Source organism: Diadema antillarum, unplaced genomic scaffold, assembly GCF_040938485.1.
Source record: "Diadema antillarum isolate AM-2024a unplaced genomic scaffold, OU_Dant_1.0 scf00000128, whole genome shotgun sequence".
In the NCBI taxonomy this organism is placed as follows: Eukaryota; Metazoa; Echinodermata; class Echinoidea; order Diadematoida; family Diadematidae; genus Diadema; species Diadema antillarum.
In genome coordinates this window covers 5,669,610-5,771,940 of record NW_027271017.1, presented here as the reverse complement: position 1 = coordinate 5,771,940, position 102,331 = coordinate 5,669,610, and the positions used below count along the sequence as shown (strand labels likewise).

Sequence of the window (102,331 nt, the reverse complement as noted above, 5' to 3'; positions counted from 1 at the left end):
TCAGTTGGAGCTTTGTAAAATTAAAGATATCTATGGAGTTTTGAAGCCAACATGCCTTATTGAGATATTTGGAACTATAGTATTTAAATTGTTCTGAATTTGATGGGGCAGAAAAAAATAAAGAAATAGATTAATGTGTCTGTTTTTACCATACACCTCTAGAGATGATATGGAGTGAACTAACTCCCAGTGTATGATGTGGATGTGAACAGGTTTACTGTGCATGTACATTTATGAAATCATACAAAACTAGGATTAACCAGGATTTTGTAGGGAATCCATTCTTTTATATTCATAATTTTTCTTATTAGAAGCACTCACAATTGTCATCTTTGAAAAAGCATAACATTCACTTTTTGTGATGCAGTGAACATATGCAAGATCCGTAAGAACCCAAGAGATGTTTTTTGTTTGTTTTTATAATTGCAGTTAGCCTTTTTTAACTTGTATATTTTATTGGATGTAAAGGAGGCAAGGCAGCATTGTTTGTTAGCTAGTGTGACTTGCTCAAGTTTAGTAGTACAGCAGTTATTCCGCTATTATCTTTCAGCTGAGCTTTCACCATCATGCTTGTGCCATGCAGCACTCATAACATTAACAGTGTGAAAAGGACAATCGTGAGGATGATCCATAGAATTACTTGGTGGTGACCTCAATGTTAAGACAGAGTTAGTTTAATCTTTCATCATCTCTTGTCACCTGATCATGGGCCAATGATTTGGAAATGGTGGGAAGAATACACAAAAAAAATGTTGGAATTTTGCATGTGCATTCTCAAAATGTAATATGCTACTCTTAATTGGGTACTGGATGACTCCTTCCAACTTCAATTAACTGTAAAATCAGTCATCTTTAAATGTGATGCTTGAAATGTGAAACTGTAGGATGTATTTTGACCACTGTGCCATTGAAATTAATGGCTGGTAGAGACGGGGCATTTTGGGCTGTACCATGTGGATATGCCACATTCATCAAATGAGCATTTAACATGTAAACATGAATAGTACTACCTTAACAGAGTGTGTATCATACTGGATAGATTCTTGCTATGAAAGTATACTTGGTAATATATACCGGTAAACTGAAGCACACTCTGCATCCATGATTTAACCACGTAAGAAATATTCTGTAATGGAGGTCAGAGAAAGACTCATACTGTAATAATACAATAGATTAAAAGATACATGTAGAATTTAATCCATAGAAAATGGCAGGTAAATTGTGTTTGTGCAGATAGGATTAACCATAGATGTATTTCAGAATACATTCTTTGTTCTTTGATGAATTGATAAACTACATCGATGATTTTTTCACAGGGATTTATAATGACTGTATTTCAAGTACACAACATTAACGTGACGACTCTTTTAGTTTCACTGGATTATACAGTGTCAGGGAAACTTGTCACTTGAGACTTCATGTTTGCTTCAAATATTGATCACTAACATCATTTGAAGATTAATTCTAGTGTTTGGTGTATTTAAAAGGAGCATACTAGTTTAAACAAGGTGTTAATTATGCAAGCAGTGCATTACTTCATAACATGATGATCAAGGCAAAAAAAAAAAATGTGATGTGAATGGTATTTTGGTTATTGACTCTTGCAGAGAAATATTTATTCATAGTATATATCATAGATGATCAAAAAGACTGGATATAAGTTCATGTTGCCCTGTAATTAAACTTGATGGTATAAATTATGTTACGATGTTATGTGTTTTTTTGTATGTATATAACATCAGTAGATAAGGGCAGTAAATTGATTTGATATGTACTAATATTCCTATTAATGATTATATATTTAAGACATGAGCAAGAATAATGAGAACATTATATAGATGATGACTGGCGGGGGAGGGAACATACCAAATGTTCCACCCGAAGGGTTTGAAATGCTATTGAGGGAGGAACTTATAGCCTCCCGAAATAGCATTTCAATTCCTGAGGGTGGAACGTTTGGTACATGTCCTGACAACAAAAGTCATCATTTGTTTTATTATGTGGGTTAGTCAAATACATCAACGTCAGTTGACCAGCGCAACGCACTCCATTGCTTGCTTGCTCGCATGTTGCGGAGCCAAATTCATTGTGCGCGCGGTGTCCTAGGCCTTCTGTTATTTGTTACGTGAAACTGTTTTCCCATGGGAGAACATTACAAAAACTTTCGGCCATGGGCGAACATAACGAATGTGCCTCCATCACGTGACTGTGTTTAGCTAATCACTAACCGGTATTTGACTAACCCATTTAATATTTGTGATTGTACAATCTCCATGTTATTGCTGGAATATTGATGTTTCCTACATTTTTATACTACAATGTACTTAACAAAATGTTATCATTAAGATACAGATGTATCATTTTAATTTTCAATATACAGCACCTTTAACCATTATCAAATAGTAGGCACTTCACACAAATAAAAACAGAAGCATTCCACAACATCACAATATATATGTATCATTTAATTTATCAGCCATGTACAGCCATATCAGTCTTGTTTACACATACACTGGCAGGAGTAGTAGGTGCATTATTATTTACAGATTCTGCAGATAAATACGAGAGAAGATCTCTGAGCCAAATGGTAAATAAACAGACTAGAAATGGGCAAAAAACTGAACGGCATTCTAATTAAGTATAATAAAGTGATAGACTCTTTTCTGATACATTACTTTTTTCACACAGCAACAGCAGAGAAAGACAAATGAACTAAACGGAGAAAAATACGCTCGACGCTTGGTAGGAGAAATGTCCAATAAACCAACATTGCGATATCATAAGTAGTTCTTGGCTAATATAGCCCACATCTATGTATGAAATAGATCACTGTGAGATTTCTAGTGGAAATGACCCATCCTGTCACTTCAGAAAGACATACTTCGTATTCTTGTACATAACAGGTAATTTACATACTCTACTCAAATATTTGAGAAAGAATGTGTTGTTAAAAATATATGGTTGAATTCTCACAATCTACGTACAATTGTATATCTGCTGATGAATGTCCCGAATAAATAATTACAAATGCTTGAAGAAGTTCAGCCACTGTGGATCAGATATACCTCAACTGGGCTCAAAGTACAACTTCCTATCTGCTGAGAAAGACGCTACTAGCACTTATTCATGCATTGCTACAATACACTGTATAAATAATGCTGACTGGAGCACACAGGGTTATGGACACACGGCCAATTTTAGCAGCTGCACAAAGTTTGGTACAATCGATCTCTCGTAACCCTGTCCACTGCACACAGCACATGGCTGGCTCAACTGCACAAAACCTTGTTACATGTAGCAGAATTCTCTTTGGCACAGAAGATTCTTATCATAATGTGCACAAGCTGATAAAACAGTTTAGACAAGTAGACATCATTTAACATTAAAGGGATGGGTCAGTATTGGTTGAGGTGAGGATTCAGCTTTCAACTTTTTGCGAGATACTTAGAAACCATTTCATGAAATGTTAAAGAGCATACAATTCTAGAGGAACTGAAACTTTATTTGATAAGTTTCATTTTGAAATAGTTTACATATATCCAAAAACACAGTAAAACAAAGCAATCTGAATAAAAGGTGGGTCCCACCTCTTATTGCTTTGTATGGGATATCTCGGCCCTTTCAGAATTAATATCTATCAAATGTACTTTGAGTTCCTTTTAGAATTATTTTTTCTTTCATATTTCATAACAGGTTTCTCATTATCTAAAAAAAATAATTGTCAAAAACATTGGAGACCCGAGGCCCCAACTCAACCAAAAATGTACCATCCCTTTAAACCACAGGCCAATAAGGCAAATATTTGTACTTGTTTGTTCAGCAGACATTGTATATAATCCCTCTCTCAAACAGATAGTGGAAATGAATCAATCTACGATAGGATGATGACATAATGTTCTGTTTTTCCTGCAGTGAAGACAGACCAATAGAAGTTCCTGGATAAGAAATTTTCATTGAAATAATTTTCCTTTGTCAGCAAAAGTTGATCATGACAGAAGAAAGCTGGAACCTTATTTTCCTTGTAAATGCGACAGCATGAGGTTTTAACCCTATTCTAACTGGGCTATTTGAGACCACATTTTTACTGAGGGGGGGGGTCAATTTGACCCCCCCTTCAGATCTCGGCCGCCGATCGCGCGATCGCCGCGAAATTTTGCCTGAAGATAGAGCTGGATGTCAACTACAAGATTACATGGTCATACAACAGAAAAATATTGCCTTTTTATTTTTAATAAATTGATTATGCAAATTTGTGCATGAAATCATATTTTCACCTATACCTCCATTAAAAAGACTGGAGGATTGCTAAATTTTTGTGTCAGAATTCCTCAAGACACATCAAACAATTTTCGTGTAAAAAAAAGCACAATCGATATCAATTTCTTTTGTTTTTTATTGTTTTGTTAATTTCTTATCTATTTTATTGTTTTTTCGACCTTTTGTTTTCTATTGTTTTTTTGCCAAAATTTGTTGCAGGCACTTTTTCAGGCTTATCTACATTAGAATTGATTAATTTCAATGGTTAAAAGCTGAAATAATCTAATTTATATCAATTTAACCAAAAAACACAATTTGCATTGGATTTGCACACGATATCATGAATTTGAGCTGTTTTTTGGTTGACATGCATATGCAAAACATTACGTAACTTCAAAACGGTGTACCCGGACGTCGCAAATTTGGTCTCAAAATATGCGGGAGACTTCAATTAAAAAAGTAGTGAAATGACAAGGCAAAATCTTTGCGCGTTGCGAAATCTTGGCACGAAACGTCGATGGAGGGGGTCAATTTGACCCCCCCCCCCCAGTTAGAATAGGGTTAAACCCTTTTTTAATCCCATTTTTACCATTTTTTTCTGAGATGTTACCAGTGAAACTTTCTCACTCACTTCCAACCCTCACCTACTGCTCTTGTCTTTCCCAGCTCGAATGTTCCCCTTCCCTTTTACAGGAGGAACAGCGTAATCCTTACTGAAGCTACACAAAGACACAATTACACAGACACAAATGTGCTGACAGTAACATTTCAGCTTCTTGCAATCTCTCAAAGTCCGTTAAATTCAGTAAAATCCTGTTCAGCCTCAGTCTTCAGCAAAAACAAAACAAAAGAGGATATAAATTTGAAGCAGCCTCTGAGTGCTTTAGAGTGAGCAGGAACTCACGAATACTGTAATTAGCTAAAGTGTATACACTTTGACGTTTGGAATGTGCAGCTGCAGAATTACAGTGCTACAATTCCACTATCTTAAATGGTTGAGGACAAGTCCCAAGTATACTCTGGCTTGTGTCTGTGGGAAATGTGTGTTGTAGCAAAATCAGCCCATCATCAACGGATTCAAATGTTTGTGGAGGGGAGGGAAGGAGAAGTCAATCTCAATGAAGAAAAAAAGGTTATTTCACATCAAACCCAAAAACATAAAATCATTAAAAAGAAGTAGTCTGACCAGCAGAATAACATCATTTGCATAGATACTATAAACACTTCCATCACATACAACAATAATCTAACTACATGTACATGTAGTATGGTCAATTCCTCAAAATCTATGCTTACTGTAGAAAGAGATGTTTTTTAATGTGCGGAAAATTTTGAAGAGTTGTACCGGTACCATGTGCACTATTATGTATCTCTCTTATTTTCGTTTTTATATATCAAAGTAGAGAATTCACAATGTCAGTAAGAGACTATGTGCTCACTTGATTGTCATGATTAAAGGAGAAACAATACCACTATAACTATACCCCTAAAATCTAAGATGGATGACAGTTCATCAATATCTGATACTGGATATTTGAGCCCATGCTTGGAGTACAGACAACCCAAAATGCATGCAATGAAAGAGGACATGCTTTTGCTTCACGATCAAAAATCAAAAAACCACATGAACAAAGCTACAAAAATGGGGGGATTCAGTGTATGTTAAACCCTTACTTGGCATGTAAGCTGGAGTGCTTCCTTCTCCAATTGGCAAAGATGTCGAGAAACTAATTGCCACTGAATAGAGATAATCTGATCCTCTTAATCCCTATCGTGCCACCATGACCTCTTTCTGTTGAGTTGAGGCACATTGCTACACCTGATATGTGGACTTAGCTGACTTTACAACTAGGTCAAGTTTGAAGGGATTACTGAATGCCAATCAAAAAGCTTGACAAGTTACACTATGTATCTGGGGCCTGTTTCACATAGAAGCCAAGTCCATCTTAAATTCTAAGATTTGGATACTAAAAATTATGGTATGCTGTGTGTGTCTTCAGTGTTGCTCAACTTTCTAATGAAAATTAAGATTTTGGAGACTTTTTTCATGCAGCCATTGATAATACAAGATAGAATAGATAACAAAGGAATTATTCTGTGAACATTAATGATATTTTGAAGTTGGTGGTGATTAGGCTAATAAAATTGAACAGGGAAACCGGTGGCATACCATCATTTTTAGTCAATCTTAAATTTTAAGTTCGACTAAGATTCTTTGTGAAACATCCTCCTGAGCACATAAAGGGTTGAGAGTATGTTTGCACTCACTGGTGCTGTGAGGTACAGATGCTTTTCCCTGACTTTTAAAAGGGCGCCATCTATGCCAGCAGACAGTGCAGTGTGTTTAATATCAAGTAGCTAAACATCAAATGGCATATGTTCTAAGAGATGACTGAGGAATCTTTGTTTAACAATGAATTATGATAGACTGTATAGTATAGAAATTCATATGAGCTACAAAAATGCTACAGATGGCACTGTTTATGCTCTTCTTCTGACACAGGTCATTACTTTCACAAGAATATAGAGCACATCCAACAAATGTTATTTTGGAAATGTGAGACCCCAAAAAGATGCTCCTAAAGTTTGTGGAGAAAAGTCATTTGATAAATTCCTTTGTACGATACATCTGGCAGCATTCTTCTCTAGCAATAAATACTTTGATTAAACCTCCTTCTTGCATGATTCACCATATGAAAATGGCTGCCATTATGGGCTCTCCTTAACCTCACTCACTGTTTATACAAATCCGTAGGACAACTGACGCAGTTTGACATTTTCGCATGAAGAATTTGGGAACAATTAAAGTTGCACAGACTGTTCAGAAAGGATATAACCCTTAAAAAAGTGACTGAAACAGATTACAAGACAAGCAATGTTGATATCTTGTAAGATACATGATGCAAGATCTCTCATCATAATCGATGTTGACTTGGAAAAAGCACAGCTCATGAGAAAATGTGGCAAAAATGAAGTACAGCACCTTTATAATGTGCAAACTATACCTTTAACTTTTGTACACAGTCCAAAAATCCCATAGATTTTGCCCCCTGTGCTCTCTCTATAGGAAAACTCTGCACAAGGAAAATATCAAGATTATGATAGCAAGAAAAGTAGAAGGAAAAAAAAACAACCCATATCACACTTGTGTGTCCTGCAACAAGGAAACTGAAATGTCAGAATGAATCAAGAATTTGTATGATGATACTTTCTGCTGGACTAGTGGTACGAACAAAATCTATAACATTACATTTCAGCTTGCTTGCATAGGTAGTGGTACAGATCTGAAGGAGAAAGTCAAACACTGGGTGCGTTCGAGCACTCCAGAGCGAACCAAAGCCAACTGAACCAAAGCGTACCGTACCGAACTGTGCCAGATTCGAAGCGTTCGAGAGCTCTGTTGAGAAAGCGTACCTCATGAGTTATATTTAGAAAAGGTCATGCATTTTATAGCAAAAGGGTCACTCACCTGGCATGCTTGAACTACTTACAGCTGTCCCGAACAAAGAGAGTGATGTCTTTGCATTGTGATGTATTCGCATGATACGCGCATGCTTCACAGCAAACTTTTGGTACGCTTTTAGAGCACATCGGGAAGTGGTCCACTTTTGGCTCGGTACAGTATGGTACACTTTAGGAGCGTTTGAGCGCTCCTCTGGCACGGATACTGTACGGTACGGTTCGCTTTAGGAGAGCGCTCGAACGCACCCATTGATATTCTGTCCCAGCATCTACTCGACAAAAGAATCTTTAAAAGAATATAAAAAAAAAAAGAACTCTTCCCTAATAAAATTTCAACATCCACACTCACATTCACCTACACAGGATACATTCCTACATGGAATGAGCTTTGGCAATAATAACGAAATACAAAAGTAATCTGAGTGAAACTATGCATTCCCCTAAATGAAAAACAAAAAAACTTATGATGCACTGAGTTGTATCTTTTGAGGGGTTCTAAACTCTCATGTTTTGATGAACTGAAATAGAAAAGCTGATAAATAAATACATTCACAGTATGAAGTTTCAGCATCACCACCACAAGCTTAACTGTTCACACAACAAAGCAGAAACAAAAACTAATAGGAACCTGAAATTTGTTAAGATATGCCTTAACTAAAAAAAAAAAATGAACAAGTCAGCTACATGAACAATGTGATTTCCACTACGAATTACAATTCATGTGGAATGATTGTCAATAAATAAGTCAAGGACTACTACTACTTCTGTGAATTGCTGCCGCTCTCCAAACAATGAAGAGTGTTGTCTCATACTGTCCCAGTTGTACCATAGGGTGATCTTCTATTGCAAACTAGAAACTATAGCTCAATTCTGAAACTGAAGCCGGCTGGAGTATAGCTTTGCAGCTCCTTGAATTACTGCGCTGCACAGATATACACACTTGCAAAAACATCTCATAGGGAATGTTATGGCCAGATTAAATCCAGCTCAGCAGAAAGCCTTCACCATGACATACTTGTTAGCAGCTCATTCCAGAAATGTATTCGACGTCATATAACACCTGTCATATTTTCATATCTCTCCAAATATCTCATACTGTAAAAGTGGATATTTTTGCGCAAGTAATTTTTTTGCGCTCTGCTGGGTAAGATGAATTTCGCATGTTTTTCATTCTGCGGACACAGGACATTAGCTACTGGAACATATGGCATGCAAACATATTTGTGCGTTTTATTTTATTTTCACGCTAGCTTCTGGTTGCGCAAAATGTGCGAAAAATTTCCGCACTGGAAAATTTCCACTTTTACAGTATCTTTCCCAACAATACTGCATGCATACTCTGCAGTGACCACACAGTCAGCAAAAAGTGAAAACAAAAAACCCAGATGATGTATAACCAACCACTGTTCATCGCTGTGAACCAACTCAAAGGGGTTGAATAAATATCCATATTTTGATGACGGTGAAGTTTACGGAATTCATGAATTCGAGAAGCTCTGCATTTTGTGGAGTGGTGCCTTGGAGAGGTTGAAGGGGGTGGGGTAGTCCTGCACCCCCGCAGTGGGGGGAGGCCCCATCCGTGTGTTTTTGAGGAAGGTGCAGCACTCACAGCAGACATTCTCCACTGGAGTGGGCTTCCGCCAGACGTGGAGGTCCTGCTGCCGATCTTGCTGGGTGCTGGCCAGGAGGAATGGTGTGGGCGGGTCACTGATGCTGCAGGAGACAAATCAAACAAACAGTGGTATAGTAATCAAATTCATAATTAGCTCATGTACATATTGATACAAATGATTTTTCTTCTTCTTTTTCTTCTTATTTGGTTAGGCATTTCACTAATTTTCAAACCGACTTATAAAGCATAAGCTTGCCCCATGTAACAAGTTATTGAATTCATGGTCAAACAGGGAATGAATTTGCAAAGAGCTGGTGACCACTATGGTATGGGGAAGCATCCATTTTATTGTTTTGCATCGAATACATCAACAAACTTTTGTCTATTGCAACTGCCAAATACAAGGCTTTGAATAACACTAAAGTAGCTGTTGGGTGGATGTTCTAGCAAGCACCATTTTTAAGGATTACATGAATAATTACATCACAGCTGCTTACATGAGTGAGTTCAGGAACCAACATGCCTGTTAGGTATATGTTACCTTTTTCTGCTCACGAGGCAAAGAGACAAATAAGACTAGTCTTACCCATCCACAGGTCTCATTGCGCAATAGTATATATATAGTGTAAGTCATCACTATCAGGCAAAGAGAGATATAGTTTATACTAAAAACTAACTGAAATCTATATACATTTGTATCAACGACAAGTCACAGTACTATATCCTGCGAAGAATATATAGGGAAAATGTGTTGTCATGATGACAATGGAAGACAAGGTCAGTCCTGGTTGTGTCAATCTAGCATGTTTTGTCCATAGGTTCAAAGGTCACAGCAGTACTCTCATAAACAATCTACCTGGTATGTGTATAACTTGCAGCTTGCATACATTCTGTTTAAACCTTCAAGGCACAGCCAAGTTCGGTTTTAGACCATATTTAAAGTTAATAATGGCACCTAATTCTGCCGATTGATCATCATATTCTTGAAAATTTGTGCACAAGAAATGGTAAAATGACAATTATATTGTGCACAAAAAACGGTAAAATGGCGATTATCAATCATGTGTCTGGTGGCATTGAGTTGTGCATCCAATGCAAAACTGTATCGCATGAACTTCACTGATGCACAGCGATGGACAGATTTACTCAGAGAATTTACCAGAAGAATTCAATCACCTCATGGCTTCAATCTCACTGGACACATGATGTGACATGCAATACTGCCGTCCCATGACAAAAAGGAAGCAACTTTAAATTCTATCAAATGGATATTTTTTTGTTTTGATGTGGGGTATTTTTCTGTGCTCTACATGATGGTCTCAAGACCCCTAATTTCTGAAATTGTAGACATATTAAAAGGAAGCGACTCTACAGATTTCCTCATAAAATGATATTTTCTTCATTTACTAGGAAACTCATTCCACAGAGTTGCTTCTTTTCGTTGTGGGACAGAATAATTGGATGAATTTTGAATCTTGTATTTAATAATAATAATGATAATAATAACTACAGCATTTGTAATGCGCCATTGATCTAGTGGCCTATTCTGAGGTGCAGAGGGACATATAAAGAGAATAACATACATAAGTAACATTGTATAGTTGTTGTACATTTATTCATTTATCCCTGAGAATAGGATGGCTTTCAAGACATTTCATTCTCACCTTCTCTGCCTGAGTGGTGAGGAAGGGCTCGTCTTGGGACTACTCGGACTGAGAGACTCGACGGGGATGTGTAAGAACTCCTCCTTTGGAATGTACATCTTGACACAGCAGACTCCACATATCAGCCTACAGGTAATGAAGCCAGGAATGAGAAACATTTTATCTCAACTATATACATCATTATCACACCATATTCATAATAAAGCAAGTGTTCTCAAATAGATGGTTTAATACGCAGTGTCCTCTTCATTTTAGATATCATCAGCATTGTCATCACTATTGCAACTGATTTGTTGATCTGTGCATGTTCGCATGTACGCAGTACACTGGGATGATACAATTGGATTCAGTTTACAGAAAGAGCAAATGCTGATAGAGTACATATTATGCATGGCAAATGCACAATGTCTAACATTAACTTAAAGGGACTGTACAGTTCTGGTTGAGGTGAGGATTTAGCTTTTAATGTTTTGCGAGATATTCAGAAACCACTCTATGAGATGTCAAAGAGAATGCAATTCTACGGGGAATCAAAAGTTTATTTGATGAAGATCGGTTTTGAAATGACTGAGATATCCCAAAACAATGTGAAACAAAGAGATCCTAATAAAAGGCGTGGCCTGTCGCCTTTTATTATTATCCCTTTTTTTTATATCTTGGCCATTTGAAAACCAATTTTCATCAAATAAACGTTGAAACCTTCTTTAAATTACATGCTCTTTCATATTTCATAAGAGGTTTCTCATTATCTCACTTAGGAATGTTATAAACCTGAATACTCCCCTCAACCAGTACTGTACAGTCCCTTTCATAGGACCCATGGAAAAATGTTCTACCACAATTGAAAGCATAATTTGTTCAGAGAAGGTGTACTTGGCTTCATAATGCATCAGCTATTAACCCGTTGAGGACAGACTGATTTTGCTACAATACGCATTTCCCATAGACACCTGCCCGAGTATACTCGGGACTCATCCTCAATGGGTTAATAGGCCTTACCTTTCTATCTTTCCTACCATATCATGAAAGCATAGACCAACGAAACTAAAGGCAGCTAAACAAGCTATTAAAAAGAAAACTGAATTTGCAAAGACAAATGATTCTTGCTTGCTCAGGGTTTTTACTTTTTTCATGAATATCCAAACTGATAAAATTGTAATATTACATGTTGCATCATTTCACTTTATCACGACTGCTTTGTCAAGTAATTTTGACACTCCAGAATTTGCACTTCCAAATTTTAAGTGAAAGTAAAGCTATTATATACTACCCTTCTTTCACGATACTCACTTTTTGCACAGTCTGCATCTGAGTTTCTTCTGGAAGAAAGTGAACTTCTTTTTACACGAAAAACACACCTGAATGCACAGACAGAAGAATAGGTAAAAAATGATTGAGACATCATTCAGTCATGCTGTTAATGCGAGTCAGATGAGCAGTTTCATATCATAACTAACATACAACCATATATAAAAACCCAATTTTGTGACCAAAAAAAAAATCATTATTAATCATGACGGATGTTGTCCCGCATGTCACTTGAAGTATATCATATGAAGCTGGTTTCCTTTAACTGAAGAGTTTATTCTGTATTAAAGTGTATTCTGTATAAAGTCGATTAAAATATTCAGAGACTTTCTATGCCGTAAAAGTGGAATATTTTGCGCGTTTCACAAACCATGATTAGCGTGAGAATAAGAGCCTGTGATTTTTTTTTTGGTTTATTACTAGTATCATATGTAATATAATTCTATATCTTTGAATTCATGGCTGGTATATTGTAGTGGTATAACTGCCATGTATGTAGTTTTCTTCAGGTTTGCTAGCCTGTAGTGTGCATGAATTTGCATTCGTAATGCGGACCAGTTACTTTTTACCATTAGTAGATGCTGCCAAAGCTCTTAGCCTCCATTCCAGCAGCGAGCTGTTTGAAGTGCTGGCTAAATTGTTATGACTGTCCGCAGAATAAACAACACACAAAATTTTTCTTCTACGTTTGAGAGCAAAAAAATTACTCCTGTAAAAACTTCCACATTTACAGTAGCTTGACTGCTTGAAACAGGTACATGTAGGCTACTACATTGTTACCTTGAAGAAATGTTCAGACATGACATCTCCCTCTATACATTGTTTTTTTACAATTCTTATACATTTCCTCAAGAAGAAAAAGAGATAGAATCTCTGCCAAAGCTATGTTTTAACAAAAATGATAGCAGGGCTTGACATTAGTGCTGGCTCGGTGGCCTGGGGCCACTAAAAATTGATTTTGGGCCACCAAATTGGCAAAAAGGCTATCTTTTGATAGTCCTCTCGGGTAGCTACATGTGTATAATTTAAAATGAATTTGTATATTTCCTTTTATTTCTGGCCACTACATTTCTTTTTTGGGCCTCCAAAATTTCAAATTCATAAAAAAGAAAATAAAAAATAGTGGCCCATGAACGGGGTCACAAGAGAAACAAGTAAGTGTTGACGCCCCGGATGGTCCCATAAATTCATTATACCTTGTCCTGCAGCACGGCTCGGTAGAGTTTCTGGTTGACCCTCAGGTTTTCGATCTCGGCCTTGACCAGGACACTCCTGATGTGGATGACCTCCTCCACGGTCAGCGACAGACACTCCATGTCCTTGGGGGATTTCGTTTTCGTCTTGACGTTTGAAAGAGACAGGAAAGTAAGGATGGAAGAATGAGGGAGAATCTGCATACAATGTTTTTCAGGCCACTACATCTGGACCTTAACCCACATAAAAAATTCATTCTTGACACATGACTCAGTGGTAAATAATACTGTCAAACACAATATTTTGGCGGCATGAAATTTTCCCGAATGGGAGCTGACGGCCTTATTCGCAGCAAGAAATTTTCGCGAGTTGTCTCTAACATTCAATGCATACAGTGTAGACAAGATCTTTAGCGTGCATTTTAATTTCGGGAAACTCGGCCCTCGCGAAATTAAAATGCATGCCAACATTCCTCGTTTTGCTGTATGTTCATATTGCATGGAAAGTAAATGAGTAAATGAAATGTTAAACAGTTAAAAATCAGTGGATGAATATGTAGCAAAGTAGTCTCCATGCACAGACCTTTGTTTTCATATGTCCCAATAAAGCAAGTCTGAGCTACATGTAAATAGCCTTGGATACGTCTACTTTGGTAGCTGCAATAGGGACAAAATTAGAGTAGTTGACTCACGGAAATAGATTATGAGGGCCATACTTTCCATATTTGCCACTGACATTTATTTTCTTTCATCTTCAGCTGTATGATTTTAAAAAACCTCTCAACTAAAGATTTACTTATACCGGTAAGAGTGTTTTCAAATTACAGACTTTCTTTCCCGTCTCTCTCAACATAATGAGTCTGTTGGGTCTGTGCAAGGAGCCTAAACCTTTCCATGTCATCCAACACCCAAAGAAAACCAGAGTATGGATTATGAAGAGGCTATCATGAAAACTACTAGCCTGCTAACACATGTAAACAATGTTTGTTCCATTCCTGTCATTTTTTTTTCTTTTTTTATCTGCTGCTACTATATATGCATGCAACTACTATGTATGGAGAGAATACAAAATATGAACGGTAGGCTCATCCTCATCAGACTACTTATATTGGAATATTTAAACAAAAATCATGCTTCACCTTTGCATTGACATTGCAATGAAAAATTGCCATGATCCAGCACTTAAGCAATGTGCAGCAAAACATGACAACTATCACAATTTTTCTGCCCTAAGCATTTTCACTGTAAACTCTCTAAAGAAACATACGTCATGTCACGAAAAATGTGTTTTAAAAATTCATATTCCCATTTGCGATTTCTGTGGTGATATATTTGAGTGGCTTTTGGCACTGTTGTCTACTGAACATTATTCCAACCGAAAATGTCGCAAATTTTCTAATATCGTTCTTTTTCAATGTCATTGTCAAGAGGTCCACGCGAAGATATCCTGCCCTGCTAACAACACATCAAATTAATTCCACTGGATGGACTAAAAGCTGTTTAGTCACTGCAGACTCTGCCGTGATCAAAGCAGATACACATGGTGGCAGGGCATTCTTTGTAATCATATCTATTGCCTGGCCTTGGGTAAGATGAAAATATACACTGCAAATGATATCAGATATTTATTGAGAGTGGTGCAGTATATAAAGGGCTTTATTTCAGAATAATCTGGGTCTTTTCACAGGAAACTTTATGTTGTCAACACTCTGTATGATCCTCACTACTAAACATCCATCATATCCTACTTGACATGCTGTTACTGTTCTATTAAAATTGTTCTTGTTGTCTACAATAATCAACTTAAGACTTAAACTTTGTTAAATTGACTGTTATATCTTACGGTATTAGTAATTGGTCATTGTACATCCACACCGGATATCATGTTTTATTCTATTTTAAATTGTTATATTTGATGTATTTTTTAATGAGAATATAGAATATAAATCAAAATTAGATAAACTGAAATATTTGTTAAATACTACCAGCATCAAGTATCCAAGTCAGTCTCACATGACCAGTGAGGTTTCCTAGGTTTCCTAGTAAATTAATCAACTTATTTCAGCAGGGTTAGTTATATACACAGGGACTGAATATATTCACAAGCACATATTTCATTATGATCTCAATAGATGTGTGTGTATATATTGTGAGAGAAACTTAAGTAAGAGATCTGATGAATGATATATTACATGAGTGGTGAAGGAGTAGGAAGATAACTATACTTAAGTTTTCTCTATTCCTCTGTAGTAAAATCTATGTGCCATGCATTTTTCTAAAGTCTTAAATCTTTAGCAGTGAGACACACTCACAAAGAGCTAAAAATTAGGTATTTCCACAGCAATGAAATGATTGCAAGATGCTGAATAGGAACCATTTTCGGCAACTGTTTTGTTGGTTGAACCATCCTTGTTTTGAAATCATACTATAACTATACTATACTATACTTTACTACTGTAAAGGTTGAAATTTTTGTGCAGTGGAAATTGTTGTGCATTTTGCACAATGAGAAACTAGAGTAGTGAAAAAATAACAGCGCACATTTTTAATTTTTTTAAAATACGTAACACTACTAATAAATATATTTTATATTTTGATTCTATGGAATACAAAACATGCAAAATTTATCTAACCCAACCGAGTGCACAATATTACTCCTTCAAAAATATCCACTTTTACAGTATACTATTATGAGACTACGACATACTTCTTTTCACATTTTGTCCAGTGCATGTTTGGTATAATTCCTTTTTCATTTCTACATACAACTACACTTCGAATGACTTGTCTCAACTTAGCTGAAGATGTCACGCAAGAAACTAAGATCCTACTTTTGAATAAAATAGGGGAGGCTCAGCATGACAAATTCCGGATCAGCATTACATTAAATCTTCCGAAAATGACATTAGATAGAAGAAATCATGAAATCCTATACAAGAGAAGGGTATAAAGCAATCAGTGAGTTAATTCGAGTGATGAAAAATACCACAAAAATGAAATGCACTAGTGAATAATTAGCCCTGCAATGAAATGTATTTAAAGATGTGAAGATGAATAAGCAAGAGCCATGTGTGATATGTACCATCACCAATTTGATAAGTACTTTGTGATGGAAAAATAATAGAAGTCAAAACAAATCTGTTGCAACTTGTGTATGTCCAACAGTGAGGGACCCACAACAGTTACAGTAACTACATGATTGTATTCATACATTGTCAGAGACATGCTACATACCCGTCTAGCCAAAAATGCCAAAATATGAATACCATAAGAGGATAATAGCCATGTTTAATACTTCCATCATTACGTCTACAAACTCCCTAATTTTCCCAAAGTCAATTAGAGATTATCGTACCTCAATGTGTAAGATAATAGCTGAGGTATCATGCTGTATATTGCCAGTAATTAATGAATTATCATGATTACAGAATATGTCTACTACCAATGGTACATTGTGTAGGTACATGTAATTGAACACAGAATTTTTGTACTTACTGTCAATTTTAGACCATTCGCAAAAGGAGAAATGTGAACAAGATTCATTAGATAATTGGTCAACAAGTCATTTTGGGTAAAATGGATGAGCAATGCCTTCACCGCATTTGTTGAGTTCTTGGAAAAAAAGAAATTCAATGCGATGAGCTGCAAGATAGATAGCTAATGCTGATACAAATGACTTCCTGTAACACTTTTTCTCTATTTCTTTTAATTATGGAAAATTACACTCACTTTTTTTTTTCCAAATCAAATCTCTCAAGCAGGCTGTTACTGCATTACTTTGCATTACTAGGGAACATCTTTGCACAACATAATGAGAGCTTTCTAGCAGAAATGGAATCATTGCATCATACTGCGACAACTCATTTCGGAGACAAATCAAAACATACAATTTACTATGCCATTAACATATCTGCTCAGTGCATCTAAAGCACTAAGGACCGTCAGTGTTTTCAACTATAAGAGAAAAATATATGTGCAGGAAATCTGGGGGTGGGGGTGGAAGGGGGTGCATTCTACATCAGCTGTTACAATATTTTGCCGAAATAAAATATCACTAATGCTCAAGTGAATCATATGCTTGTGCACTTGCTAAATTATCATATCAAGTGAAATTTTATAATTTCACTTGGACCTTTGACCCACTGAAAGTAACTGGATCTACACTAACAGTCCGTGGTAAATTTCATTAAAACTGACTGAAACCTTTTAAAAATCAATCCCTCTTTCTCTTCTCGAACTTGCATATTGCCTTAGCACGGCTTGTCCTTGGGTCAGAGTTTGATGTCATGCATCTGGAATTAATGACTGACATATATATAGTTAGGTCACTGACCTTTACCATGTAACTTCCTTCTTCCAACCCACAGGCACACACACAAACACAAACCCATGTATGAACACACACCAAGAATTTCATTGCAGTAATGCTGTACGGAATGGTGTTTTAGAGTCATCATAGTTAGAAAACGCAGATGCAATATAGCTATCATCCCTATTCCAACATCTCATGAAAATATTGTCTCCCATTAACAAATATACATTATTTCATCCAAGATGAAAGATTGCTAAAAATTTTTTTTTTTCAAAAATGGCGCTTCCTTTTCATTCTGTCATCGTACTTTTTTATCGCAAACCGGCGCGTTAGTTCCAATTCATGAATTATCATACTTACAAGATATATGGCCGGAACCATAGTATAACATACATATTATACTTTATACCTTTGAATAAAGGTTGTGCCTGGTAATTGAAAAGTTTGCCCATCATTAACAACTATTTCATACAAACTTGTTATCAAGAATTGAAGTAATTCTAAATGAACCACTAGGCATAGTGAATAACTAATTAATGGGTCTACTAGGACAACAGTTTCCATCTATTCCTATCCATTTCTTAATCAGCCTACAGTTTTAAATGAAATGGATTTAAATGAAAAGATAAATTTAGGTAAATTTCTCTTTTTACTTTAAAAACACTTTAATGTGTAAAACAGCAGAAATCTGACATTCGCATGAAGTGTTTGGAACAGTTTAAACTCTTGATCAAACATTCTAAATTCATGTCAATATGTGATCACCCATTGTATTTACCAGACATACCTACAGACCCATTTCACTAAAACTACAGGATATAGCAGAAAGAAGGAAGAGAACACATAAAACTGACAGGGACAGAAAGAAGCCTTTTGAGAATCACTTAACAGAGAAGAAATCCCCAGTAATTTGGGCACAAAAATGATCAGAAAGAATGTTCAATTTGTTTTTCAAATATTGAGAACATATGGTCAGAAAAGATAATCTGGGAATGAATATGGAAATTAGGCAGCATCCCCATAGACAACATTCCCACAGATACAAGGCACTTTTCACACACACCAGTCATTGAGTTTATAATCACAGCCCTGATATAATAATAACATACCATAAAAAGACGAGATTCATGAAATCCCTATAAAAGTGTACACCATCACAAAATTGTGTAGATTTTTACTAAAATCACACCATCAAAAAGCAAAGTTCTAATAGACATATACCACACATATGGCAAGTTGAAATTCTTTTTTTTTCTCCCAAGAAAGGGACAGAAAAAAAATCACCTAGAACACACATTCAATGTATGATAATGACATGTACCAAAATGCATCATTTGATTACACCCGATGGGATGGGGGAGGGGGGGGGGGGGGGGTAAATGGACCTTGAATGATAGCAATGGATGGACAAGCTACAGATCCCTTGCTCGAGTCGTTTGAAGAGTGCTAGGGAAAAATGCTGAGTAACTATAGCCCCATTATCTAAGAGAAAATGGCTTTCTGGCAGTGCGTGATCATATGGCACAGATATAAAAAGTACGCTACATAACATGCAATATCACTCTTTACAAACCTTGGCCTGATCAGAGTCACTTTGAGCCTCCTGGGTGAATGAGAGACTGAGTTTATACATCAAATTTGTCCACATGCCTGTATCTTCACAAAATGACACAATTTTCTAGATATCAAATGAGCAGATCTCATTACCTATCAGTCAGCCCTTATTGAGAGGTAATAGGGAGAAGGGTGACCCTTTTCACAGGGGTTCACAATCAGGTCGATCCTTGCAATGCAGGGATTAGCACGCTATGAAATTACATCGGCGGCATACTGTTCCCAGGGTGACAAAACCTCTTATTATCTCAACTGAGAAATACTGATTTTGAGTTTTAAAACATTACAAATATCAATGTGATCCAAAGTAACTGTTTCTACATACGGTAATTTGCCATCAACAGAGATATTTTTGCATGTGTGTGTGTGAGTGTGTGTGAAAATGCTGTAAAAATAAAAAAGTTTGTTCACTCTCCAGAAAATTCATGATTTTTTTAGATACGAGGTAGTGTTACTCTGTACGAGACTGATGTGATCTATCTAGTTTGTTCACTCTCACACTCACACAAATCCTAAGCATAGCAGCTGAAAACATAAAACTGCAGTAAAAAAAAAACAAAGTTCTTAACTTTTGACTTGATAGAACATTTCACAACAGAAATAACACTCCTTTAGATTAAGTATGATCGTAAACAAATGAAAATGGCAGCCTCACACACAGGTACATATTATGAATTCACTAAAAGAAACAGAAACAAACAGAAATCCCTAAAAGTAAAGGCTTCAGCGATGAAACTTTACTCTATTCATATGCTTGACACTTCACATGCCTTCAGCAAACATTGTATCACACAACTGATAGCTAGTTTGAATTGAGCAACTCAGAGGACTTTGAAAGTTCTGCCACCAAAAAAGGCAATTACATGAGAAAAATTATGGGCAAAAATGAAAGACGGGTTTTCCTTTTCCTTTACGAAATGCTAACAATGACTAGTATACCAATAATACACATCATTGAGGGCATCAGCAAGAAATACTCACACAAGGTACAGTACCTTTGGAACAGCCTAATATACCCGAGGCAATAATGGAAGGCATTTGGACCGTTTTGAAGGTACCGAGTGTGGGTAATTATAATAATACTCTGAAAAACAAAATGATGTGTATTATTTGGATTGTTTGAAAGTTTGCACAGTGATTTAAATGAGAAAGAGAGACTTGCGGTAGCACCATTATGGTGTTGTGGCAAACCTCTCTTCCTCATGTATTATTTGCTTTATAGCATGATGAAGCAGATCCTTGCTGTTTGATATATCACCCTCATTGCTAGTAAATAAAATGATGAAAGCTTGCCTGGTCACCACTGCGATGTTAAAGTGCTAATGACAAGTCACTATACTTTACTAATGACCAATCATAAGCAAAATTACATATAAGGCAAAATAAATGCCTGGTCACATGTATGCTTCCAACCAATCATATGATTAGAATCTGCTCTGTCATTTTGTGATAAAAGATGCAGCAGCACCAAACCATAAGGGTTAGAAATTTCAGGAGTGAAATCTAATTTTTTTTGCATTGGCCCTCTCAAAGGGCGCGGCTGGGATACTGACCTGGAATGACTGGCAGGGCCCAATACTGTGTCTCCTCACCGACTCCTTGGGAATGTCTTCGGAAGCGATCTCATCGAAGCTGGACAGCGATGACCTGCTGATGGTCAGCGTCTTCTCTGGGGTTGATGGAATGGTGTCTTGAGCTGACCAAAAAAAGGAACACACATGAACATGAAAGGACAAATATGACCACTAGAGAAAGTTTAAGGCACAATCTTCTTGCATTAGAGTTGTTTGGTGTTTGCATGTTGTTGGGTTTTCTTTTTTTTTGGGGGGGGGGGGGGGGCAGGGGGGGGGAGGCAGTCATTTTGTTGTAAAGGTGGTCCTGATTTTCCATAAACTGCATTTGGCTAATTTCTTATTTTGTATGTTTTCAATGAGATACCGTAACTTTATAATGAAATAAAAATAGCATTCCCAGCGACCTTGTCATAACTGATTTCCCCTGTATCTCTGTCAGTGTATTTCTATATTCTGGTATGCCAGGTTCCCGTAGAGTCAACTTGAATACAGAAATTGTTGTCCCCAAATATTCCTTTCCCTACCTTGTGTCCGGCTGATGTCCAGAAACATCGTGGTCTGGTCCATCTTCTGTCCATCGTCGATGATCTTCTGAATGGCTCTCTCGAGGATGTCGGCCCCGTCCTCCTCATCTTCCCCCTCCTCAACCTCCTCCTCCTGGTATGCTGGTCTCGAGTAGAAGTCAGACTCGTGGTTCCTACTGGTCTCACCTTCTGACTCCTAGAGTGGGGAGATTAATTCATACACAATCCAATGAACAATTGCAGACAGGCACTGCACCACAAATTGAAATTTTTTTCATATTTCCAAACTATTTTGAAGCACTGGAGCCGGGTTTTTGCTTCATCTGCAAATGGTCAATAATGCCTTTAAAGATGCAATTCCGGACCTATAAAAGGCAGTCTGAAAAAAAAAAAAGGAACAATTTTATCAGCCCAAAAGAGAAAATTTGATCAAAATCGAATTAAAATGAACAAAGTTATGATAATGAGAAATTTTGATTACTTTTGCCAAACAATTTTTGAACAGTTGATAGGAATACAAAGTCTTAAAAAAACTATAATCAGTAAAATCAATGATCAGTGTCTTCATAAAACTTTCATGACAATGGGTCACAAATGGTACATTGCCTGTTGTACCATTCAGAAAAAAAAAATCCATCTAGTTCAAAAAACATGATATGAAGACAGAGTCTACAGTCATACAACTATATCCTCGCAATCAAAATTTCTACATGTTCTGTTATATTTCTTTTTAATTTGTTGTTTTGTCTTGTTTTGTTTTTTGAGGGGGATACCTGATATTGTGTGTCACAAGACAACACCATTTTGGTTTGGTCTGGCAATAGAACTTATGCAGGGAAATCTGAAAACCTTCCTAATTTCTTTTAAGTGTTTCTGGTATATGTTTATGTTTAACAGGATAAAAGTTATACAATGCAATCAATATGGTTTAATTCTTGCAATGAAATGAATATATTTCATTGCCGCCAAAAATCTATGGTTATTATTTTCATTACAACAAAAATCATGTTAATGTTAGAAGTATATTTCTGTTGATTTCTAAAGCAATATTTACAGGACAACACAAACAAACAGGACAGGCTGCTAAAGATTTCGTAAACAATGCTACAAGTTTTGTGGATTAGACTACGGGCTTCAAAATGAGATAGTTCCAAGAAAGATATGGTCTATGCACAGTTGAAAAAAACAACAACAACAAATAACTACATATAGCCTGTAGAGTATACACTTTTAGTATAAAGGTCCCTTGACTGGCACGGCACTTTCATTAAGTGGGCCTGTTGCTTGGCATCACCATGGCAACACGGAGGCACGATGACCTGACTGAACAGGATGTTATTCATTGGAAGGTGGTCTCTTTATTGTGGAGTTAATTGAATGATTTGGGACACATGACTCAGCCACAAGAATGAAAATAAGGAAAGCAGAACAAATTAATCTTCCAGACGGCAAGCTATGCATATTGACTTTCAAACCTCAAAGGACTATTATTAGGCCAGCCTTGGTTTAAAAGAAAAAGAAGACGAAGAAGAAGAAGAATGAAAAGAAAAATCAATATTTGTACAGCACTTGGAATGTGTCCAATCTGGACAGAAGTGTAATTATAATGAAAATTTTCCTCAAATTATTTTGACTGGCTTTAGATAAAGAAGATATAATTGCAAAAATTGTCCATATTAAGCCAAAATATACATTTTTGGATAATTAGTACAAATGTGAATAATATTGCTAAGTACTGCTACTACGACTACTTTTACTAATTCTTCTCGCTTCTCCTCTCAGAGCTTGCTACAGCAAATTATGTCGTACATATTTCACCATAATTGCAGTTCTTATTTCATGTTGTGATACTTTGCTGAACTACAGCCAATTGTTAGTGAAGAACCACAATATACATTGATTTACATCTAAATTGACTGTAGCAGCCATTTGTCAAAGTTTTTCTATCTTTTTTGAAATCACATCTTACCTGACTATTTGTAGATGTCTCTAAAACAATAACAGAATGTTTGATATTCTGGTTATTTTGCTAGCACACAAAAATATATCTTTGAATCTGTGAGAAACACACCAATAAATCCCATACATTCTTTTTTATACTTTTCTATACTTTTGACTTGCCTCTGCTAGAGTACCCTGGATACAGAAAAATGCTATTTATATAAATAGTATTTCATCGCTAGCTGAACTTAGCTCAATGCAAACAATCATTGTGTACAGAAAACACTCTTATCAAAGCCTGTTTTGGTAAAATCCCTTGAAGAGCAGATTCAGCAAAGTCAATCAGTTTCTTGCTGATAATAGAGTATTTGTATTGTGTGTAATTTGCATACCATTACTTACATATAATTGCAATATATGCTTATATTTGAACAAATTACGACTGCAGGAAACCTTAAAGTTACTTACTTTTCAGAGTTTCATATGTCAAAAAAGCTGAGATTTACAGACTTTTCAAGGACAATAACAGACTTTAAATTTTCACGGTCATAATCATGAAAAACTCTCATATCTATGAAGTTTTGAAGAAGTATAAACTCACTGAATTTGGGGTCCAGAGCAACAACAACAACAACAACAACAAAACCAACAATCCTGTAATGTTATAAAAGTAGACATTTTTGCTGTGTGGAAATTTTCACACATTTCATGGAACCAGAAGCTAGTGCGAAAAAATAAAAACTTACAAATATATTTGCATGCTATATGTTTCAGCAGTAGTTAGTGTCCATTCTGTGGAATTAGAAATACACAAAATTCATCTTTATTAATACCTGACCGAGTGTGAAAAATTACTCGGGCGAAAAATATCCACTTTTACAGTAGTTTCCACCCTCACAGCACTTCATTCAAGTATTAACCAGAAGTTGGCTAGCATGTTCAATATACAACTCACCTCTTCAGACCAATCCAATGTGAATTCTGCTTTAAGAACCTTCCTGGGGAGTTGGGGCGAGTCCAGGTCTATGCTGCCCAGGTCTTCCTCCTCCCCGGACTCGGAGTGTGCTCGGAGAGGTAGCTGCCCAGCCGGCGCTTGCTCTGCTGGACGGGGTCTGGGAAGGAGACGAGGGGGACAGAGGTGTGAGGAGGAAACAGACCGCAGTGGAACTGACCGGAGGGGCCACGGCCAGTGGTGGGGGAGGGACGTGTGTCCAAAGGCTTCCACCAGGCCCAGGGATGACGCGTCAAGGGCCGAAAAAGTAATCTGTGTGGTCGGCGACGTCTTGAGTGTTTGTTGAAAGGAGTGTTGCCCAACAGACATCATAGTGATAGTGTACAGATGATCCAAGCAAGGACCGTGGTCAGTCACAAATTACTTTCTATGCCTTGCCTAACAGTCACAGGCTAGCAGGACTCAAAATATTCCCAGACGTACTCTATCTGCTACAATGGCTAACAACAAGAAAACGGTTGTAGGCTCCCAGGCTCACTGTTATCTGCTACAAAGAGTTGACCAACGACAAGAAATATGGTGAATGTAAGGTATATATCCATTAAACGACTCCTTCGGAACACATAACATATTTTTCTTGCTGCTTATTGCCAGGCAAAAACCACCTCTTCCTGTATCTATAGTCACATCCAAATAAAGTCTGGCACATCTGCTGTTGTACAAAACCTGCAGTATCACTTGCACGCAAGCATCACCAAAGAGCCATCTGCTTGGACAATCAGCTGATATGAATCTCGAGAAGGAAAAATACGGTAACAGCATCCTTCCAATGACAGCTGCATAGGCAGGTTTCCACAGCTGGGACAGTGGACGAAGGAAAAGTCTCCCTCCCACACAGCCTAGCTGCCCCTTGGAGTAGTCTATCTCAAACTCAAGGCTGATTTCCCAGCGGAAAGGACACTGAAGCGACTTCCTTTTGTGGAATGGGAGAAGGATACTGCAAGAAAACAATAAGCTGGAACCCATGTAAAGACTCCTTACTTTATAGACACAGTGTCAAAGATCTTCCCTCGTTCTATCTTCTCCTCAAAGGATGGCTTATTCTCAGGAGTGCCATCATGACATTCGAAGGTGAAGTTTTTGGATACTAGCTATCAAGCAGACCTCTCTCTTTTCCCCTTGAAGCGCTAAAAATGAAATACTGGGTGGGGAGGAGGGGAAGGCAGACCGAAGAGAGAAAGGATACGGCTTAATCACCGCTTTACGGGGACTTGACAGATTTAAACACACACCATGCACAGTCACTATCCCGTAAAAAAGGGTGACGGGCCTACTTAGAGATTAGAATCTCGAGGGAGAAATCTAACCATGGGTGACCAAAATGTAGGGATAATCTGACCAAATTGAAATCCTTCCTCCCTCGAAAAAAGAGAAAAAAAGAAAACTAAAACATCCAGTGGAGAAAGTCACAGATAATCCGTTCTAAAAGCTCCATGATTTGGCAGAAATGCAGAATCTTGGAAGACTTTTACTGCCACACTACCACATCTGTTGCTACCCTTCCAGGCACGCGGATATCATTTGAGGACTCACAGGATACTAGGCACGCATGACTCTTAATGAAAGTATCATTTGGCCCTTAAACTAGCATTGTCATATTTGCATAATTGGCATGCACATGATGTAATAGAAAAATGTGTACAATTGTATCATGGCTTCATGTGGCCACCTCAAAACAGCCAGCTTGCATGCTGTACTCAATGAAAACAAAAAGATGCACAAAATTGATCTTACTGCTATGTCATTGGAATAGTATGAATTGAGAAAAGGTCAGCGTGAAAAACTGGAACTGATACATTTACATTACAAGATGTTGTTTTGATTCAAAAGCTTTCACCCTCACCCCTACGGGATGCATACTTCTCATTCTTTTGTCTTTAATATCTTCTTATAATTACTAAATAATCTCTCTTTTACCCCAAGAAACTTTCAAGGTCAATCCTCTTTCTCAATTTCCTTTTAGGAAGAGTTGCATTGCAGTGTATGTGTGTAACATCCTTGTATGATCCCCCTATTTATCTAGATTACTTTCAAATGATGCATGAGAGATTTCTGGTTCCCGTATTGTGGAAATCTGGCATCTACAGACTATTTCTCACTCCCTCAAACTGACGAAAAATATACTTGCACATTGTTTTCACTCATTTATTCAGGGAGAGAAGAGGTGTATTATTTCTTGGTCCTTGGGGTTCCGGATTTTGATGAGGAAAATATGTAAAGTATTAGCCTTGGTGGCAAGAAAATCAAATAAAACACTTGTTGTATATAGTATGCCATATTGTATATCTGCATCTGGAAAAAAAATTGAACCATTTCTATCGATTTTTTTTTTTTTGGGGGGGGGGGCATTAAATGGAAAAAAGAGGCCCTTCAGTTTTCAGTTTTCACTTAGAATAAGACTTCATCATCATTTTTACAGATTTCACAGTTGCACATGGAATGGGTGAGATTTTGCAACACTGCATACATCAGAGTTTTAATAAATCCTTCATCAAAATCCTACAGAATATGCCAATTCACATGCACATTACGTGTTGGCTTTCATTACTGCAAAGGTGTGATTTTTTTGCGAGTCGCTTCCTGTGTGTGTATTCTATGAAGTGCGAAAACGTTGCCACTTAACTCGTCTTCACCGAAACACTCACTTTTGGAGAAGACTCTCTTTGGTTCCATGATTGTGGATGTCAATTATTTTCTGCATTGACTCATTGCCATTTGCTTGACACAAAAACCACACGGCATAGTGGAACACCAAAACAACATCATAAAGGGGGGGGGGGGGGGGCATTCTATGGGATATGGGAATATACCGTATCCAGCTAGTCAGATGGTTACAATCACTTATTTGTTAGTTGTTTCTCATCAGTCACTTCAGGTCACGAAAATTTCAAATGGAGAATAACTTAACAAATGCCTTCACAATGCAAGCAATCCAACCAAAAAGAAACTTAAAAAAACAACAACAACACTCGGAGAGCACAGATCTCCACCAAGCAGGTCATTTCTACCCATATGGTGAAAATTACCCTATTTCCCAATGATATAGAATCCTTTACAAACAATTAAAGACAAAAAAAATCCTGAATCAAGAAGGAGGTATGGATCACTACCAAAATTTTAAGTGCTCCTTATCAACTTATCATTATCAACTTTTCCTGAAAATTTCATCCAAATCCATTCATAACTTATAAGTTATTTTGCAAACAAACAAACAAACCAATGCCAAAAAAAAAAAAAATAACCTCCTTGGCAGAGGTAATCAATAGAACATTTTCACCTTCTATTACATAATGAGATGTAAGAATACACAGCAAAAGCTACAATCCGACATAGGTCATTCTGCATATTTACATCCTAGCATGAAAATTAGTTTGGAAATCTGGTATTGTACGCCAAGATCAAATCCCATACAAAAACAGCATGATAATATCAGAATATCAAGCGTTACAATGCTGAAGGGTATATCGCATTGTTCCAGTTCACAGTGAATTTCATTTTTAACTTTCACTTCACACATCCAGTTCAATAACATTTTATTTTTTAAACTTCAAGACAATCATGTCCAATTTAGTAACCATCAGTCTAAAGTATGATTATCATAACAATTATCAATGTACAGCATGCTAATACTGTAAAAGTGGTTTCTTTCGCGGTGGTTTTATTTTCGCGCTTCTCGTGCTTTGAGGTTGAACCGCGAATTTAGCATCACGCGAAAATGTTTTGAAAAGTCGCGCGAAATTAACCACGCAAGGAAATGTTTTGAACTCGCCGCTTGCTACAACACTATTGCGCACATGCACACACGAAGATTCCGCGCATTGAGTGTATTGATGGTCAACGCACACACAGCGATACCGCGCAATGTACTACTAGTACTCGAGAGACTGGATTTCAGGTAAGCCTGCATTTAATTTTAATTTCTATTCAATAAATTAAAGAGTAATTGGATTATAGTTTGGGTTTTCATGTGCAAAATAAAACAGTTTTTGCTGACTGTAAATTCACAGATTTTGCCGACCGCAAATTTAAAAACACGCGAAAAAGTCGGCACCGATGGAAATTTGCGAAAGTATCTGCACGCGAAAGAAACCACTTTTACAGTACATGTTCACTTTTAGAGCCACCATGTGAAAACACATACAAAAGTTAATTTCTGTTTGTTGAAGCCCCCCCCCCCCCCCCCCCCTCCCCTCCCCTCCACTTAGCTTGGTGAATGATGGCTACCTACATTGTATATGACAGATCAAGATCCTTAAAATTTTATGATTGTAAAATTGTATAGAACTGGTATGATGGCAACATGTTCCAGAATTTGTACTGACAGTTATACCATATGGAAGAGAGAAGATTGTCTACCATTTTTCAAGTTGCTGCACAAACATTTTGATATCTGATCTGGGTTTCTCAATTGCAACTCATCTTTCTACACTCGATATGTTGAAAGCACCTTTTATGACAATGGCTGCGTCTACTCTTGTTGGGAGGCAATAGGTTTACTATTTTACAGAAGCCTCTGTAAACCTAAAATTGTGTGCATACATACACCTCTCTTAGTAGACTATGATTTGGGTGTGTACACATGTTTTGTTTTGTTTTGTTTTTTCTCTCTCTCTGCTTTTTTGTTTAAATATGAAAATGAGTCAGATATTTGTCCTCAAATATGCTAGGGCAACAGCAGCCTGGATAGACTCAATGCATAATACTGAGATTATGGGCATTTCCTGAGACAAGGCTATTGAATGAATATCAAAATACCACAGAGTGCAATGTACTCTTTCATTCGAATACCCTGCCCCCATGTGTCCTATTCTACTACTAATCAAGCTTCACCCCAAAATTTGTGTTCCTCAGTAAGCTGCATTAGCATGCAAATTGTTTTACAATAGTGTCTGCCAACAATTCATTGGCTACCTATTCACATTCATGACAACACTCAGAAGATGTGAGCAACATTACAAGAGCATTATACAAGTGCTTACCTTGCTTGTGTATGATTGGTGCGGGCTTGAGAGCAGGTTTGGAGCGAATCTCGTCCATGAGTCGTTCATGTATACTTGGTTTTTTGATCGGCGCAGAGCGGGGATTGTCTCTTGGCACCTGTTTTTAGTCAGCAGAGGAAAAAAATATTATGGGAAAAGCACGTCAAATAGGAACTCATCTGTAAAACAAAGCAATTATATGAATGTCCTACTATATACGGTACATGAAGCACTGTAGCAGGACCTACTACTTATCAGGGAAACTGATAAACATCGACTTATTCACGATTGATCCCTAATCTTATTCTTTTTAAAACAATGTTTTAATTGTTTTTCTTTTAAACGTAAATACATACAACCTACATCGGGGCAGCAGATACAGGACCAGTTAATATGCATCTTTATCCAATTCAAGTAATGAATATTTACTTGGCCCTTTACTTATCATCACTATGACAATAATACTATTACTGGTGACTATTATACGCTGTTCTGACCTATATCAATACATGTATATTCAACTGAATTTGGTTATCTACTCTTCAAGACAAAACATGACAAAATCTGGGAAAGTTATTATGACATTGGTATTCCAAACACAGCTGTCAATTTCACTAAAAGATAATAAATGCTGTTTTATATTGATTGATTGATATGATAATATGACATTTCAGCATTGAATCAAGCCAGCAGTTTTTATCAAGGCAAACTATACACTCCTTGTTCTTGAAAAAGACATCCAACATGATTTTTTTTTTAATGGAATCTCACATGCACCTCCAGGTCAACTGAGAGGACAATACTGTAACACCAGAAATATTCATGGCATGAAATTTTTGCCAATTGGAGCCGACAACCTTTTTCGCTGCATGAAATTTTCACAAATTGCTACTAATTTCCACTGGCATTCAATGCATATAGTGTGTAGGCAAGAACTTTTGCATGCATTTTATTTTCGCAAATCTTGGCAGTTACAACATTGGTGAAATTAAAATGCCATTTCTGGTTTTACAGCATTTTTCTTTTGTTAGACGGTTTATATCATGTATCATTTTATTATACGAATGAATCAAATTTACTGAAAATAATCATTAAGTAATCTCCAAAACAGAATGCAAAACAGAAAAGAGATAAAGAACGAAAGAATCCACAGAACAATCAGAGCAAAGGATTGAATTGGGGTTTCCATCATATTTAACTGTGAGTAGCAAAGGAGCTAACATTGTGTGACTGTGAGATTACTCCATGAGTCTTTAAAATGCATGCTAGCAAACTTGTCAGAACAAAGTTTAATATCGAGGGTAACAGAAAATATCTAAACACAAGGACTTTGGTATGCATCTGATTGCCACAAAAACGACAAAACACATTGCAAAATGACGAATTGGAATATCTAGTTAAACACATCTCCTTCTTCGAGAATAGGGTGTCAGGATTCTACGACATATACACTTTTGACATACCAAAGTGTACACATGAACAAGCACATTACTCACATTCATTGCTTTATACAGGAAATATGCACTTTTTTTTTTCTTTCACAAAGAGTACAAATATGACAGATAGTGAAGAATAGGTCCAAGCATCTTGCATCATTGAACAAGGACACTGCTGAGCCCTGTAGATTTTCTTTGCAATTTCCATGACACGAAATATTTAAAAAGAGTTGAGTCAAATTCAGGATGCATGGCAGGATTTTAAACAACTCCCAGAGCTTCACTCCTCCTTCTCAATCCCTTTATTGGGTTTATTTTCTTCAGGAGACTTTTTGTTTACACCTGACATTATCACAGGACACACTTTGCATCCTAATAAGGATTAACATTTGTATTAGTTGAGCTGCTTGGCAAAATGCATAATCATGAAGTTTTATTCAAATAATATTATGTGGAATGTTAACACATACTACAAATCTATCACAAGAATTTCTGGGGTGCATACACTGGCTGTGTTTCAGTTCTGCAAATGTCTGAATTGATGATATATCTTATTCATCCCTTTATGAACACTCCCCCCCCCCCCCTCCCACTCCCACAATCTAATAAACCGGAATTTTACTGTACAAACAAGTGTTGTGTGAACAAAATACAAAACAATTCCCAAACCAAATAAAAACAGGAATGAATACAAAACAGCAATACAAAAAAAAAAATCATCATTCAGCCTTCCCCTTTAATCCTTTTTCTTTTTAGACTTTGCCACAAATACTTAGTATACTCCCCTCATCAGATCTACATTAAATATTGGTGAAGTTAGAGCAATCACACGCCATTACTTACAGGTCTGAGAGGTGGCCTGGAACGGATGAAGTCTAGCACTATATCATGCGCCTCCTTCTTTAGTCTGGGAGGGATCTTACCATCCACCTTTTGGGGCAACAAACAAGGGGAGAGGGGGATAGGAAACAAAAAAGAGAAAAGAGAGACAAAGACACAAGACATGTGATGATGGGGGAAGAGCTATAAAAATATGACGTCATCTAATTTGCATGCATGAGTGAGATCGATCGAGTTCAGCCTCTAGTGGCACACATAATATAATGCAAGCTCTGGCAACCTCTAGTGGCACATATGCAAGCATTGACATCCATATCATGGGAAGCAGGAGTGACCAGTTTTAACCCTTTGCGTGTTTTGAGTGCTGCTTGGCACAGAAAACCCCATAGTGCTGTACACACTGTCCTAAGTCCCTGGCACTGAGAGAGTTAACATGGTATCAGCATCCACCCACCACACTCTGGTACCAGGGAAATTAACAGTTGGAATCGGGGAAAGGCAATTGTGCAATAAGTTAGAAATCGCTAAAGCTAAAGCATCACTTTCTTTGATAGTGAGTGACTAAAGAAATCAATGCCATGTTAAATCTCTGAACTGATTTCCTGTGAATGATATCATTATTGAAACATAAACTCACTTTTAACTGAAACAACACATTCTAAGATGTCAATCTGAACAGTATATAGTGGGAAGCAAAACTAGATTGCAATCTTCTGACCTGAACACAAATAGCCACTTCACTCCTTCAGAATTGCACCCCCAAAAAATGCATCTGACAAAGAAAATCTATATTTGCATGTGAATTCATCAGATATGTTGTCATTAAATGGACACTCATAAGAATGACCAAAAATCTATCTCTCCACATCATATTCAGGACAAGTTCTACATAAATATGTGATGGACCTCTATATTTATCTTTGAAAGAAAAGCAGAAAACAAAATGACCATGGCATGCTATTACAGATTGGGTCTTTCTTTGAATTCTCATACTCTGCTTTAAATTACCAGACATATACAACAATGTGTTTGCCTTATATCTTCATGTACCACTACCAGGTATGTACATGTTTTCTGGTGAAAAAAGGGAGAGATGTTCTTCAGCTTTGTTGAAGCTGACCTTTTTCTCTTTTTTTTATGATAAGAAGGGTTTTTCCACCAAGCAGGCAAATTGTGATTGTATATAAATTGTGTCCTCCATGAGAACCTAGAAGGGGGATTTCTCACACGTTTTCTTTCCCATAACCAAACCAAAATCCCCACCGAGTCACATGACAGCACGGCATTGCTCAAGATCAAGGCCCATCTGTTGTCCATAAATTAACTTTGGAGTTCAACCCCAGGGGGTAACCACATGTTAAATTACCTTTAATACCCCTCATGCTGAAATGCTGCCCTAAATGCCTATGGCATAATGGGCAGTCAGTAAGTCATACTGACAAATCTGCGGTGGGGTTTCATCTTCTTGATAATAACCAAATTGTCATTTTGTAAATCCTCGTATCTTGGCTTGTCACAAAGCTTTTGTTAAAGTGAGCGGGGCAAGATGTGATTGATCCCCAAACAACCAGGATCTGAAAATGTTCTGATATTATATACAATGAGGTTGCCCACGTTAATGACAGAGTTAAAGGGAAATGAAACCAAAGTAGAAGTATGTGAATTGAGTGAATACAGCCATTTCTGCAGAAGATCTATGTCAGTGAATTTTTAGGAAAATTGAAGAATCTGTTCAAAAGTTATGAATCACATAGTTTTGGTGCAACTACTGCTGGATGAGAAGACTATGCCATTTCATGATGTCACATATATGGACAATTTTTTTAGTTGTTTTTATTCAGCTTTGCTTTAGTCCCCCTTTCCACAACTCGATGCTTGAACATGTTATGATTACTTGTAGCTATAAAGTGTAATTTTACAGAATTCCCCCAAATTCTGTGATTCTGATTGCTTGAAGGTAAGTCATATCTTATTCCCTCATTCTCCATCAAACCATCTGCACTCTTTTTTCAGCACCTATGGGAGCTGTCAGGTTTAACCATTATCATCCCAACACTTGCAATTCTGTTCTTGTCAACAAGTCAAATTATCTGTTTGGAAGATTTAATAAATCATGATTTTATAGCACCTAAATCTAAAAATTGGGAGGTGAAAGTACTACTTATACAGTGAATGGCAAACTACATTTCAAACTCTGTTGGGTAAAGTTAGTGCAGTCAAAACCAAAGACTATAGACTGAGTAGATACCCCAGGCATGAATGCATATGTGGCAAATTTATGCAGAAATTAAAAACAAAGGTGACGGCTATGATACTGGAAAACAGATGTTTAAAAAATGAACAGATAAAGATCTACATGTAGATATGCTGCAGCATTCATGCAACAAATCTGTGTGGTGTCAAAGGGTTCTGGATTACGAATAGAAATGTTTCACATTCAGCAGAATCACTGAGATTGACAATGAAATGTGTACATTAAAAGCACATTGATTAAAAAAAAAATTAGACACAAACCTACAAAATATCTTTTCATGACACAATTATATGCATAAGATGGACCATTCAGTGCACTAGTGTAAGACAAACTGTAGGTATTGTGCACTGTGATCAATGTACATGTACATGAAATGGCTGAAAGCAAAATATAAAAGCAGGAAATTAAGAAACAAGCAATGTAAAGTTTCCATTCAAGAACAAAATATCAACAATTTACCAACAAACACACTACGCAAATAATACATTTTACTGGTTATGTGCGAATGGGAGAAAGAGAGAGAGACCAAATATTACAATAACTGAAAAAAAAAAGGTTTCATACATAAAGAAATGAAGAAAAGGGGGGGGGGGAAGAAAGCAGAAACTAAACATCCGTATTAATTCCTACTAGAGTGGATCTTATGAGCTTAGTGGTAGCCACTACCCCTTGAATTCTCAAATGTCATATCTTTTCCCCCTAAATATTGGTATCATTTATCAGGTAGATGTATGTGAATGTTCTAAAGTATTGTGAGTCAATTATGACCGGGGATGATACAATCGCAAGACTAGTAATGGAGTCACTCAGGAGGCGTGTCTTCGTCAGACCGAAATTCAAACTAGCGGGCCATTTTGTGGTTTGGAAAAGTAGCCCGATATTACGGATGTACATCTTCATTGGCTCGGAAACAGCCCGCTTGGGAAATAACTAGCCCACAATTAATGAATGCGTACTGTGCATCATTGCTCGGCTCATCAGCTCAGCGTGCGGTTCAAAAGTGGTTTCCTCAGTATGATGGGATCACGAAAATTTCAGAATCGAGAAGATTTCAGGCTGATGGAGGCACAACTCAAATAGTTTGCTAATTAACAAATAAGCATGCTATTTCATGAACCAGACCTAGTGGGGTTTTTTTCAGAAATTTTCCCAATCAATTGATAGCCTATTAGCATCTTCATTGCACAAATAGCCGGTTAATTCGACATCGGGCTAATTTCCTAACCACATAATAGCGCATTATGTTGAAATTTCTGTCTGATGAAGACAGGCCTAATGATACCAAGGCAGCTACCACCACGCCACATACCGCCGGTAAGTGGAATTTAACTCCATTTGTCATCGATCATTTTGATATATTTCAGTAAAGACTACAAGCTTCTTTTCAGAATATAACGACGATCCCTACATGTAATGCCGCTCAATTTGAGCACAAATGTTTCACATTCATACGAATCCATCTCCTACAAAAATTCGCCCAGATAAACACAGCCAATAGTGTTTCACTGAGTACCACAATAATGACAAAACACAACACAAAAATACAGGCATGGGACATATGCAGGCAGGGTTTCAAAAGATCAGGGAAGCGAGGTAAATATGTTTAGCATGCACGTCTTTCTCTTTTGCCCTTTCTTTTGTTTCTTCCCCTTTGTATAATCATAAAGCAGGATGGTCAGATATAAAACATTCAATGACTGCAAGAACATGGAACAAGTGATATGGCGGCCGATAGTGGTCTAAAAATAAAGGGGACAGCCTGACACTATAGTCCAGGTTTTGATGGACTCCTTTACACCTAATCACAAGCCTCTCCCCGTGGCCAGCCTGAGGCCAGCTTTCCCATATTGGTAACATGGGTCGTCATTTAGAAAGACATGCAAATGGGGGGGGGGGGGGGGGGGGGGGGTGGTGGTACTTTTGTTGTGGATGCCCTTTCAAACCTATACTCTGCATAAAGTATTCATATATTGTTTTGATCTGCAGATTTGATACGCAGGGAAATAAAACCTAAACACGTATGTGGACTAAGTTGAATGCAGAAATTGTAGTAAAACACATTGTTGAAGTTTGAGGGGAATCTGACAATCCATTCAAAAGTTGTGATTTTTTTATAGATTAAAAAATACCTACATAAAGACAAGAGTAGTTTGTGCTGTCACAGTAGGATGATGGTACAAAGAAAATATACAGAGAATTCTAACGTATTTTCATTTTTCTGGCATAATGAAAGAGCACTTGGCTTACCTCTTTCAGAAAGCAGGGGATATGATATCACTCTGAACATATGTCAGTGACAAGAAGAAGGAAGCTGTACTTCTTTGAAAAAGAAAAAGAAATGTTGTGGCATTTACTTATATCCTCCTTAAATGCATCTTGTCCTACTGTGGCATCACAAATTGTTGTAGTTTTATTTTCCAACAATGGCAGTACTAAAACTTTAAAAATTCATTATACTCTTGAGCAGATTATCAGATTTTCCTTAAACTTCACTTGCGTTTTCTAATATTTCTGCATTTACTCAATCCACATACTGGCACATATTTGGGTTCAATTCCCCTTTAAAAACTGAATGATTTTCCATGTGGCTGGATTTTAGCATCATTAGCGAGATATCAATACGGAAAGCATCCTACTGACGAACACCAAAAGGGAAACTGAAGAAAGCACATGCGAGGCTATTGACTACCAAATTGTCGCAATAGATCTTCTACGCCTCCAACGAGTCGTCCGCCACACACGCCCACTCACCATGACCTTGTTTAGGGTGTAGCGGCGGGATCGAATGTCGTCCATCAGCATCTCGTACGGCGTCAGGGCAAACTCGATCGGCGCCCGCTGCTTCTCCCACTCGTCCAGCTTCTTCAGTTTCACGCCGTTGCGGAGGTCTCGCACCACGTTCAGCCATATCTTTGCCTGTCCAAGGTGGTGGACAAAGAAGAAGGGAAACATCGAGTGAGCACAGTTGTTTGAATCTTGCTGTTTATCTAATAGTCACATGGTAATATGATAACCACCTGAATGCTCAATGGTAAGGTTTACACTGAATTGACTCAACTGTTAATTTGATGTTTCTTGGCTAATGCCAGCCATAGTAGGGCCTCAAGGGAAATAAACTTTAAAGGCACATGGTCCCGGTGGTTTAGTCAAATGCGTACGCAGGCGCACGGCGCAAGTTTCCTACAGAGACCTACGCTAACGACTCCTCTTTAGCGCTTACGCTGTGACCCATTTCCCCATGTCTGAAGAAGTCTGATCACAGTTCGGCTCATGATTCGGCTGAGGGGGATGACAGCTTTAGCAAACTTCTTTTGTGATGTCATAATAAGAAGCACATATGCACACACCCTGGCATTACTACAGATTGCGTGATGCGCAGAGAAGACAATACAAGGCAACGTTATTTAGCAACACCTACGCGCTTTACTCTTGATGACAGCTCAACTTCGGTAATCTTTGTATAAATGCTAACGGTGATCGGCAGTATCATCAACAGCGCCCTCTACACTACCGGGACTATGGGCCTTTAACCCGTTGAGGATGGGCTGATTTTGCTACAACACGCATTTTCCATAGACACCTGCCAGAGTACTGTATACGCTATACATTTCGCGGGGGTTTTATTTTCGCGAATTTCGCGAGTCGGGAGCTATTCGCGAAATTAACAACACGCGAAAATATTACCTTCCAACATGAATCCCTTGCCTTGATGATACGAACATTTCAGTACTCGTATACCATGTCACGGCTTACTGAACAGACCATACTGGCTACTGTTTACACACGTCCACGTCTACTTACGACTACTATAGAGAGCCAATCCATTATCGCAAGGGGACCACTCGTCAGAAATCTAGCGCGATGGACTTAACCACTTCAAAATGTTGAATTCTAACTTACTAGTTCGCAGAGTTTGGAAAGTCTTTTTCATGCGGTGTATAACTAGTATCATTCTTATTTGCTAGTAAGTTGAAAATTCACACTTTCTTTGCCACTTCATATTTTCTCTGGTCCCCCAATCGCGAATTTAACCACTCGCGAAAATGTGTGACAGCGGCAATTCGCGAAAATTTATGTACGCGAAAATTATAGCGTATACAGTATACTCGGGACTAGTCTTCAATGGGTTAAGGGCCAGTGTGAATGCTTGTGTACATACCTATGTTGCTGTCTTCAGGGCTGTTTTTTGGTTCATTATTGTTGTTGTTTTTGTGTGGTGTTTTTTTTTTTGTGCTAAACTCCTCACTCTTGACCACAAGATTTCATGTGATTAGTTTTAGATAACTCAGGGATAATTGTATACTCCACAATGTCGCATTGTAGTTTGGCAGTCTATTACCAAGTATTTGAAAGAATGTAGTTACAAAAGTATCATGGCACCTGTGGTCAGGCCTGACCTCTTAGAGCATATTATAACTCCCCGCACATAGACCTTGTTGTTTTGTTACACTAAAAAAACATGTACTTTGCTGAGGCTCTACCCTTGGTTGAGCTCATGGTAGAACAGTAGCTGCACTATTCACTTCAATGATACAAAGAACTTAATTCCCTCAAGTAACCATGAAAGTGGGGTTATCACAAGCCATGTAGGCCCTACTAAGCTTCAGACTTTTATCACAGAGTGGTAATCAAAGATACGGGTAAGAATATGCTTCCTGTCATTAATCGTGAAGTACTTTTATAGTGAACATACATTGTACTTATTGAGACAGCAATATAATAGGCGTAATCATCATTTTCCTTCTCCTTTTTCTTTTTTCAGCCCATATAATATAAAGGGGAAAATGTCATATGCTGGGTATGTGCACACAGTACCTTGCAACACACAGCAGGCCATAACTTCCCGAGTACATTGTCATTCTGCCTCACGCATACTTACAGCACACTTTATGGCTTATGCTCGACTGTGCAAAACCCCTTCCTCACACTTTGCATGACAGTCAACAAAAGAAAGGTAAGAAATGAGATTCAAAATTTAGACTCGAGGAACAACTAGTCACACTTCAGTCCTTCAGCTTGAATACCAGCAGACCCTTCAATATTCTAGGTACCCCCCCCAAAAAAAAACAAAAACAAAAACAAAACAACAACAACAACAACAACAACAACAACAGTGGTGTTTTGATGACATCAAGTCTACCTTAGATGATACCTGTACAAGGAGGAACACAGTTAAATCTTCTTTGTACAAACGAGTACTAGACAAACTTTCAAGAATTCGTGAATGGCGTATACAAGGTTTGAATTGCCCCCATCATGGCAAAAGGATGAGCTGACTAATGGGGGAAGCGAAATTGGACCAAACACAATAATCCTTAAGAATGGAGTGTGATATCTGGCATCAAAGATTCCAAGACCACGGAATTCCACTGCCTTTCGAGGAAACAAAAGGCTGCGGAAAGTGTATGCCATCTAATCACTTGAGTCCACAGATTCACCTCACTTACAGCTTAAGATTGCTTTCTTTCCTTCTGCACGGCTCTCTCATAAATTAAGTGGCACAAATTAGTCTATTCACACCATAGAGTTAAATTCTACTCCTAAGCTTTCATGGAATGTGGCAATTAAATGACAGAAAGCACATAATCTATTGATAAGATAAAGAAACTGGTAATAGCTGACAGTCAGTCAGGCTAATTCACATGCACATTGAAAAAGCGTAAGAGTCAAATCAAGATTCAAATCACATTTACTTGTGCTCTGGTCTTTACACAGGAAAGAAGAAAATTGTGATCTAAATCGCACCAATTTAAGCGAGGCCATCAAAAACAGTATGATTTCGCATAGCATTGGGACACACTTCGCACCGAAAAAAAATTGTGACAGTTCAGAAAAAACAGTGACTACTTCAGAAATGCTGCACTTTTAGTACTAGGTGTGTGAATCATGATTTGAATCTAATTGTCACAATCAGTAGTATGTCCACGTCAGTTATACTAGTAAATCTTTTTTCTTTTCTTTTTTTTTTGCTAATAATGGACAGATAAAACTTGAACTGTAATCAAAGGAACAATTGGTCTCTTCTCCATAATGATGGTTATTTCATATAATTCTATTCCTGGAGGCAACGCTTTTAAATCAGTGAACAGTTACTAATAAAAGTTTCATATCACCACCACATATTATAAACTATCAGATACAGACATTCACATTCATTGTATTCCTCTCAATGAAGATGTGTGTGATTAAAGTTACTAGTGTGAAGAGGGCATCAGATCTGGTGGGAGTAAAGCGCACACAAGGGGAGCTGTTTACAAGTGAGATTACTTGAGCAAAACAGTATCCATCACTGCTGAAATGGATCAACCCAACTGTGAAAAAGGATCTTGCCTGCCTGGGTGAGGGATATTAGAAAGGACAGCATTTTTCTAAAATGAATAGGATCTGTCACCTAAGCCATGCAGTCTGGCTTGAGCAGACGGGTGCAGTCATGCTAAGCAAGCTTTCTTGTAAGAGAGGAAATAACTCCACAGCGATACTATACAGCCTAGAACACAAAATCCAGATATCTCTCCACAAAGAACGCAATAATCTACACTGAGCAGGGAAATAGGAAGTCCCTGCTCTTACAGTAGTAGCATACCATACAAATTGTCCCTAAACCTCCTCCCCATCCCCCTCAAAAAAAAAAAAAAATCCTGCCATAATCAAGGATAAGCTTCATTTCCTTTCAGTTCATTACAGCCGATGTTGTGACACGAATAACAAAAGATGAGTTACCATCTTAAATCACAAAGAGTTACTCTTTTCACTATAACCTAAAACGTGTGGTACGAGTACCAGCTCTAGACGTAAGCAACTATCAAACGCACATGTGCATAGAAAAAGTGACCAACAAAAATAAAATGAGACAATAAAAGCAAGCAGATCGCGGAAGACATGCTGCCCTACCTGTCAAGGATCTGTGCATCAAATGTTTCCTCTTACTCATTACCATATTACTCTCTTTCACTTTTACAGTCAGTAGAATCATTCTAGGCCTACACCTGAAGAAATGAAGGACACCAAAAGATTATCTTTGTACATCACAATCTTGTCATATTAAAGATGCAGCCATACAATTATGATCACATTCCTCAGATCCTCAATGGAATTTCAAGAAGAAAGCTGATGAAAATTACATTTTACCAAAAAACAAGAGACCCGCGGGTCTAGCGCTCACCTGAGTATCGCAAGTTCACCTTTCACGCAGTCACTAATCTAAATTATTCACAGCTCTACCAAAATTTGACCAGGCATTCTCAAGTAGAAGATGAAAATGTACAATAAGGGCCCAATTAAGATTCCTTAATTTGGGGGGATTGGGGCCCCCTGGGGCCCTCTGGGTGGGGCATGGTGCCCATTTTGATAAATTGAGATCCTGACCCCCTAGGGATGCTACCTGCCAAGTTTGACAAAAATCCATCATGAGGTTTTCAGGAAGAAGATGAAAATGTACAATTCAGGCCCCCATTTGGACCCTTCCAACCACCCCCCCCCCCCTACCCAAGAGGGGCACCCCTGGATCTCCTATGAACAAACTTGAAACTACAGTCATTAATGTACTCACTCATAGTATTATCTCAGCTCTATATATAACTTCTGATTCTAGAGAAGATTTATAAAGATTCCTTCATTTGGGGGATTTGGGACCCCTGGGGGCCCCCTGGGTGGGGCATGGTGCCCATTTTAACAAATTGAGATCCTAACCCCCTAGGGATGCTACCTGCCAAGTTTGGTGAAAATAGGTCATGGGGTTCTCAAGAAGAAGATAAAAATGTACAATTTAGGCCCCATTAGGACCCCTCCTCACCCCCTCCCCTGGGTCCCAAGGGGGGCACCCCTGATTCTGCCATGAACAAACTTGAAACTACAGTCATCAATGTACTAACTCATAGTATTAACTTAGCTCTATCACTTCTGGTTCTAGAGAAGAAGATTTTTGCAGATATTCCTTAATTTTGGGGGGTTTGGGCCCCCTGGGGGCCCCCTGGGTGGGGCATGGTGCCCATTTTCACAAATTGATTTCCTAACCCCCTAGGGATGCTACCTACCAAGTTTGGTGAAAATGGGTCATGGGGTTCTCAAGAAGACGATGAAAATGTACAATTTAGGCCCCATTAGAACCCTTCCCCACCCCCCTCCCCTGGGTCCCAAGGGGGGCACCCCTGATTCTGCCATGAACAAACTTGAAACTACAGTCATCAATGTACTAACTCATAGTATTAACTTAGCTCTATCACTTCTGGTTCTAGAGAAGAAGATTTTTACAGATTCCCTAATTTTGGGGGGTTTGGGCCCCCCTGGGGGCCCCCTGGGTGGGGCATGGTGCCCATTTTAACAAATTGAGTTCCTAACCCCCTAGGGATGCTACCTGCCAAGTTTGATGAAAATCGGTCTTGGGGTTTTCAAGAAGAAGATGAAAATGTAAAAAGTTTACGCACGACGCACGACGGACGACGGACGACGGACGACGCACGACGGACGCCGGACGAAGGGCGATCGCAATAGCTCACTTGAGCCTTTGGCTCAGGTGAGCTAAAAAAAAGAACAAGTGAGTGTTACTTCCTTATCTATACCCCGTGTATAGGCCCATTTACACTTGCTTGGAAAAATCGTGATTTTTCTAAAATCGCGACATTTGGGTGTAAGTTGCTAAGCAACTACACCCAAACGCCCTCGAAACATCGCTAGAAAAATCGCCAGCCGGAGTGCGATTTTTTGAAACATCGCGAAGTTTGAGGCGAAGTTAGCGAGTGTAAACCCAAGCTGCAGAAATATCGTGATTTTTCATCACGTGACTTTCGGTCTCGGATTGCGGAGTTTACGCGCGCTCCCGATCCCTCTTTGGAACGTGTAGAGAGTACATCGGTCACTGGCCAGCAGAGCACTAAACGGCCGATCCTCGATCGGCTCGTATAGTCTCTCACCTCCCTCTCCCTGATGAAACAAGTACGTGAAAACTACTACTAGTAGCAAACCTGAAGTTCTCCAACCACGTATCATCACCCCAAGACGACTTAACAAAATAATGTTCTCCCAGAAATGCGTTGATTCAGATTGTGAGAGAGCCCGTACTGCTCTCGATATACGCCGTTTGTGGAATACTAGTACAGGAGTACGTAACAAGACTCTTAGTCTTGCTGTCGCCTGATAAAATACCAGTCCTAACTTCCAAGTCCTACTTCTCACTTTCGTCATATCGGCGAAATTTCATGATCCTCCTGAATGCTGCTGTAGATGAAGTTTTACACACCTACTACGTATGTGATCTATTATATAGCAAGCTATATAGTTTTGCCGTAAATATAACAGTCTCGAGAAGCACAAATTTATGTGTGCATTGGTATTTGTACTGATAAAAAGCCCTGGCTCAACGTTCCAACCAGCTATTGTAATCAAAATCCGATTACTGAGTATACTGCACTGCAGTGAAAACGAACAGAATAACGCGCACTTCCACTCAGCTACCGTGTTGAAAAGAGGTAAATTACGCCTGCGCACTACCGACCAAAAAATCGCGATGTTTCGTGAAGCTCAAACTTCGCATGCTTTTGCGCAAGTGTAAACGGTGGAACCAAAATATCGCGATTTTAAAAATCGCGATGTTAGTAAGTGTAAATGCGGCTATTGTTTAGTTTTGCTCAGCTCAGAGTTGTGATTCAATGGCTGCTCCTATTTCAATAACATCACCCTAAATATCTGATGGCATAAAACCTATTATTCCTAGTGTAGCTGTCCTGAGTGCAAATTATCCTGCTCTACAATAAATCCACTTATGCACTCAAGATGACCACAACAATTCAAAGGTGTGACTGCTGATTTGAATAGTTCAACATTTCCATATCTCAGGGCTGCACACTGGCGCCGGTCCGACGGTCAAAGACCGGTAAAAGTCACTGTCGGACCGGTAACTTTTCAGGAAATCCACAAGTTACCGGTCCGACATGACCAGTAAAAAAAAAAAACATTGGTGGGGTCAGTAGAAAGAAAAAGAGCAGCCCCGATCAGGGAGAAACAGAGTGCAAGATATCGCACTGTTCAACAAGTTTTACGCAAGTTTTCGTTTATGTCTACCGGTGCAATTTGTACAGTAAACGGGATTAGTTTTGAGCACTAGCAGTCGACCAGTTATTCGCGCTAGCTTGCGCATTTGGCGCTGCTCACGCACTGCATGCAATGCAATACATGCAAAGCATGTATCAGTGTAACTGCTTTTCGTTTGCTTGCGATCGGCGGTCATGCCAGACAAGAAGCATTGATAGAAGCGCACGCATTTCTGGGTCATTTTACTCATGATTTTTAACGCAAGATCGATTCGATCCCGGCTTCGCTGCAGCGTGGCAGTTATGTTAGAACTAATTTACTAGTGTCGATTTTTAGAAAAAGTAAAAACATATTCGATATTCAGCGATACAGTAAATGGATCTGATTGCGTTTATTTTCATTTTACACAGTCATTTCACAAATGAATATTTTCATTCGCTCAGAATGGTCTCATAATGAAGATAGGCGCAAAAAAGGATCACGAAATCGGCCCTTCCGTGAACTTTTTAAGAACGCATGCACAAAATGTGAAGAAATATAAAACTAGGGAGAAAAAAAAATCATGAAATCATGGCAGTCCCGCTTACATATTTGAGGTAGAAATCGTCCCAAAAAGGATCATGAATTCGACCGGCCGCGTCGTATCTTTCAAAAGCTTATGATGTACGAAATGCGAAGAGATTATAGAGGAGAAAAAAAAATAAAGGAAACATTTTGGTGAGTGCATCATAAAAGATTACAGCCGAATAACAATTCATGAAATCAACGCAATCCCGTTGAAATTTGAGGAAATGATAGGCGCAAAAAGGATCTTGAATTCAGTCCTGCATGCCGTGTTGTTCATCAAAAACGCATGCACAAATGCGACGAGATTGTCGGGAGAAAAAAAACAAACATTTTTACCCTTCTGGTGCGTGCATTACAAAAGATTACATCCGAAGTAATTCATAAAATCGCCACAATCCCGGTGATATTATTTTGAAGTAGAAATAGGCGCAAAAAGGATCGTGAATTCGGCCGTGTCGTATACCTTTTAAGAACGCATGTACGAAATGGGAAAAGATTAGCGGGAGAAAAATAAAGGACACATTTTCACCCCTTTTGGCGATTGCATCATATAGATTACAGCCGAATAGTAATTCATGAAAATTTCGCAATCCCGTTGGAATTTGAGTAAACAATAAAAGGCGCATAAAGAATATCGAATTCGGCCCTGCATGCAATGTATAATTTTGAAAACGCATGCACAAATGCGAAGAAATTATCGGGAGAAAAATAAAGAACGTATTTTCAACCCTTCTGGTGAATGTATCACAAAAGATAACAGCCGAAATAATTAATGACATATCGCAATCCCGCTGATATTTGATGTAAAAATAGGCGCTAAAAAGATCGTGAATTCGGCCGTGACGTGTAGGCATGTACGCAATGCGAAGTGATTATTGGGTGAAAAATACAGGACACATTTTCAACCCCTTTTGGCCCGTGCATCATAAAGATTACAGCCGAATAATAATTCATAGAATCATCGCGATCCCGTTGAAGTTTGAGGAAACGATAGGCGCAAAAGAATCATGATTTTTGGCCGTGTCGTGTATCTTTTAAGAACGCATTTACGAAATGCGAATTAGAGTTTATCTGGGAAAAATAAAGGACACATTTTCAACCCCTTTTGGCGCGTGTATCATAAAAGATTGCGTCCGATATCATAAAAGATTGCATCCGAAGTTGTATCATCGTAATCCCGCTGATATTTGAGGTAGAAATAGGCGCAAAAAGGATCGTGAATTCGGCCGTGTCGTATACCTTTAGAGAACTGCATGTACGGAATGCGAAGAGATTATGGGGAGAAAAATAAAGAACGCATTTTCAACCATTCTAGTTGGTGCGCGCATCACAAAAGATTACATCTGAAGTAATTCATGAAATTGCCACAATTCGGCTGATATTCAATGTAGAAATAGGCGATAAAAGGATCGTGAATTCGGCTGTGTCGTATACGCAAGTACGAAATGCGAAGAGATTATTGGGAGAAAATAAAGGACACATTTTCAACCCCTTTTGGCCCGTGCATCATAAAGATTACAGCCGAAGTTATTCATAAAATCATCGCAATCCCGCTGATATTTGAGGTAGAAATAGGCGCAAAAAGGATCGTGAATTCGGCCGTGTCCTATACCTTTCAAGAACGCATGTACGGAATGCGAAGAGATTATGGGGAGAAAAATAAAGATCGCATTTTCAACCATTCTAGCCGGTGCGTGCATCACAAAAAGTTACATCCGAAGTATAATTCATGAAATCGCCACAATTCCGCTGATATTTGAGGTAGAAATAGGCGCAAAAAGTCTCATGAATTCGGCTGTGTGGAACATCTTTAAGAACGCACTTACGAAATTCGAAGAGTTTATCGGGAAAAAGTAAAGGACACATTTTCAACCCCTTTTGGCGCGTGCATCAGAAAATATTACAGCCGAAGTAATTTATGAAATCGTCACAATCCCGCTAATATTTGAGGTGGAAATAGGCGCAAAAAGTATCATGAATTCGGCCATGTGGTGCATCTTTTTAAGAACGCACTTACGAAATTCGAAGAGTTTATCGGGAAAACATAAAGTACACATTTTCAACCCATTTTCGCGAGTTATCATAAAAGATTACAGCTGAAGTAAATTTTATGAAATCGTCACAATCCCGCTAATATTTGAGGTGGAAATAGGGCGCAAAAAGGATCGCAAATTCGGCCCGCATGTCGTGTGCCTTTCAAGAACGCATGCACAAATGCGAATAGATTATCGGGAGAAAAATAAAGAACTCCGTGGAGCGCGTGCATCAGAAAATTTCACAGCTAAAATAATTCATTAAATCGTCGCAATCCAACTGACCACCAAGAGCAGGTTACGCAGCAAGTTCGTGCGCCGATGTTTAGAAAAAGTCACAAACGCATTTGATACAATCTAATTTTGTTCATTATCATTTTACACTGTAATTCACAAACAAACATTCTAGTTTTTCCTATCTTTTTTTTTCTTGTGCAATAGATAATGCAAGTTTTTAAAAAATATTAATCTAGCTGTAAAATGTACAAGGGTGGGGGGGGGGGGTACGTCCATAAAAAAACGAGAAAAAAGTTTATTTTTTAGGTTGTCGTTGTCGACCGGTACATTTTCTGTTCAGACCGGTAAAAAATGTTAAAACGGGGCATTTACCGGTCCGACAGAGACAGGTTGGACCGGCAGAAAAAATGGGTTAGTGTGCAGCCCTGCATATCTTTTAGTAACTATCAATCTACAGGATACCATTTACATACAATGTAATAAATGACATCACCTTATACCATCAAGATTGCTTTAAATTACATCTACACCTTTAGTAGGAAATGAAATGACGCATCTAGGTTCTCATCTAATTCTAAAAGAATGTGTGTAATAATGGGTGTATTTGATAACTCTATACTATTATGCTATGATCACCTCCACAAATACTGTTAATCCACGTTCATACTTCCATGATATTTTACTGAAAATGACACCTGTCCATTTATTAGACACATTTAATGTGAGGAGTGTTCTTTTTCAATTTATCCATACTCTTTTTAAGTGTGCTTTGAGTCGTCCAATTGATACAGAAAACCCCATGGCATTGTACACAACGTCCATATAGCCCTTGGCAGAGAAAGGGTTTATCCATTTATAACCTGTTCACTAAGCATCTGAAGTGGATGCCCCTTTCAATTTTGAACTCTGAAAGGTTCACAGAAAGAATCCTTATATCGGTTTTACAATAATTTCTTTCCTCCAGAAAACACTCCACTATAAGATCCTGTGTGATCCCCTTGTCTTCCAGCCCCAATCCAGATACTGTAACTCCCCATAAAATTGATACACGATACTTCAGGTTCCCACAAACATGGGGTTAAGTAAGACTGAAAAAAAAAAAAACAGGCCTCACAACAAGGCACTCATGATAAATAATTCACTATAATATCCATCATCCTCTCCCAGTGACTTCATTGGAGCACTCTGTTGCCAAGGAAAGTTTGCATACCAAATTAAAGTGTAAAAGCCAACTGCTGATAAGTATATAGCCCATCTGATGGGGTTGGTGCTAATACGTACTGTATTATAGGCCTATGCATGTACGTATATACACGCTTGGATATGAATAAAACTCTTATACCAAGTCTAACCCAATCCTGTATACGTCACATATTTCACAAGCTATTTGTGAATGCGAGACACCAGAGACTAATGTGCAATTCCAACAACTTGCCACTCATAGGAAGCATAATCATACACACTCAAGCATATCATCAATGATTACAAGAAGTCTCCACCATAATATACTGCTGTGAAGATATTCATGATGAAAAAAGAAATTAATCAGATATCACTCAAAATCATGAGAGAATAACCCTTATCTATCATGAGATTATGAAGTCATGAAGTCCTACTGTGATTGGGGAATGTAAGCACATAGTGTTTTGACATTAATTTCCCACAATTATTTCAGTCCCTGGTGATATCTGTAACCAACATTCAGTTACGACAACCCTAACATAAAGGTGATAATATCTCTCAAGATATTATCACCTTTAAGTAAGGGTTGTTGCCAGGAAATATGTTCATCTGTTTGGAAATGGAATATGCACATTTCATAATAAAATGCTGTATTTGACATGCAGGAACATTCCTGACAAACAAGGCTGTTAAAGGCAATCTGTTGAGATAAACAAAAAATAAAAGTTGAATAGTCCCCATATGAGACAGGCTTTATAAGAGAGACCACCTGTGGGCGACATAACACAATTCTATGGAGACGTTTCTTTCTGTCATGCACAAATGCACTCCCTCTTGCATTTTTTGCTTTTGTGTGCAAACAATCAACAGTAGTGTTTGTGCTGAATTAAACAAGCAATGTGACGGAAAGCACTGAAAATTGCCCGGCTCTTTTCTGAAGGTGGTGAATACCTTGCTGTTTTGTCAACAATAAAGCTCTTTTTGAATTCAACATTACCACCGAAAGCCATTATGAAAAGGAAACTGCACATTGATTGTGCAGTGCATCGGCCTCATTGGCTAATTTCCATGTAAAAATACCTAGACCTTTTCTATTTTCTGTTATTCAACTGCACTATGATGACGATGCAATGTAAAACTTCTTTGGTTTGCAATACTCTGGTCTGCAAAAATTTCTTTCACTTTACTCTTTCTTTTATTGGTTCCTTGTCTTGCCCTGTAGAACATTTTGCCACACTTCAATATTATGACAATGTCATATCCAGTATAAACATAGGTAGGCATTCTGTACTCACATGTGAGTTACCCTATCAAGAATATTATGTAAACAGCCAATCAGAGTGGAATAAAGCAAGTTTCTCTTCAATGACATAGTTACTGGAAAGCCAGAAATTTTTGCACACATGAAACTTTCATGTATTTATTCACAAGAAGCCAGATTCGCAAGAGTAAAGTGCACGCAAAAGTTGTTGTTCTTGTTTTTTCTACTCAATGCATTTGATGTCTGTGGCAGTTAGTTAAAGCTCCATGCTGCAATAAAGGCCATCGGCTCCAATTCGCGAAGTTTCATGCTGCAATTTTACAGTATACACTGAGATTTTTTTTTTTTTTTTTCAGGTAAAGTCTTTTACATTACATATTGTTGCTTTGGGTAATCATGTATAATATGTTATGATTCTGTAATTGTTTTGTTTGATGTTGCTCAACAAATGAAGATAAAAAATTCTCTTGAAGTAAATAATAAACAAGCTTGCCTGCAATGTGGCTAAAGAAGAAGATGGAGGAAATGTGGAAAAAATTGTCAGCTAGTGGATGCAGAAGACAGCTGGGGAAAACGTAGGCCGAGGAAGTTAAAGTTCCCTTGTGTCATTGGGCGTGCAATGCATTGATAATCGATGGTATAAAATATTCAGCACTTCTATGAATACATTACTGTGGCATGCAACGGCTCTTCGAAGAAAACTGAATTGAGTGGGTATGATCGTAAGAACCATAGGAGCTGCATTGCAATGAATTAATGTCTTTCTGATCATGGACCTACAACATGTTCTGATACACTTGAAATCTATTTTGGGAAGTTCTTCAAGTGTTTTTGACCCACTACTCTGAGGGTTGAACAATATTGCAAAATAAATTTTGGATTCTGGATCAAAAAAACAAAAAAACAAAAAAACACTTTCAACTGAAATTTTCTTGTCGTGCACACGAAGAAAAAAAAAAAAATCATCTGTCACACGATCATGCAGACTGGAAAGAAGAAAAGGAAGTGTGATTGTAATTTCTTCCAAGCTATGATTTAATGAAATAGGCAGAAATCTTCTAGAGTGTTACGATACCATGGTCTGTGATACTGCTTTCCCCTATACACACTATGATGGTATGCAGTGTTTCTTTGAAAGGTAAAGTAAGATATAAATGATTGTGTGTTCGCCATGGTCTACACATTGTAGACTATTTTCTTAGATTCTCGGTATAGATCTATCAATAGCATTTCAGCTCATCTTGTCTACTTGAGGGCAAAACTGCACGAAATCAAATTTCTCATGTCTATTTTGAAAAAAAAAAAATGATGACCCAAGAAAATGCTGATTATAAAAAGTGCATTACATCTCCAGTGTCAACAGTCCAGTAATTTGCCAGTCACAGATGGAAAAAAAAGCAAAAACGAACAAACAAACAAAACAAAGACAAAACAAAGAGGCAAAAAGCTTTACTGCTAATGCATTACTTTCGATTCATTCTAAAATTGTTCCATCTTTGAATGGCTTTACTAATCGGGGAAGGAAACAGGTCAAGTCATGCTGTGGGTATCATCTTTGGATGCATTACTTTTAAAAAAAAGAAAAAAAAATCCCACAAAATTTAACCTACATGTACCTTTAAACTCAATACAATGAAATCAAATCAAGAGTGTTCACAGCATAATTTCATAATCTAAATAGACTTTCCCCTCCGAAGGTGAACAATCAAAATCCCCTCTGCTGTTTGCCTGAGAGGCCCAAATGTGGTATTGAAAAGGATCACGGCAAAGTTTTTCCCATGTGGCATGACTATGCGACACAATTGGCGATGAAGGATAAAATCGCTCAGCCAAAGCAGCTCGTGGGACTCGGCCTTGTTTGATACGCTGGACCCAGACTGCGATGAATATTGCATGAAATTCCAAAAACCACAATGGCGCTTTCATTCTACTTCTCCAACCGTGACCAACTTTGATGTGAATCTCAACCCATTAGGACAGCTTTTGTTCGCTTACCATGCTAAAGGGGGGAAAAAAAGAGTAAAAAAAAAAAAAAAAAAAAGGTGCAAATTACTGACAACACAAAGACCATTTAGGTTGAACACCCTATGCCCTACAAAACCATAATATTGAGGGACTCAGTCTAATGCGAAATACAGTATAGACATAATTTCTAGTAAGAGAATGTACTGTTGCCAAACCAATGCTGTGTGTAGGTCATTATTGATAAAACACAGCGTAAACTGGCATTCTGAATTAGCAATTCATTCTCATTCCTTTTCTTAACAGCAAACAAACAATAGCACTACATGTATATCATGTGCCTAACAAAACTTCACAGGAATCTTCCTAAATTCTTCCATTTACACTGGGCCTGTTTCACTGATGTTGTTGAAGGCAATCCAAAGTATTAAAATCTCACAAATGTTCTCCACAAACCTTCCCCTCTGACTGCCAGTGGGCTATATGAACAGGTGACTGGATATGCAAAGATAACATGCTTATTACAGGAAATTATATCCTGATATTATGTTGCTTTGTATGAAAACAGAACAATCAAAGAAATAGATCAGTGATTTTTATTTTCATTTCTTTTTATTTCTTTTTCTTGGGGGGGGGGGGGGAATCAGACAAACATAAAAATTTAGGAACTGTAAAAGATTCACCTCTCTGATTTGTCTATTTTCATAAAATAAACATATATAATACTAGTATCAGGGTGAAATTTCCCTCTTACTCTGTTTTCATCATGATTTTGGAATGGGATGATTACAGTAATCAATATCACTGATTCACACTGGATATGGAAAGTTATACCTATTTGAGGTGCACAATTACATGTACAGGAGGATAGATTATGATGATCGAGATTAACATGAAATTGAAGAAGTCAGTTACAAATAATGAATACAGCCATGTTGTTACTTGACTCAGATTTCAATATTTTGAGGTCTCTCCTTTCCATTTTCCTCCCCCCTCCCCCCTCCCCCCCCCCCCCCCCCCAACACAGCCAAGGAGCCGTTGGATACATCAATAGCTCTGCCTCTTTGCAACACCTACCAGCATGCCCACAACACACACACACACACACATACATGTGTTATCTAAGGATTCCTCACTGCATTGATGTCACACAGTTAACTCGAGGACAGCGGTCCCTACAAGGTTGCTTGGAGGTATCTACTACCCGTACCTTACAGAAGTAGGGCTTGCCAGTGTGGATAGAGCCCAATTGGGGCGCAATTTGTCAGAAACGTGACGTTGGAATGGAATGAATGGAAGCACGTAATTGCCAGTCAGAAGAATCTTAACGAGATGCGTCATTCCCAGGCTAGGCTATTTGCTCATTACAATATGTTTGCTGACAAGAGTATTGCAGTTTAGACTACTTTGATCATAACTAATTTTACAGAATGGAAGGTTAATGTTGGGCTTGCATTTTTTTTCTCTTTTTAATTATTGCTGTTGTTGCTGCAACTTGCTGTTCTTGACAAACATAAACAATGTGCCCCCCTCCCCCAAAGAATGAAAAATAAAGAAAATTGTTTAGGACCTATACCTTTCAAGTGACACTCACTCAAGTCCTGCCTATCATAATTTCTAAGAAAAACGTACGCTGGCAAACGACTTGCTAATCATCATCAAAAGCACGTGGATGCGGCTAGAAAATGTTCAGAAAGCACAGACCTTCACCCAAGCAGCTCATTTGCCCAAAATGTTAATTGTGCTAGTGATGCCTCTACCGGTATCTGTCAGCCTGTTTGTTTATTACAGAAATGTGGCGGTGAAATCTGCTACGTAATCATGTTGGATCGCCACATCCAATAGATAATTGCAAGCATCTGGATGAATATGATGGATAACTTGTTATTAGCTAGCCCTGCATATTGTGACATCCTGGGCATTCTTCGAGGAAGCATACCTGGTATTGTTTAATGTTGGCACTGCCACACAGATACTACTATCAGAAATGACAATGTTGACTCCCAATAAAAGCCCATACAAAGACTCAGCTGTACATAGAGCACGGTCGAACAAACAGAGAGGGAAAAAAAAATAATAAACCTCACGAACATTTTCCGCTATTGAACCACGTATGACTCACTGTTATTTACCAAGCTGACATGAAAGGTATCACAAGTTTGACAAAGGGAGCATATCATCACTGGGAATCTTGTCATATATTTCACCATGCTGCCCACCCTGATGTAGGATGGTATGGTGTGTTGTCATGGTGAATCGAGAATGGAAAAATCCCCCTTGTTGTCTGATGAAACACTCATGACTCAGTACACTTGATCAAGAGCTGTTACACATACATGAGATAAAAAATTATTGGAATGACGATTGAAATCATGATTGCAGTGTGTTAAGAATGATCGGACCGTACACATGGTACCTGGGATACCATGATTTGAATGTGAATTCTCGCAAGGAAGTACAGCCTAAATCCTTTGTGCCATGTCAATCAAAGTTGCTTGTTTCAATGTGCGCACCTTGGAATTTTTCTACCTGAAGTGGTTGGAAGGTCACATAAGTTCCGCCTCTAAAACCATGTTTTTAGAGGTCAAGCCATACACAAGAGAATTTTTACAAGAATTTACCTTCAGAGTAGAATTTGAATTTGTGATTGTAATTCACTGAATTCATGGTTTCAGTTTGGTTATACATATCCTAAAAAGTGTATTCATCTGACTGATTTTTTTTTCCACAATAATCATCACTCAAATGATGAATTTTTCTCACGTGTAACTCCTCCAATCTTTGCACAAAATACTAATTTCTTTGGGCTGACTGACAACATCTCAAACACTTATCCACACAAAGCACCTAGAGGTGTGATGGTCTTGTTTAAAACTCCTGCCCGTAGAGGGGAAGTTTCCTATATACACCGAAGACTTCCGAAGAGGAAAGTATCAAAACAGCTATTTACAAGTGACATAGCTTGGAGAGTTATTACAAAATAATGACATTAAGACAAAGGTGCGACCTTTGGAAGATCAGTCGACTATTAAAGGTGGCAGCCCATATGACCTTAAAGATGGCATTCTAGCTATCATGTGATTTTGAATTCACATGAGTACTGGTCTATGATTTTTTTTATCACTGCAGTTTTTTAAGGTGAAGCATCAGTTTTCTTTCTGTCATGCTCAGAAAAGTATTCAAATTCTTTAACAAGTACCAGTATATCTTGAGATGTAGTCAGGAAAATTCAAACCATTGCAGAATTGCTCGGTAGTTTGTGTCAAGCAAAAATGACAAAAGAATGATTTCTTCACATCCTATACTTATATCATGCACCCCCCCCCCCCCAATTAAAAATTTGTTCATTACAACCAGTCAGCAAGCATACCTGAGATACAACCAGCAGAGTAAACATGCAGTAGCACATTTATGCTCTATTTTTCATTTGGTATATATCAAAATGCATATTTAAAAAAGACGCTATCTGTTCACTGAATAGAACTTGTTACAATTCAGGTCTTCAGAGAAGGACCCTGCATCTGTTTGAATACATTTAATAGTTATACACTGGCCTGTTCCTAGCTTATAGCTAAACTACAAATGTTGCTACGGCGACTGGCATGCCTCCGCCATAATGCATGGTTCTCCTAATAGGTCAATAGTACAATGTCTTGACAATGTGTGACGACAGTTTCACATAACTGGCAAAATATCAAAATGACAGGTTTGTCACAAATGTGTGGAATGTTCATTTTTCTTGAACTAGGTTTACTTGGGTGAATGACTAAATTGTCAGAGTGCAGGTATTTGGGATTTGGGGATTTGAGGATTTTTACTTGACTTCTGACCCTTTTATAAGTTTATGCACTGAGTAATTTACAAGGGATGAAGAAAAAGTGTAATTTCAGTACAGTAATATATTTGTATTTAAACGTGCCCTTTGACCCTTGACCTTTGACCTTAAAGTTCCAAAGAGAATACTGTTCGGTAGAACATGCATAAATATGTAATAAGTTTCATGATGATACCTTGAGTTATTTTCGAGATATGGAAGAGAAATTTAGCACTTTCACTTGAGCTTTTGGCAAGAAACTTCCCACAAAATATCTATTGAGTAACACATATCAAGTTTCAAGAAAAATCCTGGAGGCATTGCATAAATATGAAAGAAGTAGTGACATTTTGAGAAGTTGACCTTGACCTTTGATGCAGGACCCCCCTCCCAATTCCCTAGATAATCACTGCCAGTCAGGACATGCGTACATACTAAGTTCCATGAAGATTCCTTGAACCATTTGCGAGACATGGAGAAAAGCTTACAATTTCAACATTTTGACTTGACCTTTGACCCTTAACCTTCGACCTCATGACCCAAAACTCTCTCTGGAGAATCTTTATTTGGTAGTTCATATATACACTAAGTTTCAAGAAAATACCTTCTGGCATTGCATGGATATGGGGGAAACAGTGAAATTTTGAGCATTTGACCTTGACCTTTGACCTTGAGCATGTGCACCTAATAGTTGATAGGCACAACTTCGCCCACTCATTCATAACACATGCCAAGTTTCATTAGGATACCTCAAACGGTTTTTAGTTACGCTGTCCACAAAATTGATTACGGACGGAAGAACGGAGGACGGACGGACAACCGAAAACATAATGCCTATGGCACCACTTTGTGGCCGAGGCATAAACAAAAATGGCTTCAGCGTAGAAGGTAGGGTTCCATGACACATGCTCCTGTGACAATTGCTGGACCATGAAATATCTGCTAGCTAAGCCGAACATAAATTCTACCCAAAAACAAAACCCTAACCCTAATCTCAATCATCAAACATAATCTGAAACCCTATCATAACCCGAACCCGAACCTCTAACCCTAACTCTAAGGGTGCGTTTATCGAAAAAATTTTGAGGCAGAATCACGATCCTAAACATGTTTGAGGCATTTTCAGGGGTTAGATAAACGCAACCGTGTTTTCAAACGTGTTTAGAAACAGCGTTTTGAAACGCCATTCAAAGGGTGTTTTGAAACACATTTGAGACCATGATCACTTTTCTGTGAGTAGATAAACGCAATGTAAATTTGAAACATGCATATCTCACGGTCAACTCGCAGCTGTTTCTGGTTGTGTTTTCTACCAATTATTTGTGTGTGAATGATGAGGCATGTTTGGTGGTATGCAGTTGACCTTTACTCCAGGGTCGAATGGCACACAGCAGGTGTGCAGTGACAACACTTTAATTGCAATTGTATGATGGTTAGATAAACACGGCTCCTCAAGAATCGTGTTTCAAACCGCATTTTAAAACATGATTCTCTCTCTGAAGTTAGATAAACACAGCCTACACATAAGTCCTTGGAGAAGATAAGACTGGAGCAATTGTCGCAGTCGTGAGTAAATGTGGTGTCACCAGAAGACAGATGAGACACTCACCCACTCCCTTGGTTGAAGATCCTCCACATGACCTCCTGTGTCATCATACTGATCCGAAAGACTTCTTAAAATCTGAGAAATGAGAAGAGACAGAAAAACAGAAAGAAAGTAACAAACAGACAGGGACAAGATGTAAAAAGTCAAAATGACACATATTTATGGCAGCATTAAGCAGCAATCATTTTTTTAAAGGAAATTTTGATTATTATACACACAACATCTTAAATTGTACACATGTAATACCACAATAAACTTCAAAGCTAATCTTGTCTGTTGATATATTTCTACACTACAGAATATGGTATCCATAGAGGATTGACATTTCACAACCACACAATCTAAACTTCTCACATCTTCTGCATGTTCTGCATTTTAAGGCTAAATCATAACCCATGAGAACAAGGTAACGTGATCTTTGCTCAAAACGAAGCAGTATATCATATCTTCTTCTTTTCCCTCTATCCCTTATTTCTGTTTCTCTAGGATGTACATTTCAAACAAATAATGGGAATGCAAGTAGACAAATGAATGCTTCATTAACTTAGAAAGACAGCAAAGACAACTGAACCTCAAAAAAAGGCAAGTGTATTTAAGCTATTTTCTTCAGCCAGAGCTAGGCTCAATCAATATACGATATATACAATTCAAGTTGATTTATTTCACTTCCAACAAACAAATAAGAAATACAAATAAACGCTCATATACACAGACATCATGAAATCAGTACCACAATGCGATGAACAATCGTATAACAATCTTTGAATTAAAGAAAGATATTATTCAAATTTAATTTGTAGAGAGAGACAAATTGAAGAAAATTACACCTGAATCTTTGAATTATCATAAAACAGCAAAACTGGGAGTAAATTACTGACTTTATGCATACAAATGACTTCAGCAGTCAAATCAACTGATTCCTCTCCCCCACAAATCAATATATGTATTTTCATTTCATGAAATCTAATTGCGGTTAAAACCGGCAATCATGACACACTTTATTCCTCTCATACGAAATCATAAATTTAAAAGATAATTGGAATCATTGCTGTCGGCTTTCGAGGAGCTGATCATTTATCGCATGACAGATTTCCTATTAGAACTGCCACTCGGGGATAGCAAACAATACTTTCATGGCAAATAACTCTCTTTCCATTCCACCCCAAGTCACATCTAGACAGTACAATCTCCCGCATTCAGTGGGCCCATCAGACACATGAGTAGGATGATAATCAGAAAAGGACCAAAATAGACTCTGCCTTTGTTGACAAAAAAGTCCAGGTACTTTACATTCCTTTCTGCTTGACATTTCCAACCCAGGACATACCACCCTAATGTCCCTCCCCCGTCATCCCACCACCTAGATTTATCAAGCTCTTAACTTCATTCAAAGTGCAGTGGGTGCGACCAATGTTGAATGTGCAAACATTCTCCGTGTCTATGGTCTGTCTTCCATTCTACACCCTGGGTGTAAGTTTGCAGCCTGCCATGTGTTTACACTGAACACCAGGAGAGAGAGCAAACACAGCTATCTAAACTCACTGTCTCCAGACAGGATGGTTTTGATATTTTCCCATTCACACAGATCAATTTGCCAGTGGAAGTGAGATGATGGCCACACCTTTGTGTACAACAAGCCTTTAAAAAAAATGGAATTGACTGATTATGATGGATCGGTTACAGACATTTCATTTTCTTTCATCATTTTTGTCTTTTTTTTCATATGCAACCTGTGTAATTTAATCCAATCAATCAATGCAATGTTTACACAAATATGATAGGAGAAAGCTCAGATTGCCTAGGAGCACCAACCAAAGATATTTGAAGATTTTTAAAACAGTCCCTGTGTGCAGATTTTTCGTACTATTAGAGCTGGGGCATTATCCATGGTCTATGGATGAGAACCAACCCTAAAGCTGAGGAGGTCTCAGGTTCAAGCCATGTCATGAAAGTTGTGTCCTTTGGCAAGACATTCTTATCTATACATTTGGAGCATTCACATCGAAATTACCATGGTATTAAAGGACAAGTCCATCTTTATATACAAGTGGATTGAGTGAATGCAGCAATATTAGTAGAACACATCAGTGAAAGTTTGGGGAAAATCGGACAATCCGTTCAAAAGTTATGAATTTTTAAAGCATCTGCGTAGTCACTACTGGATGAGAAGACTACTACAGTGTATGATGTCATATGCGTACAACCATATAAAGAAAATAAAAAGAGAATTTCACAAAACTTTACTTTTTGAATAAAGTGCACATTTCTTCGACTTGTTACTGACAAATGTTAAGGGTAATATTATTCCCCCTGCCTTCTGAAAGAGAGAAGTCAAGTGTTCTTTTGTTATGCGAGAAAAGTGAAAATATGTTGAATTTTCTTTATTCTTTCTTTATATCATTGTACTCATGTGACATCACAAGCTATAGTAGTCTTCTCATCCAGCCTTGAGTGAGCAGAAACTTCAAAAATTCGTAACTTTTGAACAGATTGTCCAATTTTCCTCAAACTCTCAATGATGTGCTCTACTAATATTACTGCATTCACTCAACCCACATGTCTATGAAGGTGAACTTGTCCTTTAAATGCTATGATAATTTGTCAGCACCATATTCATTGGTGAAATAACAGTCAATATTCAGTATACTGCAGTAATTTACTTGGTATTGTTCTCATTCCACCATATATGTGCCATTATCATACATTGTATCTCCTTCTGGTCATGTGAGAAGTATATCACTGTATGATTGGTGGTATTTCATGACATGATTCACATATAAATCTCGCATGAATATTTTGTGCAAAGTTTGAATTGCCACCATAAAGAGTAAGGTACAATTCGTGATGTATTTCAGCATATTTTGCTGTGTACAGTTTGTACAATGTACTTGCGTTCACATTAATTACATTGAACTACTGTGCCAAATACCACAGTTTTTGAAATACACCATGGTATTTCACTGTTAACATACTTAATGCCCCTCTCGACCCAGTTGTACAAGTGGGTACATTGTAAGAAGTTCTTTGTCAATGGGTTAGAATGAATTATAAAATGGGTTCAAGAATGTAGCCAATAGGAAGCGCTGAAATGAGTCACGTGTGCTTCCTTTATTCTAGTCCCATTGCACTAAATCCTATTGCCGATCGTCTGTGCGCGCGGCGGCTCCTTTGAATTGCATGCATACGCGCTGTCAATCCAGTAAACAACTTCTAGTTCGGGCTGCCAATCACAAGCCGGCCGGCCGGCCTTTCTTCCCTTGTGCATAACATGTGTGGCGTACGTATACTCTACTATACGTACACTTTGTACAGTACAGTAGACCAAGCGTTGTGGGACCGGACGCGTACATGGAGTCACTTTGAAGGGCAAATCCAACGATTTAGCAGGTTAATTCTCACGCCGTTTTCAGAGTATGTTGTCCAGTAGGCGTATATGAGGAGTCTATATCAAGTCTTTAAGGTAAAGGGTGCATATTCTATGTAAAATAAGTAAGTTTTCATGCGGGAACTTAAGTGTCCGGAAACCCAACCCCCCATCATACTTATACTGTATGTGCGGGATTTCCGAGTGCGACGTGGGTAAATGTTTGGGACGAACATCTTCGGACGTCTTGACCCACAAAGGTACGTGAAAAACGCTGAAAAATGCTGTTAGTTTTCGAATTTTCGACCCATTTTATAAAACAAATGATGCACAGGATTATTTAAGCATGTTTCACAATTGTAAATACCCTCGAGTGCACTATACGCCTACACTAACGCACTCTATCCTGTGCATCATTTGTATATTACACTGTGTAGCAATGGATGTTAAATATTTTCTATACGAATCACACTGCATTTTGTTGGCTATTGGGCCATTAGGAGTTCTAACAAAGAGGGGATGCATTCCTCCCTCTACAACCTGTTTCCTCTGTCATTCAGTTTCTGGTATTTTTCATTTCAAATGAATGTGCATGCCACAACAACCTCACTATTAACGCCTACAACAACAACAACAACAAAACAGTCTATAGAATCCAGAGTCTAAATATCTCTGAATGAACTGTCTACTGGGCTTTTCACTCTGCACAAATACTGGATGAAATTTGACAATATGACGAGTGGGTGACACATCACAGTTACTCTTCCTCAATCTTATATCTGTGCGGCACAACTTGACAAGGATATGTTTTTCTTTCTCTTTCTATTTATTTCTCAATAATACATAGGCCTGTGAACACCCACATTCTATTGAAACCTGCCAATAAAAGAGGCTCCCTTCATGGAGAACACTCCAGACATGTGCAGTCTGTATGATGGAGCATCTATTTCTATAACACCCTGATCAAAGGTGAAGTTATCACACAGTGACACTTGGGGGGAAAAAAGATCTATCATCACTGAATCAGGCTAGTACGCTATCCTTGACTGCTATTCACCTCAATATTTGAATGCCTGAAAGGGAAATATTTGTGGATTTGTCATCGAGCTGTGTATAGGGGAATCTGTCCTACCCATATTTCATTTTGCTAACCTTAAAGAAAAGCAAACAAGTTCCAAAGGGCACCTATTCACCACAGACTGCTACAATTTCCCTGGCAATTCAAAGCAGACACTGCTTTGTTTTGACGTTCTCATCTCTCTTCAATTACCAGTACACATGAAGTGAAACCATCCATCCTACAATGGTAGCTTCCAAGTGAAATTGTTACAGTCATGTCATTCAATTTAGTACAACACACTGTAACTGTGTCTACTGTAAATTTACAACTTTGTGATAGTTGTTTGAAATCCCTCCCTCCCCACTCCCATATGCCTAATTACTCCTTAATCTGCATATATACACAGAATCACATTTCATTCTGATAGCAGAAGAACCACATCATACCTTTGGGCTTTGTCAATGTTAGACCTTTGTTCAATCACAAACCAGTTTTATAGTCATTCTGTACTACACACACACACACACACACACACACACACACACACACACACACACACACACACACACACACACAGGATAACACTTTTAATAGTCTTAAAATAATTTTTGTGATACATATAAACACTTCCTCAAACTTTACTGATGTACAAGTAAATATCATCATATCATGTCAACATGATTACTTTAAAAAAAGCGTAATATATCATTCAAATTTCAGATATTGACTTTTCTGACAGATTGATGCATGACTGTAAATCATATCATATCATACCCCCTCCCCCCCCCCCCCCCCCCCCCCAAAAAAAAAAAAGAGAGTAAAGATTACAGTTAGAGTAAAGATTACAGTTAGAGCTGGGTTTAGGGTTAGAATCTGGTTTGTAGGGTTAGAATCAGGTTCAGGATAGGATTAGGGTTAAGGTCAGGGGAAGGGTCTGGGGTAATTGTCCCAGAACCATTTAAATCAATATCATTAAATGCATGGGCAAACAAACTAAAAGAAGAGTGTAGCCATAGAAAAAGATTAAGATTGCATTTGGAAAAAAGTCAATCAACAGCAATACAATTAAATCTAATTCGTGCGCAACTGGTTTACTGCAAAATGAAGTGATGGACTTTGTAGTATCACTCGGCTGTCTTTATGGCATGGCTTATGAGCCATCTTGGTCATGTGACTGGCAGGACTCTAAACATGACTGGTACATTGGGGTTGCTGTTTCATGTTTCCTTTACATAAGATCAAGTTAATCCCTTTTCCAGATGAAGTACTGCAGACTTTAACAGAGGTCAGACATTGAGTCATCTGTCCTACTTATCATATGGTGGGTCTACACACAGTATGACAACTTACAACTCGCAAATTTATACAAGCTCCGAGTACAAAATATGCTTCCTAATGCATTTATCGTGGACAATTTTCTTCGTACATCAGCTTTGTCAGCACCATTTGTCGTAATCAACTTGAATTTGAAACAAGGACTGATGCATGTCCACATAAATGTTTTTAAAACCCTTTTTGTGCTTTGAGTGCTGATTGGTACAGAAAACACCAACCACAGAAAACACACAGGAAGATTGCCTCCACGCTTATATCACATAACAATTCTTGGATGAATTATTTGTTCTATCAGTGAGTATAGGGCCTATATGCAAACACACTCAATTTTTTTAAATTTCCTTGTATAATTATGGAGATTGATATCATGGCAGGTACAAACTTAAAATTTCAGACAAACATGTCATGAGGACTGTACTGTCCCATATCAAAGCGATGTCTCCTAAAGAGCATAATTGTGTTCAGAAATCTTTCTGTGAGTTTGTAGCACAGTGTTCCCATTTTTACCATTACTTACTAAACAGTGGCAGCTGTATTGTTTCCATGAATTTGCTGCACATATTTCGTGAAGACATGTTCTCAGATACACCAACTAAGGCTAAGAAATTAACCCTTCATTATATACACTTAACGAAAAGCATTCATGTTTTCTTTGTACAAAGCCTGACTGTAGTCATGCAGTTTGTATCACAAAGAAGGCATTTGCAAGTGAGCCTAAAGGCCCCCATGTTTAGTTTAACATTTTCCTATAAACTGAAATAGCTGGAACTTACATACATTTGTACTACAAACTCTATGATACATGCATCTCCTTACCTCTTTGCTTCCTGAGATTTTGTTGAGGAAAGTGGCAAGTTCCTGGTACTCCGCATAAACTGCCCTGCAGACTGCTTGGTAGTGGCTTGCAGCCTCACTGGGCTGGGGTAGATGGCAGGAGCACCGCTGCATATAGCAAGGCGAGAATCAGGAGAAAAAAAGATGGAGGTTAGAAATAATAAAGACAGTCACAGACACCAAGAGAAGTTAGTCACTGTAGCATGAAATTCTACATTTGATTCAGACTGCTACCCTCAATTTAAGAAAACAGCAGAGAGTAGTCTCATTAAGGACCACATAACATTCCTTGTGCTGAAAATGTGCCAATAATTACGACAATAACCATTAAGATCATAGATACAGTGTATTTCTTCTTTTTTTTTCCCCTGCCAATACAATTTTTACACTAAACTGCTTCTTTGTACATTTCCCAAAACACATTTTAACCAGTGAATCTGACCATTTGATAACATTCTTTTCTTTTTTTTTAATTCTTTGGCAGACCTGCATTGGTCATGCATCACGTCTAGTACCATAAATCCTAACTACTATCATTGGCACAGGCACCATGGTTTCTATGGCAACAAATTTAATACATAAAAATGCGAGATACAGGATGTAAGTCTCTCTAGAATGCAACATATCCATGTGCTGAAATGAACATGAGGATATGATTATGAAGCCATTTTTCAACTGTGGCTCAAGTTTTAAAATCCTATACGTGCAGGCTTTCTATACAAGGACATCAACAAAAGGTACAAAGAGATGTGTTTTAGTACATGTAGGCTGCTGGAAATGAATGGTACATTCATGAGCAGGGTTTACAACTGGAATAAGATGTCAACAAGTGATGGAAAATCTTTTTCTCTCTTTTTATTTAGTCTCCACTTTGTTGTACTGTATAAGCTGTTATTTTTGCGTACAGATATTTTCGCGTATGAGGAGGTCATGGACATTTTTGCGATATGCTTTTTTCGCAAATTGACACAAGCTGTCGTAAGTGCACTATTACACCAGCGCATGGGTGACATTTTCACGTGTTGTTGAATTATAATATGATGTAAGTAAAACCACGTAAAAGAGAAACTGTGATAATTTTAATACAGAGCATCATGTACTCCCAATCATCACGATATTACAAACATATCCACAATTTTCCAAAACTAATACTGCCACATGTGACCATATTATGCACCACTGTTAGACCTTTGAAACATTGTAGCTGCACAGAGTGGGCTGTATAACGATGCAAATGCAAACATAGTGTACAATCATAAGGGACCACCGTCAGATTGTATCCTTCTCTTGACTCTCTTCTCTGAAATGTTTGCTCACCTCAGCATCCCCCTTGCATAGGATTACTACTTATCTTATATGCAATTTCTCCAGGAGAATTGTCATTATTAGGTATAAAATACAAAACAAGAAGTATTTAGAAACTTCTCTTCTTTACAGAAAGAAAAAAAAGTAGGTATTTATTATCCTGCCCAAATAGTCTAAACATACAAGAGCTGGTGACTGCAGACACTCAGAAACATAATTTGCCCCATATGGTTACTTTGATCTGTATTACCATTGATAATTCATTTACTAGTATTAATTATAAAATGGGTTCAAGAATGTAGCCAATAGGAAGCGCTGAAATGAGTCACGTGTGCTTTAGTTATTCTAGTCCCATTGCACTGCGTGTTAAATCCTATTGCCGATCGTCTGCGCGCGCGGCGGCTCCTTTGAATTGCATGCATGGGTATCATGGGTACCAAAATGTGACAATGACCTCAAATTTTCGAATTGGTTAATATGTAATGAAACTTAGCTGTGTGTGTACTGTGTTATATCTAAGATAACAGCCAATAAACATTACACTCACAAATACTCTAATATTTCTTTGGTAACATGTTCATTCACAACTACTGTAAAACATGATATACATTGTATTCACGGCACGAAATTTTCGCGAATTGGAGCCGACGGCCTTTTTCGTGGCAAGAAATTTTCGCGAATTGCCTCTTGCATTCAAAGCATATAGTATAGATAAGAAATTTCGCGTGCATTTTAATTTCGCGAATCTTGGCGCTCGCGAAATTCGCAAAATTAAAATGCACGCGAACATTTCTCGTTTTACAGTACCCCATAAATGTTTCATGTGTAACACGAACACAAAAATTTGTAGATTTTCTGAAATTTTTCTAATTTTTAAATACATAATTTCTAATTGTTACTCACTCCTGTGTAGCAAATGAACATACTTGCAACACACGAGATGAATTGGAGCATAAGGAAAAATTGTTTGTGTACAATTTCAATGTGCTTTTTTGTAGATATCCACAAAATATGATTTTTTTTTTTCTTGGCAGGTCTTAAAACTTGTTTTGTTTGAAAAAGCCTCATTGAAAGAGTCAAATCAAGTTCAGGATACATTAATATGTTTGTTCTAAAGACTCATAAACCAGTATAGAATATTCGCAAGCAGTACCTTGCAAACACATTGGAAAAGGCCTAATTCACGGTATTAACATGAACACCAATATTAATGGTGTTCTGTTACTATGTGAGAGAAGGATTGCAATAAATGTATCTTTATTCTATACATAATCAAATAAAATAACTGTTTTAGATCAGTATTAATGCATATATATTGACATGGTATGGCCTAAACTTTTATTATTCCAAAGAAATTCCTGTAAGGATGTATACTTTGTTACACAGGCTGAGGTTTCATGTGTAACAGGTTTATGCAGAACACCAAATAATCATTTTCCAGAACGTTTGGTCACAATTGACACTGTCTGTACCCATATCTTTTGTTTAATCCAAACGACAGGGTCATACGAACCTTATTTTAATTAAAAACACTATTCCTAATTATATTTTAGCATTTTGGCTGAAATTCAATATTTCACGGAGTAACGGTGTTCAGGGGAACACCAAAATGAAATTTCACCAATGAGGCCAATACTTGAGAAATTGTAGATTGAAGGAAAATTCTCTTCTAATCTGCCAAGGAAATGCACACAGAAAAGGTACTTTATAAGATACAGGAGTTTTGAACAAGACAGTAATTCAACCCAAAAATTTCACAGAGTAACATTTTTTGAGAACACCAAACACGTTTGTCAGAAAATGAAATCATGTTTTTCTTGTTCTTTGTTGAATTTGAATGGAAGTTGGACTTAAATTCTATTTAATGTTAGCAAGTCTTACAATTTTAATGCAAGCTACAACTGTGTGTCAGATTATTTTAGCTTCTACAAAGCTTTCAACATATCACTGAGTAACACATTTTTGAGAACACCAAATGTTACGCATGAAACAACTATTGTTGCACTCACCTCTTAAAGAGACCGTAACATTTTCTCCTGAATTGTGTATTCAGTATGCATGAACATGCTCTAATTGGTCAGAGAACATTTCTGAGGGGCAGTTTTATCGTTTGGAAAATGTATAGATTAAACTATTTCTGAAACCTACCAAAAATGTCACACTTTTTAAACCAAAAAAGTAACAATATTTACACATTTATGCTTAAAAAACACATGTTGGTTTTATCAAAATATTTAAAATGTATCACCGTTGGAAAGCTTTCTGACTGCTTTATAGTTCATGACCATAATTATTTAGAAATTTATTTTCATGTAGCCAGCACAGCTAATTTCATGATTAGACATCACACAATTACTCCTGGTACCCATATTAAAAGAAATACCCGCATACGCGCTGTCAATCCTGTAAACAACTTCTAGTTCAGGGCCGGGCTGCCGGTCGGCCGGCCTTTCTTCCCTTGTGCATTGTGGCGTACGTATACTCTTATACGTACTGTGTACAGTACAGTAGACCAAGCGTTGTGGGACCAGACGCGTACATGGAGTCACTTTGAAGGGCAAATCCAACGATCTAGCAGGTTAATTCTCACGCCGTTTTCAGAGTATGTTGTCTAGTAGGCCTATATGAGGAGTCTATATCAAGTCTTTAAGGTAAAGGGTGCATATTCTATGTAAAATAAGTAAGTTTTCATGTGTCCCGAAACCCAACCCCCCATCATACTTCGATGTGCGGGATTTCCGAGTGCGACGTGCCTAAATGTTTGGGACGAACATCTTCGGACGTCTTGACCCACAAAGGTACGTGAAAAACGCTGAAAAATGCTGTTAGTTTTCAAATTTTCGACCCATTTTATAAAACAAATGATGCACAGGATTATTCGTGGCGTTAGTGGAGATGCAGCTCACTCTCGGGTATTTACAATGTAGTGCAACATGCACTCGGCTTCGCCTCGTGCATGTTTCACAATTGTAAATACCCTCGAGTGCACTATACGCCTCCACTAATGCACTCTATCCTGTGCATCATTTGTATACTATCATGTAAAGACATGCTTAATGGATAGGATAGTACCAAATAATACAGTTGTATATAATATGTATGTCTACATTAAGTAAGTCTCAGTATGAATTCCTGGCATGCATGGTTAAAAATAGACATCAAATCAATTTGATCACAGCCTGAGGCAGAGCACATGTACTGCAAACATTGTATGATCCGTCTATTAAAATGTGTGAAGTGTTGCAGATTAACAACGGAGTTGACGATTCAAATGACACAATCGGTTGCTTGATATTCAAGGGTGTAGCAGAGTTCAACCGTAGTGTAAAATTCCCTTCGCATACCCTGAAAGGCATTTGGAGGTCGCAGGTCTTTTTCCTCGCATCCTGGCATAGCATTACAGACACTACAGGGCTCATACATGATGTATAATATCTGATAGGAACATGATCACTTAGCCATACTCTTTCAGCAGACAAGTGCCCACAATGGTCGCAATGCTAATGCAGGCTAATGGGTTTATGGCACCTTGTTCATTTTGAAAAAAAAAAATAATAATAATAAAATAAAATGAAAGTTAAAAAAACAAAAACCTCCTATTGGTTCATTTTTTAAATTCCAACAGTTTCAAATAAATTCTTCAACTCGGATCAGTTTGTTTTATTGATACAAAGGCACATGTAGAGTGCTACACTGTACAGTGTTTTTCTCACATAATATTAGCAAACTGATATTCACTCAAATAAATCTCAATAGGAGATTCCCTGTTTTGACAACTGAGCTGAATTCAGAGCATTTTTTTTTTCTGGGAACAGTGATTCAATTACAACCCAATATTTACATTCAAATTGACCTGACATTTAGAGTGATGCTATTTGCAGTTGAGAGTAAAGCCTCACTAAACTATCATACATGTAGTTAAAGTAAAATGCATCTAGTACATAGCCAACAGCTTCTGAATTTTGATTTGTTTGTGTTTTCATGTTTAAGGAAATGACAACATTCATTGTGTAGTTAAAGTAAAATGCATCTAGTACAATTGTACATTTTAAACTGTACCATTAAAAAATATATAAAATCTTGCATTAGTATACATTAAATATACAGTTTGAACTTTGAAGCAATTATTTTGAATATTCCTTAAAATTTCACAAACAGTTTGCTGCTCCCTGATCAAGAAAACAGATTTTGTGTGACTTACACCAGGGTACCATTTTAACAAACAGACAATCTACAATGTAGTTTACAAATTGTAAGTTAAATCTAAAATGTATTTTAAGTTTCAGAATAAGAGAGGACCACAACTTCAATTGTGAACAGTCATAATTAAAAAAAAAAAGGCTTCAAATATTTTTTTTAAATAAACATTCTTATTTTCCACTAGCCAAAGTACATTAATAGAGAAAACACTGAAGTGAATTATATCTACTCCAAAGCTAGACTGGGCACATGTTCAACAACCCATCCTATTCAGAAAAAAAAAAAAACACACCAAACAAATAAAACAGATGTCACTTTGTATGACATGTATTGCACTGAAATGGGAGTGAAATGCATACAATGGAGAGACTGGTTGGCTTGGCAAGGCCACAAAATCCATAAAAAGGGACTAGTGATGGATTCCAATCGATGATCGTCAACACTCATGAATACGAATGCTCCCAACACCCAGCTGGCACTGTGATGGAATGGGGATGACTGCATGCTAAGCACCCAGCGGTGTCCCTGTAACACACTGGCTAACATCCACTAAGTGCAGATTTACGAAGCGGGGTTGCACACGCAACAACTCAATATGCTCCCACTTGCTCACTCTAGAAGCCCTATCCACTGTGACCCCCTACATTACATGTGCACATCAACAGGATGACAGGGGGATAGAAATCATTTATGATGCCACTGCAACACTCTAATGAATGCACAATCTGCTTTTGTTTGATATCCAAAACTGTAGATAAATTCTTGTCAGGGCTCGGCTGTATCGTAAGAGAGCCCTATTAGTATAAATATTTACAAGTGTAATACATCAAAAATGGATGTTGGTATTAAAAAAGAGTTTTTGGGAGCAATTAATTTGATGGTCTACACTAGTAGGTAGAATTAAAGTTGTCACATTTAGGAGGTAATGACATTCTGTTTTCTTTGGAAGTGTCAATAGTGATAGTCTGCCTTCAGCAGGTGGCATCAGAAGAAGATATGAAGTTACCGCTACCAACCATACACTGTAAGTCTCTCTGGATAATCTGTGACAGTGCAAAAGTTGAATTACCAGTAATTAAAAAAAAAGGTAACTTCAGCTCTACATGTGTGTTAGTGGCTTTGCTAAATTTACCCTGTTCAGTGTTTTCATTTTGCACAACCGATCGTAAGTAATGCCCAAAAAGATATTGACCTACAAGTTACTAAGTAGGCCTACATGTAGCACACAAATGCAGCTTTGTCATATCAACATGGTAAGCATCATGTTTTACTTAAATGAAATTGTTTACTATCATTGTAACACAGAAATGGACAATACTTCAGATATTGATAAAGTGCAAATTTGCTTAATAAATTTCCCCTTATGCCCCTCTGGTTAACTTTCTGCCACTGTACTGTGTAGCTATGCATGAATACAAATGACATCCAAAAAAGCTGACTGGATAGACACCGTCTTTTTGAGAGAAAAAAAAATACAGCACTTATGGTGTGTATCAAACCCTGTGTCATTTTGTGTTGCTCAGTGATCATACTACCGGGTACTTGTAATGCAACCTTTAGAAAAATAAAGTTTGAATTGTGAAGGCTTGTACACTTTTAAAGTTAAATATCTTCTTCACAACTGACAGTGTCCTGGCAATCACTGAAAACGGTGGCCCGGTAGACTGTATTGCTTCAGCATCCGTGCAAACACACAATACTGTTCGTGTAGTCAATAATTGCACACTAAATTGGACACATTCTCATTACACCTGTGTCCAAGCTAGTACATTGTACATACTCTTGAACGCAATCATCCAAATCTGTGACCTGGTAAAACTCGTGTAGATTGCAATGCCATCGCAGCATCTGTGCAAACACAATATACTGCATTCGTGCAGTCCAGGATCGTACACTAAAATCCAACACCATCTCATTACTGTGTCCTAGCAGGGAGGTATAGTCACCTCCCTGGTCCTAGCTAGTATATTGTATGCAATCAGTGAAAACTGAGGCTCGGTAGATTGCAATGCCTGAGCTCCATCTGTGCAAACACACAATACTGTTGCCATAGTCCAGGATTTCACATCATACCATTCGGCCAATATGTTTGCACAACCACGCATTTGTGCAGTGTACAGTACTTGGGCTGGTTGTCTTTCAATCATCATAGATCTACTTGGAGAACAAATCAGGGGTGATGTGTTTTTCCAGTTTAATATCATGTCATTTTCTAACCATTATCATGATATCCACAGCCAATAATCTGTTTTCTTCCCCCCCCCTTTCTCTTTTCATTCTTTCTGTCTGATAAAATACTAACTCTCTCATCTCTTCCACACATCTACTAAATTTCTTTTCAATGAATTTTTTGTCTTCCCTGTTCCATCTTTACTTTGTTGCTCCTTCTTTGCACCCATTAATACTCACATTCCTTGACCAATAATTTGCATCCATGCAGAGTGTGTGTTGCAAAATTAGCAGGTTTTAAAAATAATCCATGTCAAATAAAGCATGTTTGCACGATACTATTAGTGTACTTGTGCTATTCAAGCCTTGATTCACATAATTTCCATAAAAGATGCCATCGATTTAGGAATGCTACAGGTACAGTGATGTGATAATCTACATCCAATCACTCATACCAATATCACAGAACTGTCCAATTTCCTGCTTTATCAAGAATATTCTATTTATGATTAAAATATTCTGCAGAGATTAATAAAGTGAATTATAAAGTGAATTTCTTGAGAACAACACTTGAGATATATTTCCTCATTCCTAAAGTAGTGATACACAAAAAAAAAAAATCACAGATCAACACTTGATCTGAGTACAATCTAGGTAAAAAAAAAATGAACAGTTTGACATTTCAGCATAGCAACACAATGATTGATATATTTTTATGGATCCATACAAATGTGCTTTCGACTGAGTGTGTATGAGTTTGTGTGTGATGACTGTGCTGGGCTGTTTTTGATCCTGTGCCTCTACAATGTAAATCCCAGTTTGAGAGTATTGTGCATTTATTGTATTCCATTTTATACCATCTCTTCATACAGGTCAGAAAATTGGCAAAGTGGGACTGGCAGAATTACATAAGTAGATCACAGAAGGTCAGGTTCACAAACACAATACGGAGATACAAGTGTATACAGTGAGATGCTAACGGTGCAATGCTGCATAACGGGTACATTGTACATGTACCAAGGTATATTGTACGTACACTTTGTACACTTATGTAAATTTTCATGGAATGTTTTGTGTTTGTGTGTGTGTATTTCTGTGTGTGTTTGTTTGTGAGTGTCCTATACAAACATGCCTGAGGTGTATACTGTAAAACACGATATATTCGCGGCACGAAAATTTCATGAATTGGAGCCGACGGCCTTTCTTACAGCATGAAATTTTTGCGACTTGCCACTGGTATCCAATGCGTATTGTGTAGCCAAGAACTTTCACGTGCATTTTAATTTTGCGAATATTGCTGCTTGCAAAATTCATGAAAGTAAAATGCACGCGAACATTCCTCGTTTTACAGTCACAGTTTTGTTAGTATGTTCCTAAATGTCCAATACTTCCATCAGTCTTCTGAAGGTATGGTAAGCAAACTGAATGAGATTAGACAGATTCTAATTTTTCATGCATAATAAAAATTCATGGGTCATTATCAAGATGAACCCGACTACAAAACTGTATGTGCACTACTACAAAATGTACTCTTGACTCTGCCTTCAGAAAGTCTCATTGCTACACTACGTAAGTAACGTCTTTTAATGTGGCTCCCTCCTCCCAAGAGAGGAGCTGCCGCCAAATCTCATTACCCACCTCCAACATCAGGTTATCTAGCACCTTTGGAGCCCAGATAGTGTCTGAAGGATGAAGGAAACCTTCCACAAAGCATACACGTGATATCCTTGTAATGAGGCAGTATTTTTATCCCCCCTGCAGGGGTGGGCGAGGGCGCCAAGTGAGGCATGACTTCAAAAATTACATCAGCACCAATGTCACAAAATCACTTGTGACAGGCATGTACAAGGTTTGTGTGTGTGGTTTTTTTTTTTGGGGGGGGGGGGGCATTGAGGATATGTTAGGACAAACCTAATGAAATTCATACAACACACACACTATGGGTACCATTTTTACCATTGCCATGTTTTGAGACACCATTTACAGTCTTCACATTCTGTGATAAACTTGTTAAGATGTACAATATTTGAACACTTGTAAATGGCTTTGATAATGAAAAAAATATCATGTATGTACAAGTAAAATTAAGAAAAAAATAGCAGTTTCCTATGAAGTCTACAGTTCTAAGGCAAAATGATGGAATCATTTATTATCAGTGTAAAAAGATGCACTTAATATTCCACAAGGTATCTTCTGTACCCAATTACACAATCTCTCCATCAACTCTTTGGGTAGAACTGGAATAATGGTTGCTACAAATGTGTACATTTACTATGTCAGAACCACTAACAGTCTTGTGGGTATACTTGTACTTTGAACATGTGACCTGAAATGATCCTTTATCTTAGCATGTGACCTTTAATATACAGAACGATACAGCATAATGGAGATCTCAAAAGTATAGGCTGCCTAAATAGCACATCTCTGACACAAAGTTTGGTCATGATTAGAGTCATACATTTGTACATGTACACATAGCTGTAAAGTTATTGGTAGTCACAAGACAATCTTGCCAGCTAACTTGCAACATTTGCGACAAATGACAATCTCCCGACAGACAACGACTCAACTATGACAGATAATGGAGTAGGGCTTGACTTTTTAGCGGTGGCCAAGTGGCCCAGGGCCACTGAAAATCAATGTTAGGTCACCACACTTCATATACAATGTAAGGTTATCTTTTGGTTGCCCAACTGGGCAGCTAAGATTCAAAACAGATATCGTATTACAGTGTACAGCTGTACTTCTGGATATTTGGGCCACCAATAATTCAAATTCAAAGATTTAAGAGGCTTAAATGGTTCATCAGAGAAGAAAAAAGTTAACTTTGAGCCATGTCAGGTGGGAAATTGGACAAGTGATGGATTGGTCACAGACAGCATATCTTTTCAAAAGTCCCTTCTTCACCTTCACTTGGCAAGACCCAAACTTGCACAATTATGTAAAATATCAATGAAAAATGTTGTTATCACACAATGTATCATTTCATTAAACAACAACAACAACAAACTTGGACTTGCTCATAAATTCAAAGCCCATTCAGATAATACAGATGAAAAACCTGCTCATTTTTATGATTTATAAGTTCAAAGGGCAGCAACACTTTTGATATTTAGTTCATGAAAATTTAACTACATTTGTAGGGTACTAAACCTTGATACAGATTATTATGCAGTGCACTCCCGTTATAACGAAATGCTCGGGACCGGCAGTTTTCTTTCGTTATAACGAAATTTTGTTATAACCGAACAAATACAATATAATAACGAAAACAAGGAAGCCACGAGTAGATACATAAATTTGTATTCTGTTTGTTTAATACTCGTCATAAACTGGAAAGCTATGTGAACAATAAAACAAATAGTTAATCTATCTCAGATTATTGTATTATAATAACGCAAGTTCCCCTTGGAAACTGTGCGTGACACACTAAGCGAACACACAGTGATGTGACGCGTTCGCCCATGCAGAGACGCTGTAAATGCCTTGTTCCGCTACGTATTTTCGAAAGCGATCTGCATTTCGTTATAACGGAGCACATTTCTTTTGTTTTTCTTTGTCAGTGGTGCTCGGAAAAGGCTTTGTTATAACGAAAATTTCGCTATAACCGTGTTCGTTATAAGCGAATTTTGTACCATAGACTTTAATGGCGATAATTTTGGGATCAGAAGTTTTACTTCGTGATAACGAAATTTCGTTATAACCGTGTTCGTTGTAACGGGAGTGCACTGTAACAGAGTATTCAATATAAAACTCTCTTCCAAGTGATTCAACCTTTCTCTTGCTTTTTTGTCTGTAAATCAAACATGTTGTCCAACAATAGTTTACTACCAGATACACGAGCATCATATCAGTTCAGCAGAAGTGCACTGACTCAGTCATGGCCATAATTACATGTATGCATGAAACTTTATGGATGTGCTTCATGGAACAGAAACTTGTGTGACTATCATTCATGAATTCCATTTAAACCACACAGTGACCTTTTCAACTGAATTTATAACAAAAGCATCTCCAGACTTGGCTTTAAAACTCACAATAATCATGAATACAGTCAGTAGACAGGCTCTGAACAAATAAAAAATCACAGGCACATAATTTTAGTAGGCTCCACAACAAGAATAACATACACTGTACGTATCATTTTTATACAACAGTATAGGCCCTACAGTGTACACATGTACAACCACTGTAATGTAAAATATAATGCATTGAATATCTCTTGCCCATTAAGTTAAATCAACAAAGTGTCAATACAAATGGGCCTGAAACCATTTCCAGCACTCTACATGTAGATCTTTAAAGGAAAAAAAATTATTTCCAAATCTATTCCATAGCACAATACATTGTAATTCAAAACAGCTGTCTTGAAACAGCCCTAGTTCCATCTATTGGCAACCACTCTCCACAGGTGTACTTGGACAGAATGCAACCGTTGTATCATGCATGATTTGGAACCACAGTGACACTGCCAGTGTGAGACTCTAACTGCATTTCTAGCTGAGGTGATAATGTCATCACCTCAAAAGTCTACCATGTAACATTGCCTTGTGCCTATAATTTCACACACAAAAGAAGTTTTTGGTTGATAATCCATCTAATGCAATCTTTCCCAGCCTTGCCCCCCCCCCAAAAAAAAATAATAATAATAATAAAAAAAAAAATAAAATAAATAAAGAACGAGACATGAAAACTCGTCACATTGAGGACGAGTTAGGTGATACGCTTGTGGTCATCAGATGACGGTCATCTGTGATGGACAAGAAAAGAATGTGATATAGGCACCTTGAAGTTATATTGAGCGTGCATGCGAAACCGTTTCTGTAACCACTCGGCCACGGGTCATCCACGGAAATGGTAAGACAAAAAAAAACAACAACAATGTATAGATGTAACAGGGGGAAAGTCAATGCCCACTCAACTAACGTGGCCGTGTGAACATTAGTGGGGTGGCTTAGTGAAATTATCGTGACACGGCGGACAAAAGCATGATTTTTTCACCAAAGGTACTTCATGATGTACCTTCTCAAAAAATAGGGTGCTCCAAGAAAATTGATGCTGGGAAGGAGGTTAGAGGTCAAAGGTCAATGACCTTTATTTGTGAAATAGGTTTTTTGGCTATTTCTCAGGTCAGGAATATCCAATCTGGATAAAACTTGGCAGGAAGAATATTGAGAACAAGTAAAATATTTTGATTGAATTTGGGGTGAAATTTCCAAAGGTCAAAGGTCAAAGGTCAATGAACTTTTTCTAAAAATCATGTTTTTGTTTATTTCTCCAGGTAGGAAGATTCAATTTTCACAAAATTTGATATGAACGTTGTATAGAAGGTACCAAGAGTATAAACCAGGGGTCAAATATAATTGTTGATTTGTGCGTTGCCATGGCAACCCAAAACTAGGGTTTTTAATTGAAGTTAGTTACAGGAGGCTATTTTCCAGTTTGGAAGAGATTCCATTTGAATAGGTACAACTGATCAACGGGATGTATAGAGGTTTGAAATACTTTTCATTAGTGTTAAGTGGTATGTTGCCATGGCAACTACATATATAGATTTTGGTTAAACTTAAAGGAGACTTCAGAACTTATGAATTTGAAGAGATTTCCATCAGGGTTGGTATTATTGATCAACAAAAAAGTCGCCAGACAAAGATTTGTCACCTTTATAGCATGTGGGTTGAGTGAATGCAGCAACAATAGTAGAACACATCAGTGAGAGTTTGAGGAAAATTGGACAATCCGTTCTAAAGTTATGAATTTTTGAAGTTTCTGCTCATGCAGTCGAGGCTGGATGAGAAGACTACTATACCTTGTAATATCACATGTGTACAACGATATAAAGAATGAATAAAGAAAATTCAACATAAATTATTTTCGCTTACAAAAGGATACTCGACTTCTCTTTCAGAAGGCAGGGGGAATAATATTACCCTTGACATACGTCACTAGCAAGTCAAAGAAACTATGTGAACTTTATTCAAAAAGTATGGTTTTGTGAAATTCTCATTTCATTTTCCTTAGAATGTGCGCATGTGACATCATACACTGTGGTAGTCTTTTCATCCAGCCGCGACTGTGCAGATACCTTAAAAAATCATAACTTTTGAACGGATTGTACGATTTTTTCCAAGCTTTCTGTGATGTGTCCTACTAATATTGTTGTATTCACTGAATCCACGTGCGCATGAAGGTGGACTTGTCCTTTAAGGACAGATTCTGAAAGAGCAGACTGTAAGCTTTAAAATGATGTATCACACAATTCAAAGGGATTCCCCTAACCTATCTAAATAATAATACCGGTACTGGAAAGAAAGCACACACTCTGGATAAGTATGAACTGAGAAAAGAGGCTGCATTGTCTATTTTAGCGTTTAATCTTTACCAAGCTGTCTCATGTCATTATGTTCATCTTTTCTTCCCCCCTCCAATTTTCATTTGAGTTTGTCATTATTAATTTTTGATGATAAGAACGATGCCACAAGGCATTGTTTCTTAAAAATGCTTCAACTGCTCCTTCAGGTCCAAAATCTACATCAATATATATTATTTTCCTGATCTCCTCAACATTTTCCAAAAATAAAGCATACACCTTTTATGCATTGAGTCCTCCTTTTTGTGGATAATTAAAGGCAAAAACCCAAAATTAGTGCTTGAAAATTATTCTTAAGTGTGAGTTACGGATAGAAAGAACCTCTGTAAAAAAAAAATGAATCTGTATAATCAATGTTAAGTATTGTTAATAACACAAAATGTGAACAATATTTCTATGATAACATGTTTCCAGACTAAACCGTCCGCATTTATGCTTTAATGAGAAAAATACTGATATCTCTTTATATGTTTGCTTTGATTGCAAAAACTGTATATGGTAGGATGTCTTGTGATACAACAGGGGGGCATTTCATGAAGCAGTTTGGTCAGATATTTTTCTGACAAACTGTTACAAACTACAGAAATCCTTGCATCTGATTGGCAGAGAGCAAATTTGTCCGACAACTTGTCGAACAAAATGCTTCATGAAATGCCCCCAGACCTACACATATTATGCATAAAATGTGATATCCTGAACATTTTTTTCAAGTCACTCTCCCAAAAGTGTATATATAGGACCTTTAAGTTTTTCTTGTGTTTGTTCCTGGCAGATTACTAGTACACAAATGCTCCAATCCATGATGACCTAACGGAAATTAAGGAAATTAAAATGAATATACTGAAAACCAAAACTACAGATACTAATAACTTACTTCATTCTTCTCTCCCCACCCCACCCCTTCTTTTTGGTTTCTTGATATACTAGTAGATCTACCTGACTTTGATAATTGTCATTATGTAACATCATCTTCAATTGACAAGGCGATAAAACTTAACAATCATTTCATTATGCTGCTGGACTAATGGGGTTAGTTGAACTATATTGTTTTTAATGTGCTATACTTTTTCCTCCTATCAATCACATGTATTTTTGGGTGGAATGTATTTTGACATAAAGCATCATAGAATCAACCGCCTTTGGGGTCGGGAATTTTGTCATATCATATTGTGATTTAGATTCTGCTCTATGCCGATTTTGTTTTATTTCTATCAACTTTTTAAACTTCCCCATAGACTTTGTTCACCAGCCAACTACATCCCACCCTCTTTGGATAATGTGAACCAATCAAACATTGCTTTTACTTTTTAATAACATGTCTATACATAGCTATCAGACCAAAAATATTCAAACCGCTTTAAGTCTTTATGAGTGAAATTACAAATATCAATATATCTTTAAAAATATTCAAATTGTCTAAATTCAACTTTATCTATGAAAGCAGACTTTTAACTTTTTTAAACATTTGAATAACCCCCATAAGAAATAAGAAACATATAAAGAGGGGAGGTGCGGACTATAAAAATTGCTTACGGGAACCAGGTAATCCCTGCGCTAAACCTATGGAATTCACACAATCTTGGAGGAAACGGGTTAAATTTGTTAGGAAATATGTAGGGCAATACCCAAAACCTTAAGTTCTCAATGGAATATGCAGCTCTTCTACTGGTAAACTAGTAGTTCTGGGAGAAAAAATGAACTGTGACATAGTCCTACACCTGGCTCAGTCATTGCCCAAGATTTAAAGTATCTGAGCCAGAGTCACATGTCACTCTTTGCCATTTCTCTACAGGAGGTACAGTATCCGTCACAATAAAGTTTCACTTCTAACGTTAGCTAACGGAGATTATCGTTAGCTAACGTTAGCTAACGGAGCCGCCGGGAAGTCAGCTAACGTTAGCTATCGATAACTAACGTTAGCTGACTAACGTTAGCTATCGATAGCTAACGTTAGCTATCGATATCAACTAACGTTTGCTCATAATGTAGGAGTAGTGAGGGCTAACGTTAGACGGAGAATTTCGTCTGTTCGGAGTTTTATTTTACTGTTCAGTATTACGGTCCTCCTCCGAGCTCCGGAGATCGAGACACACGGAAGGCCGACATAATTTACAACGCTGCGTAGCGGGATGCACCACTGTCCCTACACTGACTATACGGACGTGATAGATCGGCAAAATTAATCTTATTACATTGTATGTATTATCTCATAAACACATCGGCAATCACGCTCACCGACTGTTCGAAAAAGCGAAGATTTGGGTGTAGTTTTCATGGAAAACACAGCTACCAGCTCGCGCTCGTCGACACTGTTTGCAAACTCACGATGCATACAGATACAGTACAATAAATCGTACACTCAACGATCTATCTTGACAGTGAAATGTTCATAATGTATAACGTGTTGAGTGCAGGAAATCCCCTTCCCACATACTTCCACCTACCTGTACCAAGTACTAGCTCTGCCAACAGCATGTGTGTGTCGTGTAGTCACGCGCACGTGCGGCGCTTCTGAACTAGTAACTGATTACGGGCGAATCGGTTTCCGTGCTAGAGCATCCCACCTGTTGCACGATGTACTTAGCCTTCAGTTTGTATCATGTAATTTGGAGGGGGTTCCGTGAAGCCAGACGTACCAGTGATGCCCACGGAAAATATCCCCAACGATAATAATACTGATACAATGTCAATGTATTTCGGTAGCCCAGCGACCTCCGTGATATAAAGTAGCGTTCCGTGTACTGAAAAACATTATCAACGTTTGTATAGGACTAATTTTTTTCCCCATAATTTGTTATTGATTCCATATTCAAAACAATTTCACAACAAATCAAATCACATGTATTACAAAATCCACGATTTAGCATGACATAATTATAATGAAATCAAACCAAGCTGTACTTTCAGCAGAAACAGTACATTCGTAAAGAATGTACAATGCACCAGAGAAAGAAAACATCATACACTGCTTACTTACTTTCGTTAAAATCAAATCGAACTGTACTTTCAGCATGACAGTACAATGTTAGGCCTAATGTTAGAACTAATGTGAGGCCTAACCGATACTTGGGGTGAAAAGCGGCGGTTCGCCGGGCAGACCGATCGAGTGTATCGCCATTTTATTAGGTGATCCGAGTATTTAATTTTTTTTTTTTTTTGGACATTTCCCTGTCTTTTTTTTATTTCGATGTCGTTTCCGATCTTCATTGTGAGATCGGCAAGCATTTATGTTTAGCTAAGGCATTTTTTCTCTCTCTCTGCTGAGAAGATATCGAAGCGTGGATGAGCGTCGGTCCCGTAATTTTGAAATGAATTCTATACCTCTCAATGTGCGCCAACACTTTATTTTTTCTCTCTTTACGATCGCCAAGCTATTAAAAGTGTTTATACTGAGTATTTACAGGACATTATTTGCAGGTTTTCCGAAGAAATATAATTATAACAGTATGACATTTATTTATGCGCGCGGGTACCGGGTGTAACTTGACAGTAAACGTGCCTCATGTTCAATACGCTGTTAATCTTGCAGTTTATTTATATGCTACGGTAGAATGACTGAATATTATAAAGACTCACTTTTAATTGCAAATAGTTATGTTTATACCTATACCGAGAAAAAAAAAAACTTTCATTTTCCTTTTTCTATTAAACAGTAAACGGCATGTATGAAATACAAAAACCAAATCAGCTAACGTTAGAGAGACAAAACTACATGTCTACCGGGTAGCCAGCGAGTTTTTCTGTGTGTAGGCCGAATTCAGTGGGTTTTATTCTGCAATTGCATTCGCTACGAGGTTTTGGTATCATACATTAAAGTAGAAAAATAACAAAATTCAAATGTTGATAGTTGTAAAATATTTCATTATGCATGCTACATGCAATTGACACGCATCATCGTGCTTGAGACTGGAGAATACGGTTGTGTTGCCATTATTTTCGATTCTATAAGTTCCGTGCACATCGCGTTCGATACGCGGATGAAGTGCAAAGATTGTGAACATTGGTCTTAGATTGATATTTGTACTTACTTATAACTCCACACGTTCAAACCTTCATCGACATAATGATTCATTATAGCATCACTTTAATTTCATTTTGTTTTCTTCTCTTAAACTCAGTTAATGGCAATGCCATGTAAGAAAAGCAAAAACTAACGTTAGCTAACGTTAGCTAACGTTAGCTAACGTTATTCTCTACTCTCAGGCAGTTCTGCACTAACGTTAGCAAACGTTAATTTTGATACTGAAGCATGTCAATTCGTTCTAGAGCATATACATAATGAAATATTCTTACAAGTATCAACATTCGCATTTTGCGATTTTGTCTACTTCTATGCATGATACCAAAACATTTTGAAGCAAATGTAATTGCAGAATACAGACCATTGATACCAAAGAGAAAATTCGCTGGGTATCCGGTAGAGACGTGCAGTTCTGGTCCCACTAATCTAACGTTAGCTAACTAACGTTAGCCGTTGTGGTTTTTGTTTTTCATACATGCAATTAACTATGTTTAAGAGAAAAGGCAAAATGAAATTAAAGGGATCGTAATATTCTCTTAATGAACGTTTGAACGTGAGTAATTTATATTTGTGTACAAAATTAATATAAGACCAAAGTTCACAATCTTTACGCTTCATCTTCGTGTCCAACACGATATTCACGGAACCTCGCAAAAATTATGGCAACTCAATCCGTATTCTCTACTCTCAAGCACTAACGTTAGCTAATGTTAACGTTATACTGAAGCGTGCCAACTTGTTCTATGAGAGCACGCAAAATGAAATATTTTTACAAGTACCAAAATTGGCATTTTGCGATTTTTGTTTACTTTTATGCATGCTGTTATAGAACAAGTTGACACGCATCAGTATAGATTAGCTAACGTTAGTGCTTGAGAGTAGAGAGTATACGAGGTGAGTTGCCATTATTTTTGCGAGGTTCCATGAATATCGTGTTGGACACGAAAATGAAGCGTAAAGATTGTGAACTTTGGTCTTATATTTGTACACACATAATCAGCATCCCTTTTAATTTCATATTGCCTTTTCTCCTAAACATAGAAAAACGTATGATAAACAAAAACCACAATAGCTAACGTTATAGCTATAAACGTTAGATTAGTGAGACAGAACTGCATGCACGTCTACCGGGTACCCAGCGAATTTTCTCTGTGTTATCAATGGTCTGTATTCTGTAACTACATTCGCTTCACAAGATTTTGGTATCATGCATAAAAGTAGACAAAACAAGATTTCGTGAATATCGTGTTGAATACGAGATGAAGGGTAAAGATTGTGAACTTTGGTCTGATTTTTGTAGGCACATGTAACCAACACACGTTTAGCATCACTTTAATTTCCTTTGGCCTTTTATAGTTAATGGCATGTATAAAAAAAACAACAACATTAGCTAACGTTAGCTATCGTTAAAGAGACAGAACTGCATTGTCTGTACCGGGTATACAGCGAGTCTTGTTGTTATATTGGTTTTATTCTGCAATTACATTCGCTTTACGAGGTTTTGGTTTAAGGCATAAAAGTAGACAAAATCGCAAAATGCCAACGATGATACTTGTAAAAATCATTTTGTTACTGTGCATGCTCAGAAGAAGTTGACACGCTTCAATGTTATAGGGATATGACATGAGAGAATACGGGGTCTGTTGCCGTTATAATTTTTGCGAGGTCTCGTGAATACGCTGTATCATGCTGGTTACGAAGATGAAGAGTAAACATTGTGGTTTTTTGTCTGGAGTATACCATATTAAAAAAAAAACAACTTAGACACGTTCAAAAGTTCATTCACACTAACAGAATTATATATTAGCATCACTTTCATTTCATTACGCCTTTTTTTTTTCTTAAGCATAATGACATGTATGGAAAACAAAAACCACAATAGATAACGTTTGTAGCTAACGTTAAAGTAGAGAGACAGAACTGAGTGTCTGTCCCGGTTACAGGTTGTTTCGGCAAATTTAAAAGAAGGTTAATAAGGACATGCTTACCGAAACGTTGAGATAGAGAAGGTTCTATTCAGGACCAATCTCCTATCCACGAAAGAATTCAAGGCGTCCCTTGAAACCATCCGCCTGTAAAAGATTAAGACCTCATTGTCTCCGATCACGCAATGATGATGCCACTTCGAGATGCACGATGAAGACAATTTGAATCGCGGCGATCGTTTGTTGACGAACAATAAAAACCTCGGCAAGCGGGAGGGGCAACGAACAAAGGATTGTCTTAATGACTTGCTATAGAGCTTCTCAATGGCAGGAAGAGAGTGTGACAATGGATGCCACCTGTTACGATCCAGGGATGATGAACATGGGATGTAAGTTTTTAGAACGTATATATGCTTATAGTATATAGCAAAGTGAGATACACATTATAGAGAGAATGAAACGTTACCGTTTTTATCGGTAATCGGTAATGATAGACATCATTGAGACTACAGTCATGTTGATATAATGAGCAAATATTTTCACTCGGATGTTTTATATATATATATATATTCATAATTAATCTTGCGTGGTCTAATATGAATACTCTTCAGTTTAGAAAACCAAGAGAAAGTTACAATGTATTAAGACAGTCATAAGTAAGTTGGCGCATCGACACGTAAACCTTTTCAGCTTATTCTAGATGTTGGTGACACAACATTTGCTCCTGCAACAGTTGCGCCGGATTATGTTAAGACTGTAGGGCTTTAGATTTAATTTTGATATGATGATTTGGACTTGGGTTAGGGTTATATAATGTTTGTAGGTAGAATTTTGATTGGATTAGTCTAAGATATTTCATGGGAATTAATGATAACAGTAGGCCTAATAAAATATACTGAGATGGATTGTCATCTTTATCTGTTGAATAACGCGAGCGTGAGCGAACAGATTACAATTTACAACGAGTATAATTTCTGTCTGTCCATAGTTCATTTCCAGAAATGAGGTATCAAGTCCTGTAACCCATACCTATACAATTGTACTTTCGAAGCAAAATCTAGTTCGTATAGTTGTCAAGGACCTGTGTGAGGAATGTGCTTTCAATCCGTCTTTTGTCGTGTGTTTTTGTCGAAAATGCTAAACCATTATCGTTGATCGGGCGATGCGAGAAAATTCTCCTTTGAAACCGGCAGGCTTTTGTTGTTGTTTTTGTTTCTTGTATACAAGGACTTTGGTTTTGTTTCTGTTAAAGTCCGAACGTAATTAGCTGGCCCAGTTGATGCAGGGAGTTACCAGCTATATATGTGACTCTTTTGAAATCGGCAGACCTTTAATCAATGTGCAAGATTTAGCGTCTTCTTTTAATGGAAATCCAAGGAGGTAGGCCTTTATCACGGCTCGCAACTAAGATTTTTGACTTTGGATGATCTTGGTACGCGATATCAGCGCTGATTGACAAGGAAAGACACCTTTGAATCTCGCCAAATCATGCCATTACATGCAGTAATTAAATGAATTACAAGAAAGGCAATACGGAAATACATTGTACATTTAAGTTTGATTTCTGCTGTGCTTGTTCATTTAAAAAGTAATTGAACATCACGACAAACTACATGTAAATGTTTATGAATTTAAGAAAAGACATGAAGACAATACAACTTTGCCAAACTAATATTGAAACTACCTCCCTGTTTTGACATTCCGCGCGCCTTATATTCTCGCTGATGAACATGTCTAAAAGCGTCGTCCCCCCCCCCTTGAATATCACGAAAAGATTTAGAGTTTCATCGTTTATCACACGCACAACATTGATGGTTCAATCTCGTGTTGTTGCAAGCGTTGCGGAGATGAAGCGAAGAAATGCGTTATCACAGTCATAATGTACATTACACTGCATATTTTTGTTATACCTATCATGATGAAGAAAGAAGATTGCACTGTTATTTATTGACCCACCCCCCCCCCCACACACATACACACTCACACACACTCACACGTCCACATTGTTTACACGTTACCCCAAAATATAACGTTTTACATTTTAAAGACATGGCCACCTCTGCTATATTGTCTATGCTGTTTATAACTCTGACCAGCTGATGTGGCGAGACTGTCTTTGCAGAGCAATAATTCTGATGCGGCGAGACTACGAACAGTAGACGCGAGCGAAGCATCCTGATCCACTTTCACTGTTCGTACTTCGTAGTCTCGCCGCATCAGACGTGTGGCTCAGCAAAGATAAGTCTCGCCGTATTAGATGTACATAGCGTAGCAGCAAATAATAGCTGCATCCTCCGCCTATAGGCCACTTCTCGTTGAGTTTACTAGTATTACACAGGCGCAACGTGTGGAAAAAAAATAATCATCGTACGAACGACGGATGATGCACATCCGCAAAAGTAGTTATTGTCTGAACAAAAAGAATTTTCTGCGCTCCAAAAAGACATTTCAGAGTCGAAAGAGTCATAACTACCTGCATTAACTGGGCCAGCTAATTACGTTCGGACGTTAAAAGAAACAAAACAAAAGCCCTTGCACAAAAAAGGTCTGCCGATTTCAAAGGAGAATTTTCACGCATCGCTTCAACATCGGACAATGGTCCAGCATAGACAAAAAACAGCAGAAGTCGGACTGAAAGAGACATCCTCACACAGGTCGTTGACAACTAGATTTTGCTTCGAAAGTAAGGCATGAGTTACATGACTTGATAGCTCATTTCTGGATTATGAAGAGACAGAAATTATACTAGCTCAAGTAACTGCAATTCGTTTACCAACGCTCGCGTGATTTAACAGATACGAAATATCCATTCACCATCTGATTATTTGCTATGTCTCCACTTAAAAAAAGTATACAACATGTACATTGAGGTATATTCTGTATAAGTTAGAAAGGTTTACTGTCGACGCGGAAACTTACTTTTAACTGTCTTACTTTCAATCTTCTTTATATTTACCATTTCAAAACTTAAAGTAAACTCACCCACGTATAAGGCGTAGATGCTCTAAACACATTACGACATAATGCCAAAGTACGCTTTCATCTTTCACGAGAGCTTTTGTGTAAGCGAATGCAAAACTTTTTGGGGCGGGGTTGTTTTCAATTGTTTGCTATAGTCATGCGTTATTTTCAGGCTGTTTCATTTTTCAATTTCATGGATTTTAAACATCGTTTTCTTTAAGTATTCCAGTTCTCTCCCCCGCCCTCCACCTCACTGAAATCAGAAAGTCTACCATAAATCTGATCGATAAATACAACGTGGCATTTAGCGATCATGGTTATGGCAGATCACGGTTATGGCATACTCGATTAAGTACACTATAATAATCGACTGATATTTCGACTATGAGCCAAAAGAAAGGCTCTAAAAGTAAAATCATTATGTTGCTTAAAATTGTGATTTTTGCAATGATTCTTTTAACTCAACTCACTTAGCTAATTCTTGGATCGACATTTCCAGGCTAATTACACGCTGTATATTACCAGAACTCCAGTGCGTGCATTCTTTCGTCTGGCACCTGATGGTCCGGCACCTGCTTTTGTGAAAAAAAAAATTTCACAAGGGTTGGGGGAGGGGTGTCAAGTTTCTTCTATCTGAAGAGACCGCATACAATCTCTTTGCGTTTTCCCCTTATTCTTTGGTTCTTTGTGTTGTGTTTGTGTGCTTCTTTTTGTTGGGTTGTTTGTATTTTCTTTTAATCATTCATGGGAGGGGAAAGAAGAGTAAAAGAGGGAGAAATGAAATAAGTATGCCACGTATGTTGTACACCAGCATCACAATCATCACCATCACTTCGATCCTTAGCCTTTTTTTCATTCAGAAACACGACCACCATCATCACTCGAGAAACACACCGAAGCAAACAAATCACGTAACAAAGTACCAAGAACCTTCCCGACAACAACACAAACGCTACAAAGATCAAGCTGGATAAAACTTCGTTCAAAGTATTTTGTTAGGGCTAACGATCCACTGTATACACAAACGTATTCTGAGGACTAGTCTGAGCTAACGTTAACCCGAGTGATTGTACTACGCTACTATTATTACGTTACATAATAATAGGGTTATATTTATAGGTTTGTGAATTTATAATTACAGTATTTATGATAGTGTAACACCGAGGATCGTGAACTGATTTAGCGAGATATTGCCGATTTTTTTTCTTTCCGATTATTCATGATCTTGAATATTCAACGTGAAATCGGAAAATCCTTTTTTTTTTACTTATTTTTTTCTTTGCGAATGCATATTAGAAGTTCCCCTTTTTGACTAAATATAGGCCTAGTCTTCATCGCTAAAGCGTTTTATTGACAATACTTAATGAACAATGATAAAAAGAAGTGCTTTGTCCAATATACTCATTAAAAAAAAAAAAAAAAAAACGTTTCTGCGAGCTCGCTGATATCTGACACAGGGTAACCAACAAACTTCCGTTAGCTAACGTTAGATGCAGGAGAGGGATAGAAATTTCTCAGAGTGTACATCTAATGAGCTTTAGGTGGCTGTACATAATGTGAGAGAGAGAGAGAGAGGGAGCGTGTCTGTAAAGAATTATACAGACTAACGATAGCTAACGTTAGCTAACGTTACGACTCACGCTCCATTGTAGTTACACAAGACACAATTCTTTGCGAATTCATTAAAAAAAAATATTTTTGACTGAATATAGGCCTAGCTTTCATCACTTATGCGTTTACTGACACTAATTATTGGACTGAAAAGAGAGGGTTGGTCTGTCCTGTTCAATACTGTCTCCTCAATTCTGCCGTTAGCTAGTAATTTAATATTCATTGTTATCTGACAAAAGGTAGGGACGGGAGAAAGGAAAGATATTTCTCTGCAATGCACACCAAATGAGATTTGTGGATGGATGTGTGTGTGTATGTGTGTGTTTGAGCGTGGTTAAAATATGTAATGTATATAAAAAAAACACAAATAACGTTTGTAAAGCTGTAGTTGAATAGGACTAAAGCTAACGTCAGCCCAAGTAATTGCATCATAGGAATAAAAAGATCCGTCTATCCGGAGTCTTCTTTTCTTTATTTATCCATTAATTCTTTCTATTTTTTCATTTATTATAATTATTATTTTATTTATCTTTTTACTCTATTGCTCTCACCTCCCTGGGTCAAGGTACACACACCTGCACTACAGGTTGCCACGCGGGCCCAACAGTGCCATGCGCCGCGTGCTACTCAATTGCGCAATGAAATCTCAGCTCACTGACTGATCGACATCAACACGTGTTCGCTACCAGTTATTGTATGCAGAGACATTAATGTGCTGTGGCGTGGTATTGTGTCCATACTCAACTCGCGAGCTCGCTATATTAAACGCACGGTACACAGCTATCCAACGAAGAAGTCTAACGTTAATGTTAGGAAGGCCGAATGTACTAACAGTTACAGCTACACAGTCGAATGCAGTGACATAGTAACAGTAAGAACGTGAATGAGAAGGCATCAATCAGACTGCCTGTAACAGTGTACGCTGTATTGCCTGTAACGTTAGGAATGATACGAGGCACGATCATGCTCGCAGCTCGATCCATGCACCACAGGAGCGTTAATTTACATGATAAACTGTCCACTAGCAAAGTTACGCTCAATCGAGCGAGCACTACGAATTCCCGATGCCTTCAGGACCGAGATATCGAGTGAGCTTATCGAAGATTAATTGTATTTCTTATAGTTATGCATGATGCAACGTAGGTCTGAGATTTTACGAGACCTAGATCTAGTGCAGTATCTGGAAGAAGTTACATGTTAACCTCTGTGACGCGACCTGCAGGTGGTGGAAGCGTGCGGCACCGCCGCCGCGCTTCCGAGTTTTCCGTTCCGAAAGCAAAGAAGAAAAAATCACGATCGCGAATTCGCTTTTCGGAACCGAGAAAACTCTAACGTTAGTACTCGAGTCCGGTGCACGAGTTTCCATCGAGCCAACACACAAACGAGTTAGCTGCCAGCCAGCTAACGTTAGCTGGCATCTAACGTTAGCTGCCAGCTTGGCAGCTAACGTTAGCTACAGTATCGATAGCTAACGTTAGGTATCGATCGCTAACGTTAGCTTTCGTTAGCTAACGTTAGCCAGGACAATTTTCACGACACCAACGTTAGGTGAAACGTTAGGTGAAACTTTATTGTGACAGATACTGTAGACAGTACTAAAAAAATCCTTTACAAGAAATTATATGAAATTATTCAATGAAAAGGTGCTTAAGAAAACTGGACTATTCCAACACACCTCCCTCAGGTCTGCAACACAGACTAACCACCTGTTACCATAGGAAAACCAGTAAAAATGGTGTATTACTGTAAACATGCACATAATATGTCGTATTATGGGTCTGAATTTTAAGACTAGCAACCATGTACATTGCATTGCATTGTACAGAAACCTGGCGAATGCCCTGTGTATAGTCTTTGAATTCAGACATTATTGTTATGTACAAATTAAGGGCATTTTCTCATTTTTTCTGTTAGCGGATTTCTTGGAGCACCCCCTAATTTTGATCCTCATATATATACCAATGTCTGAGGAAAAAATGACACTTTTGTCCGGCGTGTCACGATTATCAGTATATTTGTCACTAAGCCACCCCACTACATCTATTGCATTGCTAGACGGAAAAGTGGCCTTATAACGACTGAGGTCGCTATGCCATTTCTGGCAACTTGGGAAAAATACGTCCCGCAGACATCAAACCTATAATCGGCTGGTTTTGATACCTTGCCTTTAATCACAATTTTCAGTGTAATGACGTCATCAAATTACAAAACAATGACATCGTCTTGAAAGACAATTGTTCAAAGTACAACACCTCAGTCGTCGTCATTACATACTATGATCGGTTTGACAAAGTCAACCTGGAAAATTTTGCTGCAGTCGAAGCAATGTGGTCTCCAACACACAAAAAAGAGGGATATGGCGTGTGTGTGTGTCTGTGTGTGTGTATAGGTGCGTTTATATACGAACGTGATTTCTACATGGACGAATATGTAATACAAAATTGAAGAAAAAAAAGTAAAATAGCTAAGTATTTTGTTTCGTGATCTTGTGGGGTTCGAACCCGCAACCTCAAGTCTCTGAGACGTCGCCTTTATCCACTCGGCCATACGTCTCGACGAGAAAATATGGGGAAAGTAAACTTATGTATGTGAAAGATACATGAGGAATCGTTTTGTCCACATTCCATTTTCATTTTCAGTTTTAAACTGCAAAATTGTCAATCTGATGAGAAGATTTCAAAGAATAAAATGCATGATTACTGCAGCTTATTGTCTCAGCTACAACATACTAAAGTTTCAGAGGAAATGGAGCAAAATCAGCTGAGATAAAGGTGCTTAAACGTTGTCAAGTCAATGCATGGTTTTTAAAAAAATCACCTCCCATAGACATAACACGTAAACTTGTCCGATTTTGTGTCTTTACTTTTAATCACAATTTAAAGTATGATGACGTCATCAAATTTTAAAACCATGACATGGACTTGAAAGGCAAATGTTCAAAGCAAAACATATCTGAATTTGGAGTAATATTAAGCTTAAACAATAGAGATACGAGCAAATGAATGTCAGAAACAGTACCTCAAAAAAATTAATTCCACTTTTTTGATTTCAGATGATGATATGATGACGTCATGAGTTTTCCTGGCAATATCGGTACTTGAAACGTTATTTCCAATTCATATGCTTTTGTAATATGCAAGAGAAATATAGGGTCAATGGACGATTTAAAGAGCTATGGCGAAATAAACAAAGACATGTTTTTTCACTATATTTGCAGAAAGACGCGCGCGCGGAATTTCAACTTTGACGCCAGTGCATTCCTTTGTTATAGGTCAAAATCGATCGGAAATCAATGAATATTGTTACTCAAAGTATCAGAAATCCAAATCGGTCAAAAAAATTGCATTTTCATGTTAGTTACGCCCTCTGCGCGCAAAATTGCGCGGACGGACGCGCACGCGAGAAAATGTTTGAAACGCTTAAAATTGTCTGAAACTTCGAGATTTCCCATTGGGAAGTCGTTTTGAGCCTTTTAAAATTTTGACGCGCGCAAACGCGCGCGTAATGATGACCTGGGTAACTAGCGTTAAAATGTAAGATAGAGCGTGACCTGAACTTTATGTCCACCGAAAATGATACAGAAATGATATCTAGTTATGAAGTTATGATCGATCATGTGACAAGGTCCGAAAATCACAAAATGGCGCCTAGATGACGTCATAGATATGTTACTGTCATGAAAACCTTATTGTGGCTAGATATTGTTATGAGACATGTTGACTGAAAATGTCATGTTATTCCGTAATGTCATTGTTGAGATATTGACGACACAAAATGTGGCAGAAAGAAAGAAGAATAAAAAAAAAGAGAAATTTTGACAATCACAATAGGTGATACGCTGATAGCGTATCACCTAATAAATCACCAATTTATATTGCTAGATCATTGCAGCATCTATTTGGGCAAATATTAGATGTGAACAATATCACAGTCTTACATAGGTACGTCTGTAACTTGTAAATTCATGTAGATTCAGGTGTGTACAATTTGGAAAATCAAAAGGCGAAGACATCATGAGCTTATTTGATTTCCATAAATTTGCTGCAACTACCACTAATAGGAAATCATACATTGTAGTATGAATTCTAAAATCACATAGGATTCGACTGTATTCACAATAACCTCTTTTGGGGCAGGTGATTTTTTACATGCATGTAGAGTATGTTTAAGTTCTCTCAATTTAAATGCTTGCTACAGCTGTATACATTACAGTAGACATTTAGTACAACCACACTGGAATTTCCTCCTTTAAGCAAGATCCTGACATGATCATCTCATCGTGAAAAACCTAGCATTATAGCGTGGAATAAAGCAAAGTTGTAAAGAAATGAAAACAGCATTCAAGCTATCGGGACTGTTTGGAAGCTGAAAAAGCGATTTAGAGTTACAGTAAATTAGACTCAGTACATACAGCTGTTTTCCCCTCTCTTTCAGTCTGGATTACCTCAAACCATCAGGAGCTCAGTACAAGTACTCCACAATATATTCATGCACTTTACAGGTTTTTAACCCAGGGCACAGACTGGCTAGATAAAGACATTCCAAGATGCACAGACAATGAAATTTGAATGTCAATGCATGCAGCTCAGTGAGCCCGTGTCTGAGCTTGGGGGAAGTCGTGTTCAATGCATTGAGACATCGTGTACATGTACGACTACAATGTACCTGCGTGACTGCGGCAAGCTTATGGTACTAACAAGTGCATTTTCTCCTTAATGGCATCTGCTGCTTATTCTCTCTTTATTCTTTTTCTTCATTTCAGCAAAGAAATGTAAAGTCATCATAGCCCCCCCCCCAAAAAAAAAGAAAAGAAAAGAAAAGAAAAGAGGCATTTGTACATTTCATAAAATTTGAATGGTGAACAAGTACGTACATTTTGCAAGTAGTGTTTTTACCAATGCAGGCCATCTCATTACAATTCCACGCTAAACTTTTCATAAAACGCTGTCACTATCAACACAACATCACAACTTGAGTATGAAAGATTACAGTTACCATTACAGCTGCTGGATAACTACCAATCAGCTAGGCCCCTATATTGATTCTAGTTGCTATCATGGCAGCTGTAAATGATTAAAAATTAAATTTCTTTTTTTTTTATGTGAATCATATTGATGATATTTTGCATTATTAGGCAAATCAATGCTACCTGAGTACAATGTACAATTGTACCTCTTCAGAGATCACAACAAACAAACAGTTTATTCGCTGATGTGATTAGACTTTCACATCATAAATTAAAGATTTTTCTTGTTTCTCTGTCTATCTGCACCCCCTCCCCCCCCCCCCCCCCTGCCAGATTTGGTAAAGAGGCTAGTATTATACACACTGTTGCTTGATAAGATTTTTGATGTCTCCCTACAATGAGTCATCACACATTGATACAATGTACATTGATCACAAATTATGCTGCACCAAGAAATATTTTCAAGTCTCAGAAGCTTGGATCATTCATACTGAACATCTTCATTCTGGTTTTTTTTTAACACTCCTGAAAAAAAAATGTAGAGAAAGTCTGTAGTTGAGGACTCTTTTCTTTTTTTTTGCTGGAATTTATCCTTGGAATGTTTTCAGTCTAGACTATTAACCTCTCCCCCATCCCCTCCCCCTTTTTTCCCAAGCAGGCTTGCAGTTGGCATAGCAACCTCTCAGCTGGGGCAAGCCAAGATCTTTGACCTTGTTAAAAGGTGAACAACCTTCATCAAGGGAATAAGGATAAGAAAACTCAGCATGGGCCCTAAGCAATGTTTGGGGTGTTTCCATGACAACAGAATACAGAGGAATTTCTCCTAACCCATGTGTGCTCTGCAATCATCTCACATGGTGAATGGTCATGAAAAGTGAATTCACAGCTCTCTCTTCTCTCCCTCTCTGTCTTTGTTTTTTCTTTGCTTTTCTTTCTTCAACTTATACATTTAAATGATACAAATATCTCTTGGGTTTTTGAGAACTTCTCAAGTTATGGAGAGAAATTAGGCCCATAAATTTTGTCACTGTCCCTCAGATAGGACAAAAAGTGGAGGTCCTGTGTATGTGAGAGAATTACAACTCATGCATGAAAATATTCTACTTCATTCGCTCATAGCAAAGAGCAGGGTGCAATATTATACAAATAGTGAATGGTCACGAGTGCAATGGTACAAAATTTCGCACAAGGTGAAAGATAGAGGTGCTCTATTCAACGAGGCGAAGCGGAGTTGAATAGTGTGCCTCATCTTTCACCGAGTGCGAAATCTGGTTCCATTGCACAAGTAAAGATCATACACTATTTGTTTTATACAACACCTTGAACGTCAACAGATTCTTGAATTTAGCACAGAAATGGCAAACATTTTCCATGAAAGACTAATGAGTAGCCTCATAGTCGCAGTCACCGTGTATACATGTGTACATATGCAAAACGAAGTCGTTTACAAAAATGAGTGACAAAAGTATGCACTTGTAAGCGCGCTTGTAATTGTTGAGTGCGCGCGGCACATGTTTGTTTGTTGTGACATCAGAGCGCGTGCAATGGAACATTTTGGTCAAACAAAATTGCACTGCTGAGACACCCAGAGCATGCAATGGAACCTTTCACTAAATGTCACATGATGGGCAATCGACCAATCGGATAGCTACATTCTAAATAGATGTTGTATAAAATGGGCTATCCAGTCATCTCAGATGGAAAATGAAACAAACACAGGGCAAGAAGGCCTGTGGGAAAGATGCTTCAAGGTACATGTACTGTAAAACCAGAAATGTTCATATGTAATGGTCAAGGGTCAGTCATAGCATTAAAAAAAAAAAATTCAACATTGAAAAAATGTGATTATTAGGGCTGCGTTTATCTATTAACTTGAGAGAGAGAATCATGTTTCCAAACGCGTTTGCAACGGTGTTTGTGAACGTGGTTTGAAACGCGATTCTCGAGGAGCCGCGTTTATCTAACCATCATACAATCGCGATTCCAGTGGTGTCACTGCGCAGCTGCTTTGCGCCGTCTGACCCGGGAAGTAAAGGTCAACTTCATACCACCAAACCTGCCTCATCAGTCACATACAAATAATGGGCAGAGAGCACAACCGGAAACAGCTGGGATTTGACCTTGAGATATAAACGCGTTTCAAAACGGCATTGCGTTTATCTACTCACAGAACAGCGATCGTGGTCTCAAACGCGTTTCAAAACGCCCTTTGAGAGGCGTTTCAAAATGGCGTTCCTAAACGCGTTTGAAACCACGGTTGCGTTTATCTAACCCCTGAAAATGCCTCAAACGCGTTTAGGATCATGATTCTGCCTCAGAACATTTTTAGATAAACGCAGCCTAAAACACATTACAGAACTGTGCAATTTGGTGATGCATTCATATGATGTCACATTAGAAATAAGCACACATACTTACTTTTAGCAGATTTGTCATTCTCTGAGATGCATTGTTCTCCTGTTCCCTCTCACTGTCTACAACCTTGGCAGCACTGTCCATCTGGATTCCATCCACGACCTTTGACCCCTCCTCCTCCTCCTCCTCATCATCATCATCCCATTCTTGCACATCCACTATGCCTTCGTCCACATTGTCCAAGCCACCGTTCCTTCCCTCCACGTTATTGTTGCCATTCCTATTCTCATCCTCCGCATCCTCATCCTCCTCCTCCTCCTCAGCGGTCATGAAGTCAATTAATTCCTCAAGTGGATGCGAGAGCTCCCGCTCCTCCTCCTCCGACAAGCCGTAGTCCAAGGCAAGATATATAATCCTTCCAATGGCATTAACCAGCTGTGTGTGCATAACAGCAAGAAACAGATTCCGTGATAAAAAAAAACACAAGACACAAAGTGAAGCAATGTGGTTCATGGACTAAAATGCAAGCTCGCCTGCTCACACTGCACACACAAGTTATTCCCTTTGGATATTTGTACCTTTAGAATAAGAACAACCTAAGATTTTATTGTTGTTGTCAGTTGCTGTCACTGTTGAAGAATTACTGGTATTACATTTTTATGTTCTTGGCAGTATGTTGATTACATCAAGGAACAAGATGGTTTTAAAAAGTTTTCCATGATATCATGAAATAATGAGAAATTGCAAACACATATTTAATATATAATGCATAAGACATGAGGGGGATGATGCCATCACCATCACCTCTTGTAGTGGCTTGCATGCCATTCAGATCATGTTTTAGGTTGATAATCGAGCAACTAAAATACCCTCCCCCTTTTTTAAAGTACTTGCTGTTTGTCAATTGCACTCTAAAATCATTTGTTGCTGCTTATCCTCTTTAACTTACAATTCTATTTTTGTTAAAAGGCATTTCTATGAACAGGTCAGTGAAAGAGTTGTTTGGTAATTGTATCACCATCATGTCTTACTTCCATATGAGATTTTTACTGATCACGTAATATTTCATGAAAACAGAAAAACAAATCTACAAATTACAATTGTATCATTGCTTCATGATTTTACAGCTGTATGTCTCCTTCTACTAGCACTCTTACTATTCTGTATGAACATTACAATTTGTATCTTTTATTCTATTAAAGTCAACTCAACTTGAAGGATAGTTCCTCTTTTTTAAAAGACATCTGCAAATATATCTTCTACTGGTATCTACACTACGGAAACTCACCACATGTTCCGTTCCCCTTGCATTATCTGTAGATGGAATAAACAGATGAAAATGAAAATTTGTACATTACAGAGGAAGTAGGTGATGACAATATCACATTCATGATTCTAACCTAACAGGATATTTTCTATATTAATTGCAAGTATATCTTGAGCAGCATTACATACACAAGCCTAAATGCTGTTTGGAAGCACATTACATGCCATGTGCACATTGCATCCTGTTAAAACAGCATCAATAGAGCATTTGACCTTATTACCAGCACTTTACACAGTCCATCTTTGCTCTAGGTCTAATCATGTGCAGAAAAAGAGACACCATGTGGTATGGTAATTGCCAATGAATAGAGCTTAACTGAGCACTGCTTAATCCATTCAATGGAAGGTGTTCATCTCATCCGAGTCACATCAAACTGTATGCCAGAAAAAGAAAGTCCTTGTTTGGATTCAAACCACTTCCGTTGGAATAGGATGCATTGAATGCTCAATTATGAGTATTTTACCATCAAACCCTTTTCAGGATGTAGGAGATTCTGGTTTTCTATTAAATTGTATCTAAATTATCCTATTTTTTTAAAATTCATTGATGAGATTCTGGTTTTCTATCAAATTGTATCTAAATTATCCTATTTTTTAAAAATCAGTTCAGAACAATGTATTTACCAGGTCAGTTATTCCCCGGATCTGAAAATGATTTTTGAAGAGGATTACATTCATGATCATCTTCCAATTTATTTTCAAAACACTGTAAATGAATTGCCTGAAATACATAATTTGTTCAAATGTCTTTTTATGTACATCAAATTGAAAGTCTTCAAACAGTACTGACAATTTACAGATTGAGCAAAGCATGGATGACTTTGTTGGCATCAAATACAGTTCAATGCAAATTAACCTGCTAACGTCAGAATGAGACTATTTAATGGATGCAATCAATTTATTCTCCTGGTACTATCAAGCTACCAACTACTTGTGTTAACCTAGCACTGACTTCCCCAACCACCACACGGCCTAAATTGTCATGTGGGTGTGTGCGGGTATCAAGTGTCACATGACAAAGCAGTAACTGTTCATTAGTAACAACTTTTTGCAGGGACTATAATTGAAGTTACAATTACCTCCACACAAACTGCAAGTAGAAACTTTACAAGCTTGGGGATTTTAAGGAGGGGAGGAGGGTCTATTCCAACATTCTAAAAGAGGGTGACACTTTTAATGCCGACTGAATTCAAAATGGGACATGGTATCCTTTGGGCAAACATTATAATAAGAAACACTAAATACTGAATATCAAAGATTCAACATAAGAATGTCCAATTCCTCAACCCTAACACCAAGCCTATTTTAATCTACATCTGTAGGATTCAAGAATCAGTGATACCTGGTTAACATGTTCCTTAACTCCACTTCTTCTATTTTTTCAACCTAAAGCAATAATTATAGAACTCTAAAACATGGCTGGAAACAAATTTTCAGCCTTGTAATATATCCTTTTATTATCTTGATTATTATTATCTTTATTATTATTTTTTTTTTGGGGGGGGGGATGCAATATGAACTTTTAACCAAAGTTACATCAAGAACGAAGAATGTATTCTCACTTTCCTCAGATACTGATAGTACCTAGTGTACAGTGTAGTACCAGTGTTCTACACATTATTTAAAAAAAAAAAAATACACAGCGGATGGTACAACTGTATGTGATCGTCTATGCAGAAAATGACCAAAGTGACTGCCCAAATATATGGCATGTTCATCACGAACAAAGTTCTACAAAATTTTAAAGTTGTGTGAATTTCCTTCAATCTGTTGCTTTCTCATGTCATATCCAGCTTGTCATTTATTGTACTATCATGGGCCATGCAACTATTGCTAGATCTGTTGACAGTGCATAAAAAGAGGTTTCAGTCATTCTAAAAAGACTGCTGAGCTTAAAGTAGCAAAAAACTTGTTTTAATGTGTAGATCCTGATCCTGAAAATGGAGAACATACATGTAGCTGTGAGTGTGAATTGAAAAAGATATTTTGGATATTTGGAAGACAGTGCAAGTTTGGCATTATTGAAATGATGTAATTGGCTATACAAGAAATAACTGCATCTGTGAAAGACCACTAATTTAAGATCACAATCAGCATACAATGTAGGAATATACTAGGAATGTAGGATGCAAGGTTGTTGTTTTTTAAGCCTCTGCTTGAATACAAACAAACTGGAGTAGATTTAACATCGATTAGCAAATTTAATATTTCAAAGCTTAGGACCAGAATAGCTAAGTGATTTGTGCAAAAGTGGTGCATGCATGTACTATGACTATGAGTTATACTTCCATGTTTAATGGAACAAGTTTTGCTGACGAGTGGAGTAATGAACACAACATTACTATTTTTCTCATATTAAACAGTTGGAAGTTCATTCATGTAGGTTTGAAATATCACGGATTAAAGGTGGAGAAGATGCAAGTCATATATTTTCGACAATTTGTTCTCAAAAAATACATTTGAAATGTGCAAACAGGAGTCCAGATTGACAACAGTTTGAAGAATCCTCTCGTATTTTGTATTTTTACAATCCTATCAAAATCTTGGAGCTGACCCTCAAAGTCCATAGTTTAATAATCAATGTATTTACATGATGTATAGCGTTTAAATAAAACATTAGTTTGGATGGGATGAAAAACCTAGGCCCCTAAGTCTATAAATAATTCCAGCATTCCTTGATAATAACTTTCTATTTGTAATCAGTGTTTGTTTTTATGTGTGTGGGTGTGTGTATGAAATACTTAAAGTAGACGTCTTTTAGATACCAATGTGTAGTCAGACATTATTCAACTCTTGCTACGTCATCATTGGGCTTGAGGGAAAAAAGTATAACAGCAGACACATATCAATGAATAAATGCATTTATCATCATCACTGATTAGCCTGATCATAGCTCCTGTCATTGATTCGTCCAACCCGGCACAGCCAGAGAGGGCCGATCGAGAAGAGCTAGGCGTCGGCGAGGGTGACCAGTAATTGGGCCGCCGCTCGCTCCATCCCCACGTCCAAGCTACCACATACCTGTGCTATCCGGAACGGCGCCGGCTAGGCATACGTTGCCATCTCGACTGAGCAAAACGCCTCTGGCTCCTTCTAATAATCGAATGTCATTTCTCCCGCTGTTCTCGATGACATACTTCCCACACTGGTAGCAAAGAGCCCAAGCTTGTTCCTCGTTAAGTGGAGCACCAAAAGCTTCCAAGATTTCTTGCAGAGAAATTATTTCCTGTCCTTCAACCTGGACACCTGAATTTGGAGCTCCTCCACTCATAGCGAGAGTAGTTTTATCACCTATCGGTGGAATATCGACTCGTACGTCGAGCGAGGATAGGAGGAAAGGCGAAGCGGTGCTGGGAGAGCACAGCGTATGTAGCAGCCGTTTTTCGCGACCGACTTCAAACTGTTGTCATTTGCATCTCGTACGAAGTGTAAGTACTAGTACATAGCAGAAGCATAATGTATCCGAAACACGCCACTGTTGATGTCACCAAGAAAAAGCTCCTTTGTGCTACTGTGGTCCGGTAGTATCATCTCATCTCATCCGAGATATGAATCTCCTTCATTCAAATGCCGGTAATCTCAACATGCGCACCATACCACGCATCACTACGTACCCAACAGCTAACCATGCCAAATACACTGGAGAACTGTGTGCTCTGTGGACTGCATGCGCGCGATCGACACTGCGAGTGGGGCCGGAGCGAGCGAATGCTGCTTGTTATCATGTGTGTTCATAACACACATACACACACACACGCACACATGCACAAAACTACCGTATACACACACACACACACACATGCACAAAACTACGTGCATAGTACCACAAGCACACACACACACACACACACACACACACACACACACACACACAATACAAAACTACAGTTTATGAACGATCACCTGTCACCCACTCATGCACCAAAAAATAATGTTTTTGTTCCACTTTTTTTTTCTTGGTTGTAAAGCGGCGCCGTTAATAAATCACATTATTTCTGTCTTATGTGGATGCACGGGTATTTTGTGAGGTTTTCTTTCATCAAGCATTGCTCATATTTTTCATGCTAAAAATACATCTCCTGAACTACTTAGAAACAAAATGCAGTAGCAAGCAAACCGATTTTTCCTTGAGTTCAGTACGGGTAATAGAGAAATGACCAACGAAGATAACCAATCAAAGTTGTTGTAGTTCAGATTTACAAAGAAGCCGCATGTCATTGCCCGCATTATTATTATGACCAGTCTCAACCATTCTTTCTGTTACTTAGCTATTTGTAACCAAATCAAAAGCGTTTTATAGTAAAGATATAAACTATAGCCTATGAATATGTATAAAAACACGAATATCCTAACCAGAAAGGAACTAATATAAGAGAATAAACCAGGAAAATCAACTATGGAAGCAGGTTAGATGAGGAAAGGAATAAATACAAGAAACCTGATACTATTAAAGAACATGAACGGGAATGGAATAAGGAGACGTCATGATCAGCGGACTGAAAACTGGAAAGTGAATGGTGACGACGAGGATATTAGAGAAAAGGGGAGAGATGGGCGGGGGAGATGAAGAGGTCGGGAGTACTCTGACTACAACTAGCATATTTCGACAATTAAAGAGGAAATCCAGGCGATTTTTATGATTTCAGATCATGTAGAAGGCCCTACAAGGCTCTATGTTTGGTTTTGTGAAATTATTAATTAACAATTGATGATAATAATTAGCATTTTTACCGCGCTTAATACATAGTTTCTAAGTGCCTTACACATATCATAATTATATCAAAACATAATCTTACATATTCAACATAACAACAAACTCTATAATAATTTACATTACTTAATATACTCTGGCAATAATCATCAAATACTGAAATTAGCATACTTAATACACACAAAAAAGAAAAAAGTAACAGAAAAAAACATCAGATCATAGTAATTTCAACTTATATTGACTTCATTAAATGTGTCTTCAGGAGGGTCTTAAATTGTGGTCATTGAGGAGAGAAAATAAAATCACTACATTCTGAAAACAGAAAATAGATTGAATAAGGATGTTGACGACATAAAAGGAGCTCCGAGGCTCACATAGGCCTATTACAAAAATGTAGCTATGTAATTCGATTGCAATACCTCTAATTAAACAAGTTCACCTGTGTAGAATTTATGCATGCTTTCTTCTTTTGTTCTGCTTCCTTGAGTCCGCACTCATACTCGTGCATTCTTATGGTGAAGCTGCTATGTCATCATCCTTGTTCATTGTGATTTGTTACAAATATTGAAAACATTCGTTTTCCTCATCCCAATCACTATAAATTCTGAAACTCTGTGCCCATCTTGATTAACCAATTTATAATCGTTTAATTATGTAATGTAAAAGTTTGAAAGGGACTGTCACAGTATTGGTTGAGGTGAGGATTTTGGTTTAAAACATTTTTGTTGAGATATTAAAAAGAAACGTCTTATAAGATATGAAAGAACATAAATTTCAAAAAGGATTCGACGTTCATTTGATGAAAATTGGTCTTGAAATGGCCGAGATATCAAAAAAAGCGATCATAATAAGATTGACAGGCCACAACTTTTATTAGATTCTCTTTGTTTTACCTTGTTTTTGATATTTCAGTCAATTCAAAACCAATTTTCATCAAATAATCTTTTGACTCCCCTTGGAATTGTATGCTATTTGACATTTCATAGAGTGGTTTCTAAATATCTCGCAAAACGTTACCGTACAAGCTGAATCCTCGCCTCATCAACCAGTACTGTAGTTAGATATGCGATACCCTATGTCTTTTAGTCTTCAGGAAGAGCTGTTGAAAAGTGAAGACAATGAAGTACAAAGGGAACGAAAGTGTTTCA

General features: G+C 37.7%; 2 protein-coding genes across 2 annotated transcripts; both read right to left on the bottom strand.

Moving 5' to 3' along the window:
- Window positions 1-9,170: 9,170 nt before the first annotated feature.
- Window positions 9,171-21,743, bottom strand: LOC139720511 (protein spire homolog 1-like). The gene is made up of 7 exons (XM_071631863.1): window positions 21,521-21,743; window positions 20,976-21,118; window positions 19,382-19,411; window positions 13,500-13,643; window positions 12,286-12,353; window positions 10,996-11,121; window positions 9,171-9,432 (listed from the first exon to the last, which is right to left on the bottom strand). Exons 1-7 carry the CDS (start codon window positions 21,561-21,563, stop codon window positions 9,198-9,200), a joined length of 789 nt encoding a protein of 262 aa, XP_071487964.1. The 5' UTR covers window positions 21,564-21,743; the 3' UTR covers window positions 9,171-9,197.
- A 2,693-nt stretch (window positions 21,744-24,436) lies between these two features.
- LOC139720542 (protein spire homolog 1-like) lies at window positions 24,437-100,018 on the bottom strand. Its single transcript, XM_071631894.1, has 9 exons — window positions 99,494-100,018; window positions 96,435-96,460; window positions 95,210-95,581; window positions 63,246-63,371; window positions 56,674-56,745; window positions 36,734-36,898; window positions 31,732-31,818; window positions 29,453-29,570; window positions 24,437-24,573 (listed from the first exon to the last, which is right to left on the bottom strand). The coding sequence occupies exons 1-9, from the start codon at window positions 99,741-99,743 to the stop codon at window positions 24,485-24,487; spliced, it is 1,305 nt and encodes a 434-aa protein (XP_071487995.1). The 5' UTR covers window positions 99,744-100,018; the 3' UTR covers window positions 24,437-24,484.
- Between the last annotated feature and the right edge of the window lie 2,313 nt (window positions 100,019-102,331).

What these genes read in the sequence shown, in the direction of transcription:
- LOC139720511 (XM_071631863.1), bottom strand. Translation starts at nt 21,563, where the DNA reads ATGGACCAGACCACGATGTTTCTGGACATCAGCCGGACACAAG. An exon ending in GTGACTCTGATCAGGCCAAG is followed by an intron (nt 13,644 to 19,381) that starts GTTTGTAAAGAG and finishes TCAAACGTCAAG; the next exon opens with ACGAAAACGAAATCCCCCAA. An exon ending in TCACCACTCAGGCAGAGAAG is followed by an intron (nt 9,433 to 10,995) that starts GTGAGAATGAAA and finishes TGTCTCCTGCAG; the next exon opens with CATCAGTGACCCGCCCACAC.
- LOC139720542 (XM_071631894.1), bottom strand. Translation starts at nt 99,743, where the DNA reads ATGAGTGGAGGAGCTCCAAATTCAGGTGTCCAGGTTGAAGGACAGGAA. An exon ending in GAATGACAAATCTGCTAAAA is followed by an intron (nt 63,372 to 95,209) that starts GTAAGTATGTGT and finishes TGCTATATGCAG; the next exon opens with CGGTGCTCCTGCCATCTACC. An exon ending in ACCAATCATACACAAGCAAG is followed by an intron (nt 24,574 to 29,452) that starts GTAAGCACTTGT and finishes TCTCCTTCCCAG; the next exon opens with ACCCCGTCCAGCAGAGCAAG.